The sequence below is a fragment of the Gorilla gorilla genome, chromosome 11 (genome assembly GCF_029281585.2).
Source record: "Gorilla gorilla gorilla isolate KB3781 chromosome 11, NHGRI_mGorGor1-v2.1_pri, whole genome shotgun sequence".
Classification (NCBI taxonomy): Eukaryota; Metazoa; Chordata; class Mammalia; order Primates; family Hominidae; genus Gorilla; species Gorilla gorilla.
In genome coordinates this window covers 131,387,664-131,490,111 of record NC_073235.2, presented here as the reverse complement: position 1 = coordinate 131,490,111, position 102,448 = coordinate 131,387,664, and the positions used below count along the sequence as shown (strand labels likewise).

Here is a 102,448-nt window from a genome sequence, read left to right as displayed (position 1 = left end):
AAAGAAAATATTATTAAAAAATCATAAGTGAAAATATATTTACTATTTGTTAAATGGAAGTGGAGCCTCATAAAGGTCTACATCCTCATCATCACCATATTGAGTAGGCTGTGGAGGAGGGGGAAGAGGAGGAGTTGGTCTTGCTGCCTCACGGGCAGAAGAGAAGGAAGAAAATCCACATATAAGTGGACACAGGCCAAAACTGTGTTATTCAAGGGTCAACTGTATGTACTCTTTTTCCCATCAACATTTAAACATGATCCTTAGGGTAACATCCCTCTTCTCCATGCTTCTCTCATCTAATCCCTCTCTTTCTGCCATAACCAATTCAAAGAACCACCTATACAAAGTGGGTTTCTGTTTTAATTTCTACAACTCCACTCTTAACCCACTGCTTGCTAGTTTTTGTACTCCCTAACGTCCCAAAACTATCCTTACCAACAATAGGTTTATCATTTATTGTTGAAAATGGGACACATTTGAGAATGAAAGATGGGTTAGTCATACCATTTTAGCCTAAATTCAGACTTTTCTGGGCAAACTAGCACCTATGGGAATCCTGTAAATAGGCACATCTCAGTCCTTATTTGACTCGATTGCTTGGAAGCACTGCACGCTCGAACCTTCATTTCTGTAAAGCACATCCTTTCCTGCTGCCTCTGTGACAAGATGTCCTCTGGTTTTCCACACCCTTTGGTTGTTCTTTATCATTATTTCAGGGGCTTCTGCTCTTCCAAGCCACTACAGTTCTGTGTTTCTCAGAGTTTATTCTAGGTCTTCTAACTATTTGCCTCTGTGAGTGCCATTCATTCCCATGGTTTAATTACCATCTAATGACACTAACTCATAAATTCACAACTAAAACTCATAGGTCTGTTTTGATATTCCGATCCTAATATCCTACTGTGTGCTAGACCTCTGCTTCTGGCTTTCCCACAAATACCGGAAAATTAGCATGCCAAAATCTAAAAACTTATTTCAACATAAAACCATTCTTCAATCTAATCCATCATCAAAGCCTGCATTCCATTAAATGTATGAAACCTTCTCAATTTATTCTCTTTTCCTGCCACTTCACCAGTTCAGGCCAGCATCATTTTGTATTTGCACTTCTATAAGAGCCTCTCCAATCTAAGTTTGGTTTCCTTTAATCAGATTTCATTATGGCTGACAAACTTGTTCTCGAGTGCAAATCTGATAAAGCTACTCTTCCGCTTAAAATATTTCAAGAGCTCCGTTTTTTTTCAAGGTGGAGTACCCTCATGATGTGGTTTTTACTTACTTTCCAAGCCTCAACTTTTGCTTCAACTAAGCTTGCCATTGCTAAGTATTTTTTAGCTCTCTCATCTATAGATTTTTCATACACACTTCTCCCTTTGTTTGGATTATTCTCCTCTGTTTCTGCCTATCTTTCATCTATTTCAGTTTTAGCATAAATGTTACTTATTCCAAAGCCTTCCCTGATCCCCACAAACATAGATGGCAGCCATCACATGGTAATGTAATTGCCTGCTTACTACGCTATCTCCACCACTGGATTATAAGAAACATGGGAGCTGAAAGTGTAGACAATTGGGCTCTAATAGTGTCTTGTATATAATAAGTGTATAATAAATACATATAGCTGAATGAATTAAATTACTGAATGAATAATAATATTTCAACTGATCCCTGAAGATAAACTTCAATACTCCAAGGTAAGAAAGATATCCCAAGTGAAAGGATAGTATATAGCAGTTCACAGAGTTAGAAAATTTAAAGACATGAATTAGAAGCTGTGAAGAGTATATTTTGATAAGAATAGTCAGTAGAGTGCTTTGCAGGAGAATAAATCTGGGGTGGAAGAATCCAGCCAGAAAGCTAGTGTAGTAACAGAGGTGAGAAGGAATATTATTTTTGATGAGGGTCTGAATATTGTGTGGTATGTTGAAAAACATGATACTGTTTTGATAGGTAAACCAAGCCATTCAGAATTATCTTCTGAATATATCAATGAAAATCAATCAACAGACAAAAAAGTCAAGTCATTTTTGTGTGGTTCTATCCTGGTTGGCAGCCTGACACACTGTTAAAAATTGAGAAAAACAAACTTTATTAGTTAGCAAGTATCCAGAGATTATTGGCACCCTTTTCTTTCTGTCAGCAAAAGGCCAAGGAAATACATTTGCTTTCCAGCCTAGGAGTAAGATGTTAGAAATTTATGGACAAGTAGTCTAGGTTACAGGTCAGGTATTTTGAAAGGTTTCTTGTGAAGACGTGGACACAGTGTTATTGTGGGTTTCTTCATATGTACAACCATCTTCCTTCTGAGAGCATTAAAGTAAACTCTGAATATTAAAGTTGCAATTTATGTAGCCTGTTTCTATCAGTTAAAAACATTCTGAATAAATTGAAATAAAGTAGATTTTTACAAATCACTGAGAATAATTTTAAAATACTTCTTTTCAGATAAGGTATTTTTATTTTAGAAAGGAGAACTATCAAAAGGTAGAAAATAATAATCCAAAATTTGTTCTTCAAAAATGCCTGACACACACGAGACATTCAATGTACCTCTGTTAAAGCAATAGATGAGTGAATGATGAATTTGGGGTGTCAGAGAAGTGGTGAGGAAAAGGTTTAGATTTCTTTGTATTCCTGAAATTATACTACACACAGGGAAACTGTTAAACAAAATCACCTAATATAACACCCCCTCACCTCAATTCTATCACTTCCAAAAAGGCAAAACTCATGTCCAAGTAAGAATGAAGGCAGAACAGATCCACCCTAATTCTCAGCCAAGTTTCCCTTACATATGAGCCTCTTGTGCAGGATTTTTCAAATGGAAGTTTGCACCCAACATCATCATCATATTTTATACAAAATGAAATGGAATAGAACAGAACTGCAAGCCTGGATCACATATTGTAAGGCTAAGTATCACTCTATAAATTTTTGTTTCTGTCATAGGTGTCTCTGTATCTGTATCTGTATCTGTGTGTGTCAGTGTGTGTGTGTGTATGTGTGTGTGTTTATGTGTGGTTTTACTAGATATTAATGTAAAATGCAATGTCAAAAACAATTCTTTGAGCTAGTCATGGTCAAAAAATTTTGAAAGACTCAGCCCTTCCTTTTGTTCTGCTTCACATGCAGCAGACTATGTTACTGCCAGAAATTTCCACCTCTGTGGAAATGTTTCTGTCTGGTGTGTTCTTCCTTTGGTACTAGAGATGAATGCTAGCTCACTTTACAGCTTGTCTAACTGTGTTGATGAACTGACAGAAAGAAGCATCCTTTCTTTTTTTTATTTTTATTATACTTTACATTCTGGGATACACGTGTAGAACGTGCAGGTTTGTTACATAGGTATACACATGCCATGGTGGTTTGCTGCACCCATCAACCCATCATCTACATTAGGTATTTCTCCTAATGCTATCCTGCCCCTAGCCTCCAACCCTCTGACAGGCCCTGTTGTGTGATATTACCCTCCTTGTGTCCATGTGTCCTCATTGCAATCTATCCATCTGACAAAGGGCCAATATCCAGGATCTACAAGGAACTTAAACAAATTTATAAGAAAAAAAAACATCAAAAAGTGGGCAAAGAATATGAACAGACACTTCTCAAAAGAAGACATGTATGCAGCCAAAACAAACATGAAGAAAAGCTCATCATCACTGGTCATTAGAGAAATGCAAATCAAAACCACAATGAGATACCATCTCATGCCAGGTAGAATGGCGATCATTAAAAAGTCAGGAAACAACAGATGCTGGAGAGGATGTGGAGAAATAGGAATGCTTTTACACTGTTGGTGGGAGTGTAAATTAGTTCAACCATTGTGGAAAACAGTGTGGCAATTCCTTAAGGATCTAGAACCAGAAATACCATTTGACCCAGCAATCCCATTACTGGGTATATACCAAAAGGATTATAAATCATTCTACTATAAAGACACATGCACAAGTATGTTTATTGCAGCACTGTTCACAATAGCAAAGACTTGGAACCAAATCAAATGGCCATCAATGATAGACTGGATAAAGAAAATGTGGCATATATACACCATGGAATACTATGCAGCCATAAAAAAGGCTAAGTTCATGTCCTTTGCAGGGACATGGATGAAGCTGGCAACCATGATTCTCAGCAAACTAACACAGGAACAGAAAACCAAACACTGCATGTTCTCACTCATAAGTGGAAGCATCCTTTCTATTTGTCCCACCTGTGTCCTAATCCAATAATTTTCAGCCAAAACCTTCCAGTGAAAAATGTACACAAAGGGCTTTCTTTGGTCTCAATGTACAATGCAAACTTGAATTAGGTGAAAAGTTTCACTATTTGGAAAATGTTAAGCTCACATAGACCCTTACACTGTATTTCTACTTAGTGTCTGCTGGTTCTCAGTCTTGCTTCTCCCATTCCTCCTCTGGCCAACTTTTAGTGGTCTTTGTCATTCAGTTTCCAAATTGAACTTGGATTTGAAGGTTGTAGTGGTGCACCTGCCCAAACTTTCAAGGTCATATAGAAGAGAAATTATATAAATCACTCTTGGGAAAACATCTTTAAATGGTTAAGAATATGTTATTAAGATACAAATTGCTTTATCAGTGGCACAATGACCCGGAGTCTGAGTTCTTTTGATACCAGAGGATTCAGCAAGCTTCATAATTCACAAAGAAGTTTGATCGTTCTTGTTTGGTACCATATCTCTCAGCTGAGTGACCAGCCCATCTTTTCTTACCACTGAGCTTCTCCTTTAGGAGGAAAAATGAGATTGGCCATTTGGGTGCTCTGTGGAGCATGGCAGTGAGTGACTTATTACTGACCATCTCAGAGCTGCCTCCTGAGAAGCCTTTTACCAAACTGAGGTCCATATTTGTGAAGCAGTCCCAAGTCTGTGTGCTGTGCTGGGCATCCAACCACCCGGGTATTTCCTTCCTTGAGTGCTCTGAAGAGGGGTTAGCCATCAGAGCAGAAGGAAGCAGCTGGGTTCATCAGACAATGGCAGGCACTAAAGAGTTACCAATCTCAACTTTAGTGCATCCAGATCAAGAGCTAAATTTTCCAGTGGAAGTGAGAACAGCAAACCATGGAAATAGTAAAAGTAACAGCTATACAAGTTGGAATGATTATAGGCCATATAAAGTGAATCACCCAATGCCTAAGGAATGATTGTGGCCATACTTGAGCCACAGCAACAGCACTTTGCTCTTTTTGCATTCTAATAATAACACAGCCATACAGTGCTTTACTAAACAATACTCACATATGTTATTTGATTCACCCTTTCAACAACACTGTGAGTAATTCAGGGACTGTTTCACACAGATTTTACAGACAAGGGAACTGAGAATTCAAGAGATTAAACAATTTACCCAACTGTCTCAAAGTCCCTTAACTTCAGAGCTGAAACTCAAATGAGAGGCTACATAAAGTGATGTACCTTGCAGAATACCAAGGGGACATGGATCCAAGTGTGTTTGCTGGGATTGCATTCAGATAGATGACAGATTGATTAAAAAGTCAGGAATAGCAGAAATTGACTAGGGAAAGAGGGTCCTAAGTTACCAACGACCTGGGATGGTCGGGGTAGCAGATTAAAGAACAAGCTTAGAATGTGTAAGAGAGAAAAGAAAATAACAAATGAGCTACATGCTAGAGAGAAGGAATGCCAGGTTAGCAATCACTCACAGGTAATAAAATTCTTCAATTATTCAATGTCAGTTTGGATTTTCTTCTACTTCCCATGGCAGCCTGATAATAGCACCCTTTCAAATCAATCCAACTCTCCTGAAGAAATGTCAGCATATCATTACAGGTGGTTGAGTCCACAATTCTAGCACCTCTGGTAATTCAGCATTAATGAGCTAAAACATCAGCCCTCTGTTGGGTTCAGTCTCATGCAGTTATAAGCTGTTGAAGTGAAAGAATCTCGGGGGCCTGGAGCATTGGCTCACTCCTGTAATCCCAGTACTTTGGGAGGCTGAGGCAGGTGGGTCACTTGAGGTCAGGAGTTCAAGACCAGCTTGGGCAACATGGTGAAACTGAAAACATGGTCTCTACTAAAGATGCAAAAATTAGCCAGGCGTTGTGGTGCGTACCTGTAATCCTTGCTACTCAGGAGCCTGAGGCATGAATATTGATTGAACCTGGGAGGCAGAGGTTGCAGTGAGCCGAGATAGTGCCACTCACTGCACTGGAGCCTGGGGAATAGAGTGAGATTCATTCTCAAAAAAAAAAAAAAAAAAAAAGGAAAGCAAGGATCTCTGGACCCTGAAGGGAGAAAGCTGCCTGCTGGATGATCTGGACCTGCGTGTTTCAGTTCTCAGTCAGGTCCTCCCCCATCACTGTTCACCAACTACAGTTCTCAAAATTGTTCTCAAGAAATAATAGCAGAAGTACATTCATTCTAAATATGTTAGAAGCAAAGCTGTTTCTGGGAGTTGATCTAGGAAGCTGTCAATAAGATTGCCATCTTGAAGGAGAGGGAAATTGAAATCATAGGTCTTTCTTCATTTTCTCTTGGACAACATCCAGGAAACAGGTAATCTATTAGGAGGCAGAAAACCTGCATTTTTAATTCTCTGTTTACTCAGTCACTCATTCATTTACTAGTTTACTCATTTAGTCAATATTAATTTGGTGTCCATTATATGCAGGCACATCTGTATGGGGAGCAAGAGAGCTGACATTCTATTGTGAGAAATTGCTAACAAATAAGTGAGAACTAGACAACATGGTATGAGACAGTGATAAATGCTGTGAAAAAATAAAGCAGAGTGAGGAGATGATGAGTCTTGTCTGAAAAAGACCTAATTTGGTCAGAATTGTGTGGGAGGCAGAAGTCTTAGACGGCTCCAAGATTTTCTCTTCCTGATATGCAAAACCTATGCAATCCCCTCCCCTGAATGCTAGTGGGACTTGTGAATATGATGGGATTTTATATCTAATATTATGCCACATTGCATGGCAAAATGGACTTTTCAGATGTAGTTAAAATCCCTAATCAGTTGACTTTCAGTAAAATCAAAAAGCAGATTTTCCTGGATGGATCTGACTTAATCTGGTAATGCCCTTTTAAAGGGAAATTGGAAGCAGTAGAAAAACTCTCCTCTCCTACTGGCCTGGAAGAAAGCAAACAGTCAGGTTGTGAGCCATCTATAAGAGCCAAATAACGGGGACCTGACGGTGGCCTCTAGAGTAACCTTGTTTGAGAGCTAGTGAAACAAATAGGGGCTTAAGTCTTAAAACTGCTAGGTACTGAATTCTTCCAACAATCTAAATGATGATGGAAGAGGACACCAAGCTCCAGAAGAGACTGAAACCGGTCAACATCATAGAATGGATTTCACTTATGTGAGAGAGACCTTGAGCAGAGAATTCAACTATACTATGCCCGAATTTTGGGCCTGCAGAAACTGTGAGATTCTAAATGGGTGTTTTGTCAAGTCACTAGTTTGTCATAATTTGTCATGAGGCAATAAAAGATGAGCATAGCATTACATTAGCAGTTACCAAATTTTTTTCCCCAAAGGCAAGCTACCAAACCAAGCAACTTGTTAACACATTTCGCCAAATCCCACCTTGTCCAAGGTTCTGGAATTTCACTTTCAAGAGAAAAGGTAGAGGAGTCAGAACAATCAGAGGCTCACACAGGGTTTTCTTTCTATAATGGCAGCAGAGAACACCTGGCAGACAGGATGCTGGTTCTTCACTGATACACTGCCCTCCTCTTGCTAGACAAGCCCTGGGGAACCACTACTTGGGGACTGGGTTGCTCAACAAACTCATGAAACGCAATAAAGCCAGATAGACACTTACTCCTGACTTGAGGAGGGGGTAAGCTGGCTCCCCTTGTCTCAAAGCTTCTTAGTGGAAAGTGCTTTATAGCCCTTTATGACAGCCCATTACCCCCAAATGAAGGGAGGAGAGCAGAAAATGAATATTTTATTGGGTGTCATACAGTGGGCATGGCCTGAAGTAAAAATAAATGTTCTATGATATTCATCTTTATAAAATGCATTCTCCCTAACCATAAAAGAGATCCAACAATTTATCTTTTTTCATGTCTCTCAGCAGTAATGACAGTAAATAATTCTCATATTCTTAGATGGTCCATGTGCTGGGAAAAGTTATGCCCAAGTAGTAGCAGTTTTCTCTCATACAAAAGAAAATTATAAAGACACTGGTTGGAGTTCTATTCCATTTGAATATTGCCGTTAAACTTTTCTCAGTCAGATGCGGCCTGAATTTTTTAAATCAATTGTCTAGGATTTTCTGTAGAATAATGATTTCCAGAGTATTAATATCTCATAAAAATGTTATCAGTTAAACATCCCAAACATTAAACATATATTTATCGCAAATGAGTTATGGAAAGGATGCAAGTGAGATTGTGAGGTTTTACTGACGAATATCTTGCAATGGCTATGAGAAGATTATCAAAGAAGATGAAAAAACAAAGAAAAAAATAGAACAGAATCAAGTCAAGGGAAAAAATAGCATCCAAAAAGATGCATTCATGTGGCAGGGTGGGTTGAAGTTTCAATTTGGAGGGAATTTGATTGTTGTCTTACATCTGATTTACTACTGGAACTCTCCATGCAGTTTTAATTATTGCTTACTTATCTTGGATTTTCTAGATGCAAAAATTAATTACTTTTATTAATTTCTTTACATCATTTAGGATGACCAACCACTCCCTCTTGCCAAAACATTCTCTCCTCTCATGTTTTTTTTCTCTTCCACCTCATCAATTTCCTTCCAGCCTTTTCAGCTACTCATTCTCATTTATTCTTTCAACATTTCCTCTTCTAATAAACCATTTAAGTTTGAAGTTGCTTAAAATTTGTTTTCCAACATATTTACTTCATACTCTATATTTTTTCTGTTTTTCTTACATGATATCCACTCCCATCATTCTAATTACCACTTACTTTATAAAAATGTGGTTGCAGTGTGGCTGCTGTATTGCCAGATATATCATGGTTCCCAGATGTTTCAGTCAGTTCCAACTGCTATTAATGAATTACTGCAGATCTGGGGGCTTAAGCAGTAGAAACTTATTTCCCATAGTTCTGAAGGCTGGAAGTCCAAGATCAGGGTGGCAGCATGGTCAGGCTCTGGTGAGACCCCTCTCCCAGCTTGCAGACTGCCACCTTTCCCTTGTATCTTCAGGTGGTGAAAAGGAGGTGAGAGAGCTCTCTGGGGTCTCTTTTATAAGGAACTAATCCTATTAATGAGGGCTACATTCTCATGAGCTAATCCCCTCCCAAAGCTTTACTTTCTAATACCAACTGGAAATGGCTAGTTGAGAATGACTCTGTTTGAGAGCCAGTGAAAAAAATAGGGGCCTAAGTTTTAAAACTACTAGGAACTGAATAATTAGGGCTAGGATTTCAATATATAAATTTAGAGGAACATAAGCATTCATTCCATTGCACCAAGTAGGCAGATAGGGAAAAGGCCGCCGGGCAACAGAGTGGTGCATGTGTCATGAAAGCAAACACCCCACAGTTCCTAGAGGAGTTCCTTTCACGTCTCATAGTAGCACTCAGAGTCAAGGAACCAACCTCATATGTTAGGAAGTCTGAGAAGGTGGGAATTTTTCGTTGAGCATATTATATGTTTGAATATAATTAGGATTTTGTTAACCATGGAGATGGAGAGAATGAAGGCGAAGTAGACAGTTACTCCCAAATGTATATTTTCAGTCTTAATCTAATTTCGGAAATCCAAACCAGGGTCTCAAGTGTCTATTTAACAAATTAAATCAGATTATCTCTATACAAATCAACAGGTTTGTATGCTTACTCTGCAGAAATAGTGCAATACACTGAGACAAAAAGTTTGCAGCAGAGACAGAATATAATGATTGCAGGCTGTCCAGCAAGGAGATGGAGGGAGACCCTCAACTCCATCTCCCCAAGGAGTTCTGGGCTGGGGTTTTTAAGGGGATCATGGAAGGTGAGGGGTTGGAAAATTGTTTTGTCACTGATTGATTAAGGTAAGGCGGATGAAGTTATTCGGATGTAAAAGCTTCTTTCTTTGGTGAGTCAGCTTCTTGTGGGGTCCTTCAGACCAACTGGCATTGGTCATTTCACTGGTATGCAGGACCTGAACAAGTATCTCAAAGAGAAAACTTAACGTTTCTTAGTGTTCAAGTTGTTATCTATGGAGCAGTTAAGGAGAGCTATAATCTCGTAACAGAGTCTATGATTCTAGGACAACAAGCACCAAACAAATATGAGGAAGCAGGTCCAAGAGCAAGCTGACTTAAGGATTAATGCTGAGTCTGTTGCAAGCTTGTTTTATTTCCCCTGCCCTCCTTCCCTGATTAATTTCATAAAGTTTATCCGGATAGTTTCACCGTTGGACACTCAAAAAACTGGTCCAAAGTGACCTCCCTCATTCAACTTTTTCTGCCTTCATTTTTCCAGTGTCAGCAAATGAGTCTATCAATTATTTAGTTAGTCAAAGCCAAAACTTTGACATCATCTTTGCTTCATCCCCTCTTTCACCAGTTCCCTCTATCCAAAAATCACCAAGTCCTATCTCATCTTGAATACATCTACTTCATTCTAACCCTAATCCTCCCACCTTAGTCCAAGCTACCGTCTTTTCTTGCCTAATAGAGTGTAATAGTCTCCTAACTAATCTCTTTCATCAATTTTTGCCTGTCACCAATACATTTTTCATTGTTTTACTTCCAGTAATTTTTTAAAGTATGAGTGTGATTTTAACCCTCCCCTAGTTAAAGTCAAATAATAGTCCTCCTGTTGAACTGAAACTTTGTATCTTTTAATCAATATACTTTTCTCCATCCACCCCTGATGAGGGATTTGTTAATTAGCCTGATTTAATTATTCCACATTGTAAACATGCATTAAAATACCACATTATACCCTATAAATATATACAATTATTTTTCAGTTAAAATTTAAATTAGAAAAACAAATAAAAAGTCCATTAATAGTCGTCAAAATCCTTTAAATGGCCTAAAACTCCTGTCTAATCAGGCTCTTACTTATCTCTCCAGACTCCTATTATGTCACTCTTTCCACATGAACTATATGAGAGTTTCCTCCATTTTTTAACATGGTATCCAGCAGGGCTATAGTAAACTAGTTATTGTGGGAATTATGCCTTTAAACTACTATAACCATCACTGTAAGTGTTGCTATTGATAACTTACTATTATGATATTCGTGTTAGCTCTCATGGGCAGTCTTTAGTGCAAAATTGAGGTAAAATTCAATAATTTTTTGCCCTAACCACCCCCTCCACAAGCACAAAAATGTATACAGATACATATACTCACATTTCTCACTAGTGAGCAAGGTAGGCTTGAAAAGAAGCAGGAGAGAAATGACAGTGACTACAACCCAGGATACTGCTTTAGGAAATGTCTCAAGATATACCTTTGGGCATTGTGTCATCTGGCACTCAGGAGCCAGTGCCCTTCTCCCTGACCTGGAGGCCAGTTGCCCAGCTTTTCTTCCCTTTCTTTCCTTGATTGCTTATGGACTTAGCCTTAGCCTTACTACATATTGGGCTTATTAGCATTTCCACAGATCGTTCTTCATCTTGTTTCTCCGTATTTACCGTCTGGCTCTCTGGGCTGATACATGTTGCTTGAGGCCTCACCTTTGCTGTCTAAATTAGTGTGGATCAGACTCCAGCTGCAGAAGTCAAGTCTGCCTTGATGCTGCTCTGTGCCCTTTGCCTTAGTTGCCATTTTTCTTCAACCAAGGTGCTGAGGTTCCTAGCGGTAAGTTATGTTGAAATACCGTTACAGTTTTGATCCATCACAAATGAAGCTGATGAAATGCCATTTAAAAGTGGTAGACAAATATTTTAACCAATGTCTCTGATTCCAAATTCCTTATCAAGTTCCACATTGCTACAAATCAAATAATAATTAATAGTGGAAAGTTAAAAGAAGAGTAACCACTTTCTGACAATAAAATAGGTGATGGGCCATGTAGGTGGGGTAATATTCTATTCAGTAGAATCAATTTCTATGCTGTTTAAAAGAAGGATTAATTTTTAAAATTATTTTTTATTTTAGACGGGGGAACAAGCTGTCTCTTTCTTTTCTTTTCTTTCTTTCCTTCCTTCCTTCCTTCCTTCCTTCCTTCCTTCCTTCCTTCCTTCCCTCCCTCCCTCCCTCCCTCCCTCCCTCCCTCTTTCTTTCTTTCTTTCTTTCTTTCTTTCTTTCTTTCATTCATTCATTCGAGGTTTTGCCATGTTGCCCAGGCCAGTCTCCAGCTCCTGGGCTCAAGTCATCCACCTGCCTCGGCCTCCCAAAGTGCTGGAATTACAGGCATGAGCCACCACGCCTGGCAGGAACAACCTTTTAAATAAGGTTATTTGTTAATTTAGCTTTGTATCCTCAGACAGCATCAGATGTCTGCTGGTATCAAGCCAAGGTGAAGGCTGGAGACATTTTAATGGCAATACATTTTAACTTTGAGCTAAGAGGTTAAGGGGGGTTGATAAAGAACCACTCACAGATGGGTAATCAAAGAATTTACTTATAGATAAAAGTGTGGTATCCAAGGCACTTTATAGTAATTTTAGAGGGACAAATCTAGAGAAATACAGATACTATAAAACATCAATGTTGAAATTAATTAGGCTTTGAAATACGGTTTAGGATAAACTATTCTGATGAGTTAATTTGTGCAGAAGGAGATGTAGATGCACATGATTATAAATCCGTGGAGCTTGAGCAGAGGTGCCAACAGGTAGAACATACCCATTTCTCATGCTATGAGATCCAGATCATAAGACCCAGAGGACAATATGTGCCAAATTTGAAACTCAGTGATCTTCATCTGGAAGTAAAATTCAATTGGGAGCTGATGACAAATAACATGTTATTTTAGCTATTCTCCCACAGTTATTTGCATTACTAAGAATGTTTTATATTTTCTCCTACTTATCTCATTTTTTTCTCAACAAAAATTATTCACATGCAGCTAAAACATAATATTTTCAGATACTTTTCTATCCTTGTATAATATGGCTGAAACTGAGTTCTAGATATTATGCCCCAAAGCAGGTCCCCTTGCAGACTTAAACATAACTCTGTCTAGATGCTTACATTGATGGCTTTATTTTCCCCATTGATTCTTTTCATTTTCTTCCACAACACACATCTTTTCCAGTAGCAAATATTTTTAGTTCTGCTTTCAAAATATATCCAGAGTTTGACTGTTTCCCATGCTGCACTGACACCACCCTCGTTTAAGCCATCGTTCCTCTTCATTATTGCAAGAGCCTCCTAATCTTGCCTCCCTAGAGTGGTCAGAGGAACCCTATTAGAAAGGAAGGTTGATCATGCCACTTCTCTGTTTGAAACTCTTTATTCCCTCTCCCTTTTACTCAAAATAAAAGTTTCAGACCTGATCTACTGCTACTGATGGACATCATCTCTATCACGATCACACATTTTAGAGGTGCCAGGCACATGGGGCTGCTGTGTTAGTTTAGCTTCTCCAAGAAGCAGACACCAAAATGAAATGAGAGGACCAAGAGATTTATTGCCATAAATTGTCAAAGATAAGGATACCCAGACATTAGTGAAGGTAGTGAAAACAGATGTTATTCAGTAACTACTGACAGTAGGGGGAAGAGCTAAGCTCCATTCTGATTTGTACGGAGGTGATTAGGGTGTTTTGAGAAAGAGGAAAGAGCAGGGGCTCAGTAGAGTAAGAGAAGTGAAAAATTACCAAGTGTTGGTCAGCGTAAATGCAGTTAGGCCAGCTGTGTCTGCTAGCTGGTGGCAATTGAAGTAAGCGTTCTCTTCTCCCACAGAGACTAGAAGACAGAGACCCTAGCCTTCCTGATGATTACATTTGAAAGAATGGTTCTCAGGTCCTTGGGAGAGATACGTTGGAGCTATAAGAGATGCATATTCACAATTGTAAGCCCGTTTTAATAAATGTTCTAAAAAAGGGAAGTGAGGGGCCTATCATCAGGTGTTGGTCAGAACAAATAGTACATATTCTGGGAAGACAGTGTTGAGCTTCCTTAGGTAAGCATTTTAATGAGGGTCTAGGGTCATCCTAGGAATATGACATTATGCTGCTAGAAGCTATGCTAGAGTTTGCTCAGGTCTCTTAGTGCAGGTATTTGGATAGCATTATATTCTCAGAGTTCTGCAGTTTTAAAATGCCTGTGAACTAAGGGAAGAAAGTAGAAATAGGCAGAACCTTCAGACCATGATACAGGTCTGATATCTGTGAAAGGAGACTGGGAAGAAAGAAAGGTCAAGTTAGAACAGTCTCAAACCTCTGAGTCACCCTGACCAAGTTGTAGCCAGCCTGATGGGGAGTCCTCAAGTGGAAGTCATCATCAGAGGAGTCCCAAATGCCGTGTGCACTATGCCCTCACCATGCATGCTCAGTCATTGGCTGGGAGCAGTCCATGGGAACCATGGACTTGGCATGAATGTGGTGATGGATTAAAGGGATGGAAACTGGGATTGTAGTTATTTGCTGCCAACAGAGCAGAGAATTCAAGAAATGTGTTTTCATGGCCGTTGCACCTGCCTACTGTCGGTTGAGCATTCCAGGGTTGCTCCTATTCTGGGGTCTCTATACTTAGTGTTTCTTCTTCCTGGAACAATCTGGCACTAACATCCATAGGACTACCTCACATTGGCCAAGTCTCAGACTACACTCAGAATCCCCTATCCCATGGAAGCCTCCCCATCCACCCTGTCTTACATGTTACCACACTGACATTTCACATCTCACTTCCCTGATGTATGTTTTTCTCCTTAGCACTAATGACCACTTAACATACTTTATATTTTATCATTTGTTGTCTGTCTTCTCACTAGAATCTAAAGGATTTTTGTTCTGATTAGTACTAAGTTTCCAGCACCTAGAATGGTGCCTGAAACCTACTAGGTGCTTAATAACTGTCTGTAGAATAAACTTATTTTAGCGAAAGCAATATGACTATCACCTCTTCACCTCAGGACATTCTGGTCTTCCGTCTCCAGCTTGGAAAAAGTAAAGTGATGTCTTCTCATAGAGCTGAAATAGTGTTGGAATGGGGGTTATTTACAGGTTACATACTTTTTGCGGCGTCCAAGAGGATTTATTTACTTACTTATTTATTTGTTTGTTTGTTTATTTATTTATTTATTGGAGTGTCACTCTGTCGCCCAGGCTGGAATGCAGTGGCACAATCTTGGCTCACTGCAACCTGCCTCCTGAGTTCAAGTAGTTCTCCTGCCTCAGCCTCCCGAGTAGCTGGGATTACAGGCACCCACCACCATGCCTGGCTTATTTTTGTATTTTTAGTAGAGATGGGGTTTCACCATGTTAGCCAAGCTGGTCTTGATCTCCTAACTGCAGGTGATCCGCCCACCTCGGGCTCCCAAAGTGCCGGGATTACAGGCATGAGCCACCGAGCCCGGCCATTTTAATCTTTAAAGAGATCTCACCAATAAAGCAAATGCTAACTTCCCAGTTAATAAAACAGCTATTAGGTAAATTCTAGAGTGGAGACTTTCTTGGGAAACCATCTGAGAGCACAAAACCAACTTTCACAAAGGATCTTATTCTAGGATTGTTTTAGGATGTGTCTTCTTCCCCTGACATGAGAAGTCAGAACCAGAGCAAGGGAAGTAGTTTCTGTATATTTGCTCAGTTCTACAATTAGTTTGCACATTCATGTTTGCTTGGTTTTGGTGAACCTAGTTTGCTAGGTTGTTAAAACAAAATAAATCAAAACAAACCTATGAATACCTTAGCAATCATTCCATAGAGTAATGTTTTATATCCATTGTTACTTTCTACTCTAGGATCTGCTGACTTTTAGCATTAAGGTACAAATTATTGTACCCTTTGGGATTCAAATAACACATAGCTGACTTGCCCAGATAATTGATGAGAATGAAAAAAAAATCCAGAGAAGTTGGAAGATTTTTTTCCCATAATTTCCAGAATAAAGACAGAGAAAATGATCTCTACCAGACCAATGAAGATTAAACAATGACCTACGGAAGAAAGTATTTCTCTTTCAGATTTTATTTTCAACTTCCGAAGTAAAGCTGGACCAGGACAATAAAGAAAACTTGACATGTATACTGCCAGTCTGTTTATGAATTCCAGTTTTATCACAACACAAATAGATAAATAATAGAAGCCCATAACGCTTGTCTCTGAAATAGTAGTTAAACTGAAACTCAGTATGCAGGAAACAAAAGATGAATGATCTCTCATAAACATGTTTTTATAACATAATCCACTCATATAAACAACTGGCAGTGCATCCTTTTGGGATTCTTGTTAGCCAGGATTTCCAAAGCTACAATGAATGGATTGAGTTTCAAAATTATTTCCCAATGTTGTGCTGCTTGGAGGAGACATCTGTTTACTGTATGTAAATGAACAAGACATTCTGTTCTTTTAGGGACTCAACAAAGAACCCTTAAAGTAGGCCAATTTTGCAAATAAGAAAATACAGTGTCTTCAAAGGACTACAAATAATGTTTAACTAGAAATAATATGAGGGTTTTATTTTTCCTCTTCAAAGTTTCTATATTTGGATCAAGTGAGGGATTGATATTTCCCTTTGATTAAAAACCTATCTAGGCTTTTTTCTGTCTTCTTGCCTGGTCATCAGACAGACTGAAGTTAGAAAACAGATTTACTTCATGGAAGAAGTGTGCAGCAGACAGAGAGGAGCGAGTAGGCATAAATCTTAGTTCAGTTAATATTTCCACATGTCTGGCAAATACCCCTGGAAGGCCAGGAGTCCAAACAGTTTGAAGCAGATGCCTCAGCATGTGCCTTGCTTTCATATTCTATTTCGCCTCTTTGTACTAGATTGATGTTGCTCATCTTGTACATACTAATTTTGTATGAGCTGAGCTTGGCTTGAAGCAAGGGAGTAGTCCTGATGTGCAGTGAGCTGGGGACAGCTTAATAACGGGAGTCAGTCAGATACAACTTATGTGCAAAGACAAATAGAAAACTCTCACCTTACACAGAACTTACAAATGTGGTTTCATAACTCAAAGGGAAGTGGTTGTTTTCTTAAATTCTAGCTTTTAGGGAGAAAAATCTAAAAATTAACACCATAATGCTGCCGAAGAATTGTGTTTCTTATTCATTAAACTTAAATATCTCAATTACTCTTTAATATTAAAAATGCAAATACCTCTGTGTTATAAGACTATAACCACTCTTTCTATATTAAAAATATACTGAATACACTCTAAATATGAAAAATTTGTAACATTTGCTTCAATAAATATTGTTGATACCTAATTGATACTACCTAATTGATACTCCTCCATTTTTTTCCATTTAAGAAGACATGTTAACCAGCCATGTCTAGAATATTTCACTCATGGTTACATTGAAACTGAACGTGATACAACTTTATTGGCATCCTGTTGATTTTATAAACATTTCTGATAAATATATTTCGCTCTTTTCTTCCCACTTTTCTTGGTTGTTCTGACCCTCAGCAATATTTTTATTCAGAGCCCACTATGGGAAGAGCCCTCCTTTTAAGTGCCTAGGCCCACTTCACTTTCCTAAATTCAGATGTGTTCATATAGAAGTAATGGAAAGACCCCCCAAATTATATTTCTTTTTAATACTAATAAACTTGGTGGAACTCTACTTTTTTTTAGCCAGATGCCAGCACATTTAAACCAAATTTTGGCCTTGCTCTTTGGTTTTATTTTTTCCCATTTTGAATCTCCTCTCTGAAAAAAAAATTGTGTAAATGATTTTAAAACACTACAAATATCAATGATGAAACCAGCCAAAGAAAAGCATGTATACAAAGCAAATAGCACACATCTCCTCTCTCTTCCCTGACCAAAAAAAATAAAGTAAGAAAAAAAAGGAAGGATAGAATTTGAATAGAGAAGAAAAGACAATGGTTGATGTCGAGCCATAATATAATTATGTGTGTGTGTGTTTGCTTAGATGTTTTGCTTCAAACTTCTATGACCATTGGCTACCAGCGATATTAGAAATAGGAAATACCTTTGTCTGCCTTCAGAAATACCTGCCGATTTGGATTACACATGACTAAGAAGACCAGAGTTAAAGGTGGTGCCATCATGGTTTCAGCCATCATCGTCTTGTCAGCAGTGGCGCTTGGTTATCTGAGCCTGGCCCTGGGTCATTATCTTTGTCTCCTTATCTAGAATTCAAGCTCCTATTCATCTCATTTAGTTCTGTCTGATATCTTGAATACAGATCCAGACATCTTCATGAGGAATTACCTTCCTGCATGTTTCCACTTTTCATTCAAAACTTTTGAAGGCTAACCTTGACACGCTCTTTTGAAATATACTCTCTTCCCGGTGCCACCTATTTTTATAATGAAATATTGATGCCAGCTTGTTTATAGGCTATTTTCTTTTCATCTCTCAGTTTTCTGCTTTACAACATTAAAGAACTCTCTGACACAGAATCCATTTATTTTTGAATTTTATGAACATACCTCTCTCTAACTTAATTGATATAATAGTTAAAATCTTTTTTTCTTAGCACCTTGTTTATAAGGCATTCTTGTCAGTCTAATAGATCCTTCTAATCTAATCTGTAACCTTGCACAGACTTCAAGGCATGTTCTGTGAAAATAAAAGAAACTGCATTTAGTGGCATATTTATGTTGAGAAGAAATTGGGAATATGATTAATGCAATAACCTCAATCAAATTGGGGTGAGTCTGGAGTATGAGGCTTAAGAGTATAAATTTTATCCTGCAGGAAAGGAGATGACAGTTTAAAACCAAAGTTCTAGGACGATTGACCTATCTGTCTAACAAAGGAGAGAAAGACAGCAGAAAGATCCCAGTAAACAGATGATTTAAGTCCCAGTCTATATTCCAAAATGCAATTTTGGGAAAGTCATTTCTGTTGTTTTATTGTCCTAATTTCTAAAATAAAGAGTTTGAATCAGATTTATTTCTAAGATTCTTTTCAGTATCCAGTGATTATAGTATATTTTTTCTTTGATAAGGTCATAATATGATTAATCAAGCTCATGATTTCTACAGGATAGAAATATCTGTGTAGATAAACAACGTAGTTAAATGAAAAAGCAGAAGGAGTCTTTGAAAAGTAGAGGAAAACATAAAATCCATTGTGTTTAAACGCTTTGTTGATGGATTTACCTGATGTAATAATTTCTGCATCCAAACTCACCACCTCTAAGTTGGTTTAACTTCAGGGAAATTTTATAAGCAAAACCATTGCATTATCGTAGGAACAGTGACTACTCACAATAACTTTTTTAGGGATGAGTCACAGTAATTACAGGTCCCATGGGCATTCTGGTGAACTTGAGCTGGAAAGAGAAAGTTTTCCCACTGATTAAGAATGTCATTTTGTGATTGTTAAAACCTACATAATTTATGTATTTATTATTATTACTATTACTTTTCTATTACCATTAGCAGGTGTTTTGAAAACCAATATCTTATTCTGTGACCTTGGGCAAGCGACTTAAGTTATTTAATCCCTCACTTACCAGAAGACATTTTAGACTAAAATATTTTTGTAGTATTATGATATTATAAATTCTAAATTTTGACAGTTATTCTCACATAACATAAAAATGTAAACTTTTGAATAAATTATTTCACCTTTAATGTTGAACATTCCACCTTTACTCACCTGGGAAACAAGATTATGTGCAAATTGCTCTATGTCTGATGTGGCTTCAACACTTGAAAAACAAAAACAAAGATGGGCAAAGGCTACCCACCTTCTAATATCAACAAGTGAAGACTATTTCTTTCTTAACCCTATTTAAAGTTATATGGTGATATGGTTTGGCTGTGTCCTCACCCAAATCTCATCTTGAACTGTGGTTCTCATAATCTCCATGTGTCGTGGGAGGGACCTGGTGGGAGGTAATTGAATCATGGGGCAGTTACCCCCATGCTGCTGTTCTTATGGTAATGAGGGAGTTCTCATGAGATATGAGGGTTTCGTAAGGGGTCTTTCCTTGCTTTGCTTGGCACTTCTCCTTGCTGCCACCATGTGAAGAAGGACATGTTTTCTTCCCCTTCTGCCATAATTGTAAATTTCCTGAAGCCTCCCCAGCCCTGCAGAACTGTAGGTCAATTAAACCTTTTTCCTTTATAAATTACCCAGTCTCAAGTATGTCTTTATTAGCAGCATGTGAACAGACTAATACACATGGCTCCAATATCATTCCTTTAGAGGACACATTCCATTGCTAATTTGCAGAAGGATTTGATTGTAGAAGGGAGCCTATGTGGAGTTTCCTCTTACATGGGGTGGGAGTTATCTTCTAATGATTTGCTTAAAACATCTCTTAAATTACTTAAAAAGTATGTATTTCATAGACATAACCCTGAACAATGATGCTTATATACACTGTGCTTTGTAAGTCACTGTGCGAAATTGAAGAACAGGGTAAATCTGCAAGTCTGGGCATTCAAACCATGGTGCCCTTAAAACAACTGCCAGGTCCCTAACAGCAAATGGGAAATGCAAAAGCAAATTTACTGTAAGGCTAATGAGATACAAGATTCACTGCCCCTCACTTGCACAGAGGTCTTTCAAAGGGCTAGTTTATTCATATGATTTGTACAAGTTGTAAAAGTAATATATTTAATTTTGATTGGCAAGACCACTGCCTCTTTCTACTGTAATTTATTCTTGGTCATACTTACCCTACCACTCAAAAGTATAGGAGTGGAGAAGGTCACTTTGGAGATCTAGCTGAGAGTAAATTAAGTTGGGGATGCATATAGTTTGGGTTTGGTGCTATGTAGCTATCATGGTTCTCAGTTATTTCTGGGATAGAGTCAAATTCCTTCTGGCTGCTCCAAGTGCAGAAATGGCTTCCAAGAACTTTCTACCACCCACTGTGCCAACTCACCAGATATTGGGCTGTGAATATGCTGGGCCAGAGACTGTGCTGCAATGTGAATATGAATCATGCTCCTGGTACTCTGAAAAGCTAGATAGAGGAGGGGAAACAAAACTTGAAGTTCATGGAGACCAGAGCTAATCTGTGGCAAATCTTTCCAGTCATCAGACGTGCAACATTTTAAGTGAAAGACTTGTTTCTCATTGACACCTGGTCAAAACGGAAGTTCTTTTCTGTCAAGAATTTTTAATAATGCAATGTGTGTAATATATATCACATGAAATTATCTGTAACATCTCAATATGCAAAGGACTCGACAGGAGTTTTTTTCAAAGTCAACAAAAATACTAAATTTTTCCATCACATTACTAATAGCGAAAAAGTATGTTTTCTAAGTTCCCTATAATAAAAAGCAAATTTTGATCAATCATATGAGATGTATTAGTTTACCAGAGCCGCCATTATAACATACCACAAAATGGGTGACTTAAAGCAACAGAAACTTATTGTGACATAGTTCTGGAGAAGTACTAGAAGTCTGCAATCAAGGTGATGGCACAGTCACACTTCCTCCGAAGCTTCTAAGGGAGGCTCCCTCCTTGCCTCTTGGAGCATCTCATATCCCCAGATGTTCCTTGGCTGTGTCAAAGTAACACTGATCTCTGCCTCCATCTTTGTGGGATCTTCTCCTGTGGCTTTGTGACTTCACATGGGCACCAGTCATATTGAATTGGGGCTCACCCTACTCCTGTATGACCTTATCTGAATCTAACTAATTACATCTGCAACAATTCTGAGATACCGTAAGTTAGGACTTTACCATATTTGGGGGCATACAGTTTAACCCATAATATTAGAGAAATGACTAAATTATCTCTTAAATCTGTCCACAGAGAAAATGTTACTAAAGTGTTGTTGTATGAAGAGGTGACCAAGAGTATGCAGTCAAAAATATCGGGGAAAAGATAAAAGAAACAGGGGTGTTTCCAGTACTTCATTAAGGAAGCAATGTTTTTAAAAACTGTTTTGTGATGTTTGTGTTATTTAAAGTCATTATGTTTGAAATTTCTTGTGATTTCTTATTCTAAAAATGCACTTTTATTAATTTTTGTTAATAAATCCATATCCTGTGTTCTTATAGAAGTCCCCCACACTCTGAAATTGTATGAGTTTCAGGCCAAACATACTTGGATCTACACCTGGGGGTCAGGTAGTCTGCTCCTGTTTGCTTCGGATTTGCTCCATTTTATTACCCCTCCATCATTCTAATGCACGAGATGTGGGGTGCTGGGTCCTTCCATGCCTTTGTTCACAGCCCAGCCATGGCTGCTTTCCCTCTTACTAAGAATACAAAGTGGAGGTCTTTACAAAGGTTCACAAGGCTACTATTTGTCCCCTTCCCCTTCCCACCCCTTCCACTACCTCTTTATTTCTTTCCCACGCTTGCCCTCACCTTGCTTTCTCTGCCTCTACTCACTTACTGCTGAGACAGGCTGGTGTCCCTGTCTCCCGGCCTCCATTCCATTCAGAGGTGGCATTTGGGCAACCCTATTACTGATCCCACAACCGCACACCCTAGCCCCTGCACAACTCTCCTTTTGCTGTAGCTCTTATTGACATAGACATACGATGCACTGTCTTGTGTAGCTGGAGACGGTCTCACTGGGCTGAGCCCATCGGACTGTGAATGCCCTGAATCCAGACTCAGGTTGGCTCCCTGTTGTTTCCCTGTGCCCAGAGGAGTGGCAGGTGTATATTAGGTCTCAACAAATTATTATTGGTGACCGAATCAGAGATTTTGTTGTTATTGTTGTCAAGATTAAACCAGAAGTAGGAGCCTTATTTCATGTGGGTGTTAAATTGATTGTCAGAAAATGAGCTAAAATGAAGGGTGATATTGAGAGGTGGAAAAAACAGTTTCTCCTCCTATACACATAGGACTCTCAGTATCTCACTTGTGACCCCAGATGTTCAAGGAAGAACAAGCTGCTCTCTCTTTTGTGCTGTCACAACCCTTCAGGTCACCAACACTTATAGGAGTTCCCTCACCCCAAGGAGTTCTTCAGTTCTCTGGGGACACCAATCAGGTGTCCTAGTATTCATCTCAATTCTGATGCTAACTAGAGTTAGCACAGACACCACAGGCTGATGGCTCAGTCTCACAAGACTGCCCCCACTTCAGAAGCCAATTGCAAATACAAGGTCTCCAGGTGACCCACAACTCCTGTCCAACTTGGCTACTAATCAGAGGTTTCTATGATCCCCTTCCTAGGTTCCATAATTTGCTAGAGTGGCTTATAGGTGCCAGAAAAATAGTTTATTTACTATTGGCAATTAATTGTAAAGGAGAGTTTAAAGGAGTGAGGTTTTGCGGGGTCCCCAGCACAGGAGCTTCTATCTTGGTTGAGAGGGAGTCGGACACCCTCCTGGAACATGGTACTTGTTCACCAACTCAGAAGCTCTACAAACTCTGCAGAGATTTTTATGGAGGTTTCATCATAGGCACAATCAATATGAGCTCAATCTCCAGCTCCTCTCCCTTTCCTGGGGGATGGGGCTTGGGGATGAAAGTTTCAAGCTTCTAATCATGGCCTGATCTTTCTGGTAACTGCTCACACAGGAGCCCACCAAGAGTCAGCTCATTAGAACAAGGTACTCTTAGCACTCAGAAAATCCCAGGGAATTAGGAGCACTGTGTAAGGAACTGGGAACAAAGCCCAAAATACATATTTCTTCTTCTTCTTCTTCTTCTTTTTTTTTTTTTTTGAGACAGAGACTCTCTCTGTCACCCAGGATGGAGTACAGAGGTGCAATCTCAGCTCCCTGCAAGCTCTGCTGCCCACGTTCAAACAATTCTGGTGCCTCAGCCTCCCAAGTAGCTGGAATTACAGGCATGTGCCACCACGCCTGGCTAATTTTTGTATTTTGGGTAGAGATGGGGTTTCACCATATTAGCCAGGCTGGTCTCGATCTCCTGTCCTCAAGTGATCCACCTGCCTCGGACTCCCAAAGTGCTGTGATTATAGGCCTGAGCCACCACGCCTGGCCCTAAAATATATACTTCCTGTTATAAACCATAATAACAGATCTATCTGATTTATCCTCATTCTTCTTGTTATAATATACCTGATGTTGGTTGTGACTGGGCTGCTCTTGTTGTAAGTTTGCTTTCTCTTTTAGTGGTTTTTGGTAATATTTATTATCAATGACGTGTGTGTGTGTGTGTGTGTGTGTGTGTGACATCTGAAGAGAGAGTCTGAAGTAGAAGAGAACCCTGTTCTTTCCCAGGAGGCAGGAGTTAATTACCAGAATGAATAATTGTCACTATTTGACCCCCAGACTCACAGAGATAGCGGGATTATGGCTCCTCCATGCTGCTCACACTCTGCAGGAGATCTCTTGTCCAGGATTTGTGGCTGAACTGTTTTAGCAGACACAGTCGTATGAAACAGCAGGCTCTTCTAGGTGTAGCCCCTTGTTATTGTCCTATTGGCTTGAATCAGCATTAATTGCTTGGAAAATGAGGGCTCGATTTGAGAGACACCTGCAGTGTTTGTAATGCTCATTTTGGTACTAGTTCAAGCTGCTTTTATCCACGGTATCCAGAGAATAGTTAGGCTTCTGTGCACGGCCAGGTTTCCCCATCATTCATACTGTCAGGAAAGAGACATGGTATCTATTTTTGAGAGCACTTTTCATCCTGGTGGAAAGTCGTCTATCTTCTAAGCACTGCAACACAAAGCTGAGATGAAAATTTTTGTATGATGAACACCTAGTCTCTTGTGATTATCTCAATTTTGCTTTTCTGTTAAGATAGCTTTGTATCAGAAGCATAGATCTTTCATGTCTGTGGAATAAAATAGGTTTTGCTTTTAGTCTTTTACTGAGGTCGGATTACTTAATTTTCACTTCTGTGCGAACACAAGAGTGAATTTATATTAGGTTGTAGGTAGTCTGTCTGCTTATTAATATTTGCAATCCCTTTGACTCCAATTCCAAATTTTAATTACCATTTTCTAGTGTATCATTTTTGAGTTAGCTAGACTGAGATCGGAGCATAAAAGATTGGAAGTGCACTATAATTGACTGTGCTTTTAAAAAGAGAGTCTGCTCCTGCTGGGGGTGGGTACAGGCCAGATGTCGGGAGCACACAGTTATGGAAGAGAATGTAAGGAAAGTGCTGCATAAATAAAGTGTTTAAAAGTGTTTTTTCCTTTTTAAAGATCATCAGTTTTATTGCAGAATTTTCTTTATGTTTTGTATATATATTTTTTCTATCTTATGGATACATAATATTTTACATATTTATGGGGTACATGTGAGTGTTTGTTACATGCATAGTAAAAAGTATATGCATAGACTGTGACACAGTGCAGTCACAGTGGTGTCCTGTTGCTATCACCACTGTGACTGCACTGTGTCAGACCTGAAGGCAGCACGGCACTGGGTCTCGTCCAAGGCCTGCTGTAACCCCTACCTGGCTACAACTTATGTTCTCTTATGGCCCTAAGGCTCTGCAGTCAGCAGGTGGTGAAGCCAGTCAGGTTTGTCTTCTTTCTTTCAGGGCAACTGGTTATCCCAGACCCTGAGTGAGTTCAGAGACACTGTCTGTGAGCCAGAAATTAGAGTCCAGAAACCTTAGAAATTTGCCTGTTATTCAATTCTACTGCAGCTAAGCTGACACCCAAAACCATGCTATAATGTTCTCACTCTTCCTTTCCCTTTTTATAGGCAGAGGAGCCCCTGCCTGTGGGTACCACCGCCACTGGCCCATGTGGCGTTCTGCCTGGCCACTGGAATGATCATGTAAAGCCCAACAGTAAGCTAGTGGTAAATACTGCCCAGGCTGGGACTCACTCTTTAGGACAGGGGACTCCCCTCTGCCCCAGAGCAAGAACAGAAATGCTGTGCCAGAGCCTAGGCCTGGACTTAGGGACCCCAGGAGCCGGATTGTTGCTCTTCCCCACTCTGGCTGAGCTGGTACCTCAGCTTCTCTGTGTTATCTTGAATTGCTTCTATTCAAGGGGTTGTTGCTTCACTCTGTTGATTGCTTCTTTTTCTGTGTAGAAGCTTTTTCATCTATTTTTGTTTTGGTGGCCTTTGCTCGTGAGTCTTAGCCATAAAATCTTTGCATAGATTAATGTCCTGAAAAGTTTTCTCTACTTTTTTTTTCCTAGTACTTTTATAGTTTTGGGTCTTATGTTTAAGTATGTAACCCATTTTGAATGAACTTTGTATGTGGTGAGAGATCCCTATCTCAGGGATATGTCAGGGGTACAACTTCATTCTTCTGTGTATGGTTATCCAGTTTTTCCCACACCGTTTATTGAAGAGGGTGTCCCTTCCTCAATATACGTTTTTGGAAGCTTTGTTGAAGATCAGTTGTCTGTAAATATGTGAATTTATTTCTGGGTTCTAGGTTCTGTTCCATTGGCCTATGTGTCTTTTTTTTTTAATACCAATATCATCCTATTTAATACCAATATCATCCTATAGCCTTGTAATGTATTTTTTTATTATACTTTAAGTTTTAGGGTACATGTGCACATTGTGCAGGTTAGTTACATATGTATACATGTGCCATGCTGGTGCGCTGCACCCACTAACTCGTCATGTAGCATTAGGTATATCTCCCAATGCTATCCCTCCCCCCTACCCCCACCCCACCACAGTCCCCAGAGTGTGACATTCCCCTTCCTGTGTCCATGTGATCTCATTGTTCAATTCCCACCTATGATTGAGAATATGCGGTGTTTGGTTTTTTGTTCTTGCGATAGTTTACTGAGAATGATGATTTCCAATTTCATCCATGTCCCTACAAAGGACATGAACTCATCATTTTTTATGGCTGCATAGTATTCCATGGTGTATATGTGCCACATTTTCTTAATCCAGTCTATCATTGTTGGACATTTGGGTTGGTTCCAAGTCTTTGCTATTGTGAATAGTGCCAGAATAAACATATGTGTGCATGTGTCTTTATAGCAGCATGATTTATAGTCCTTTGGGTATATACCCAGTAATGGGATGGCTGGGTCAAATGGTATTTCTAGTTCTAGATCCCTGAGGAATCGCCACATTGACTTCCACAATGGTTGAACTAGTTTACAGTCCCACCAACAGTGTAAAAGTGTTCCTATTTCTCCACATCCTCTCCAGCACCTGTTTTTTCCTGACTTTTTAATGATTGCCATTCTAACTGGTATGAGATGGTATCTCATTGTGGTTTTGATTTGCATCTCTCTGATGGCCAGTGATGATGAGCATTTTTTCATGTGTTTTTTGGCTGCATAAATGTCTTCTTTTGAGAAATGTCTGTTCATGTCCTTCGCCCACTTTTTGATGGGGTTGTTTGTTTTTTTCTTGTAAATTTGTTTGAGTTCATTGTAGATTCTGGATATTAGCCCTTTGTCAGATGAGTAGGTTGCGAAAATCTTCTCCCATTTTGTAGGTTGCCTGTTCACTCTGATGGTAGTTTCTTTTGCTGTGCAGAAGCTCTTTAGTTTAGTTAGATCCCATTTGTCAATTTTGTCTTTTGTTGCCATTGCTTTTGGTGTTTTGGACATGAAGTCCTTGCCCATGCCTATGTCCTGAATGGTAATGCCTAGGTTTTCTTCTAGGGTTTTTATGGTTTTAGGTCTAACGTTTAAGTCTTTAATCCATCTTGAATTGATTTTTGTATAAGGTGTAAGGAAGGGATCCAGTTTCAGCTTTCTACATATGGCTAGCGAGTTTTCCCAGCACCATTTATTAAATAGGGAATCCTTTCCCCATTGCTTGTTTTTCTCAGGTTTGTCAAAGATCAGATAGTTGTAGATATGTGGCGTTATTTCTGAGGGCTCTGTTCTGTTCCATTGATCTATATCTCTGTTTTGGTACCAGTACCATGCTGTTTTAGTTACTGTAGCCTTGTAGTATAGTTTGAAGTCAGGTAGTGTGATGCCTCCAGCTTTGTTCTTTTGGCTTAGGATTGCCTTGGCGATGAGGGCTCTTTTTTGGTTCCATATGATCTTTAAAGTAGTTTTTTCCAATTCTGTGAAGAAAGTCATTGGTAGCTTGATGGGGATGGCATTGAATCTGTAAATTACCTTGGGCAGTATGGCCATTTTCACGATATTGATTCTTCCTACCCATGAGCATGGAATGTTCTTCCATTTGTTTGTATCCTCTTTTATTTCCTTGAGCAGTGGTTTGTAGTTCTCCTTGAAGAGGTCTTTCACATCCCTTGTAAGTTGGATTCCTAGGTATTTTATTCTGTTTGAAGCAATTGTGAATGGGAGTTCACTCATGATTTGGCTCTCTGTCTGTTGTTGGTGTATAAGAATGCTTGTAATTTTTGTAATTGATTTTGTATCCTGAGACTTTGCTGAAGTTGCTTATCAGCTTAAGGAGATTTTGGGCTGAGACAATGGGGTTTTCTAGATATACAATCATGTCGTCTGCAAACAGGGACAATTTGACTTCCTCTTTTCCTAACTGAATACCCTTTATTTCCTTCTCCTGCCTAATTGCCCTGTCCAGAACTTCCAACACTATGTTGAATAGGAGTGGTGAGAAAGGGCATCCCTGTCTTGTGCCAGTTTTCAAAGGGAATGCTTCCAGTTTTTGCCCATTCAGTATGATATTGGCTGTGGGTTTGTCATAGATAGCTCTTATTATTTTGAAATACGTCCCATCAATACCTAATTTATTGAGAGTTTTTAGCATGAAGGGTTGTTGAATTTTGTCAAAGGCTTTTTCTGCATCTATTGAGATAATCATGTGGTTTTTGTCTTTGGCTCTGTTATATGCTGGATTACATTTATTGATTTGCATATATTGAACCAGCCTTGCATCCCAGGGATGAAGCCCATTTGATCATGGTGGATAAGCTTTTTGATGTGCTGCTGGATTTGTTTTGCCAGTATTTTAATGAGGATTTTTGCATCAATGTTCATCAAGGATATTGGTCTAAAATTCTCTTTTTTTGTTGTGTCCCTGCCTGGCTTTGGTATCAGAATGATGCTGGCCTCATAAAATGAGTTAGGGAGGATTCCCTGTTTTTCTATTGATTGGAATAGTTTCAGAAGGAATGGTACCAGTTCCTCCTTGTACCTCTGGTAGAATTCGGCTGTGAATCCATCTGGTCCTGGACTCTTTTTGGTTGGTAAACTATTGATTATTGCCACAATTTCAGCTCCTGTTATTGGTCTATTCAGAGATTCAACTTCTTCCTGGTTTAGTCTTGGGAGAGTGTATGTGTCGAGGAATTTATCCATTTCTTCTAGATTTTCTAGTTTATTTGCATAGAGGTGTTTGTAGTATTCTCTGATGGTAGTTTGTATTTCTGTGGGATCGGTGGTGATATCCCCTTTATCATGTTTTATTGTGTCTATTTGATTCTTCTCTCTTTTTTTCTTTATTAGTCTTGCTAGCGGCCTATCAATTTTGTTGATCCTTTCAAAAAACCAGCTCCTGGATTCATTAATTTTTTGAAGGGTTTTTTGTGTCTCTATTTCCTTCAGTTCTGCTCTGATTTTAGTTATTTCTTGCCTTCTGCTAGCTTTTGAATGTGTTTGCTCTTGCTTTTCTAGTTCTTTTAATTGTGATGTTAGGGTGTCAATTTTGGATCTTTCCTGCTTTCTCTTGTGGGCATTTAGTGCTATAAATTTCCCTCTACACACTGCTTTGAATGTGTCCCAGAGATTCTGGTATGTTGTGTCTTTGTTCTCGTTGGTTTCAAAGAACATCTTTATTTCTGCCTTCATTTTGTTATGTATCCAGTAGTCATTCAGGAGCAGGTTGTTCAGTTTCCATGTAGTTGAGCGGTTTTGAGTGAGATTCTTAATCCTGAGTTCTAGTTTGATTGCACTGTGGTCTGAGAGATAGTTTGTTATAATCTCTGTTCTTTTACATTTGCTGAGGAGAGCTTTACTTCCAAGTATGTGGTCAATTTTGGAATAGGTGTGGTGTGGTGCTGAAAAAAATGTATATTCTGTTGATTTGGGGTGGAGAGTTCTGTAGATGTCTATTAGGTCTGCTTGGTGCAGAGCTGAGTTCAATTCCTGGGTATCCTTGTTGACTTTCTGTCTCATTGATCTGTCTAATGTTGACAGTGGGGTGTTAAAGTCTCCCATTATTAATGTGTGGGAGTCTAAGTCTCTTTGTAGGTCACTCAGGACTTGCTTTATGAATCTGGGTGCTCCTGTATTGGGCGCATATATATTTAGGATAGTTAGCTCTTCTTGTTGAATTGTTCCCTTTACCATTATGTAATGGCCTTCTTTGTCTCTTTTGATCTTTGTTGGTTTAAAGTGTGTTTTATCAGAGACTAGGATTGCAATCCCTGCCTTTTTTTGTTTTCCATTTGCTTGGTAGATCTTCCTCCATCCTTTTATTTTGAGCCTATGTGTGTCTCTGCACGTGAGATGGGTTTCCTGAATACAGCACACTGATGGGTCTTGACTCTTTATCCAATTTGCCAGTCTGTGTCTTTTAATTGGAGCATTTAGTCCATTTACATTTAAAGTTAATATTGTTATGTGTGAATTTGATCCTGTCATTATGATGTTAGCTGGTGATTTGGGTCATTAGTTGATGCAGTTTCTTCCTAGTCTCGATGGTCTTTACATTTTGGCATGATTTTGCAGCGGCTGGTACTGGTTGTTCCTTTCCATGTTTAGCACTTCCTTCAGGAGCTCTTTTAGGGCAGGCCTGGTGGTGACAAAATCTCTCAGCATTTGCTTGTCTGTAAAGTATTTTATTTCTCTTTCACTTATGAAGCTTAGTTTGGCTGGATATGAAATTCTGCATTGAAAATTCTTTTCTTTAAGAATGTTGAATATTGGCCCCCACTCTCTTCTGGCTTGTAGGGTTTCTGCCGAGAGATCCGCTGTTAGTCTGATGGGCTTCCCTTTGAGGGTAACCCGACCTTTCTCTCTGGCTGCCCTTAACATTTTTTCCTTCATTTCAACTTTGGTGAATCTGACAATTATGTGTCTTGGAGTTGCTCTTCTTGAGGAGTATCTTTGTGGCGTTCTCTGTATTTCCTGAATCTGAACATTGGCCTGCCTTGCTAGATTGGGGAGGTTCTCCTGGATAATATCCTGCAGAGTGTTTTCCAACTTGGTTCCATTCTCCCCATCACTTTCAGGTACACCAATCAGATGTAGATTTGGTCTTTTCACATAGTCCCATATTTCTTGGAGGCTTTGCTCATTTCTTTTTATTCTTTTTTCGCTAAACTTCCCTTCTTGCTTCATTTCATTCATTTCATCTTCCATTGCTAATACCCTTTCTTCCAGTTGATCGCATCAGCTCCTGAGGCTTCTGCATTCTTCACGTAGTTCTCGAGCCTTGGTTTTCAGCTCCATCAGCTCCTTTAAGCACTTCTCTGTATTGGTTATTCTAGTTATACATTCTTCTAAATTTTTTTCAAAGTTTTCAATTTCTTTGCCTTTGGTTTGAATGTCCTCCCGTAGCTCAGAGTAATTTGATCGTCTGAAGCCTTCTTCTCTCAGCTCGTCAAAGTCATTCTCCATCCAGCTTTGTTCTATTGCTGGTGAGGAACTGCGTTCCTCTGGAGGAGGAGAGGCTCTCTGCGTTTTAGAGTTTCCAGTTTTTCTGTTCTGTTTTTTCCCCATCTTTATGGTTTTATCTACTTTTGGTCTTTGATGATGGTGATGTACAGATGGGTTTTTGCTGTGGATGTCCTTTCTGTTTGTTAATTTTCCTTCTAACAGACAGGACCCTCAGCTGCAGGTCTGTTGGAATACCCTGCAGTGTGAGGTGTCAGTGTGCCCCTGCTGGGGGGTGCCTCCCAGTTAGGCTGCTCGGGGCTCAGGGGTCAGGGACCCACTTGAGGAGGCAGTCTGCCCGTTCTCAGATCTCCAGCTGGGTGCTGGGAGAACCACTGCTCTCTTCAAAGTTGTCAGACAGGGACATTTAAGTCTGCAGAGGTTACTGCTGTCTTTTTGTTTGTCTGTGCCCTGCCCCGAGGTGGAGCCTAGAGAGGCAGGCAGGCCTCCTTGAGCTGTGGTGGGCTCCACCCAGTTCGAGCTTCCCGGCTGCTTTGTTTATCTAATCAAGCCTGGGCAATGGCGGGCGCCCCTCCCCCAGCCTCGCTGCCGCCTTGCAGTTTGATCTGAGATTGCTGTGCTAGCAATCAGTGAGACTCCCTGGGCGTAGGACCTTCCGAGCCAGGTGTGGGATATAGTCTCGTGGTGCGCTGTTTTTTAAGCCCATCGGAAAAGCGTAGTATTCGGGTGGGAGTGACCCGATTTTCCAGGTGCCGTCCGTCACCCCTTTCTTTGACTCGGAAAGGGAACTACCTGACCCCTTGCGCTTCCCAAGTGAGGCAATGCCTCGCCCTGCTTTGGCTCGCGCACGGTGCGCGCACCCACTGACCTGCGCCCACTGTCTGGCACTCCCTAGTGAGATGAACCCGGTACCTCAGATGGAAATGCAGAAATCACCTGTCTTCTGCGTCGCTCACGCTGGGAGCTGCAGACCGGAGCTGTTCCTATTTGGCCATCTTCGAAATAGTGCGTAATGTATTTTTTAAAGTCAGGTAGTGTGGTGCCTCCAGCTTTGTTCTTTTCCTGTAGGACTACTTTGGCTACTTGTGCTCTTTTTTGGTTCTATATTAATTTTAGAATTGTTTTGGCTATTTCTATAAAAATAACATTAGCATTTTGATAGGGAATTGCATGTAATTTGTTGATTGCTTTGGGCAATATGGTCATTTTAGCAATATTATTAATAATTCTTCCAATCCATGACTATGGGATATCTTTTCATTTGTTTGTGTCCTCTTCAATTTCTTTCATCAGTTTTTATAGTTTTCCCTGTAGAGATGTTTTACCTCCTTGGTTAAATTTGTTCCTAGGTATTTCTTTCTGATAGCAATTGTAAAGAGGATTGCCTTCTTTATTTCTTTTCGGTGATTTTGTTATTGAAGTATAGAAATGCTACTAATTTTGTGATTTTGTATCCTACAACTTTACAGAATTTGTTCATTAATCTAAGAGATTTTTGGTGGAGTTTTTTGGTTTTTTAATATATAAGATTATGTTGTCTATGAAGAAGGGCAATTTGGCTTTTATTATTTGTTTCTTGCCTGATGGCTTTGGCTATAACTTCCAGTATTATGTTAAATCGGAGTAGTCAAAGTAGACATTCTTGTCTTGTTTCACTTCTTAGAGAAAAGGCTTTCAACTTTTCCCCATTCACTATGATGTTCACTGTGGGTTTGTCATATACAGCCTTTATTATTGTGAGGTGTGATCCTTCTGTGCCTAGATTATTGAGAGTTTTTATCATGAAGGTGTACTGAATTTTGTCAAATGCTTTTTGTGCACCCATTGAGATAATCATATGGTTTTTGTCCTTCATTCTGTTGATGTGATGTATCACGTTTATTGATTTATGTATGTTGAACCATTCTTGCATCCCTGGTATAAATACCACTTGATCACAGTGTATTATATTTTTGATGAGCTGTTGAATTTACTTGGCTAGTATTCTGTTGAGTATTTTTGTGCCCATGTTCATTAGGGATATTGTTCTGTAGACTTCTTTTTTTTATTGTGTCTTTGTCTGGTTTTGATATCAGGGTAATGTCAGCTTTTTAGAATGTGAATTCTGCCCTGTTTAGTTTTTGGAATAGTTTGAGGATAAATGGTGTTAGTTCTTTACATATTTGGTAGAATTCAACAGTGAATCCATTCAGTCCTGTACTTTTCTTTGTTGGGAGACTTTTTATTACTGATTCAATCTTGTTTCATGTCATTGATCTGTTCACATTTTCTATATCTTAATGATTCAACTTTGGTAGGTTGTATGTTTCCAGGAATTTATCATTGCCTCCAGGTTTTCCAGTTGGTTAGTTATTGTTGTTCAAAATAGCCTCTGATAATCTTCTCTTTTTCTGTAGGATCATTTGAAATGTCACCTTGATTTTATTTGTGCCTTATCTCTTCTTGTCTTGGTTAGTCTAGCAGTTTATCAATTTTGTTTATCTTTTTGAAAAACCAACTTTTCATTTTGTTGATCCTTTGTATTGTTTCTTTTAGTCCCTATTTTCTTTAGTTCTGCCCTGATATTTATTATTTCTTTTCTTCCACTAATTTGAGGTTAGGATTGTTTTTGCTTTTCTTGTTCCTTGAGGAGCATAATTAGATTGTTTATTTTACATCTTTCTATTTTTCAGTGTAGGTATTTATTGCTAAAAAGTTCTCTCTTAACCCTACTATTGCTGAATCCCGCAAGTTTTAGTATGTTGTGTTTCCAGTTTAATTTGTTTCAATAAATTCTCGATATCCATGTTTGATTTTTGTTTTTGTTTGTGTTTTTGGAGGTGGAGTCTCGCTCTGTCATTCAGGCTGGAGTACAGTGGTGCAATCTCAGCCCATTGAAACCTCCACCTCCGGGGTTCAAGTGATTCTCCTGCCTCAGCCTTCTGAGTAGCTGGGATTATAGGCACGTGCCACCATGCGCAGCTAATTTTTGTGTTTTTAGTAGAGACGGGGTTTCACCATGTTGGCCAGGGTGGTCTCGAACTCCTGACCTCAGGTGATCCACCTGCCTCTGCCTCCCAAAGTGCTGGGATTACAAGCACGAGCTACCGCACTCAGCCTCAATATCTATCTTAATTCCTTCACTGACTCAATGGTTATTCAGAATCATATTGTTTAATTTCCATGTATTTGTATAGTTTCCAAAGTTTCTGTTGGTATTGATTTCTAGTTTTATTCCATTGCAGCCTGAGAAGACACTTGCCGTGATTTCAATTTTTAAAAGACGTTTTCTTTGGGAGGCCAAGGCGGGCAGATCACGAGGTCAGGAGGTTGAGATCATCCTGGCTAACATGGTGAAACCCTGTCTCTACTAAAAAAAAAAAAAATAATACAAAAAATTAGCAGGGCGCGGTGGCGGGCGCCTGTAGTCCCAGATACTCAGGAGGCTGAGGCAGGAGAATGGCGTGAACCCGGGAGGCGGAGCTTGCAGTGAGCGGAGAGCGTGCCACTGCACTCCAGCCTAGGCGACAGAGTGAGACTCCCTCTCAAAAAAAAAAAAAAACAAAAAACTTTTTAAGTCTTTGTGGCCTAACATGCTCAATCATGGACAATGTCCCATGTGCTTACAAGAAGAATGTGTATTCTATAGTTGTTGAATAAAATACTATTTAAATGTCTATTAGGTCCATTTGGTCTAAAGGCCAGTTTAATTCCAGTGTTTCTTTGTTGATTTTCCATTTTGATGATTTGGCTAATGCTAAGAGTGCGGTATAGAAGACATTCAGTATTACCGTGTTGGAGTCTATCTCTTTATTTAGATTTAGTAATATTTGCTTTGTGAATCTGGGTGCTCTAGTATTGGGTGCATATACATTTAGAATTATATGCTCTTGCTGAATTGACCCTTTATTATTATATAATGACTTTCTTTGTCTTCTTATTTTTTCACTGTTTCTTACTTAAAGTTTGTTTTATCTAATATGATTATAGCTACTCCTGCTCACTTTTGATTTCCATTTGCATGGAAGATTATTTTGGAGCTTTAAGATTTAATGACAATACCGCTGGATTTTGGACTTGCATGGGGCCTTTAGCCCCTTTCTTTTGGCTAATTTCTTCCATTTGGAATGGGAGCTGCCCACTGCCTGTACTCCCACTGTATCTAGGAAGTAACTAACTTGCTTTTGATTTTAAAGGCTCTTAGGCCAAAGCGACTTGGACTGGGATGAGACTTTGATCTGTGGACTTTTGAGTTAATGCTGAAATGAGTTAAGACTTTGGGAGACTGTTTGGAAGATATGATTGGTTTTGAAATTTGAAAAGACATGAGATTTGGGAGAGGCCAAGGCCAGAATGATATGGTTTGACTCTGTGTCCCCACCCAAATCTCATCTCTAATTGTAATCCCCATGTGTCCAGGGAGGGAAGTGGTTGTATCATGGGGGCAATTTCCCACGTGCTGTTCTCATGATAGTGAGTTCTCACAAGATCTGATGGTTTTATCAGTGGCTGAGAGTTTCTCCTTCACACTCTCTTCTCTCTTACCTGCCGCCATGTATGATGTGCTTGCTTTCCCTTCACCTTCCTCCACGATTACAAATTCCCTGAGCTTGTGGAATTGTGAGTCAATTAAACCTCTTTCCTTATAAATTTCCAGTCTCAGGGAAGTTCTTTATAGCAGTGTGAAAATGGACTAATACATCTTGTAATGGTTCTCTGCACCAGTAGATTCATGCCACTAATCCTTTGGATGCATACAACAAAGGCCAAGGAATGTTTATTCCTTTCAACTCCAGGGCATGAGGTTTCACTTGTGCTTGTCTGAGAGGACCCTTGTTGTGTTTCTGCCACCAGGAATCATGTAGGAACAATTCCAGTCACTTAAATCTGAGCGCTTTTCCTTTCCTCTGCTCCTTCTTTGCCAAAAGTACCTGCTTTGTCTGGGTGACTTTGAGGGTTGGATATGCCTCCCTCTTTTTCAGGAGATTTTCTGCAACGAAAGGGATTTTTCTTTATTCTTGATCTGCCATCTTTCTAGTGTTGCAGCTACTGATCTTAAATTAATTTTATTTTATTTTATTTGGAGACAGAGTTTTGCTCTTGTTGCCCAGGCTGGAGTGCAATGGCACAATCTCAGCTCACTGTAACCTCTGCCTCCCGGCTTCAAGCAATTCTCCTGTCTCAGCCTCCTGAGTAGCTGAGATTACACATGCCTGCCATCATGTCCGGCTAATTTTTGTATTTTTAGTAGAGATAGGGTTTCACTATGTTGGTCAGTCTGGTCTCAAACTCTTGATCTCAGGTGATCCACCCACTTCAGCCTCCCAAAGTGCTGGGATTACAGGTGTGAGCCACCACGCCCAGCCTGGTCTTAAGTTTATTACACTTCAGTTTTCATGGTTTCTCATAAGTTGCCAATTAACTTTTCCCAGGTTTTGTGTCTATTATTTGGGTGATTTCCTCAACAGCATAATTGGATAATGTTGACATTTATAAGTCTTTGATCAAGAAGCAATAGCCATATTTACGTCAGACATACTATTTTCTATGAAAGTACAACTGTAAAACTTTAAAAATTACCTAGATAGTAAATGTTTGTTTTGGAAAATCAAAAAATACAGAGAGTAGAAAAAAACTCACCCATAATTCCATCCCATAAAGGTAATCATTTTTAATAATTTGCTTTGTACCTTTTAGTTTGTATACATGTTCATATTATTTTCAATCAATGCAACAGAATAGATTTACTATTTACTATAAAATGCTTTAAAATGGCCCTCAAGTTAGAGTGTGATTTAAAGAAATACCTAGGCACAAATTGCTATCGCATCACTAAACACTAAAGCCATCTATTATCAATCAAGACTTCATTAAGCCTTTCTACTTTAAACATTTTAAATGTCAGAGTTCTTGAATGCAAATACTTAAGCATAAAGGTATTATATTGGAAAACTATTAGAAACCAGAACCAGATTTGAAAAATGATCAAGAACCGAAGGAAGTTTGTGGGCAGGTTGCTGCAAAGTCATGCCATAGGAACACACTGGTATGGATGCCCAGCCACTGACACTGCATACAAGATACCATCAGGTGACCATCACACCTGCTGCCACAACATAAGGTCTCCATCATCACTGTTTCTGCTGTCAGTGAACATCAGATGCCACCAGACTGGCTCAAGAAAAGGTCCCATCACATTCAAAGTGGATACTTCAGAATATTCCAGAATTACTTCAGGATGTGAAGAATCTACTAGAATGATCTCAATATATCTTGATATAATAATCTCAATAATCTCAAGTAATCTCAAATATTCTCAATAATCTCAAATAATCTCAATATATCTTTAGAACTAGGCAGAAAGTTATTAAATTATAAAATCCAAAGAAATGCAACACCATTTAACAAAGTTAGCTATGGTCTTAGTGGAGTTTTCAGATTTTCACTAGTAGATGGAAGAATTAGGTAATTCTAAGTTTTAAATTTGGGGACATGGATAATGTGGGCTAGGAGAGCTCACATAATTAAATATTTATGTTTTCTTCATTAGATTGTAAGAGTTACCATAGTATTTGAGACTTTTCAGTTACTCCGAAAATAGTAGTTTAAATAGAAAATCAAGAATACTAAATTTATCAATTCAATTAAAATTATTTCAAGGAACATGATGGATCATGTAGATAAGACCAAATAGTTACCAAAGCCTCCCCTAAACATGATTGTCTTAAAGATTTGGACATAGTAACTCCAAAAAAGAACTTAGCAATGTTTGGAAGAAAAAATATCCTGTGCATTTAAAGCCCCAGGCCTCAAACTCAGCTGAAATCTCTAGTTAGTAAATAAGCCCAGTTAGCAGCATTAGTGCTCCTTTAGTGCATAAGTATCTTTTAACCCTGGAAAGATTTAATGTGTTATGAAAACATTTGAAGAAGTCAGAATTATAATGTTACCATTTTTGTGTTAAGGAGGATTCTGTGTGATTTAGCATGCTAAGTATTTTAAACATCATAGACAATTTGCTAGAATAGAATAAGTTAACATGGTTCAATTGGGTAATTTACTTGGTTGAAATTTTAAGTGGAAATTTACTATTGATATTGGATGTTAATTTAAGATTCATCATCTTAAGAAAAAGAATGGATCCAAACTTGATCTGAGGCAGAACTTTTTGGTATAATGTGATCGTGAGCCTCTTCTAGGAGATCATTATTAACATACATAATAAAATGCTTGAACAATTTTCTTAGACATTAATTAGCTTAAAAGCATCTTCTAATACCCTAGCTGACATTATGCCCTGTGAAATGCCTCAGGACCTTCAATCAGTCCTGCAATGTCATCCCAACAAGAATTTTAGAAATACAGTGTAAAATGTTTATTTAACCACTTTTCTCCCATAAAATGCCTCTATCAAGGCAAACTCTTTGAATTACTTAAAAAGCCTATTCCCTTGCAGCAAAACTTTGACCTGGGCTCTAAATCAATTCATCTGAGAAGTTATTTTAATAATGTTTATGTTTAATTCATTAGATGGTAAAAGTGACCATAGTATTTCAGACTTTTGAGTTACTCAGAAAATAGTATTTAAATAGAAAATCAAGAACACTAAATGTATCAATTTAATTTAAATTGTTTCAAGGAACATGGTGAATTGTGTAGATAAGACCAAATAGTTACCACAGTTCCCCTAGAGATTATTGCCAAAACTTTAATTTATAAATAATAAAACTTAAAATTTAAATCTGAAGTTTAAAGATGAATAGGTTTTTGGAGTTGGAGTTTTAATAATTAAATATTCTTTTCTAAAAGGTTGTCTTCTGAATAACTTTTCTGCGTACAAAAGCCTTCTTCAAGGGAATCGAAAATGCTCACATTGATCCCACCAAAATTTGCATAATGAGAGATTCCACAGATATAGGGAGGGAACTTAGATACTGAGAGGGCAAAAACAATAACCAATGACTATAATGAGAGTTTTTTTTTTTTCTTCAAGAGTGCCACTGTGGCTTTTTTAAAATGCTACAGAAAGCTTATTCATTTCTTCAATATTTTTCAACCATTACCCAGAATAGAATTATGAAGCAAATCCTTCCTTAAAATTTGTTCTTAAATCTCTCTGCTATAACCTAGGTCCTCCAAGGAGAAATTAATGTAATCAGCTTTGTGTCTCTGCCCTGTAGTTTTTATTTTTGTTTTTGTTTTTTAGAGATGGATTCTTTCTCGTCACCCGGGCTAGAGTGCAGTAGTGCGATCACAGCTCACTGTAGCCTCAAACCCCTGGGCTTAAACGCTTCTCCCACCTCAGCCTTCAGAATCAGAAAGTACAGGCTTGCACCACCATGCCCAGCTAATTTTTAATTTTTTGTAGAGACCCGGTCTTGCCATGTTGCCCAAGCCAGTTTCAAACTCCTAGCCTCAAGTGATCCTCTCTCCTCAGCTCCCGAATTTTTGTTTAATTTTTTTTAATGTTTGCTCTTTTCCTCCTGTATGGAAGTACAAATAAAAGTTTTAAAAATGAAGGCACGTGCCGTACTTGTGTCTTCAGTTTAAGTGTCTCAGAGTGTTAAACTGCAATTCCCGCAAATATAAGGAACACATTTTTGTTTATTTTTTCTTCTCATCATGATCCCAGAATCTATGACATTAAAGCCACTCAATAAATACTTGCTGAATAATTGAATTACACTAAGAATAGCTTATTAAAAGTTTCACTTAGTAGCTTCATTCCTCTGATTTGCACTACTCTTATTTTTTTTTTTTTTTTTTTGAGACGGAGTCTCGCTGTGTCGCCCAGGCCGGACTGCAGTGGCACGATCTCGGCTCACTGCAAGCTCCCACCCCCGGGTTCACACTATTCTCCTGCCTCGGTCTCCCAAGTAGCTGGGACTACAGGTGCCTGCCATCACTCCCGGCTAATTTTTTTGTATTTTTAGTAGAGACGGGGTTTCACCGTGTTAGCCGGGATGGTCTCGATTTCCTGACCTCATGATCCACCCGCCTCGACTTCCCAAAATGCTGGGATTACAGGCGTGAGCCACCGCGCCCGGCCGCACTAATCTATTTTTCACTCTCACCTGGTTTAGTACCTTATTTCTGTCTGTGGTTCACCTTAGAGACAGGCAATACCTAAATTCACCACTGGGCTGTAGACTGACCTGTAGAATTGGATTATTTATTAGAGTCCAAGGGACAAAACTGACCTCAGCTTGGCATCAGGACAAAACTGGAGAGGTTTCAAGCGAGATTCAGCACCTGAGTCAATGGCCAGGTCTGGTATTTAGAAGGATTCAGATAAGGAATGGGCAGAGGTTGGGACAGAGTTCTGGGCTGGAAGCAAGAATCTGCAGATTCAAGATTTCAGGGAGCAATGGTTTGGGGTTCCCTCAGGCCAGAAGAATTGACAGAGGATGGTTATAAAGATGGGATTGGATGAGATCAGCATCTGGGGCAAATAAATTGCACGTTCACACAAATGCATCATTGGTGCATAATAGTTGATGCTAGGCGTGAACTGTGTACTTTCCACTCTGGTGTTAAATAAGATTTCTGCCTGTTAAGGGCATTTTCTAGAGAGCAGGTGTAAATAAGCTCAGGGAAGAAGGCAGCCCTCTGTGTTTCAGCTCACTCCCAGGATCCCACAGTGCTTCTTGCTGGAGAACAAGAAGAAAGATGATAAGATGGAGCATACCTTGATGCCTATTGTAATGCACTTTGAAACACACTGCAGGGTGTGGCACAGGGAAGGATATCAAACGAATACGCCCCAGTGGTTAAAAAAGACCAAGTAAATAAAATGAAAACTACCAACTTTCAGTCTTTTAAATGAATTACTCTCTTGACTTTTTATTATTTAGTTAACATGGAATCAAAGCTATGTTCACAACTCTTATATTATTAATTTTCTGGAAAGAAATGAAAGTGAGCTACTGACTCTAATTGTGTTTGGCACACACATTGACATATGAGGCTGGCTACATAACTTGTAGGGTATAGAGCAAAGTAAAAATATGGGAGCCCTTTGTTCCAACACCTAATGTCAAAGGAGTCATGAATGCAGTACCATAGAAAGCTTTTTCCTTTCTTCCATGGTTTCTCTCTTGACTTGTCCTGATGTTTTCATTTGCTATTTAATATCATTCAAAGTAAAACAAAAATTAAAGTATGATTTTTTAAGTTTATAATGTGCAAAGCCATTTTTAAATGCATATTTAACTCATATGTGGAATCATCAAAGTTACATAATCTGCATTTTCAGCTTGTACATGCACGCATATTTTATTCTTACCAGAACGGTGGAAATGCTGCTCAGAACTAACTCAACTATTTTTATATTATTTCTTGATATGCTTACATCCTACCAATAGTCTCTACCTTTGGTTTACGATGAACAAATGACAGAAAAAAAAAAACAAAACTGCGGGGTGCCTTACCTTTCACTTTTCTTCTATTTCATTATTTTCAATATAAGCAGTTAGGAAATAACATGGATATGATGGGATTCCTTGTTCCTCTGTGTATCTTAGAATGCTACCGCCTTCTTTATGGAAACAAAAGAAGTTTATGTTTGGACTTGAACGGAAAGTGTGGCTTTAGAACGATCAGTGCTTCTGTGTCCTCAGTCCTAGACGGAGCCACTTGCTTTGTACTCTGAGTCACACTGAACTCCCACACACTTGAGTTCACTGGAAGGAACTCTGTGCTCAGGGGGCGTCACAAATGCTATATGTCAACGGGGTATCAAGGGTTCACGGGCATGCACATTGAGTGTGTCTCTTCTGACCACCTGTGTGCTCTATTACCCACCAGACTTAGCTTATAAAACACAGGTTCAAAGAGAAAATTATTAAGAATTTCAAGATCATAACAACAGTGTATTAAACAAAGCACAGAGTCCTTCTGTGCAACTGCACGGCTTGCACAACCGTGAAGCCAACTGTGACATGAGATTTGGAAGATAAGTGAGAATTTTACATGAAAGAAGCAGTAGCAGTAAAGGGTTAGGACTTTGGAAGATAGTTTTTTAATATTTTGCAAACCTCAGAAGGTTTGCAAAATATAACACTTTAATGCATGGAGAAATGTACTGTCATCTTCAATAAGTAGAGGTGAGAAGGAAAAATAGCTTTCTTCAGTAAACACTAGCATCTCTCTCTTTACTTATCATCTTAGAGGAAAATTAATAGTGATTCTTCATGGTGTTATTGAATTTTTAGATGAGAGTTCCAAAAAAACTTTGACTTCAGAATAGCACAGATGTAGATACTTTGAAATATCTGAATTTAAAATATGTAATTGAAGCAGAATAAAAGTAGACTGCAGTGTAAACACTTACATTTAAAAAGTAAATTTTTTCGGTGGCTCACGCTTGTAATCCCAGCACTTTGGAAGGCTGAGGCAGGTGGATCACCTGAGGTCAGGAGTTCGAAACCAGCCTGGCCAACATGGCAAAACCCCATCTCTACTAAAAATAAAAAAATTAGCTGGGCATGGTGGTGGACGTCTATAATCCCAGCTACTCAGGAGGCTGAGGCAGAAGAATTGCTTAAACCCGGGAGGCGGAGGTTGCAGTAAGCCGAGATCGTGCCACTGCATGCCAGCCTGGGTGACAGAAGTGAGACTCCATCTCAAAAAACAAAAGAAAAAAAAAGTGAATTTTTAAAATTTTATGGCAGAGAGAACTCCCTTTTTCTTTGAAATAACGTGATAAATAATTGGCTCCATAGGTTAGTCTAAAATAACAATACCTTGTTTTGTGCTTAGAGTATAATGTAGAAAGTGCCGTTTAGTAACCAGAACCTGACATGTTATTTTTTTAAATGAGAAATGCATTTTCAGATTTTAGGAACACATTTCTGTCCAAAGGAGGGAAAATGGCCTTCCCTAAGTTCTATGATAGTGGAAGTGGCAGGTAGGAGCTTCTGATTCTAAAATGTGTGTTGGCAACTGTGGGAAGCATAAACCCAGGGAGATGGTGGAAAACCTAGATGGTACTGGTACTGTTAAGTTTCTACCTTTATAGAAGCGAGGTGTCTGTGGAAGAAAGACGCTGCTTGTCTGTAAATACTTAGGAGAAGATAGCTTTAGAACTGCTTCGCAGAATACTGAATGGACATTTCTTTAATGTATATCCAAAGATGAGTTTCCTCTCCACATGTACCCCTCTCTGAGTAGAAAGATTTAACTTTCTCATGCTGTTATAGCAATATAATTTAGAAAATCAGTTGCCCTGTGATTGTTGGAGGAGCTGAAACATTATGACTTGGTGAGAAAACTATAATTTTTTTTTAAAAAGAAACAGAGTCAACAACTACATTTCCGATAAAACAAGACAATAAAAATAAGAAATGAGAAAATGGCAATTAAATGTATCAGATGCTTGACCTATCAATACTCAGAACATTAATTAATATTAATAATAATGGCTAATATATATTTAGTGTTTACTCACCACACATAGGGTCTGCACTTTATATTAATTAATATAATCTTCTCATCAATCTTTTGATGCGCATATTATTGTATAAAACATTTTAAAAATGAATTAACAGAGTCACAAAGATGAAAACTAACAAGACTAAGAAGCTTCTAAGTGGTGAAGGTAAAATCCAAACTTATGTCTGACCCTAGGGCACCATGTCCCAACAAATTTTTATATTCTTATTTTTGACATGGTTTCTACATAGTGGATGTTTAAAATTGTTCTGCTTTGCTGATATTTAATAAGGAAGTTATTATTTTAATTCTAAATTGAAATATTACTCAGAAGTGTTGGATGAGGATGTGTGTTCACTTAAAAATGAAATTTACTGACATGTCATCAATAACTACAAAACACTTCATATCCACACAATAGAATTAGAAATATATGAAAAAGGTAAAAGTTTTGACTTGATAGGAAATAACAGATTAAAATGCTATTTATATCAAATTAAAATAATTTAATCTTCCCCTCTTTCACTTTAAAGCTTTTGTAAAAACAAAGAAAAACATTACATTATTTGAAATTTTAACTGCATATCTTATATCATCCAAAGGGCAATGTGAATAAATTTATAAAGTATCATACATAAATAAATATTTTTCATAGGTTTCCAAATAGCTTACAAACTCCATGCCTTAAAAAAGTAGGGCCAGGCGCGGTGGCTCACACCTGTAATCCCAGCGCTTTGGAACGCTGAGGCGGGTGGATCACGAGGTCAGGAGATCAAGACCATCCTGGCTAACATGGTGAAACCCTGTCTCTACTAAAAATACAAAAAATTAGCTGGGCGTGGTGGCGGGCGCCTGTAGTCCCAGCTACTCGGGAGTCTGAGGCAGGAGAATGGTGTGAACCCGGGAGGCGGAGCTTGCAGTGAGCAGAGATCACGCCACTGCACTCCAGCCTGGGCGACAGAGCGAGACTCCGTCTCAAAAAAAAAAAAAAAAAAAAGTATACCCAGTACCAAGCAAACTGTTTGATATGTAGTATATGTCTAAAAAAACTGTTTATGCATTAAATTAATTAATCATTAGATACTAATTATAATGTATACTAATTGATAGAAATGTAATGAAGCTTACATTGAAATACTTTTATTACTCTTTTATTACTACTTGTGGCCAGCTAGAAGAGAAAATAAATAAAAATATCAAATTTATTTCAGTAAGAATTTGAAATGAAGAAAGAACAATACAAGCTGCAGACCACATAAAAGTGAGTACTTGAAAGAATTAAGATTTTAAAATATAGAAATACAAGAATATTTAATGAAATGTAAATGAGTTTCTTTTGGTTGTGATAAACACTGTGGGAATATGTATTGAGATTTAGAGCAGCTTATTCCAAAGTAAATACAGTCATGCAGTTGTTTTACTAAGGGAAAATGGCTTTCTCATAGTAAAAGTCATCCTTTATAATTATGGTTTGGAGAATAAGGGTGGTATACTGATGTTTTTAAAACATCACAGGGTATTTTCCCTGTCTGTGCCAAGGACAATTACAGTCTCTTCTACTAAATGAAAGAGATTCACTGGCAGAGAAAGATAACTTGATATTATCTGAATATCATAGATAATGAATTAACTATCTTCTCTGGTGTTTCAAAGTGGATATAATGACAGTTTGTTACTTTTGATGGTAAAATATATAATATTCTGGAGTACAAATAATGTTCAAATTATAAAAAGGCTATTGAAAACTTGCTGTAATATTTAAAATTAAATTATGTTTCACTGGTATTATTTTTAAGTTTTTCACTAGATGTAAGGGATATACTTGCATATATATCAGTATCATGTTTCAATATACAAAAAAACTTTTCATTAAAAAACATTAATATGTTTTATGTATATCAAATGCCATATATATGCCACTTCTCCTTTTTTGTGTTCTTTTATGGTTCATATTTATGTTCACAAAAGTAACATTTTATTTATTGCCATTTATAGAATTTTATGTCTAACATATTAGAAAAAATTCTAGTTTCTAGTTAGAAAACTACTACAAGCTTTTACTTTTATATTTCAGGTCTTTCTAGTTTTTTACCACCATACCTCACTCTCTCTCACCTGTCTCTACCATAACTAATGGCCTGAAAGCTTTTAATTAGAAACAGATCTCCCACTTCCCTCTCCCTATGGCCTTCCTCAGTTGTATGGAGAAACATTTTCCTTTTCAAAAACCTACAACGGTGTAAGTGCATCCTAGATTCTGAAAGATATCAGCTTTGAATTCTAGAATTTTTGTTTCACTTTAGTTAGCTTGGGGTCTTACAGAGTGGGAAAGGTTATTTGCAAATCTTACTCAAAGTGGCCCCTGAAATCAAAACAAGCTTAATATTTAGAAGAAAAAAAAATGACTTAAAACTAGGAATGTGAAATGGGAATGAAAACTTACTGGAGTATCCTATGGAAGTACCCAGAATTACACCAATTCAAAATGCTTTTAAAGTTCATTAAAAATGTATGCATTCGAAATCTCGCAGGACATGTACTATAACATATTTGCAAGTTTCAATGATATTTTTATAAAAAAATTTGTTGGGGTGGGGTTCTCAAATTGTATAAGCAATAGAGTAAGAATTTCTCACATCTCTGATGGTAGTTTCTTTTGCTGTGCGGAAGCTGTTTAGTTTAATTAGATCCCATTTGTCAATTTTGTCTTTTGTTGCCATTGCTTTTGGTATTTTAGACATGAAGTCCTTGCCCATGCCTATGTCCTGAATGGTAGTGCCTAGGTTTTCTTCTAGGGTTTTTATGGTTTTAGGTCTAATATTTAAGTCTTTAATCCATCTTGAATTAATTTTTGTATAAGGTGTAAGGAAAGGATCCAGTTTCAGCTTTCTACATATGGCTAGCCAGTTTTCCCAGCACCATTTATTAAATAGGGAATCCTTTCCCCATTGCTTGTTTTTCTCAGGTTTGTCAAAGATCAGATATTTGTAGATACACAGCATTATTTCTGAGGGCTCTGTTCTGTTCCATTGATCTATATCTCTGTTTTGGTACCAGTACCATGTTGTTTTGGTTACTGTACCCTTGTAGTATAATTTGAAGTCAGGTAGCGTGATGCCTCCAGCTTTGTTCTTTTGGCTTTGGATTGACTTGGTGATGTGGGCTCTTTTTTGGTTCCATATGAACTTTAAAGTAGTATTTTCCAATTCTGTGAAGAAAGTAATTGGTAGCTTGTTGGGGATGGCTTTGAATCTATAAATTACCTTGGGCAGTATGGTCATTTTCACGATATTGATTCTTCCTATCCATGAGCATGGAATGTTCTTCCATTTGTTTGTATCCTCTTTTATTTCATTGAGCAGTGGTTTGTAGTTCTCCTTGAAGAGGTCCTTCACATCCCTTGTAAGTTGGATTCCTAGATATTTTATTCTCTTTGAAGCAATTGTGAATGGGAGTTCACTCATGATTTGGCTCTCTGTTTGTCTGTTATTCGTGTATAAGGATGCTTGTGATTTTTGCATCAGAGTGAACAGGCAACCTACAGAATGGGAGAAAATTTTTGCAATCTACTCATCTGACAAAAGGCTAATATTCAGAATCTACAATGAACTCAAACAAATTTACAAGAAAAAAACAAACAACCCCATCAAAAAGTGGGCAAAGAATATGAACAGACACTTCTCCAAAGAGACATTTATGCAGCCAAAAGACACATGAAAAAATGCTCACCATCACTGGCCATCAGAGAAATGCAAATCAAAACCACAATGAGATACCATCTCACACCAGTTAGAACGGCGATAATTAAAAAGACAGGAAACAACAGGTGCTGGAGAGGATGTGGAGAAATAGGAACACTTTTACACTGTTGGTGGGACTGTAAACTAGTTCAACCATTGTGGAAGTTAGTGTGGCGATTCCTCAGGGATCTAGAACTAGAAATACCATTTGACCCAGCCATCCCATTACTGGATATATACCCAAAGGATTATAAAACATGCTGCTATAAAGACACATGCACACATATGTTTATTGTGGCACTATTCACAATAGCAAAGACTTGGAACCAATCCAAATGTCCAACGATGATAGATTGGATTAAGAAAATGTGGTACATATACACCATGGAATACTATGCAGCCATAAAAACGATGAGTTCATGTCCTTTGTAGGGACATGGATGAAGCTGGAAACCATCATTCTCAGCAAAGTATCGCGAGGACAAAAAACCAAACACCACATGTTCTCACTCATAGGTGGGAATTGAACAATGAGAACACATGGACACAGGAAGGCAAACATCGTACACCAGGGCCTGTGGTGGGGTTGGGGGAGGGGGGAGGGATGGCATTAGGAGATATACCTAATGTTAAATGATGAGTTAATGGGTGCAGCACACCAACATGACACATGTATACATATGTAACTAACCTGCACGTTGTGCACATGTACCCTAAAACTTTAAGTATAATTAAAAAACAGAATTTCTCACATCTCCAATATGCAATCTCTCCAGTCCAAGAGTTATCCAAAATATTTAGGTAAGTAAAATTTCTTCAAGAAATACATAGTAAAAATGTCAACCTGTACTACAATCAAGCAAAAGTCCTAAGAAAGATGAAATCATGGGACCATCATTTTTTCATGAGAACCAAACTGCAGAATTAATCCTATACTCCAAGTAGGAACCAGGGAGTATCTAGAGCACTGAGATCTCTGCTCACGGGTTGCTTTCAAGAAAATAAACATTTAGACTTCTGGCTCCAAAATGGTGGCATAGAAACAAACTGGCTTCACTACCCACACCCTGCCACAGAAAAGCTAAAACAAATATACAGCTCCAAGATTGTCACCAGAAATGTCCCAGAACTCAATACGAAGATGAGACAGTATCCAGGGCCAAAGAGAAGTGAAAAAACTGAGCAGAGAGTAAGAGAGTAGGAATTCCACATCCATGACATCGCCCCTGGTATCCTGCCTGATACCAAGCACATGGAAAATTTTTCCCCAAGTAGACAGTTTCTACACCAGAAAAAGTGAAATCAAGGTGGACAACCAGCTTTCCCACCACCTTTAATTCCATGGTAAGAGCCCTGTTTCTGCCTTAACCCACGGGAAACATCACAAGTGCCCAAAGGGAGAAACATCCCTGAGGACAGGCAGAGAAAAAAGAGGGAACCAAGACTACTATCTTACCTCTGGAAACTCTTCTTTGTAACTCGGCCACAAGAGATGCTTAATCAGAGTGGCTGTACAGCAGCACCATGCTCTAGGAGGTTCATCCCACAGGTCCTCTGGTCACAAACCCCTATCCAACCATTGGACACTGCAGAAATAACCCCTTTGGGGAAAGAAAAGGAAAGAAAGAAAGAAAGAAAGAAAGAAAAAGAAAGAAAGAAAGAAAGAAAGAAAGAAAGAAAGAAAGAAAGAAAGGAAAGAAGGAAAGAAGAAGGAAAGGAAGGAAGGAAAGAAGAAAGGAAGGAAGGAAGGAAGGAAGGAAAGAAGGAAAGAAGGAAAGGAAGGAAGGAAAGAAGAAAGGAAGGAAGGAAGGGAAAGAAAAAGAAAGAGAGAAAGAAAGAAAGAAAGGAAAGAAGAAAGGAAGGAAGGAAGGGAAAGAAAAAGAAAGAAAGAGAAAGAAAGAGAAGAAAGAAAGGAAGGAGAGAGGGAGGGAAGAAGGAAGGAAGGGAAAGAAAAGAAAAGAGAAAAGAAGGAGAGAGAGAGGAAGGAAGGAAGGGAGAGAGAGAGAAATAAAGGTCATTCAAGTTGGAATGCAAGAAGTCAAACTAGCTTCATTTGCAGATGACATAATCTTATACTTAGAAAAACCTAGAGACTCCACCAAAAAGCTGTTAGAATTAATAAAAGAATTCAGCAAAGTTGCAAGATACAAAATCAACACACAAAAATTAGTAGCATTTTATACACCAATAGTAAATAATCTGAAAAAAGAAATTGAGAAAGCAATCCCACTTACAATAGCTACAAAGAATATAAAATACCTAGGAATCAATTTAACCAAAGAAGTGAAATATTTATATAAAGAAAACTATAAATTAATGATGACAAAAAATTGAAAAGGACACAAATGGAAAGATATTTTATACTCATGGATTAAAAGAAGTAATATTGTCAAAATGACAATAGTGCCCAAAATAATTTACAGATTCAATGCAATCCTTATAAAAAATACCAATGACATTTTTCACAGAAATAGAATTTTAAAATCCTAAAATTTATGTGGAACCACAGAAGACACTGAATAGCCAAAGTAATACTGAGCAAAATTAACAAAGCTGAAGGCACCACACTACCTGACTTCAACATTTACTACAAAGCTACAGTAACCAGATCAGCCTGGTATTGGCATAAAAACAGACACATAAACCAATGGAACAGAATAGAGAGCCCAGATATAAGTCCACACATTTAGGGCCAACTTATCTTCAAGAAAGGTGCCATGAGCATGCAAAGAGGAAGGGACAGCCTTCAATAAATAGTGCTGGGAAAACTAAATCACTATATACCGAAGAATGAAATTAGGCCTCTCTCTCTTGCCATACACAAAAATCAAATCATAGACTTAAGTTTATGACCTAAACCTATGAAAACTGCTGGAAGAAAACAATGGGGAAATGCTCCAGGACTTTGCTTTGGGCAAAGATTTTTTTGTGTAAGATTTCAAATGCACAGCCAACCAAAGCAAACAACAGACAAGTGGGATTACATCAAGTGGAAAGCTTCTGCACAGTAAAGAAAATAATCAACAAAGTGAAGAGAAATCCACGGAATGGGAGAAAATTTTTGTGAACTATCCATCTGACAAGAGATGAATAACCAGAATATATAAGGAGCTCAAACAACTCAACAGCAAAAATCTCAAGGAATCCAATTAAAAATGGGCAAAATATCTGAATAGATATTTCTCAAAAGAAGAAATACAGATAACCAACAAGTATATAAAAATAATCAGAGAAATGTAAATTAAAACTACAATAAGATATCATCTCACATCAATTACAATGGCTCTTATCGAAAACGCAGTCAATAACAGATGCTGGTAAGGATGCAGAGAAAGGGGAATCCTCATACACAGTTGGTGGGAATGTAAATTAGTAAAACCACTATGGAGAACAGTATGGAAGTTCTGCAAAAAAAACTAAAAGTAGAACTACCATATGATCTAGCAATTCCACTACTGAGGATATATTCCAAAGAAAGGACTTCAACATATCGAAAAGACATTTGCACTTACATGTTTATTGTAGCACTATTCACAGTAGCCAAAATATGAATCAACTTAAGTGCCCATTAACAGATTAATGGATAAAGAAAATGTGGTATAATATACAATGGGATATTATTTAGCCATAAAAAGTAATGAAATTTTGTCATTTTTAGCAACATGAATAGAACTGGAGGTCATTTTGATAACTGAAATAAACCAAGTACAGAGAGTCAAATGTCACATGTTCTCACTCTTATACGGGAGTTAAAAAAAAAAAAAAGTGAATCTCATGAAGGTAGAGATTAGATTGCTGGTTACCAGAACCTGGGAAGGATGGGGATAAGAGGGATAAAGAGAAGTTGATTAATGGGTATAAATATATGGTTTGATAGATCAGTAGGACGACAATTATTTACAATAATCTATATTTCAAAATAGCTAAAAGAGAAAATTCAAATGATGCTAGCATTAAAAAGATAAATATTTCAGGTGATATAGCAAGTACATTGATTTGATCTTTACAAATTCTATAAATGTATCAAATTACAACATATACTCTAAAAAACTTCAAAATAAAATCCGGAAAGATATTTATTCATAATTTTATAATTTTTAGGATAAATTTAATTTCTGGTTTCTATAACAAAAATAACAGCAAAAGGGGTTCAATGGGAACTGTAAATAGCTTAGTTCAATGGGAACTACGTTAATTAGGAGTCTAAAAGTTGTGGAAGTAGAGATGGGCAAGGTCTTTGATGCCAGAGGTAGCACATTTAACCCTGTCCTGTTCTCAAGTCATGTAAAACCACCTTCCTTTCACATCCACAGTGATTAATTGTAAATAAATTTGGTTTCCTAGACAATATAAAATTTCTATTTTTACTAATTATTTTATTTCTTCTATTTTGTTGGTAAAGAAATTTAAAAAAAAGTACTATCTCATAGTGGAATATGCAATATACTGCACAATTATATGAGATTAGGGTCTCTAATTTATGTTTGACATAAATCCTGACATTTTATAGTGAGAGGGAGGGATATATTATATTTTTCCAGTTAATTCTGGTCTAAATATGGGTAGGAAATTAAAATACATCACCCCAAAGTACGTTTCTTTGGTATATTTTGAGATGGTTATTCACAGAAACTGCAGACACAGAATTAGCTCTGAAAAGCTGTCCTTTTATAAAATAAATTTACACCTATAAAGAAAATCTGTTAGTGAAGTAAACAGCTAACGCAAACTGGCTTTCTGTTAGGCTCCCCTTATCTGCAATTTATTTTTCTTTATAACACACACAATTTCCATCTTGCTAAATTTTGTAGCATATAACTTACCTTCTCATTCACTATCCTAACCCCATCGTCCAGAAGAGAAGGCAGCACAGAATGGAAACCATGCAACAAGTATCTGTTGAATGAATGAAATACAGAAACAAGAAAAGTATGGAAAAGCTCTACATAGTATTCACTGGATAGTTCCTTATTGCTATGAGACCACTTTAGCTACCACTCTCTCAAGTCACTAAAAGATCCATAGTATTTCAGAAAGACAACAACATATATAGGGGCAAAGATAATTTTTCTTTCTCTCCTTCTGAAGGTTTCATAATTTGAGTCTATAAAACACATTGACAAGGGACAGATTAACAGAAGGAAAGCCATGCAAATTTAGTATGTGCTTATGAGCACAAGAGCCATACAGAACACGGGATTCAAAGAAGGGCCTAAAGTTGTTACACTGTAGAGAAAGAGACAGGCTTTGGGGGTTCCTGGGGGAAGGTGGGAACAAGCTTGGGAGGCTGAGGGGAGAAAATGCAATGAGAACAAAGGTTATTTTCTGTTATGCAGACAAAGACTCTCAAGCAATAGCTTTTAGAAGAATATATGACATTCTGTGGCAATCTCTGGGTTGGGGAGGAGGGTCTCGACATGATCTTTCCTAGATCCAGACAAGGCAGATAACCTACTTAAAATACAAGATTAATGTTTTAAGTTTAATTGGAATAGAGTTCATTTTTAGTTATGGCTAAAAGTAGCTTGAATTAAACCAAGATTCCTAATGATACCTTTACAAAATGTGGACATAATAGAAAAAAACAACTTTTGAAGGCTCTCGTGAATAATCATAGTAAATAAGAACTGGATGAATGGTAGACTGTAAAAGTAGGAGAGCATAAGATATGAGTTCCACATTTTCCCATCTTTTCCCTGAGAGTATTTTCTAGTTCACAACAGCAAGGGGAAATGGAATCCAAGCTGAAAATAATCTGATTGGACTGAGGAGACGTAAGACATAGGTCGGACTGTCAGAGTATCCAAATTTTAAGGAACGAAGTCATGGATAGGAGGGTCTGGAGGGATGGGACAGTGAAGACCAACTATATCAGACAAAAAATTATTTTAAGCTAAAGATGGACTCCTAAGATATGCATATTAACAGGGTAAGACTCCAAGAAATGCAATAGAAAGCAAAACTTGGAAAGCCACAGAGCTAAGCAGAAATTGTACTAACTGTCTGATGACAGGGAATGAGAATTTAAGTCCATTTAACATGATGGTATCTTAGTCGGCTTGGGCTGCCATGCAAAATACCATAGAGTAGGTGGCTTGAACAACATAAATTTACTTTCTCACAGTTTCAGAGGCTGGAAGTCTAAGATCAGGTTGCCAACATGGTCCGGTTTCAGTGAGCTCTCTTTCTGACTTGAAGATTTCCGCCTTCTCTTTGTGTTCCTACATGACAAAGAGAAAGAGAGAGAGAGTAAGCTCTCTGGCATCTCTTCTTATAAAGGCATTAATCCCATCATGAGGTTCTTATCTTCATGGCCTCATGTAAACATCATTACTTCCCAAAGGCTCCATCTCCAAGTACCGTCACATTGGGGGTGACACTTCCAACAGGAATTTGGGCAGAGAGTCTACACAATGTACTCCATAGCAATGGATCTTAGTTTCTCACTGCTACTGTAAAAAATTACCACAAATGTAGAGATGTAACAGATTAAAAATCACCTTTTAGTTCTGGAGGTCAGAGGTCTAAAATGGGTTTCACTGAACTAAACTCAAGTTATCAGAGGGGCAGCATTTCTTACTGGAGGCTCTAGGGAAAAATCCATCTTCCTGCATTTTCCAGTTTCTAAAGGCTGTCTGTATTATTCAAAACCATCCATATCCGGTCGAATCTTTCTCATGCTTCTCTCCATCTCTGTGGTTCCCTGTTTCCTGCTTCTCTCTTCCACTTGGAACCCCTGTGGTTTCACATAGCTCACCCAGATAATTTAAGATAATCTTTCCATCTTGAGGTCCGCCTATTAACAGACTTAATTTCATCTACAAACTTAATTGTCTCTTGCAGTGTAACCTAAAGTATTCATAGCTCCTTAGGGCAATGGTATATTTGGGGGGCCATTATTCTGCCCCCCAGATATATCCAATATTCTGTTTGGTAAACAATTCAAGTTTTCTCTTGAGCCCTCAGAAGGGCCATACCCTAAGAAAAAGTAAAAACTGAAACAGCCTATTCCTACCCACACCTAAAACTAAACTTTCACAGGCTCAAGTTGATTTACTAGACTTATATTTACCATTCAACAGAAAACGAAGCATTTTTGAAGGAATCACTATAGTTTTTACTTGTTAATTCCAGCATCTAAAAAATATGAAATATGCTAAAATACAGAACAACGAACTGGAGACAAAACAGAAGTAAATAGAAACAGATGCATATATGGTTTAGATATTGAAGTTTTCAGATAGTATATTTAAAATAATTTGGATTAACCTGTCAAGAAAATGGAAGAAAAGATGAAGAACTGCAAGAGAGACTCAGAATCCATCAAAAATTTCAAATGGAAACTTGAGAACTGATAAAAACAAGACTAAAACTAAGAGTGTGTTAGATGGTTAGATGAATGTGTTAGATAATGAAGAATCATAAAGAGTAGGGAAAGGACTAGTGAACTTGAGGACATGGCTGCAGAAAGCATGCATGGTGGATTAGATCAAGGAAACATGAAACATATACACCATGGAATATTACATAGCCATATAAAATAATGAAAAAAGTGTCCTCTGAAGCAACATGGATGGAGCTGGAGGCTATAATTCTAAGCAAACTAACACAGGAACAGAAAACCAAATACTATACATGTTCTCACCTATAAGTGGGAGCTTAATATTGAGCACACATGGACATAAACATGGAAACAATAGACACTGTGCACTACTAGAAGTAGGGGGAATGGAGGGGAAATGGGTTGAAAAACTCTGTTGGGTACTATGCTCACTATCTCGGTGTAATATACCCATGTAACAAACCAGAACATGTATGCCTAGTATATATAAAAAGTTGAAATGTTAAGAAAAAAGCATATAGACACATCTGGGACAAAATGAAAATGCCTAATAGATGTATAATAAGGATTCTACGAGAGAAAGAAGAGAATTGATATTTGAATTAGGAAAAGTGGCAAATCAAATACATAGAAAGTAAATGGAAAGTGATAATAAATATAAGCAAAAATTAAAGACAATGCAAGCACACAATAGCAAAAAGAAATATTTTTTAAAGATTAATAAATTTGTTAAATCTCTAGCAAGACTTATCAAGAAAAGAGAAGTCACAAATTAGCCATATTACGTATATTGCAAGCTAATTAAAATTTTTTTGGTTCATTGATTATTATAAAACCATCTCAAAACTCAGTGGCTTAAACTAATATTTCTTTATTTTCTTTCATATGTCTGTGGGTCTGCTGGATCTCAACTAATTAGGCTGTGCTCAGTTAGGTGGCCAAGACAAGCACATGTATTGAAAGAACTGGAAACACAGTGCAATCTACCATGATTATCTGCAACTTTATGACAATAAATTTTGTGATGTAGAAGAAATGGACAAATCACTTGAAAAACACAGCTCAAAACTGAAAAAAGAAGAAATAACAAATCAATGTTCCCATGCTATTAAAGAAAATGAATGTGAAATTAACAATTTTTTGACAAATTCCTGAAACAGGTGGCTTCACTGGCTATTTTTTTCCAAATATTTAAAGAAAAAATCACACAAATATTATGAAAACTCTTCCAGAAAATGAGATAAGATATAAGATGGCCCCATTCATTTTTGAGGTTTGCATGACTTGATAGTAAAATCCGAAAAGGACATTAAAAGAAAAATTGCAAGCTAATATTTCTTATGTACACAGGCAAAAATCCTACACAACATTATAATAAATCAGATTCAATACTATATATAATGGATAATACATCATGCTCAATTTGATTTATATGAGGAAACTTTGAAAGATTAGTTTAACATTCAAAAATCAATAAATGTGGATCCTTACATTAACAGAATGAAGAAAAATACCATACTGCTATCTCAATAGAGATTCATATTAAAAATGAGCAAACTAGAAATAGAAAGGAGCTTCTTCAATCTAATAAAGCATATCTACCCAAAACCTTTAGCGAATATCACATTCATTGTGGAAATAAATACTAAACTATTTCTCCGTAACTTTGCAACCAGTTGAAGATGTTCATGAGTAGTTCTATTCAGCATTGTCCTAAAAGGTTTTGCAGTGAAATAAAAAAAATATAATAATATGTCCCAAACTTAGACCAGAAAAAATAAAATAGCACTCACCAATGACATTAGAAGCACCAATATTATTTTAAATGTAAATTAAATGCAATTCAAATTCACATATTTTTGTGATATATATACACATATCTATATATCACACAGTATAGAAATATTACATGCAGACACATATACCTATTTTGAGTGTGAGAGATATATAGACTTGACAAAATAATACCAAAATCTTATCTTGAAAAATAAATGTGGGAATTGGCAGGAGATTTCTAGGAGAAAGAAAAAGAACGAGAAAACAAATTATTGGTGACTAGATCTAATATGCATGTTTTCAAGGTAAAATAATTAAAATGGTTTATGAATGGAAAGATTTCCCAGATATATTATTAAATTTTAAAAGGTGCTCTTTGCTTTTTTTTAAAAAAAGATATATTTTTGTCCCTATAAGCACATTCATACATGAATTAACTGTATTTGTATAGTGTTGCTTTTTTCAAGTGTAGAATTCAGTATTGATAACTGTAATTCCCATGCTGTATATTCATCAAAATTGCTTACAGTGTTACTGTTGGAAAACAAGGATGGAAATGGTTTGGAAGTTTTTCTACTTTGTACTTTACTGTGAAATGTTTGCATTTTCTAACCATGTACATATTTTACTAATTTCATTGTTACTTTTAAGAAAGCTTCTTATTCTTATATAGTGAAATTATGAAGTATTATTTTATTTGCTTCCTTATACAACTCTAAAAAAATACACATTTTATAATAAAAAGAGGGGGCTAGAGAGCTGATCTGGAATGATCTTTAACTGGCATGGCTGCTTAGTCTATAATTCCAGGGCTCCAGTAGCAGGTGTTAAAGACATATAAAAAACACTGAGTGAAATCAACGGCTTTTTGTGTTTGTTTTGACTTGACTTTTAGTTTTCATAAAAGGAATTTTATTCAAGGAGTCTTCTACTGCTCCCCTAACCCAAGTCCTTTGAAAGCTTTTTTTTTTTTTTTTAGAAATTCTGCATTTTGCTTAAGTACTGTCAGCAGGAGCTGAGAGTTATTTGCACCCAACGTGAATGTTCTTTTTTTGACTAGTGTGTAACTGGGAAACTTTTTGAGGTTTTTATTTTTTAAACAAAAAATGTTAAATTACTTAATCATTGGAAGGCCCCTGTGTACTTTTATATTTCAACAAATAGCCTGGTAACCTCACAGAAGCAGGAAATGAATTAAAATCATGAAATGTAACAAACATTTTAAATGAGCTCACATCTCTGTGCTCAGCTTAAGGCAGTGTGGAACCCTGACAGCTCATGCCAGAAGTTACATGACTCAACCAACCTGGCTACTAGGTAGGAAAGTTGCTGGCATGAGAGACTTCATGGAGTTCAAAACAAGAACTTTTACAAATGGTTAGCAGAGAACTCTGGAAAGTATGCAAAGAATGCAGTTCTTTAGCTAAATTAACTAAATGGAAATTACTCACCAAGTAGCACCATCCTTCTAGAAATTCTTGGTCATTCCACTCTGTCAATTGTTTCCTTTATTGTGGGAAAAAATTATAAATTGTGATGTTTCAATCATGTTGATTTGTTGATTCCTACTGCCCTGAAGGCTTGTCAGGGTTCATGGTGCATTTAAATATTGTGTCTAATTTTGGTATTCATACTTTTTAAAGGATACAGAGTAATAGAGATACCTTAGGAAATATTCCACTGTACCATAATTAAAAGAATACAAAAATGTGTACCCTATCTTAAAAAGATGAAAGATACTTGTTGATGAGAATGTGGTAAAAGGAAATTTCTGCACGTTGTCGATGGAAATGTAAAGTAGTTCTGCCATTATGGAAAACTGTATGAGGTTCCTTAAAAACTAAAAATGAAATTATCCTGCAATCCAGCAATCTCACCTCTGGATATTTAAACAAAAGACTGGAAATCAGTACGTAGAAGAGATGTCTGCTCTCTCATGGACATTGCAAGCACTACTTGTAACTGCCCAATGGGTTCTTCGTGACTGCTGCCCAGATACAGTTAATTTATCAAGACAGGAGAATTGCAATAGAAAAAGAGCTTAATGCACACAGAGTTGGCTAAACAGGAGGCTGGAGTTTTATTACTTGAATCAATCTTCCTGAAAATTCGGAGAGTGGAGATTTTTAAGAATAATTTGGTGGGTAGTGGGCTAGGGAGTATGAAGTACTGACTGGTTGGGTTGGAAATGAAATCACAGGGAGTCGAAGAGGATGATTTTTGCTGTCTTCTGTACCTGGGTGGAAGCACATAACTGTTGAGTCAGATTAGTGGTCTACATGGTGCTAGCTGGTCCTTCAGAATGCAGGTTCTGAAAAATATCTTGAACACCAATCTTAGGTTTTATAATAGCATTGGGAGGTAAGGAATCTTGTGGTCTCTGGCTGCATGATGCCTAAACCATAATTTTAATCTCGTGGCTAATTTGTTAGTTTTACAAAGGTGATCTAGTCACCAAGCAAGAAGGGGGTTTGTTTCAGGAAAGGGTTGTTATTATCCTTGTTTCATAGTTAAACTATAAACTAAATTCCTCCTATAGTTAGTTTGACCTACACCTAGTAATGAACAAGGGCAGTTTGGAGGTTAAAGGCAAGATGGGATCAGTTAGGTCAGATCTTATTCAATATCATAATTTTCTCATTGTCATAATATGTATAAGGTAGTTTCATACTGACAATAGCCAAGTTATGGAGTTAACCCAAGCATCCGTCAACAAATAAATGGATAAAGAAAATGTGGTATATATGCAAAATAGAGTACTATTAGCCCGAAGAAGAAAGACATTTTTTGATTTGTGACAATACGGATGGAAGGAATAAGGGAACATTATGCTAAGTGAAATAAGCCAGGCACAGAAAGACAAATACTGCATGTTCTTACTTACAGAAGAATATTACAAAATAATCAAACTCAAAGAAGCAGAGAGTAGAGTGGTGGTTACAAAGGCTGGGGTTTGAAGAAGTGGGGAGATTGTGGTCAAAGGGTACAAAATCTTTAATATATTTTTTGTTCTTTTAGATATATTAGCCAACATGGTTGTTATAGTAAATAATATTGTATTGCACATTTGAAAATTGCTAACAGAATGAACTTCAAATGGGGTCACTAAAATAATAAGTGTTTGAGTTGATGGATTTATTAATTACTTTGATTTAATTATTTTACCTTGTAGTACATTTACCCCCATACATACAACTATAATTTATTAATTCACAATAAAAAAATTAAAAAAATAAAATGATAAATTCTTGTTCAATCTATAAATAAATTAGTAATTACGAAAAACAAAAACAAAACTCCAGGCTGAACATTTTTTATTTTGAAAATGTTATTTTCATGAAACTAGAGGAAAAGAGTGGAACAATCCTTCAAGAATTATAATAAATTTTTCTTTGCTTTTTTGTTTCCCTTTTAAAAACATTTTAACCAACATTTTAACGAGTTTTAGAAAAATATCAGTTGAGTCAGCCCAACGTGGGCTTCCAGAGTAGGGATGGAAGCATTAGCTTTGCCTCTGATGCCATTTATAAAGTAAAATAAAAAGTATTTGTGCTTGTTTAAAAGGGAAGCAGAAATAACAGTAAAAACAGAACAGGTAGTCTTCATATTTCAAAGGCAAGTTCTGCAAAAATACATACGAGTCATTGAAACTTAAATCAGTTTTTCTTATAAAAGAATGTGAAACTATGTGAAGATTCACAGAAAAAGCAGTGTTTTACTATTACCATTACCTATCTCGTATTTTAACATTTAGGAAAATATATCTTGGGAATCATAGTCAAGATTCTTTATATGCAAGTAACAGAAACCAGCTAGCTAGCTGACTATGAAATGGGAATTTGTTGAAAGGAAACAGGGTTTTCTCTCAGAACTCAGGAATGCAGACTGGCTGCCTAGGAGCTAGGACTGGGGACTAACTATAAAACTGTCATGGTGACACCTCCGTCTATTGTTTCTGCCTCCCTGACCCCACAGACAGGCTTCTGCTGCTCCCTCCATCCTGTAGAGCAGGCATCATTTGTTAGTCTTACCTAATAGCTTCTGAGGCTCGTCTACTCGTTTTGAAGAATCCATATCAGCCTGACCAGACTGACTCTCAGTTCTAATCCCAAAAACCCATTTAATTGGCCTACTTTGGATCATGTATCCATCCAAAGTCCAGTTGGCTGTGAGGATATTTGTCCCATGGAGGATGCTGTTCTTAGAGAAGTAAAGAGTTAGGCAGTCCAGAAATCCAAACCAGCACAGCATCCGAAGATGACACCACAGTCCAAGATGACTCCAGGTGGTGCTGCTGCTGTTGGCATGGAAGGGAAAAGTCAGGATGGCTTGGGATAGCACTGTGTAACTACAGCAATACCTTGTTAACTTTTCCTATTTACATCAGAGACAATCTAATACCTCTCTACGCTGGTAGCCCTGCAGGTCAGCCTAACTGTGCTGAAGAATAAGGGACAGTTGTCCCACAGTCATGAGAAAATTGAAATGGTTCCTAATATCATCTCATTTGCTTGTGCGTATGTAGACATGCTCTTTAGTAGCTGGATTCTGCTAGGTCTTTCATAAAAATCCTCTATATGTTTTCAGACTTTATTGAGCTAAACGAGTTCATTGGAAGCCCATATCCGTCTTACAATGCCAGAGATTTTTCTCCTCTCTTTACAGGATAGAACACGGAGAGTCTGAGTTAAACGTGCTGAGGTTCAGAAACCCTGATGATAGAATCATGAGACTTTGTGTAACTTCTGGAAAATCTCATATATTCTGAACTAGTATTTTCTGCTTTAATGTGACAACTGTTTTTGGGAACAGCAAAGTGATATCAGAATGGCAGTTATTAACAATTTTTACATAAAGCATACCCCCAATAGAATGAGAAAGCACCCATGTGAAAGATGGCATTAGATAGTAAAAATCTAATGTTAAGCAAAGTTGGCTGTTAGTGTTTTCCCATGTTTTCTTTGTGTGATCGTTACCTGACTCTATATTTTGTGTGCTTAATATTTTGTGCGCTTAGTCCTTTAGACGCCCAGAGCAAACCATGATATTAGATTGTCAAGGCCAGCTCTTCCAAAATCATTTCTGGTTGAAGCCCCTGCCCAATATTTTTTTTTTTTTTTTTAGATAGCATCTCACTCTGTCACCCAGGCTGGAGTGCAGTGGCACAATCTTGGCTTACCACAACCTCTGCCTCCCAGGTTCAAGCGATTCTCCTGCCTCAGCCTCCTGAGTAGGTGGGATTACAGGCGCGCACCAACATGCCTAGCTATTTTTTGTATTTTTAGTAGAGACAGGGTTTCACCGTGTTGGCCAGGCTTGTCTCGAACTCCTGACCTCAAGTGTTCCACTTGCCTCGGCCTCCCAAAGTGCTGGGATTACAGGCGTAAGACATCACACCCAGCCAGTGCTCTTTTTTTTTTTTTTGAATCTGCCTAGAATGCACATGACCATTTAAAACTTTCTGACCCATCCTAACATATTTCACATTCCAGTCCACAGTTGAATGCCTCAGCTATCATCCCATGTATAGAGTGATCACTCCAGAATCCTTTGGACCGATGATTGCATGTGCTTTCCTTCTGATTTAATTTATCCTTTTAGTTCCAGAAATCCCTTATATTTTAACTTTTCCTTCAGCCACTGTGGAATCCTATTATAAGTAAAGTTCATGTCTTTTGACAGACATCTGCATTTATTTTTCTTGCATATATACTTAGGAGTGGAATCACAGGGTCATGGATTAGGCATATGTTTGGCTTTAATAGACTCTGCTAGTTTTTTCAATTTATACCCCCACCTATATATGAGTTCTGGATGTTCCACATCCTTGCCAAAACTCGGTGTGAAGAGTTATCTCATTGTGATTTTAATTTGCATATCTCTAATAACAAATAATGTTGAGCACCTATACTTTTTGGCCAGTTAGATATCCTCTTTTGTGAAGTGCCCATTCAAGTGTTTTGCTCATGTTTTTTAATTGAGTTGTCTTTTTCTCATGCATTTGTAATAGTCATTTATATGTAGTGGATATGAGCACTTTGTCAGATATATGTATGACAAATATCATCTACTAGAAAGTGGCTTAACTTTTAATATCTTAATGATGTTTCTAATTAAGTTCTTAAAATTGCTAGAGTCTAATCTATCCATATTTTCTTTCGTGGTTGTCTGCTAACTACATCTCTCAGAGCAAGTTGTTTCTTGAAAGGTGATCTAAGCATTCCATTTCCTTGGCTGCCACAGTGCTGAAAATTCTCAATCTTTTTTTCTCTATAATCTTGAATATATTAATTATAGCTTTTGTTTTTCTTTTAAGAGTTTCTGCCTGGCAACTCTAACAATTCAATCAATTGTAGGTTTGTTTCTAGTGTCTATTGTTTCTCTTGGTTCTGATCAAGTGCCTTTTTAATCAAGATTCCCATTTCTTTTAATATAACAAAGAGTATTATATAAAAAAAGTCTTCCTTTAAAGAGGTGCGCACACACAATACAATAGATCATTGTGTTGTAGCATGGATTTTAGCTGGACAGTAATTAGGGCTGGTTTGTTTCAAAGTTGTTCTTCCTCCCAGGCCATACTCCTTATTCCTAAACGCTTGTTCTTAATCCTTAGATGTAGAACTTCTGTGGCAAGAGTTCTGGGGTGTGAAAGAAAAGTTCATAGAGTTTATAAGGGCTTCTCTAACTTGAAAACTCTTAGTACCCCAGACTCAGTCTCTCCAGCATAGGTGACTAGTAAACGCTCTGATCTCCGTTGTAGCCTACTATCTGTTATTTCCTTCTATATATTTTTGACTCTCACCTTATATATCCATAGCTTAGAAAGCAGCCAACAATTTGAGTGGAGTATGTACATAGATTTTACAGCAACTTTCTCTGTGATTCTCTTCTCTAAGAATGTTGGCTCTCAATTCCCAGCTTTAGGCTTGAGCTCCATTCTCTTACCCCAAAGCAAACCAAAATTTAATTTCTGAAAATATATGTTTAAAAAGCCTTCTGGATGATTTGTAGGTGAAGTAAAATTTAGAACTACAGGCCTAGAGTCTACACCTAGGTATACTTTGTCCCCAGTCTCACGGGAACCCACCCTGCCTGTATATTAAAACCCCGTATTTCCCAGTGAGTAAAGCAAGACTAGAGTACCTTGGTGAGTGCTGGGACGTATACATTAAACTTGCTGTTTTATTCCACCCTTCATGGAATACACAGGAGCTTACTTCATATGATTAAGCTTCCACGCTTTTCTCCTGGTTCCTATAAAGCTTTGTTCTGAATTTATGCCCCTATGGGAGCCTGGGGCTCTACCAAACTGCTTATCCTGTATCAACTCCATTTACTTGAAAATATGAATTAGGTTGCTTCAATAAGGACAACTCAACATTCCAGAAGCAAAATCCTCTACTTTACTGACTGCAAGAGTTTCAACAGCCTAGAAACTCCTCCAGTTTTTCTTCAGATACCAACAGAATCTTGGACTAGACTTGAGTATATCCGACCAGATTGAAAATGGATGTGATTATTGACCATCCCTGCTTGGGTGCTGCTCTGTAGCCAGGTCATTCTTCCCAACCAAGGCTCTCAAAGTTTCTGTCTTGTCTTCTCTATTGTGATCTCAGAATACCCTGCTGCAAATTCATACATTTTTTTTTCAGAAAGAAGCATAAAAGGAATATTGAATTTGAAGAAATGTGATCTAATCTCCTCATTTTATATATAAGAAATCTACATGCTTAGCAACTGACAGATTCAGAGGTAGAACTAAAGTCCTCATTTAGGGAAAAGGGAGTCTTTTCCACAGTCACTGTATTCTATTACCTAGAAGGCCGCCTCTGCTTCTATGGGGGTGTCTGCTCACACAATATGCCATCTGAGGGCTGAGGAACAATGAGAGTGCAGTGGAAAGATAACCAAGATTCCTGCAGCTTATGCCTTTAAAAAAAAATTAAGACAGTGAGGACACAGGATGCTAAAGTAGAATAAAAATGTAAATATGTTCTAGTTAAGTGTTTGTAAAATCTACATCTCAGGGCTACAGTGGGTGGGTTGGGTTAAATGAGGACCCCAAGGCAGTGCTCCATTTCCTGCCACCCTGCTTCAATTACAGTGGCTCCCCATTTTCTGTTACTATTTATGTTATTATGGAATTATTTATATCTACAGATGGTACAAAATAATATTAAGCTTGTGTATTGAATGCTTACCTTAAAAGTAGAATGGAATTCCCCTAATGTACCTTTCCCTTGTCTTATTTCTCATCCTGTATCCTGATAAAACTCCATCCTTAATATGGTGGTTACCATTCTCATTCATTGGCTCTACTTTATACATACATATATAACTATATACACACACACTTAAAGACCTAAATATATACATCTATATATGTATATATCCACATACAAGGTTATCCCTCAGTATGCATGGGAATTGGTTCCAGAAACTTCCAAGGATGGCAGAATCCAAGGATGCTCAAATCCCTGATGAAAAGTGGCATAGTATTTGCATATCGCCTATGCACATCCTCCCATATTCTAAGATTTACAATGTCCTCCATCTCCTTGAGCTTCTGCCTATGTTCCATCTCTCTGACATAAACATTCTTCTCCATTTTCTTCTGCCACATTTATTCTTACTCCACTTTCAAGATCCAACATTTTTCCTGCATAACGGATGGCAAAAAAATTTTTGTAAAGATTCAATGTAATCATTTTCTTATCTGTAAAGGTTTCCCTTAACTGCCTTAGGGACTGTTAGACATTTCCCCCAAAGGAATGAACTTATCTATTCTCAGGTCTGTCCTCCTCTAAATACTACAATACTGGAAAGCAGAGTTTGTCTGGTTTGTTTTCCCAAGGACCAGACATATGACAAGTTTGTAATAACTGTTTGTTGAATGACTAAATGATGGGTAAAATGATAGAAAAGTGGGGGGTTAGATTCTGTTCAAATAGCTATATATTCCAGCATGATAAATGTGGTGCATATGCTTTAGATTACAAAGCATGATACCCTATGCAAGTATAGATAAAGTTATTAATGGAATGGTTTATTCTAATTTCAGAGCCTTATAACTGTCCCCTTCCCAGCCCCTATCATGAACCTGTCACCTTTTAATATGTTTGGGACAGATTTATAATGACTAGATCTGTGACCATTTGTCCTATTGCCACAAATATAATATGGGAGACACTTAGCTCTGAAAGATAAGCAATTACTTAAAACTTGCTTTCAATGTTAGCACTTAGCCTAATTTGACCAGAGGACCTTTCAAAATGCCTTCTCGGCAAAAATGTTAAACACAACCCTACTCCAGCTGAAGCCACTTTCTACTGAAACTACGTCTTCCAGATGTCTGGAATGGTAAGGAAAAAGTGAAATTCATTACCCACCTTTCACAGCTGTGCTAGGTGACAAAGTGACAAATAGACCCCCAAAAAGATTGTGACACTCTTGATACAGATACAACTTTTTAGATTGCTTTTCTGGTTGAGAGTCATCCAGAGCATTCTGCTATCATTTATTGTAAAATCAGGAGTCACTCAATAACTTCAAGGCCAAATTTGCTTCATTTATTGCTTTCATTATATCTAGTTGAATGCTGCTGAGCATTTTAAGTAGTTTGGGAATTATAAGTGTTTCTACCAGAATATATTAACCGGTGATAATTTTCCCTCACTCCCTTCCTTGTCAAATTGCAGACATCACATAAACAATTCACTAAAAAGCAATTCATTTAAATACATTGTGCATCTAAGTGTGAGTCGGAGCATCCGAATGTATGAAGCTATGACTTGCTTGCAAATTAAGCTCCTTAGCTTTTTCCCTGAGTAAAACTTGAACTCCAGAAGGAGTGGCATGGTATATATTGTTGTCTGCTGGATCCTTGGTACCTGAAACAAGGCTGAAAATTACGTGCAATATTTCAAGAGGCAAGAATATTATAAAACACGCATTTGAGTGAAGAAAACAAAAGTCAGAGAATTTAAGTAATGTGTACAGGGTCAAGCCCTGAGATTTGTTTTATTAAGCCAAAACCTGCACACCTGCCAGTCCTGCAATCCTTTGAGTTCCCTTTCATGGCTCCTTGAGGACATAGATTCTATTCTAGAGTAATCATCTAGGAGTGTTTTTTTTTTTTTTTTTTCCCCTTGGAGATGGGATCTGGCTCTGTTTCCCAGGCTGGAGTGAAGTGGCATATTCACGGCTCACTGCAGGCTCAACCTCCCGGGCTCAAGCTATATCTCCCACCTCAGTCTCCTAAGTAGCTGGCACCACAGGAATATGCCATCATGCCTGGAAAATTTAAAAAAAAATTTGTAGAGACAGGGTATCACTATGTTGCCCAGGCTGGTCTGGAACTTCTGGGCTCAAGTGATCTCCTGCCTCAGCCTCCCAAAGTGGTGGGATTACAGACCTGGGCCACCGCACCCAGCCTGGGAATTGTATTTTAAAGGAACATCTTTTTGTACTTCCAGGTTATTTCTCATTGCTAAGACAGTGAGCAGTTACAAGCATTTACCTAACGTAAAGTGCCAACAAGTTGGCATTAGTGTTCTAGTTATTCAAATAGCCACCAGACAGCTATGATTCCCAGAAAAGACAAGAATCAACTCGTTCATATTATATCACTCCTGTTTACTATAGCATGATGCTGGGATTTTCTCCTAGGTATGTCCCATCTTTACTAATTCTTATAAATGCCTGTTTTTTTGTTCTTCTCTAATAATTCTTATCACACTCATGCATTCTGCTTTGTCTCAACTGAAAACCATAGGCTGTTAAATCTTTGGGGCTTAATAGGCAAAATTCAAATTATAGAATCACAGAATTTTCTATTTGGAAAGGAAGGGAAAACTATACATCTATATCTAGTCCAACCCTTTACTTTTACTTGCTTAGAACTGAGGCTTGAGGAGGCAACGAGAGCTATGCAAGGCTAACAGTTGTATTTTAGAGTGTATTTAACTGTGTATTACAAGTTAACAAGTGCTATGGTGGGAGGTGGTAGTATTTAATGGAAGAGAAAGGACTCATTGAGAAGACAGGATGAGAAAGACTTTAAAATGAGGAAGTTATATTAGAGGTGATCGGGGTAAAGCAATGCAGGCAGAGTTAACAGAGCAAAGACCCTCAGCACCAGCATGCCTGGTACGTTTTAGGAACAGCAAGGAGAATTGTAGTTCTAAGCAGAGTCAGCAGGACTAAGAGCTGTTGCAGAGGAGGCCAGAGAGATGAGCATGGGGTCGTGAGGAAGATCATCTAGAGCATAAGTACCAAAGTAGTTAGAAAAGGAACACAAAATATATTCTAAGAAACTTCAAGGTGAAGAAGGACTAGGCAGATCAATAAAACCAAAAAGTTATTTCTTTTAATAGATTAGTAGTAACCAAACCTCTGATAAAACTTATTGAGGAAAAAAGAAAAAAGTTACAAATATATAATATTATAAATGAAACATGGGAGAGAACTATGGATAAAGTGGACATATAAACTAAAATATGAGAATATTATGAACAATTTTTAACTAATAAATATCAAACCACAGGCAAAATAGATGAATTCTCAGAAAACATGTCCCTCCAAAGATGGCACAATAAGAAATAGAAAATCTAAATAATTTTATAAATATTAAAGTAATTGAAATAATAGTATGGTTGTTCAAAATAAATACCATGCCCCAATGGTTTTATAAGTGTTTTCAACTGACAGTTATAGGTTTAGATCATTCCCTTCTGGAAACAGAAAAGAGGAAATTATTTCTATCACTTTTGTCATTTTGTCATAACCTTAAATCCAAGCCAGAGAATGTAGTTTGAGAAAAGGAAATTATCAGCCCGTGTAACTCTTGGATGTAGAGATAAAATTCCTAAAAATATAGCAAATCAAATCAAACAATGTGTACAAAATGTAATAGCCAACCCCAAATTAGTTACGACTCAGCATGTATGACCAGGTTCAGTACTTTTCATTCATCTGTGACTTTTCCTTCTGCTTTCAATCATGAAAATCTCTAAAGTCAGTCTACATATGACCATTCACCAAATGACCCAATCTAATTCCCCAGCCCTCTTTTCTACTACTTAAAGGTAAAAACTAACATTTATCTGGAGTCTTATAATATCAAAGTGCATGTATTACTTGACTTGTTACTCTTAAAACCATGAGGCTGAAATTTCCCATTATTCCCAACTGCCAAATGTGAAAGGTAGTAATTTGCCAAATGCCACGACTCTCGGTAAGTGACATGGCCAGGAGGGAATCTCAGGCCATCTCACGCCAAATGCTCTGCTATTTCCATTATCACATGGTGTTTTCTAGCAGCCTGCAGAGCTGCAGTCATGCTCCTCCATATCTCCTTACAAATATTCTTATAGATGCACTCCCTAGTAAAGCAAATGCTGTCTTAAGCCTCTTTTGAAATCTTTCTCACAATCAATTATTTCCATGAAAAATAAGTTCTCATCCCCAGATCTCAGGTGGATTGATGACTTCTTTATATAGGTCCTTCCTCACTGGAGGAACCACTTCCGATTGAATATCGACAGCTCTGTGTTCACATTGTGTCCCAGGAATATAGGACACATTATGTAAGGTTACTTGGGACTTGACTCCATTTCTCTTGGAGTATTCAAGTTCACATTTTGTAGTTCTTTATTTTCCACCGAAAATAAATGTATTGTACAGCTTTGACCACTGCAGGTGCATAATAAATTTTTGTGGAAGAAACCATTACTTCATAAGCTTTTGGTTTCTCATTAAAATAGTTTGGAAGTTTTCATTTTTTATGAAATAATTTAGACATGCAAAATGTATAAAAGGATAAGTGCATATCCTTCACCATGCTATTCAGCTTACAAAATAAACATTACTGGCCGTGCACAGTGGCTCATGCCTGTAATCCCAGCACTTTGGGAGGCCGAGGCGGGTGGATCACCTGAGGTTAGGAGTTTGTGACCAGCCCGGCCAGCATGGTGAAACGCCATCTCTACCTAAAATACATAAAAATTAGCTGGGCATGGTGGTGGGTGCCTGTAATCCCAGTTACTCTGGAGGCTGAGGCAGGAGAATCCCTTGAATCCGGGAGGCCGAGGTTGCAGTGAGCCAAGATAGCGCCACCGCACTGCAGCCTGGGTGACAGAGCAAGACTCCACCTCAAATAAATAAATAAATAAAATAAACATTACCAACCAAAGTTATTGTACATCCCTACCCATGCACTCACTCATCATTCTGAATTTGATTTCTCTCATTTTCATCCATTTTATTTTTATTTTTTTCTGTTTATGAATGAATCCCTACATATTCATACAAATACACTCCCTAGTTAAAAGCAAATTCACAAGGAAGCGGAAAAGCAGGTGATACATTTTACTGACTCTTTTAGATCTGCAGTTAGATTTCCCTCAGGGCTTGCTGGACTAATATTCAGTTGAAGCGTCAGGCTAATATTTATTTTTAGTCTAGAAAAACATATATGGTCAGTATCTCGGTTCCCAAGAGGAAAAACAGGAAAATGTCTAGGGCACCAGCTGTTTCATTGAGCCTGAGAAGATATACTTAGACTTCATTGCTTCTGTTTCTCACTAATATATTTTTATCCAGAAATGAAATATTCTATTGTAATTTCTTCCTCTCTGAGAAATTAGATATGCTATATATAATAAAACTTAAAAACCTTTTTTTCTTTTTCAATTTCAGGATAATTTTTAAAGACATGGGGATTTATTTCATGGAATTTAAAACACTATTTACAAAATTAATTATAGTAATATTAAGAATTTGTGATATATAGAATATAATGGAAATTGAGACATAATTTATCTAATCTAATATATATTATTTTATTATATATTTTATTGTAATGTATAAGAGAATACATATGAATTTATCCGTTATATAATAATGAGAATTTTAGATTTTGTTGTTTTATTTATATAAGTACTTTTATGTGTTCCTTTTTAATTTAAAATATTTAAGTTCATTTTAAGGAAATATTTTAAAAATAATAACAAAATGAGTATTCATGAACTAACTGCTGAGCTTAAGAAATAATTGTTACTAATATAATACATGAATCTGTGAGTTTCTATATACTATGTCTTTCTCTCCATATTTCTTGAATTTTTTATTAATATGTTTTTATTTTTATAGTTTAATAACATTTGTATAAACTTCAAAATACTATATTGTGAAGTTGTGTTAGTTTGGGTTTTTACAGAAATGTTATACTGGCTAATTACAGTGGCTCATACTTGTAATACCAACACTTTGGGAGGCCAAGGTGGGAGGATCACTTGATGCCAGGAGTGGGAAAGCATCCTGGGTAAAAAAGCAAGACCCTGTCTCCACAAAAATAAAAAATAAAAAATAATAATTGGGCATGGTGGTATGGGCTTGTAGTCTCAGCTACTCAGAAGCCGGAGGCTGGAGGATGACTTGAGCCCAGAAATTCTAGGATGCCATCAGCTATGCTGGTACCACTGTACTCCAGCCTAGGCAACAGAGCAAGACCCAATCTGAAAAAAAATAATAAATAAAAGTTATACTATAGGATGTCATCTATAACTTCCTTTTGTCACTAAATGTTAAGTACCATAATTCAATTTTTATTGCCCTATAATATTTTATTTTGTTTATATAATAACTCATTGCTGTATTATTTTGCGTACTTTTTGATACAATCTTAATTTTTACACTACAATTAATATTTCTATGAAAATTTGTACAGATGTCTTCAGGTCCACATGTGGAAAAGTTTCCCATGAGTATATAATAGAGACAGGTTACTGGCCTATAAAGTATGAAACTATTTAAATTTACCATATAATGTATTCCAAAATAGTTATACTGTTTCATAACCTCAGTAGAAATGTGTAAGGGTGTTTATCCACACCCTCAGTGACACTTGCTATTATTAAACTTTTCCTTGGTGCTCTAATGAGTGTACACTAGTGGGATAGTATGGTCTAAATTTATAGTTTCTTTATTGTTAAAGAGGCATAACTTCATTTATTTACGGGCAATTCACATTTCCTTTTTGGTGAAATATATGTTCACATCATTTGACTCTTTTTCTACTGGGTTGCTTGTTGTCTTTTCTTAATGATGTTTAGGCGTTCATTACACATTTTTGGTTCAATGTGTTAGTTAGTTTTAGGTGTTACAGTGACTTCTCCCAATTTGTGAACTGCCTCTTTATAGTGTCCTTTGATGAATGGAAGTTCTTAATTTTAATATAATCACATTTATCAAATTTTGACTTAATGCCCCCAAGTCATAAATATTCTCCTGTATTTTCTTCTAAGAGCTTTGAAGTTTCCCTTTCATTTCTAAATATTTATTACATCCATACATGCGTACGTTCATTACTGTCTATGATGTAAGAATGTTACTACATATTTTCTGTATAATTAACCAATGTTCCTAGCAGAATTTATTAAATTTATATTTTTTTCTCATTACTCTCTAGTGCTACCTCAGTCATTCATCAACTTTACATATTTACTGGCCCTGTAGCCCCTCTCCTACTATGCTGACCTCTCCTAATAGATCTCCCAGTAGGTTCCTATTAGGTAATTTGTTTCTTAAATAAGGTTGGTGTTTCCTATGTTTCTGCTTTGGGATTTCTGTTTATTTGGTTGAACCATATAAAATTGCCAGTGTGTGACTGTTTCTGATTCACAGAAATAACAATTTCATCTGGTTCAAACTGTAATAGAATCCCTGCAACAGTCTATTCTAATATATTTAGATCTAATATCAGTATTGATCCACAAATATACAATTCTTCCCTAATATTGCTTCCTGGCTTTAAACCTAAATTTTCATTTTATTGCTGTAGGGTACACACAGGTGCCATGCTGGCACATCATATACAATATGTTCAGGCTTTAACCCATTGTTTTAACTCCTTCAGGGTTAGCCAATATACTTATTTTCTTTTAAATACCCTCAGACTGATCTGTACCAAGAAATTACTAGCTCTTTTAAGTTGAAAATCAACTAGCTTTAGAATTATTCCTTAGCCTTTTGAAAATAAATTTTTGCCAAATCCAGTTGATTCTTTTTATATTTCCAATTCACCCATTATTTTGTTCTTCTTGATAATGTTTCAGCTCAATCCCATTCTCTCTTATAATTATTACTTTATCTTAATATCTTATTTTAATGGACTACTCAAAAAGGATTGGAGAGATAGAGAAGCCAAGTAAGTGCAGATCAAAATATCAGTCACTACAAAGAGTTTTCTCTTAATTTGGCCGAATAAATTCTTACCAGACTGATCCTACCACAGAGAAGAACCACAAACTCTAGAAGCAAAATATTTTTTAAAAGCTTTCTCATTGTTCAATTCCCACCTATGAGTGAGAACATGCGGTGTTTGATTTTTTGTCCTTGTGATAGTTTGCTGAGAATGATGGTTTCCAGCTTCATCCATGTCCCTACAAAGGATACAGGAAGGGGAACATCACACTCCGGGGACTGTTGTGGGGTGGGGGGAGGGGAGAGGGATAGCATTAGGAGATATACCTAATGTTAAATGACGAGTTAATGGGTGCAGCACACCAACATGGCACATGTATACATGTGTAACTAACCTGCACGTTGTGCACATGTACCCTAAAACTTAAAGCATAATAAAAAAAAAAAAGAAAGAAAAAAAGCTTTCTGAATGCACGAGGGAGTGCACAAAAGTAGGCAAATCCCAGAAGAGAGCCAATATGTGAAAGACATGAGATGCATTTCCCACTGTATGGCTTTATTATTAACTTGAAGGCAGGCTACAATCAATTACATGTGGAGTAAAAAAATGTTTCTAAAAGAGCAATAATCTTTCTGGCCTGAAAAACCAGAGGATAAAGCTCAGATCCAACAACAGCGACTAATAAGTGAGTTACGGATATCAGTAAGGAGCAAGCTGGAGAGAGGGAGCCTCAAACTTGGTGTATCAACTCCAGAAGAATTTGTGGGAGAATTTCACATACATGGAGCTCTTTCTTTATGTATGTGGGAACAGACATGGAGAAAACTCAAAGCAGCTCAGCTCAGGATGAAAGAACTGAACCGACATTGGAACTGTTGCTTAACTAAATGGCACATAATTTGCATTTGAATTCAACAAAGTGAGTTTCCTGATAAAACAAAACAAGACACTCTTGAAGATTATCACAGAATTCAATGTCTGGATACAATCCAAAATTATTTGAAATAATAAGTCCTATGAAAATGCTAGCCATTCTCAAGGGGAAAGAGAATTAACAGAAACAACTACAAGTGATTCAGATGCTGGAATTAGCATTTAAGCATTTTATGGCAGCTATTAAAATTATATTAAATGAGCTAATATGAAATATACTGTCTGGGTGTGGTGGCTCATGCCTGTAATTCTAGCACTTTGGGAGGCCGAGGCAAGCAGATCTCCTGAGGTCAGGAGTTCTAGACCAGCCTGGCCAACATGGCAAAACCCTGTCTCTACTAAAAATAGAAAAATTAGCCAGGTGTGGTGGCACATGTCTCTAATCCCAGCTACTCAGGAGGCTAAGGCAAAAGAATGGCTTAAACCTGGGAGGCAGAGGTTGCAGTGAGCCGAGATCATGCCACTGCATTCGAGTGTAGGGAGATTCCCTGAAACTATTGCTATGGAATAAAAGATGAAATGCTCCTGATTATTGTAAATACAAAATTGCATGCAGGATTGTGTAAAGACAATGCCAGGTTGGACTGCCAGAATGAGCCAACAGTGTGTGATGTGCTTCCCCCTGCAGAGAGCTTATGAATGGACACACAGTCAGGGAGGTTTCACATCACCAAGATTCCTATCCCAGAAAAGCAGATGTTCGTAGCTCTGGGAATGGAATGCAACCCTTGTGGAGAGCCTATAAATGGACGCGTGGGGGGCACCTGTCCATATGGATAAGATAGGGCTATAAACGCCCTCACGTTCCCACGGCTCTTCTAGGCCTCTTTAGGGTTAAGGCATACTCCCTTCTGAGAATTTCTGGTCTAACCGGTTGTCTAGCTTCACGTCCTATTTCTATGGATTGTTTGTAACCAGCTTTTGCTGCAACTGTTACTGCTGATTAATATCTTGCTAATCATAGGTTATGGAAAGACTGTGTTCCTGGTGTTTCTGTTTTAAGGCTTTGTTAGAAATTACTGATGCACACATTATATTGTAAATTCTTACCTCTGTATACTGTACTTCTGCATAGAGATGTTATGTTAAAGAATTACTTCATCCCCATGTGACCATCTCACCTCATAATCAAATGACCCTAAATCCCTCACTAACCTACCCCCACCCTCACTAAACTTAATAATAAATGCTGGTATATCCAGTGCATTAGCGGCACCATAGGACCAGAAGGTGGTGACCCCCCTGGACCCAGCTTTCACTGTCTTGTGTGTGTCTATTATTTCTCAACCTGCCGATCCACCTGAGAGCAAAGAGAGAGCCATGTTGCATTGTGGGCTGCTGGCCAGATTCCACAATACTCCAGCCTGGGCGACAGAGCAAGACTCCATCTCAAAAAAAAAAAAAAAAAAAGAAAGAGAGAAAAAATGCTTATACTGAATAAAGAGACAAATTTTAGTGCAGAAACAAAACTATAAAAATAATCAAATGGAAATCCTAGAACAGAAGAATAATACAGTAGTCATTAAAACTTAGAATAGTCTTATTAGTAGAATGAAGTCAAAAGAAGAAAGATATAAGTGAACCTGAAGTTGAGGTAATAGAAATGATCAATCTAAAGATGACAGAGATAAAATATTGCAAAAAAAAGTTGACATATTCTCTCAGATCTGTGGGGCAATATCAAGGCTAACATACATATACAATTGCAGTTATTGAAGGAGAGAAGAGAGAATGATGAGGAATTATTTTAAAATATTAAGGCCAAAAAAGTCCCATATATGGTGAAAGTAATAAATCTACAGATTCAAGAAGTTCAGTAAACACCAAGCAAGCAAATGTTAAAAAAACAAACAAACATACTTAGTTATGTCATATTTAAATTGCTAAAAACTAAAAATAAAGAGGGATCTTGGAAAGAGCCAGAGAAAAGTGACACAGATACAGAAAACAACTTTTTAAATGAGTGCTGATTTTGCAAAAAACTACAATATTGAAATATTGTGGAATATACCTTTAAGTGTCAAAGGAACAAGTCTGTCAACTCAAAATTCTACATCAAGCAAAAATATTTTTCACTATAAAGTTAAAATGAAAACATTTTTAGCTGAAAGAAAGCTAAATAAAATTTTCTTCAGCAGACATGCACTACAAATATACCTAAGCAAGTTATTTGCACTGAAGGAAAATGATACAAAATGGATACTTAGTTATTCAGAAAGAGTAAATACCACCAAAAATTGTAAAATTATGAATAAGTATAAAAGACTGTATTTTATTTTCAATTTATTTAAAAGGCATGACTTTCTAAAAGGCAAAAATTAGAATGTTGTCATGTGGGATTATACGGTATGCATCTTAATACATGTGACAAAGATAGCATAAAGTATATGGTGCTACATGGGCTTATGATCTTGTAAGATTTCCACATTTGTTGTAGCATAATATAATATTAAGTCCAAATGGTCTCTGTAAAGCAAAGAATTAAACATCAAAAAGTAATCTAAACGAACATGACTAAAGAGCAAATTGGCTAAAGTAGAATTCTAAAAATGCTCAAATAATTTAAGAGGGAAAATCAAAAAAGAGAGAATCAAGAAATAGAGGGAGAAGCAGAACACAATAAAATAGCAGTAGATCTATATCCAATCATGTCAGAAATGGCAATCATTGTTTTAGTCAAACACTTCAATTAGAAGACAGGAATTGTCAGAACTATGTGCTGCCTATAAAAATACCCTTTAAAGATAAACACATATAAGTTAAAAGTAAATGGATGGCAAAATATGTAGCATGCAAACAGCTTAAGAAAGCTGAAATGGCCATATAAATTTCAGAGAAAACAGGCCTACAGGACAAAAAGTATTTTCAAATATAAAGAGGGACACTTCATAATTGCAAAAAAAAATTAAATGTTAATTTTTAAGATTTTTTTGAGATGGAGTCTTGCTCTGTCACCCAGGCTGGAGTGCAGTGGCGCAGTCTCAGCCCACTCAACCTCCGCCTCCTGGGTTCAAGCAATTCTCCTTCCTCAGTCTCCCGAGTAGCTGGGATTACAGGTGCTCACCACCACATCTGGTTAATTTTTGTATTTTTAGTAGAGATGGGGTTTCATCATGTTGGCCAGGCTGGTCTCAAACTCCTGACCTCAGGTGGTCCACCCACTTCAGCCTCCTGAAGTGCTGGGATTACAGGCATGAGCCACTGCACTCTGCTTAAAAAAATCAATTTTTTAGGAATGTATAATAACCATAAATATGTATGAACCTATGTATCAGGTTTTCTTTTTTTATTACCTTATGTCAGTTTGACAAGTGGCATTCTTCAAGGAATGTGTTAATTTTTCATAGATTTTTGAAATAATTTGAATGAACCTATGTATTAGGTTCATACATATTTATGCTCCAAAATTATGAAGCAAAAATTGACAGAATTCTATAGAGAAATAAATGATATCACAAGAGACTTTAATTTCCCTATCTTGGCAACGGATAGAACAAATAGAAAAAAATCAGATAAAATGTTAGTAATCTGGATAATGCTATCAACTACTGTATCCTTGGTATTTATAAAACATTAAACAACAATTACAAAATATATCTATAAACTGAGCATGATAAGTTCACCAACATAGACCATATGCTGAACCATAAAACGTGCCTCATCAATTTAGAATAACTGACATCACCACATCTCACATAGTCTCTTAGCAAGATGGAATTATATTAGAAATATATATTAAGATATTCAGGAGAAACAATATTTTTAAGTTGAATGATAAATGATATGTATCTAACTTAAAAAATAAGTCATAGAAAAAAATCAGAAAGGAAATAAGAAAATATTTCTAACTGGATAATAGTGAAAATATATTTTATTATTTGTGGGATGCAGCTAGCTAGCTACAAGGAAATGTATAGCTTTATTTACCTTTAAGGTAATATTATAAAGAACTTCATGCCAATAATTTTAAAAATCTAGAAAAAATTAACACATTCCTTGAAGAATACCACTTGTCAAACTGACACAAGTTAAAAAAAAAAGAAAACCTAAAATATCTCTGTATGTGTTAAAAAATTGAACTCATCAAAACCTTTATATAAATAAAATTCTAGACTGAGAAGTTCTCAAAAGTGAATTCTATCTAAGATTTCAGAGAGAACTTAATTTCATTTAAAACACATAGGCAGAGGGAATGCCTTCCAAATCATTTTATGAAATTAGCATAATACCGACACCAAAATCTGACAGACATTACAGATACCCACTAAAATATCTCTCCTAAACATAGATGCGTGTAGTTTAGCATGTAAATATTATATTTCATGACCAAGTAGAGTTTCTCAACACTGCAACAATGACATCAGTTTAAGCTACCATATCGAAAGCACAAAAAATAAAAACCATATGATTATGTCAATCAGTGCAGAAAAACCATATGACAAAATTCAACACTCAATTTTGATAAAAACTCTCAGCAGACGAGAAATACAAGGAGACCTCCTCCATCTGCAATAATAGCTATTAAAAAGCTACAGCCAGCATAATGATTAATGATGAAATAGTGAATATTCCTCCTAAATTTGGGAACAAAGCAAAGATCCACACTCCCACTATCTCTATTTAGCATTGCAGTGGAAATCTAGCCAGTGATAAAACCCAAATAAATAAATAAATAATGTAAATATCAGAAAGGAAGGATGATATTTGTCTTTAGGTGCAGATGACTTTTGTATGTGTATAAAATCCTAAGGTATCTATAAACTACTTCAGAAACTAATAAATGAATGTACTATAGATAATGTACAAAAATCATTTATATATTTGTATACTAGCAACAAATGAATAATACAATTAATTACTATATAATAGCATCAAAATATTAAAATTCTTAAGATTATGTCTCGCTGAGAACACACAAAATTTCTAACCTGAGAACTGAAACAAACTTGTAGGAGAAATTCAAAAAGACCCAAATAAATGCAGAGAAAAACCATTAGAAGACTTGATATTGTTAAGATGTCACTTCTTTCCAAACTGATTTACAGGGTAAACACAATCACAATCATTTTTCAGCGGGTTTTTTTTTTTTTTTTGGTAGAAGTAGACGTGGAAATTCTAAAACTTACATAGAAAGGCAGAGAACATCGATATTCAAAACAATACCTTGAAAAAGAACAAACATTAACATTTACACTGCCTGATTGTAATACTTTACGTTATAATAATCAAGGGAGTGAGATACAGACAGAAGTATTGACAAATTTATCAATGAAACAGAGAGACCAGAAAAAGACACACACTTACGTAGTTATCTGATTTTTCAATAAAGTTGCCAGTGGAATCCAAAGACGAAAGGAAAGTATTTTTAGCAAGTGATGCTGAAATAATTGGATATCTGTGTGGGGAAAAAAATGAACATTAACCTATTACTTTCACTGCATGTAAAAGTAAGTAGAGATAGAACATTGACCTGAATGTAAAATCTAAAGCTATAACGATTTTAGAAGTAAACAGAGAAGGATATCTTTATGACTTGAGGGTAGACAAACATTTCTCAGATCACAATTAGAAATAATCATAAAAGAAACATCAAAAAACTAGGTTTTATCTAATGAAAAATAATCTTATCAAAAACACCATTAAGAAAATTAATAGGCAAGGCATAAACATGGAGAAAATAGTCACAGCATATATCTGACGATGTATTGGTGTCCAGGATATATAAAGAACACCTAAAACTCAGTCATAAACTTGCAAGTAACCCCATAAAATATGGGACAAAGATTTCACAGGCATTCACAAAATGACATACAAATGGCTAAGAAACTCATTGAAAAGTTCTTACCATCATAGTCATCAAATACACTCAAATTAAAACCACAGGGAAATGATACTACATAGTCAACAGAATGGCTAAAAGTACAAAGACTGACAATATTGATTGTTTTTGAGGGTGTAGACTGACTGAAATTCTCATGATACTACATAATCAACAGAATGGCTAAAAGTACAAAGACTGACAATATTGATTGTTTTTGAGGGTGTAGACTGACTGAAATTCTCATTTTTTTTGGTGGGAATATAACATGGTGTAACTTGTTTATATAGTGATCTGGTAATTTCTCATATAACTAAACATATATCTACTCTATCTACTCATCACTTGCTATCCTATGTTGTTGCCCAAAAGAAATGAATATGTAGGTTCACCAAAAGACTTGCACAAGATTGTTTATAGTTTATTCATAATGGCCCTGATTTGGAAGTGTGCACCAACAGGAGAATGAATAAACTCTGGTGTATTCATACAATGATATACACTTCATCCATAACAGTACAATGAACTACTAACATATGGTCAAATAGGTGAGTCTCAAAACTATTATGCTTAGTGAAAGAAACTTTACACACGAGAGTCCATCCTGCGGGTATGATACCATTTACATAAAGTTCTAGAACAGGCAAAAGGAATCTCTAATGGGAAAAATCAAGAAAGAAGTTGCTTCTGGGATATGGGGTAAGGATTTTTGGGAAGTGGAATTATATAACTTTCTGGGGTGATGGTAATGTTCTACAACCTGACAAGAGTTTGAGTTACTTTAGTGTATGCGTTTGTCAAAATTCTACTATAAAGACACATGCACACGTATGTTTATTGCGGCACTGCTCACAATAGCAAAGACTTGAAACCAACCCAAATGTCCATCAGTCAGAGACTGGATAAAAATGTGGCACATATACACCATGCAATACTATCCAGCCATAAAAAAGGATGAGTTCATATCCTTTGCAGGCACATGGATGAAGCTGGAAACCATCATCCTCAGCAAACTAACACAAGAACAGAAAACCAAACACTGCATGTTCTCACTCCTAAGTGAGAACTGAATAATGAGAACACCTGGACACAGGGAGAGGAACATCACACACCAGGGCTTGTCAGGGGGTGGGGGGCAAGGGGAGGGATAGCATTAGAAGAAATATCTAATGTAGATGACGGGTTGATGGATGTATCAAACCACCATGGCACATGTATACCTATGTAACAAACCTGCATGTTCTGCACATGTACCCCAAAACTTAAAGTATAATAATAATAATAATAATAATAATAATAATAGAAGAATTCCTTATTATTTGGTCAGAAACTTAACTTTCCTCAGTGTATCTAAAATTAATTATTTGCCTAATGAATAAATACAAAATTTTTAGGGGTCATCCTCAATTCACTTAGAAGAACAAAGTATTTTTAAGCATTAATGACTTGTAATTTTAATTACTTGGTAAATGTTCTTAGCCAAGATCGAATACTCTGCTCTGTGTTGTTGATGTCAAATTGTATTTTTTTCTGAAATGATTCTGACTTTAAATAAATTTAGACTGATTTTCTTTTAAAAAAACCACAACATATATATACTTAACATTTGTGAATTTCATGGAATATTTACTTTAATCTCAAAATGAAAATTAACTCCAATGATATACATGCTGAATTATAGGGGAAAGTGAAGCATTATTTTCTTTTTTGAGGCATTACATTAAAATGCCTCAAACAAAAATGGCTCAATGGATGGATAGAGATGGATAAATGGACAGATACGTGTTAAGACATGTGTAGTAAAATGTTAATGGTATATGGGTATTCATTACAAAAAATTCAACTTTGATATATATTTGGAATTCCTCATAAGAGGATGTTGGGAAAAAATGAAATACAAATAAAATTAGAAATGAGATACCTAAAATAGAAAATTAAATCAGCTGATACAAATGTTGAAGAACAAGACTTCAGCATGTTAGCCAAATGGTATTGCTAATAGTAAATCCATATGTAGACACTATTCAATCCATCAAACTTCTCAGGACTTCTCAGTAGAGTCTTCTTATGACAGAGTTTAGTATTGGGCTGAAAAGAGGAAGTGGGTGCTAATTTACATATTGTCTATTTTTTAATCTAAATTCATATACTTCTCATCCTCTGGAGAGGATGCTGTGAGGCGGCAGAAAAGGGCCAAGAGATTGTTCAAACTAACTTTCATCAAAGAAAATAGCAGGAGTGATGAATACGTTTCCACAGAAATACTGAAGGCTTCAGGTTATTAAAGGAGAGTTTTGTTTTAAGGAAACCAAAGCCATCACTGGCATTTTTTCTCTGTTGTAGAGACTAATGGGTTCTATCTGGGCTCACCCACAATATACCCAATCTGAATAATGTCCATTTTCTCTACTATGTGTACACTTCTTCAGTTTGTGTGCTTCGTTCACACAGCTGAATATATGTACACACACACCATTGGGCACACAATCTTAAGGAACCTATAATAATGGCCATCATAAGGTTTTGTGGATCTCAGGTTTAAAAACTATGCTTTGAATAAAGAGCTTCATGCTGCATTCCTGAGAGGCTTATGTCCATTTGAAATTAACCACTGATTTTGAATAGAGATTAGGAAATACTGATTCATAATTCATAGACAATTAGGCAAAATAGGATTTCAATTCAGATATTCAGTGAATGTTGTATAGATTTGAAAGCCATAAGAGTAAATTCCTGGCTGGGCACGGTGGCTCACACCTGTAATCCCAGCACTTTGGGAGGCCAAGGCAGGTGGATCATGAGGTCAAGAGATCAAGACCATGCTGGCTAACACGGTGAAACCCCGTCTCTACTAAAAATACAAAAAATTAGCCAGGCATGGTGGCAGGCACGGGTAGTCCCAGCTACTCAGGAGGCTGAGGCAGGAGAATGGCGTGAACCCGGGAGGCAGAGCTTGCAGTGAGCTGAGATCGCGCCACTGCACTACAGCCTGGGTGACAGAGCGAGGCTCTGTCTCAACAACAACAACAAAAAAAGAGTAAATTTCTGATAAGGAGTAATTATACCAAAACTGAGCCCAAGGAAGCTTATCATTAGGTGGTAGAAGGTGTAAAAGGATTCAAGAACAAGAAGAACCAAAGAGGAGAACGTCAAACTGGAAAAGACAGGAGAGATTTAGAACTGAAAGTCAAGAGAGATCAACTAAAAAGGGTAAAACAACATTGCTGGATCAGGTGATCAGAGGGTCCTTGGTTTCTTCCAGTTTGTGCTGCTGGCATGGGAAATCCCAAAGGACAGAGAGTAAAAAGATAACTGGTAGACAGGAAATGAAGAGCCAGATGTTGATTTCCTGGAGATTTTGCTCAAGAAGTAAGTTAAGCTAATTCCCCAAATGCCCAAATCTATCTCCCAACAGTCCTTTATGAATGGTGAAGGAACACAACTTGTGAAGGAACACAACTTTTACAAGGAATATAACCTCCTGGCACTGTGAAGAAACTTCCTATTTAATAATGTTGCAGAAAAGGCACCTTATTATGTGCTGCCTACCCAAAGCAATCCTTTTGTGAATGGAAGTTTCAGGGGTTCCATGTGATCCTTTTGTGAATGGAAATTTCAGGGGTTCCATGTGACTTATTAGATGGCATATGCTCCTGGAATGTGGGAGATGCGTCCCCTACTGTTTCAGCAAGTTGTGTTCAAAAGGAAAGCAGCCCACACCTAATCTCTATTTGCCATAGCTGCCAAAACATTTTACAATAAATAAAGGAGGCATTCATCTGAATAAGTGGATCCCTTCTTGGAAGATGACATCCCAGCACAGCCTGCCAAAAGAGTGCAGAGACACTAAGTCACACCAAGGAAGGAAGAATGAAGAACAGAAGGGGCATCCTTCCTGTGTGAAGGCAGGAGATTGCAGCAGTCAAGGGGTTAACCTGAATTTGTATGGTGGTTTTTAATCAGTACAATCATGCCTAAGCAAAGAAAGTGTAGACTTTCTGCCCAACACATACATATGTATGCTTTAGGGGAACTGGAGGATGGCTATGTTAATAAAAAGCAAAAATGTTGTATCCAAAGATGAATTCTGAAGCACAAGGTATATTTGAAAATGGAATTCAGCAAACTTTTATTGAAAGGTTATTATGCACAATCCTTGTGGGCCATGAGGGAGGCTTGGTCTCTACCTTCTAGTCATCATTTAATCATGATGTTGGAGTCCCAGTATGGGTCTCACCCTCTTCAGTTAAGGACTGGTTTAGTTCATTGTGTAGATAATACCTGACACAGGAAATAGATGCCGAGACCAAGTTAGGAAGGCAAAAGTTTTGTGGAGGAGACACACCAAAGAAAGAAAAGGAACAGCAACAGGGAAGCCACCGGGCTGTGATGCAGGCTGACAAAGTCTCTGTCAGCCCAAGGGGTCGCTCTGCAGGAAAGCTGGCCCGTTAGAGCTGAGTTGTTTTGGGCTGCAATGAGGCCCTTGCTCATTTTCTGGAGGCAGCTCTGAGCATGAGTCGGGTGGATCCTGAAGGAGCAAAAAACTTGGGGTTGTCAGCCAACCAGTCTTATGAGCACAGCAGTCCTGAGGGGATCTGAAAGGCACTCCTCTGTGTCTGCATAATGCCAGGACACAAAGAAGTGTCATCTGTCTCAGCTCCCACAGAGCCTGATGAGAGAGAGACAAGGCTGCAGTAGGGCTGTTTACCTCAGAGACAAAAGGAGACTAGGGCTGGTCTCCGGGATTCATAAATAAACATGAACTAGAAGGCTCTGGAAGACTCTCAGATAAAACACTGGTTCACCACCACTGAGAAGGTGGGCATGCCTAAGGATGATCTGAGGGTGCCCCAGGAGTTTGATGAGGAAGGGACAGACTAACTCTTCACCCTGAGTGTCCCTTGGCTTTGTAGATTCAGGGAAAGGAATTCTAGGAACTAGAGACTTAGGGTTCAAAATGTGTAGGTGTCAGTCTTGTCCACTTGTGTGAGCAATGTGGTTGGTGCATCTTCTCTGGAGAGGGTATAACTCTGATGATAACCCTGGGATATGCAGAGTTCAGATAACTCTTGAGGGGTCAAGGACGCCAGCCCACAGATGCCTAAAAGAGTTTCCCTTCTCCTCAAGTAAGATTTCCAAGGATCCTTACTGCTAGGAAAACTTAGGGGCTGCCTAGATTAAATCAGTTGTGTTAGCTCAAAGAAGCAACTTTCCTTGTAAAACGCATTATCTAGGCATATAGAACCCCTAACAATTATTTGCCTTTTGATGTTTCTTAGGCTGAAACAAATTCTTATGTAGTTTCATAGTTATTAGCAAAGTGACATCTTGATCTTTAACATTTAGCCATATTTAAGAAGACTGTAATAGCTACTTTGATGTGTAATATTTAGAGATAAGACTGATGGAAAACCAGAAAAAAGGAGTATTTTGGGTTGAAATAGCTAAAATATGATAGTTATATTGTATTACCATTTTTCTTCCACTATCGTTAGTCTAATTCTTTTTCTTTATATATATTTTCAAAATCATTAAGGAAGAGAAATGGGCATTAGCTGTTGTGCTGTTATTTGGATTTCAGAAAATGATTCTTGAAACATCACCTAGGTTCCCATGGCCAGGAGACTCTCTAAAAGGTAAATATTTTTCTACATCACACCTATCAAGACAGTCTCATATCCTGATGGGATGAAACCCTGTTCTCAGAAACAACTTTTACTTTAGGTTACAGCAAAGTCTCCTCCTTCCTCCTACTTCTGTATCTTCCCTCCTCTTCTAGCATTTTCATCCTTCTCATCCTCTTTCTTGTGACTTTTCTTCTCTGCTTCTTCTCTGTTTCCTTCATTGCCATTGAGTGCCTTCAATATACATCACATAAGATGTCTAACCGTGAAGAACTTGGAATGTCATAATAGTATCTCCATTTCAGAGATGAAGAAACTGAGGCTCAAAAATTCAAAGAGATATGCCTATATCTCTTTCTATCACACATCATCACCCTGTTTTATTTTCCTTTCTTATTTATCTCCATTTATAAAGTGAGCTATTTAGTATTGAGTACATTTTTTAATCTTACTCTGGCAACTTGTTTAAATGTTTTCCTGACAAATTTTTTTAACTTGGTAATGGACATTAGTGATGTGACTGGTGAGTAATTTTTTAAAAATCAAAATTAAAGACAATTAAAAAACTAGTACAATACATATTGCTACATGAAAAAAGTCCGAAAAGACAATATATTGTAAGATTCCAATGTTATAATATTTATAAAATGAACAACTATAGAGGCAGTAAAACCTTTCAGTGAACCCCAGGGATTGGGGCAGGAACATGCATAGGTAAAAGACAGGGGATCTGGGGGCACAGTTAAACTACAATATTTATTTGTGAATTGTAACAAATGTACCACACCAATTCAAGATGTTAATAGGGGAAAGTGAGGTTGGGGGAAGGGAGTACACTGGAGCTATGTACTTTCTGCTCAATTTTTCTATAAACCTAAAACTGCTCTAAAAAATAAAGTCTATTTTTTAAAGCTTTCTTAAAAAAAAAAAAAGCTGGTTCAGGGAAAAGATTGGCCAACGTCCAGATGTCAAAATAGACCCCAATTTTAGAATACATTTTAAAGTTGTTAGATAGGTTGCCTGTTAAATGTCTGAATCCCAGTGAATAGATGTCGAGTGGCTTTCAATCATGAACAAAGAACAAAAAGGAACGATTCTAATATAAATTTCCATTTTTCTCATTCACTGCAGACAGCGTTTTCATGCCTTTAAGTTGTGGACAGATGGCTCAGTGACAGGCGATGGGTATTCATACGTGCAGGACTGCATCTCATTACACTCTAACAAGAAGATCGTAATGGAAACAATCAAAACCAAGCCTGGCTAATCACATGCAACAGACACTGATTTTTTTTTTTTTTAACTAAGGGCAAGGACATTTTCATGCAATCTGGGAAATCTGATGATGGACGTTATTTTCATTATCTTTTATTTCTTTTGTTTTTTGAAAAGCTAAGTAAACCAATATAATTTAAAAACTAATTTCCAATTACATTACAGTTATTTTTATTATTGTTTTCCCACAATATTATTTTGGATCAACCATCTCTTTTTCTTGATTACTATTTTATTATCTTTCTAGAAGTCCTTTAAAATGTCTTTTGTAAACCACTTTCTGCCCTTTAAGATGTGTGCAATCAATAAAGAAGAATCTTTCAGCACAACCTCCCAGTATCCTCATCAACAAAGTAAATTTGAATATGTAGCAAATACACAAGTCTCTACTTTAGTTTATAATGTAAAGTACATGATACCAGCCAGACTTTACCTATAAGTACATTAAAGAAAACCAGCAATCTCATATATTTTGTAGAACAAATTTAATTAAAAATATACAACCTGCCGGGCATGGTGGCTCATGCCACCCAGCACTTTGGAAAGCGGAGGCAGGCAGATTGCTTGAAGTCAGGAATTCCAGACCAGCCTGGCCAACATGGTAAAACCCCATCTCTACTAAAAATACAAAAATTAGTGGGGCCTGGTAGCATGTCCCTGTAGTCCCAGCTACTCTGGAGGCTGAGACACAAGAATTGCTTGAACCCAGGGGATGGAAGTTGCAGTGAGCCAAGATTGTGCCACTGCACTACAGCCTAGTCAACAGCATGGTGAGACCCTGTCTCAAACACACACACACACACACACACACACACAACAAACAAAAAATGCATTCATGCAAGACCCTTTGGTGAAAAAAGTTGGGTTTTTTTTTTTTTCAAAATCATTAAAAACTTTAGAAATCCATGACTATTTTAAAATGATCATTCTGTGGCCTGCAACCATCCTGGGACAGGTGAGCTATTAAGAAACGCTTTCATCCGTAACAGGGAGCAAGTTTGGTAGCACTCTAAGTGTCATGAACACATGTGAAAGAAATTGAGTCAATAAGCCATGAGGGAGGTAAAAGGATGATAAATATTTCTCTTTGTAACTGAGGGCTCCAGCAAGATAGCAGGGGCTGATGGAGTAGTGAGGCTGAGTAGACACTGAGATCAAAGAGCATTCTGGAGCATCTGTTATGCACAATGTGTTAAGATGGGATAAGAATGGGACGAGGGTGAGGTGATCAAGAAGATAGACTCATCTGCAAAGTCCCTTGAGATAAACCCATAGAAATGCCAGATAAAGTAATCAGAGCATTATTTTCAATACATAGTTGAAGTACCAACAAAGAAGTGAAATCTTATAGCAGAAATAAACCACAGGGCAAATAACATGAACTGAGATACAGCTTTCCTGGAGGGGTGTCAGGGAAGGGTAATGATCAAACCAGGGGATTGGGCTCTCAGCTTTCTGTGGAACTAGGGAAAGAAACCTTCAGCCTGGGAGAAGCAGGTAATGATTAAAGAGAACTAACACCTTTGGCAAAGAACAACATTGTCTACCCTTTGCTGGCTGCAGGGGAAAAAATGCTTCTCTGGGAATTCTAAACCCCAGCCCTGTCCACTACAGTGATTTGAAGTGGGGAGGTATAAATATTCTGTGATTTAGAAACACAGAACACCAGAAATGTATATAAAACAGGATTTATAAGGCTGTGGAGATACTGCTGTGTATTTTGCCAAAGACAAATCAAAACTCCTTGAAACCATGCTGTCAGGATTTTCAGATAGAACTCTGTTTAAGTTAGGTTTACAATTCAAATTTATAAAACATGCAAGAAAACAAGGTTCAGTAAGCAAGAGACAGTGCACATGAAGTAGGACGGGTAGATTCCCAAGAGTTTCCTATAAAATAATTAGGCATAAAAGTAGTAAAACAGATTTAAAATGATTAAAGTATAAAAGCAGGTGTGGAAACTATAAGAAAATGGCACTATAGCAAAATAGAAAGATCAATTAAAAATAATAAAAGATGTCTTAGAAATTTAAATCACAATTGTTAAAATTAAAGTCTCAATGAATGGGTAAAATTGTAGATTAGATACAGCAGAAGAAAGAATTGGTAAGAAGGAAGATAATCTAGACAGTAGTTCTCAATCTTGGCTGTATTTTAGAATCTCCTGGGAATTTTTATAAACCCCTGCGTCCAGCTTACACCCCAGACCAATTAGATCAAAATCTTAAGTAGGGAGAATCTAGGCATCAGTATTTTTTAACATTCTGTGGATTATTTTAACATGTGTGGTTGTTCTAACAACAGCTGCCTCAAGAACAGCACACAGGAAACTGAGTAATGAAAATACCATGAGAAAAATCCTCAAAATAACCACAAACACAGAAACACTATGTCTTTTTTTTTTTTTTTCCTTCCAGACAGAGTTTTGCTCTTGTTGCCCAGGCTGCAGTACAATGGTGCCGTCTCGGCTCACTGCAACTTCCACCTCCCGGGTTCAAGTGATTCTCCTGCCTTGGTGTCTTTTTAGTTCTGTATCTATTGAGTGCATTTTCTGTGCCAGGCACTCTGCCAGGTACAGGAGACAAAAAGACAAACGAAATGCAAAAACGAAGAATTTTAAGATGCATCACAAAATCCAAACCTACTAATGTGCTAATTTTAACAGGAAATTAGATGGCAGCTGAAATTTAGCTCTAATATGGAGAAAAAGCCTTGTAATAGATGTACATTCAGCAATATTACCTCATTGGTGTATACATGTGCAACTATTGTTTATTTTTTTCCCAATAACTGAAATCTCACGGGGCCTCAGTCCTCTATAATCTTTGCTCCTTCTGCTGTGGGGTTCCTAGCAGCACCTCAACTATGGCCACTCACCCAAGTCTTCATAAGTGTCTTCTGCATCTCCCCTTTTCTGGGGGACACTTACTGCATTTTCCCATTGGGAGAAGAGAGAATAATCTCCCCATGAAGGAATTCCAGTGGAGGGACTTCTCCCCACTGAATTCACCATTTTGTTCTATTCCCCTGCTAATGTGTGGTGGTGGAGAGAAAATGTGGGGTAGTGGCTGGTGTTAAGGTCTGAACTAGAGCCTCTCAGGAAATCTCTGGGAAGGTGGATGAAGCCCAGTTATGATGATCGCATGATCTGAGAATGTGTCATTCTCTGCTTTAGGCCATGCCTCATCTGGAATCACTGAAAAGACATCACCTCACACCTGCATGGCAATGAGGAAAATGATATGTCAACAACCCAATCTTAAAAAAAAATTAAAAATAATAAATTAATAAACCTTTTCTGCTTGCCCGATCCTTTTTCCACAATTAATAATTCATAGTGCCAATTCAAAAAATTAACATTGTACTTGTTATTTTTTTCATCAATCTTGTAACATTCTTGAAATATTGAAAAATGCCAACATTTCAGCATTATTATTTGGAATGAATTTCACTATAAAATGTATAATGCTGGTATTATTTATAAACAATCTGACAGTGTTATCAATATTATCTAAGTCACTAGTTCACTATAGTTTATATCGATTAAATAATTCAAGTTGAAGACCATGTGACCAGACAAAGCACATCTCATTACAGCTAGAGCCCCGATTCCTACCATTTTCTGCATTATACTACCACATAGTGGTTCCTTTTATTGTGGTACACCGACTAGGCTAATACCTCATTTGCCGTTATCAGTATTGTTATTAAAAAAAAATCAGGGGGACAACAGCCCAGACATTAACACATGTCCACCATTATACAACACTGTTTATCTATATTAACCAAAGACTCATACAGTTATTTCAAAAATCATAATAAAAGAAGAAAACCCCAGTGATTTTATTAACCTTTCTGGATGAGCTCTGTTTAATAAAGCCCAACGATATTATATTTTAAGACATTTGATAAAAAATATAAAATCAGGGAGGTAGAGAGTTCATTAGAAATAATTTCTTTAAATCTGACATTTTTACGTTTGAGAAAACTGAGGCCCAGAAAGGGAAACATATTATAAGCATTTGTTGAAGGCCTCTAAGCTTGTTGGTAAATTCACGTGAAAACCCCAGGAACTGTGACTCACACCTAGGCTTTTTCTGTAATGTGTCTCTATACATTAAGAAAACAGCCTCACTGATTTATTGGCAAGAGTGTCAGTAAGTCATGGAAATAATTGGCAAAATGAGATAAGCTCAAACATTATTTTATGGGATAAAATAAAAGGTCACCTGAAACAACGTGACATGTATACCTTGAGGTATGCTTGCCTGAAAAGCAAAAGTCTCCAGGGGCATAAACTCAGGTTAGTGCCTCAGCTCAACGTGAAGCTCATTACCATCCTATAACTTAATAAAGACATGTTTATTTTACTAAGACTAAAGAGATATCACAGTTACCATATTTTTCAGTTATATGAAAGAAAGATATTTTATAAACCTTAGGAAAAATAGAGCTAGGTCAAATTATCTTTATTTTTAACATTTAACCCCATATTGAAACAAAGGAAAGCCGCTGTCAGAACAGTTTTTACTTTTCTTCCCCTCAAATCTTTTTGTACATTTTTATACTACAACTTCTCAATAGAAAAACCTGTTGGTTACATTTTCATGCAGTTTGAAAATGTTTTGTGTAGTGTTAAATCATGTGAAATTGACAATTCCAAGTCATATTAAATATGCGATGTGAGTAGATACTGTACTAGAATAATTGAGAAAATATTACTATAGTTATTACTTTTCTTTAATCTGTTTAGAAAATCCTAAATTGGAAAAAAAGAAAATACATTTTTAAATGATCAGAAGTACAGTTGTGTGGGACTGCTTTTATTTAAAGATTTCAAATGTATGCTTTTAGAAAGATCAAGATTGTCTTCTCCTTGTGTATAATAACTAAGTTAGAAGAGAACAGAAGGAGTGTTCTACATAAAGTGTGGCCCTGATCATAAAACTAGGTGATAAAAATAAGAAACTCTTCATGATAGATAAATTACCTAAAGGTAAAAGGAGAAGACGGTATCAGCATCCCTTAGGAACTGGTAGTAAATGTAAATGATCAGGCCCCATTGTAGACCTCTTGAATCAGAATTCTCATAATGGGGCCCAGAAATCTATTTAAACACCCAGGTGATTGACTTGCATGCTTAAGTTTTAGCAGCAGTGATCCAGGACCAAGACAGACCTTCCTCCTGCTTTGTCTTCAGATAACTTATTCCTAAAGAGCAAAACCTCATTGTTAACACTGACTGTGACAGTCATCCATTTATTGTCTCTCAATTCCAAATTCACTCTCCATTCCTTATTCTGCAGTAACTGAGATGGGCCCTGTGGATAGTTCTCCTTTGTCAGCTGGTACAATATTGTCAGTAGGCGGTGCTGCTGTACATTTGCTCTAGGGGGAAAGGGTTTATTTTCCTGGTTATGGTGCACATCTCTCACTAGGTTCCTCCACCATGCACCTTCACCAGGTCCCAGTTCCTGCAGTACGGGTTGGCCAGCATCATGTACAGCCAGTAGCTTCCCTGATACCTCCTCAGGTGTCATCACAGCAGAGTGCCACCAGTACCTCACCTCTCCATGAATCAATTGCCCAGGAATCCCTCAGGTAGCTTTGCAATGAGTCCAGAGATGCAGCACCTTTTTGTGAACAGATGTTTCCTGGCAACCCAAAATATTAGGTTTCCCACAAGTTGCATCAGCAAAGAGACTGTGATTTCTCTCCCATCCAGTGACCATTGCACACCCTCTCCAACAAGGAATGCAATTCGCCCCTGAAGAGGTGAGAGACGTGGAGGTGGCTCCTTCCTAGGTTATCCATCTTGGACCTAGAGGGTTGTAGCTGCTTCTAATGTTTGCTACTTCTGTATTATGTTTTTTTGTTTTTGTTTTTACTATACTTATGTTCTAGGGTACATGTGCACAACATGCAGGTTTGTTACATAGGTATATATGTGCTATGTTGGTTTGCTGCACCCATCAATTCATCATTTACATAAGGTATTTCTCCTAATGTTATCCCTCCCCCAGCCCCCTACCTCCTGACAGGCCCCAGTGTATAATGTTCCCCACCCTGTGTCCATGTGTTCTCATTGTTCAACTCCCACCTATGAGTGAGAACATGTGGTGTTTGGTTTTCTGTCCTTGTGATAGTTTGCTGAGAATGATGGTTTCCAGCTTCAGCCATGTCCCTGCAAAGGACATGAACTCATCCTTTTCTATGGCTGCATAGTATTCCATGGTGTATATGTGCCACATTTTCTTAATCCAGTCTATCATTGATGGACATTTGGGTTGGTTCCAAGTCTTTACTATTGTGAATAGTGCTGCAATAAACATACGTATGTATATGTCTTTACAGTAGCATGATTTATAATCCTTTCAGTATATACCCAGTAATGGGATCGCTGGGTCAAATGGTATTTCTGGTTCTAGATCCTTGAGGAATCGCCACACTGTCTTCCAGAATGGTTGAAATAATTTACACTGTCACCAACAGTGTAAAAGTGTTCCTGTTTCTCCACATCCTCTCCAGCACCTGTTGTTTCCTGACTTTTTAATGATCACCATTCTAACTGGCATGAGATGGTATCTCACTGCAGTTTTGATTTGCATTTCTCTAATGACCAGTGATGATGAGTATTTTTTCATCTGTCTGTTGCCTGCATAAATGTCCTCTTTTGAGAAGTGTCTGTTCATATCCTTTGTCCACTTTTTGATGGAATTGTTTGTTTTTTCCTTGTAAATTTGTTTAAGTTCTTTGTAGATTCTGGATATTAGCCCTTGGTCAGATTGGTAGATTGCAAAGATTTTCTCCCATTCTGTAGGTTGCCTATTCACTCTGATGATAATTTCTTTTACTGTGCAGAAGCTCTTTAGTTTAATTAGATCCCATTTGTCTATTTTGGCTTTTGTTGCCAGTGCTTTTTGTGTTTTAGTCATGAAGTCTTTGCCCATGCCTATCTTCTGAATGGTATTGCCTAGGTTTTCTTCTAGGGTTTTTGTGGTGTTAGGCCTTACATTTAAGTCCTTAATCCATCTTGAGTTAAGTTTTGTATATGGTGTAAGGAAGGGATCCAGTTTCAGCTTTCTACATATGGCTAGCCAGTTTTCCCAGTACCATTTATTAAATAGGGAATCCTTTCCCCATGTCTTGTTTTTGTCAGGTTTGTCAATGATCAGATGGTTGTAGATGTGTGGTGTTATTTCTGAGGCCTCTGTTCTATTCCTTTAGTCTATATATCATTTTGCTACCAGTACCATGCTGTTTTGGTTACTGTAGCCTTGTACTATAGTTTGAAGTCAGGTAGCGTGATGCCTCCAGCTTTATTCTTTGTGCTTAGGATTGTCTTGGGTATGTGGGCTCTTTTTTGGTTCCATATGAACTTTAAAGTAGTTTTCTCCAATTCTGTGAAGAAAGTCATTGGTAGCTTGATGGGGATAGCATTGAATCTATAAATTACCTTGGGCAGTATGGCCATTTTCATGATATTGATTCTTCCTATCCATGAGCATGGAATGTTCTTCCATTTGTTTGTGTCCTCTTTTATTTCATTGAGCAGTGGTTTGTAGTTCTCCTTGAAGAGGTCCTTCACATCCCTTCTAAGTTGGATCTCTCAGCAGAAACCCTACAAACCAGAAGAGAGTTGGGGCCAACATTCAACATTCTTAAAGAAAAGACTAAACATACTAATCAACCCAGAATCTCATATACAGCCAAACTAAGCTTCATAAGTGGAGGAGAAATAAAATCCTTTAGAGTCAAGCAAATGCTGAGAGATTTTGTCACCACCAGGCCTGCTGAACAGAAGCACTGTTCAGTGCTTCTGAAGGAAGCACTAAACATGGAAAGGAACAACCGGTACCAGCCACTGCAAAAATATGCCAAATGGTAAAGACCACTGACGCTATGAAGAAACCACATCAATTAATGGTCAAAATAACCAGCTAACATCATAATGACAGGATCAAATTCAAACATAACAATATTAGCCTTAAATGTAAATGGGCTAAATGCCCCAATTAAAAGACACAGACTGGCAAATTGGGTAAAGAGTCAAGACCCATTGGTGTGCTGTATTCCGGAAACCCATCTCACATACAAAGACTCACATAGGGTCAAAATAAAGGGATGGAGGAAGATCTACCAAGCAAATAGAAAGCTAAAAGAAAGCAGGGGTTGCAATCCTAGTCTCTGATAAAATAGACTTTAAACCAATAAAGATCAAAAGAGACAAAGAAGGCCATTACATAATGGTAAAGGGATCAATTCAACAAGAAGAGCTAACTATCCTAAATATATATGCACCCATTACAGGAGCACCCAGATTTGTAAAGCAAGTCCTCAGGGACCTACCAAGACACTTAGACTCCCACACAATAATAATGGGAGACTTTAACAACCCACTGTCAATATTAGACAGATCAACAAGACAGAAGGTTAACAAGGATACCCAGGGCTTGAACTCAGCTCTGCACCAAGTGGACCTAATAGATATCTACAGAACTCTACACTCCAAATCAACAGAATATAAATTTTTCTCAGCATCGTATTGCACTTATTCTAAAATTGACCAAATAATTGGTAGTAAAACACTCCTCAGCAAATGTAAAAGAACAGAAATCACAGCAAACTGTCTCTCAGACCATAGTGCAATCAAATTAGAACTCAGGATTAACAAACTCACTCAAAAGCATGCAACTACGTGGAAATTGAACAACCAGCTAATGAATGACTACTGGGTAAATAATGAAATGAAGGCAGAAATAAAGACGTTCTTTGAAGCCAGTGAGAACAAAGACACAACATACCAGAATCTCTGGGACACATTTAAAGGAGTGTGTAGATGGAAATTTATGGCACTAAATACCCACAAAAGAAAGCAGGAAAGATCTAAAATAGACTCCCTAATATCACAATTAAAAGAACTAGAGAAGCAAGAACAAACAAATTCAAAAGCTAGCAGAAGGCAAGAAATAACTATGATCAGAGCAGAACTGAAGGAGATAGAGACACAAAAAAACCCTTCAAAAAAACCAATGAATCCAGGAGCTGGTTTTTGAAACAGTCAACAAAATAAATAGACTGCTAGCAAGAATAATAAAGAAGAAAAGAGAGAAGATCAAATAGACGCAATAAAAAATGATAAAGGGGATATTACCACTGATCCCACAGGAATACAAACTACCATCAGAGAATACTATAAACACCTCTACACAAATAAACTAGAAAATCTAGAAGAAATGGATAAATTCCTTGACACATACACCCTCCCAAGACTAAACCAGGAAGAAGTTGAATCTGTGAATAGACCAATAACAGGTTCTGAAACTTAGGCAATAATTAATAGCCTACCAACAAAAAAATGTCCAGGACCAGATGGATTCACAACTGAATTCTACCAGAGGTACAATGAGGAGCTGGTACCATTCCTTCTGAAACTATTTCAATTGATAGAAAAAAAGGGAATCCTCCCTAACTAATTTTATGAGGCCAGCATCATCCTGATACCAAAGCCTGGCAGAGACACAGCAAAAAAGAATTTTAGTCCAATATTCCTGATGAACATTGATGCTAAAATCCTCAATAAAATACTGGCAAATCCAATCCAGCAGCACATCAAAAAGCTTATCCACCGTGATCAAGTTGGCATCATCCCTGGGATGCAAGGTTGGTTCAACATACACAAATCGATAAAAGTAATCCATTACATAAACAGAACCAATGACAAAAACCACATGATTATCTCAATAGATGCCTTCAGCAAAATTCAACAGTGCTTCATGCTAAAACCTGTCAATAAACTAGGTGTTGATGGGACGTATCTCAAAATAATAAGAGCTATTTATGACAAACCCACAGCCAATACCATACTGAATGGGCAAAAACTGGAAGCATTCCCTTTGAAAACTGGCGCAAGACAAGGATGCCCTCTCTCACCACTCCTATTCAACATAGTGTTGGAAGTTCTAGCTAGGGCAGTCAGGCAAGAGAAAGAAATAAAGGGTATTCAATCAGGAAAAGAGGAAGTCAAATTGTCTCTGTCTGCAGATGACATGATTGTATATTTAGAAAACCCCATCGTCTCAGCCCAAAATCTCCTTAAGCTGATAAGCAACTTTGGCAAAGTCTCAGGATACAAAATCAATGTGCAAAAATCACAAGCATTCTTATACACCAATAACAGACAGAGAGCCAAATCACGAGTGAACTCCCATTCACAATTACTTCAAAGAGAATAAAATACCTAGGAATCCAAGCTACTTCTGTATTCTTAAGAGTTCTCTCTACTTCTCTCTAGCCAATTCTTCAATACTCCAATCCCCTGTTTTAGTTATTAATTCTTTGCATTAAACTTTCTTTGCTCAACTTATTGTGTGGTTTCTGTCTCTCTAACTCGACCGACCCTGAATGATATGTTTAGCTTTTTCAGTAGGTTGTTTTTTAGATTATAGGATCAATTCACAGATAGTATCAAGACACAACTCGTGGAAAGCCTAAACACATCTAAATTACATCATTATTTAGGTAGATGAGAAATTTGAATTTTTGATAAAGAAAAAACCCTTGAAAGGCTGTGAATCTTGAGCAGCTTTTCACAGCATTCAGAGCTATCCATGCTGAACCCCTCTTTGCACCTAGCAGTAAAGTAATAACTTACAGGTGTTTAGTGCTTTATAGTTTTCAAGAATTTTATTAATGGTACTGCTTTAAGTTTATTTCTACAGTAAGAATTACATTCTAAAATCACATAATAAATAGAAAGTGCTCCAGGTGACAAAATGACAGATTACGATCTAGAAGAGTATTGGGCTCCAAATACTGCTTATTTCTGTCTTCAGAGTAAAACCCTGACAATGGGATGGCCCCAAAGAGCTCAGTAGGAGTGAGCCGCAGTGATTCCCTCTGCCCTGGACAGAGCTTCTCTGCCGTGGGGCTCTCACTGCAGCTTGGGCTTCTTTCTGTCCCCTCACACTTAATCATCCAGAGTAGCAGGTCCTCCCCTGGGAACATAAGCCACAGGCCCAAATGACTTAAGACCTGAGGAGTACAGTCACCCCAAAGGGAAGGTCAGAGGCCTGCTGGACAACCTTGTATATCTTATTGTAGTATATGTTCTGCGATTTTAAAGCAAGCAATGCGAATATACTTGAATAGATAAGAGTACAAAATAAGTACAGGAAAGAACAATAAAAACTCATTAAAAAGAATGCAGTAGAACTAATAGATATGAAAGGTATTCAAATTTTAGAATGAAACTTCCCCTAAGTTGATACTGCTGACAATCAAATAACTCAACAGAAAGATTGGAGTGAGAGACTCTCCTAGAAAGAGTCCACAGAGATTCAGAAACAAGACCAATAAATTGATAGATATGGAGGAGAGAAGTACCAGAATCCAGATAAAATGGGGTCTAGACGGAAAAGAAAAAAAGGCATAAGGAAGATATTTGAATAAGTAATAAATATAAATTCTCCAGAAACAAAGAAAACTGAAAGGTCTTATATTGACGACACCACAGGGTGTCAAACGAAAAAGAAAAAGAAAACTGACATGGACAAGCAGGATAGTGAAACTTCAGAATATCTAAGAGAGAAAAATAGTAGATCATATAATGACAAAAAAGGAATCAAAATGATATCAGACTTGTCAATAGCAATACTGGATACATGAAGAAATTAATTTCTTAAGGATATTGAAGGTAAAGAAACTGACCTTTTAATTTTATATCCTATCGAATGGACGTTGAACTGTAAGAGATTATCATTAAATTTTACTAAGAATATTTTCAAGCATAACAGGATTCATTTAACAAAGACCTGCAATAAAAATACTCCTGAATCATAAACAAGGATATGAAGCCAGGGAGAGGCTATAGAAAGTAATGTATTCTCCTGTGAGAGAAGAAAAAAAAAAAAACACTAAAGAAATGGGAAATTATTTCTAGAACACCATCAAAGTAAAATCCTAGAAAAAAATTAGTTTTATGCTATCCTTCTCCAGAGTTCATTTGATATTTCCTCTAACCTCAGCCCAAATCTCAGATGATGTTCTGTACCCAGTGGGGTGACCAAAACTCTTATTCCTAAGGGATCTGGGCCCTTTGGGATGCTTGCTACAGGGGGGTTGCTATAAACTTCTATTAACTTTTACATTAATAGTAAGAGGCATTCAAAGGGTTCCCTCCTTGCATCCCTCCTTGCATCCATGTTGTAGTAAAGCCCTGTCTCCTTGATAATCAGGAGCAGTCTCAGTCCAGCCCACACAGCAAGTCCCTTTAGTTATTCATCCAGAATAAAGGCCAGAAGGACGCTGGCCTTAACTCTGGTTCTTTGGCGGTAGTGATTGTGCCCGAGGGTGGAGGAATGCATTCTTCCTTTACATTGCTTTTGCCAGAGGGTGTGCAGGAGGTCAAGTGTCACAGTACGGGGCCTCTGTTTGTGGCCAGGGTTTCTTCATGAGTCTCCTTATTCCTCAGGGCTGGTTGTACCAGGTGAGATCTAGTCTTCCGGTGGGGGAGCATGGTTGGTGGGCACCCCCTGTGCATGTGAGCTGTGTCCCTCTGCTGTGTCTCCCCAGCTAGGACGGCCTAGATGATGAAAGGCCTGTCTCTTGCAGATGAAGCTCATCTTCGTGATTGCTAATCACATTTCCTGCGGGCTCACCATGTGTCAGGCAGCTTTGCAAGGTGCTTTTGTCTAATTCAGCCTCACAGGCACATTCTCAGGAAAGCGCTGTGTCCTTCTTTGCTGATGAGGAAAAGAGTCCAATGGGATGAAGTCGTCTCTTCCAAGGTCATGGAGCTAGGAAGGGGTGGAGCTGTCACCCAAATCAGGGCCTCAGTTTCTATCTGGAAGACTGTGCTAGGTGACATCGCTGCAGCAGTGTTTCTCAACCAAGGGCAATTCTGTCTCCTAGGGGACACTGGGCAATGTCTGAGACATTTTTGGCTGTCACATTTGGGGGTGCTACTGGCATCTGGCAAGTAGAGTCTAGATCCTGCTGACCATCCTACAAAGCATGGGGCGGTCTGCCCTTCCCCTCCCCCAAACAGTTTACCCAGCCAGAATCAACAGTGTGGAGGCTCAACAACCCTGCTAGAGAGGTCTCATGTGCCCTGCTTTCCACATCCCTGGCCTCTGCCCCGTCCTGGTCCTCGCCTTCTCTCATTAAGATGGTGCTGCGGGTTCCTCATGGATTTCCCACCAGCACTGGGTCCCCTGCCTGTCTTTTCTCCACCCAGAAACTCACCTAATTTTCACAAAACACAAACTGGATTTTATCTTTCCCAGCTTAAAACACTTGCAGGATTCCCCCTTCCTTTGAAATAGAACGGCACTCTTCATCCCGGCACACAGGCTTGGCACTCCAGGGCCCCTGCTTACCTGTATTGTGGCCTCATCTCTCATCACTGCCCTTTCTGGGGTCTGTTTCAGCAAAATCAAGCTTATGACAGTCAAGCGAGCCTCTTCCCTCCTTCCGTCCTGGATCTCAGGGTCTCTACTTTCCAGTCCATTCTTCCTCCACACCTAAAGGGATCTTCTCCCCCTCTTCCTGGACTACTTGTAGATTTCAGGGGTTAGGACGGCTTCGTCTGTCGTCAGTTAGTTCCAACCCTAACGGACTTGTTGACCTTAGACAAGGCATTTAATCGAGTTGTGCCTCACTTTTTCCATCTGACAAATTTGGGATAACAAATGTGTTCATGTCATGGGGCTTTTGTGAGAGTGCAGAGAGATCGTGCCTATAGAACACTCAGCACGGTCTCTGGTATATTATAAGATCTAGGCAAAAAGTAGCAATACATTATTTTTAATGTGGTTAGTATTATTCTAAGGCTGTCACTTATTCAGAGAGCTGGGCTTTAGGGCAATTCTGCGATTTGGCACCAGCGTTGCCATAAATCCCGAGCCTCCCCACTCAGGACATCAGGCAGGAGCAGATGAAGGGAGGGGCCTCCAGGAGGCAGGAATGGGCGTGATAAATGGGCTGGGGTCTCCCTCTAGTGGCAGCAAGGTGGAAATGATGGAGGAAGGCGCCTTAGTTCTTAGTGGTCTATGAACGTGACCACACAGGATCCACCGCAGGCCAGGGTCTCTGGGGAGCTCCTAGACTACCGGAAAATAATGGTGAAATATAGTTATAGGACTTTCACTGTGGTGGGTAAAGCCTCCAAGCTCCTCCCAACTCCCCACTGCCTGGCCATTATTTATTCATTCATTTAAGGCTGAGTTAAGCCTCCATGTCTCCCTCCCATTTTTACTTTCCCAAGATGAATTAGGTACATCTCCACTGTGTTCCCAAAGATGCTGAGGATGCAGTTATTGAAGTTGGTGCGCATTTACAGACTCCTCCCCTTGGTGAAGGTTTTGTCCCAGACTCTGGTGACAAAGCATTGTCCTCTCAGACTCAGTGGAAGAGGGAGACAGACACATACCAGGGATCGACAGCTGGAGTGTCAGGCTGTGGCAGGGTAAGCCCAGGGATCGGGGGAGCCGAGAGAAGGCATCAGGACACCCATAGCATGGCAAGGGGTGCAGAGGAGCAGGAAGGCCTTTACGGAAGAAGCTACATTGGAGCTATAAGATGAGGAGGAACTGGCGAGTAAAGAAGGAATTTGCCGTATACGTGGATACAGAGATAAAGGGGTGACCCGACACCAAGAAGAAGCATATGGCTTCACCAGAGATTGTGAGGCATCTGAGATGATGCAATGCAGTCAGATTGTTTAGCAAATGCACAGAGCCTAAGATGATGAGTTGAGTGTCTGGACTTTCAACCCATGCTGTGTCACAACAGGCTTCACTCAAATGAGCTGTGGTTGCCTCTTTTTGGAAACTCTTCCTTCCTTCAGAGCTATCCATGTGTACACAGTCATGCGCCACATACTATGTTTCAGTCAACAGCAGACTGCATATCCAATTACTGTGCCTTTTCTGTGTTTAGATTCACAAACACTCTTGTGTTACAATTGCCTACAACATTCACTACACTAACCTGCTATACAGGTTTATAGTCTAAGAGCAATGGCTACACCATATAGCCTGGGTGTGTACTAGGCTATAAAATCTAGGTTTGTGTAAGTACACCCTACAATAGTCACACAACAAAATTGCCTGATGACACAGTTCTCAGAATGTGGATTCCTGTTGTTAAGTGACACACAATTGTGCCTGGGGGGAAGATCATTCCAGGCAGAGTGTAAAACAAAAACAAATACAGAAGGCTGGGAGTGGGCTTGGCTTCATCAAGGAACAGCAAGGAAACCAGTGTTGCTGCTGCTACCAGGGTTTTCACTCCTATACAGAGAAGCATCTTTGGGGTCTCCTAACTCCCACTTCATTGTTGTTTCAAGGATAATGATTGAATCTATGAGACGATGCAAGACAAATTACTCTGAAGGCCAAGCCAACAGCAAAGAGTAAATCCTACAGTTACTGTTAGGACACAATAATAACGAGAACATTTACAAGGGGAGAATACTCATTTGTTTGCCTGTTTTTAATGAGATTTTTAATTTCTCTGGGTCTCTGACTCTGGACACTAGATCACTGCTAAAGTGTGATGCCTGCACTTCCTCAGGGTGTGGGTGCCTAAAGGACAGAGGCAGAGAGAGAACCACCGTCACTCTATAGCACACGCTATTGGAAAAAGGGGAACCCTTGGAAACATTTTCTGATGTCAGGTTTCCAAGGGAAGGGACCCTGTTTTCTTCACCTTTGTAGATGATATATAGTTGGCTACTGTTCTGTTATCCACTCCGACAATCTCTGTGTTTTCATTGGTGCATATAAAGCACTTATATTCAAAGTGATTGTTTATATAGTTAGATTAGTATCTATCTTATTTGTTACTATTTTCTATTTGTTGCCCTTCCTCGTCCTGCATTGCTTTTTTTTTTTTTTTTCTTTTTCTCTTTTTTCTTTTAG

At 37.7% G+C, this 102,448-nt stretch overlaps 2 long non-coding RNA genes across 2 annotated transcripts; one reads left to right on the top strand and one right to left on the bottom strand.

The window, feature by feature from the left end:
* The first annotated feature begins 31,880 nt into the window (after positions 1–31,880).
* On the top strand, positions 31,881–87,068 carry LOC129532202 (uncharacterized). Its single transcript, XR_008677843.2, has 4 exons — positions 31,881–32,407; positions 45,025–45,074; positions 85,163–85,262; positions 86,382–87,068. It is a non-coding gene; the product is annotated as an uncharacterized lncRNA (long non-coding RNA).
* Positions 53,717–100,090, bottom strand: LOC134756684 (uncharacterized). The gene is made up of 3 exons (XR_010129713.1): positions 99,905–100,090; positions 79,113–79,203; positions 53,717–53,774 (listed from the first exon to the last, which is right to left on the bottom strand). It is a non-coding gene; the product is annotated as an uncharacterized lncRNA (long non-coding RNA).
* Positions 100,091–102,448: the final 2,358 nt, after the last annotated feature.